Source organism: Rhinatrema bivittatum, unplaced genomic scaffold (assembly GCF_901001135.1).
Source record: "Rhinatrema bivittatum unplaced genomic scaffold, aRhiBiv1.1, whole genome shotgun sequence".
NCBI lineage: Eukaryota > Metazoa > Chordata > Amphibia > Gymnophiona > Rhinatrematidae > Rhinatrema > Rhinatrema bivittatum.
This window is the reverse complement of record NW_021820763.1, coordinates 66,673-206,689: the sequence shown is the minus strand read 5'-3', so window position 1 is coordinate 206,689 and position 140,017 is coordinate 66,673. Positions and strand designations below refer to the sequence as shown.

Sequence of the window (140,017 nt, the reverse complement as noted above, 5' to 3'; positions counted from 1 at the left end):
GAGAGGATGTAGGGAAGTAGGTGTGTGTTAGGTCATTGAGTATGTGTGAGTTGGGGGACTGTGTAGTGGAAGATGCACATGTGGAGGGAATATATGAATGTGTGTATGTATATGCACACGTGTGTGTGTGTGTGTGTGTGTGTATGTATATGTTTTTGTAGTTACCTTCTTCATTCTTGGTGAATTCAATGAGGGAGGGTGCCCAGTGAAGGTCACTGATGGAGTCTACTGAGTGCAGATTAACATCTGCTAGTCCATTCCTCTCGCTGAAGTTGACCTGAGCCTCTTCAGTGGAAGTGGTTTCTTGAAACATGCTGTCTGTGAAGAAAAACAATAATTATTAGAAAGAGTGTGTGTGTATGGTGTAAGAGGTATATATTAGAGACAGTGGGGGTAATTTTCAAAGGAGTTATGCGCATAAATGTAACTACTATTGTAGCAATTTTCAAAAGCCATTTACTCACGTAAAGTGCACTTATGCGAATAAATCCTATGGACGATTCAATGGCATATATTGTAGCAATTTTCAAAAGCCCACTTACTCGAGTAAAGTGCATTTACATGCGTAAAACCCAGATTTACGCATGTAAATGCTTTTTAAAATCTGCCCCAGTGTGTATGTGTGTTTTGTGTAGGAGGTGTATGATGTGTGTGAATATAATAGAGGTGTTTGGTGTAGGAGATATATGCTATTGTGTATTAGAGTGTTGTGTGTATATTTGGTGTAGGAGGTGTGTGCTGTGTGTAAATTAGAGAGAGAGTGGGTATTTGGTGTAGGAAGTATATATTAGAGTGTGTGTGTGTTTGGTGTAAGAGATATATGGTATGTATGTATATTAGAGAGAGAGTGTGTGTGTGTGGGTGGGTGTGTTTGGTGTGGGAGGTGTATGCTGTGTGTATACATTAGAGAGTGTGTTTACTGTAGGAGGTGTACGTAGTGTGTGTATATTAGTGAGAAAGTGAGTTTTGCTGTAGGAAGTGTATGTTGTGTGTTTATTAGCGTGTGTATTTTTTATTTTTTTTATTTACACTTTTATTATTTGAAAATTCAATTTCACATGAATTTACAGAAAAGCATACATAAGAAAATCAAATACAGCAAAAAAACTCTCAGAATTTTACAATATGCAAAAGCCCACATTTAGGGGGATCTTTAAAAATGAATACTATAATTACCGGAAACCTCCCGTACCCTTATTTCCCATGGTTACTTTTATCAAACAAAAATCTCTCAAGATCACTTGGGTCTAGAAATATAAACTTATTACCTTGAAAGAAAATTATACATTTACAGGGACATTTTTAATAAATAAAATAATGCTCCTAGCTCTACAACTCTGGTCTTCATCAAAAGAAATTGCTTTCTTCTTTCCTGAGTTTCTTTAGAAACATCTGGAAAGATCTGAATTTTTTTGTCCATAGAACAAATTATCTTTAAACTTAAAATTTTGCCAAAAAAATAATTATTTATCTGAATCCAATAGAAAGGTAATAACCAAGGTGGCCCTGGTATTAAGGTCATCCGATTACAACAGTGAGGAAAAATTTGGGCTCTTTATAGGGATCAATATATCAAAGGATCCATTTACTTGAATATCTCCCCTCTTTTTTACAGATAAATAACATTAGATAATAAAAATATTTTGTCCTCTGAGAATTGGAGAATTTCCTTAGCATATTTTTTAAACAATTTGGCTCAAGATAGGAGTCAAGTTACTGGAAAATTTAACAAACGTAGATTTTTGAATGTATATGATTCTCTAATATTTCACACTTTTGATGGATCATTAAATTAACTTTTATATTTGAGATTGAAGTAACTTGTAATTTAGACATTATCCCAGAGTGCAATTCTACCTCCATTTCTAATTTAGTAGATCTTTTATCTAAGATCTTTAAAGAAGCTTTTTCTATATAAGACATTAATTGACTAACTGAATTGGTTAGCTTGTTATCTATCCTTGAAATAGCTCCCCATATATCTTTTAGGGACACTTTGGCAGGTTCTTCCGTACCCAAACCCAATGGTTCCTCTCCCAAAAAACTTAGGGGAACTTCTATGGGTACTGGTACTTTACTATTTGCTTTGGAAGTTTCAAGATCACCCCCAATCTGATCTTCATTATTTATAACTCTAAAAGAAGAGCTCATTTGATCTAGGGAATTAATACCACCTATTAACAAATTATCATTTAACATACCAGGCCCAACTAAGGGGTTGGGAGGGGGAGAACGCGCTTCTGGGGATAGAGATATCCCAACTAATTCAGTACTCGAATCTCGCAGTGGCGAATTAGTCTTTATTATATGTTGATCCATAGGTCCTCAGACTAAAGCTGGAGTTGAAGCAGTGATTGAGATTTTCCCTTTTCTCTTTTTCCCCATAACTATTCCTAGTTGGGGGGAAGAAAATTGATAGAAGGGGGCGCAACCCTTTGGCGTGCGGCTTCGGCGCGCCGCAGGACGCAGCGATTTCTAGTCCACGGGGTCCTCTAAAGGGCAAGGTGGCCGGATAGTGCCTGATACAATAGAAGCCTCCAAACCGGCAAGTCAGGGCAGATGGTAAAGTCTCAAGGTCCCCCATTAGCGTGTGTATTTGATGTAGGAGGTATATGCTGTGCGTGTGTATTAGAGAGAGAATGTATGTGGCTTGGTGTAGAAGATGTATGCTTTGGGCCGGATTTTCAAAAGATTATGTGCGCCGGGCCTATTTTAAAAAGGCCTGACAGTGCACATAAAGCCCCAGGATGCGTGTAAGTTCCGGGGCTTTACAAAAGGGGCGGGCGTCCGGGGCGGGGACAGGGCCAGAGGCCTGCAACACAGTGGCCATTGCCGCTGTGTCGAGGGATCGTGTGCCAGCAGCCTGCCACGCGCGCAACTTGCGCCTGCCCAGAGGCAGGTAGGATAAAACTTTTTTGGGGGGGGGTGAGAGTAGGGCTGGGGGGGGGGGGAGGTTAGGGAAAGGGGTGGGAAGATCAGGCTAGGGGGAAGGGAACAGAGGAAGGCAGCATGGCTCGGCACGCGCAAGATGCACAATTGTGCACCCCATTGCGTGCGCCAACCCCAGATTTTATAACATGCGCGCGCTTGCGTGCGCATGTTATAAAATCAGACATACATGTATACGCGCTGGGTAGTGCACGCACTTGTAGGCCACGCGCGCATGTTATAAAATCTACCCTTTGTGTGTATATTAGATTACAGACTATGCAATCTGCCAGAAAGAACCAACTGCTCATCAATTCTACTATCAGAGTGTAAATAAATGCCCTTTCACAGGGCACTCACTCTATTTGGCACCTTCAGAAGCTGCATAAGGATCAGAATCCTTCCACTGGGGGGTAGCATAGCTTCTAGATCCAAAGGGATCACTCATACAGTCTCTCCATTAAAATCTCTACACGATGAATATTGCTCCAAAACAAAATTTACTTTTACTAACACAAAAATAAAGGCAGTGAAATGATACAAACATCAGAAAACCTGTTCTTTAGAGTTCAACAAGCAAAAACTACAAAGCCCAATATTCAGCCACAGGGAGTCCAGTGAAGTTAGCTGATAAATTTATCTGGCTATCTTATAGCAGATACTCAGTGGCATAGCCACGCCACTGATGAATATGCTCAGTTATCTTAAAGTTAGCCTGATAAATGTTATGTAGCTCATGCTTCCCAACCAGTGTGCCACGGACAAGTCACCACTGCCTGATGTATGATGACCAGAGTCACCAGCAGTGGCTCCTAAACATGTGGGAGTTCCTTACTGAGAACGTGTAATCATGCATGTGTAACCCCTGGGCAAAGGTTCTTCATGAGGACTTCACGGGCACGCTTCAATTTCCAGGGCTTAAGATATCTACATGTCCTATACCTTTCATAAGCCCACTACTTTCCAGGATTCCCTGTTGGCAGAGAGACATCTCCAAGGCCCCGAGCATTGTTTTAACAGAGTAATAATCAGGCTGGATGATGAATGCGGTTCCCAACATAACTTTACCGAGAATTGATTGTAAAGGGACATGAATGACAATTTACAACTCCTTGTTCAGTGAAGTCCCTTACATTCTCATTTGCCTATAAATCTGCGAGACTGTGCTGATGGTTTACTCTGATCTTTTGTTTCCACATCCCATTCCAATTTCAGGGGCAGTTTTAGAGCTTCCTCTCAAACTGGTGGACATGACACTTGAATTAGTCTAGATGGCACAATTCAAAATCCCATTTCTCATATTTTGATTCAGATGTCATGAATAGGCTTCTTAATTCTGATCCAACCTCTTCCCAGAATACCACGGTTCTCTCCTTTCTTCCTGCTCTCAGGAATGAATGAAAATCCATTCCTTTACACGACCTGTGGAAGGTCACTGGATCTCTCAGTGAGAGACTCCTCAAAAAATTTCTCTAAATGATGGCATCTAAATTCCCCTGGTCAAAGGAAATTTAGTTGGCTGATCGAAATAAAAACTGGACTTCAACATACAAACAAAAGGGAAGGAAAGGGTGGACAAATCTTCCTTCAACATAATTTCTAACGAAAGGAAGTAAAGTTCCCAAAAAGAGAGAAAGAAGATACTCTTTCTACCTTTCAAGCCCAGGTTTTAATCCATAAAGCCCAGGGGTAGTCTCCTCCCAAAAAGAAAAGGAGCAAAAATAGGAGCAGGAACAGCACCATGCTGCCTCCTAGAAATCCAGCTTAAAAATCCGCACCCTAAGATGGTGGGTCTGGTTTTTATAGAGCCAGGGCATTACTACTACATGGAGGAGCACTTCTCTTCTAACTACACAATATGTTTTTCTTTCTTAGCAGAGACCCAGTAGGGTTCTCTATACCTGATTTTTCCTCATAGCTACGGCATGATTGAGCCTTGGAGTACGGTAATTAACAGGCAGCATGCAGGGCACAGATAGCCTGGCATTGTTTTGTGCAGCGCACACACATATTCATTGCACACAGCACCACCTCCTCTTCCTCCTCCCGAGCCTCCTCCTTTGAATTCTCCCAGCCTCTGTCTTAACCCCAGGCTGAGTGAAACAGGCGGAGTGCATGCGCACTGAGCGCTGAATGTGACTTACTCTACGTGTTGATTATTATTTATCTCCCCCAGTCTCAATACAGGCTAGATATTTGGGGGTGAAGGTGGATGCTGATTTTTCCTTTGGGCTCAGTCGCGGGCAGTTGTAAAATCAGGGGTTTTTTTAAGCTTAGAAAATTGCGTTGCCAGAGATATATTTCAGCTAAGGAAGATTTTGGACTATTATACAAGCATTTGTATTTTCCATGTTAGATTAGTGCAATGCGGCTCCCTAAATGCTATCTTTGCATTTAAGTCCTTAATGCAGCTGCCCGATTGCCTACTGGCACATCCCTTAGAGAGCATGTAAACCTGCTTTTGAAAATTCTGCATTGGCTCAAGGTTTGCCAGAGAATCAAATTTAAATTGTTGACACTTCGTTTTAGAGTTTTACATGGAGTGGGGAGCAATATATTGGAGAGGGCTATTATCTTGGTATATACCTGGGAGGGAATTATGGTCCGAAGGTACATGTTTGCTAGCTGTTCCTGGAGTTAAAACTGCCAATTTAATAGAGACTAGGAACAGGGCTTTTTTCATGGGTTGCTCCATCTCTTCGGAATAGTCTTCCTATGGAAATCTGGGGGTTGGTGGACTACATAGAATTTTTCATAAACAGGTAAAAGCATATTTCTTTTGGGAGGCTTTTAACTGATTATTCTACTATATCTGATTATATTATGTATGTTAAATTGTGAACTGCCCAGAATAGATAACTGGTAATTGGGCAGGATACAAGTCGCTATAAATAAATAAATAAATAAATAATAGATGCTCCTTGTGAGATCTCATTCCTGTGATCAAACAGTCCAGTAACCCATTTTCTAGAGAGCTGACGCGCCCCTCTTGGAGCATTTTCATGCCTGTAAGGCTGATTTAAAATGGGAAAAACGGGACTATATATACCACAATGTACTGTAATGTTGAGAAACTAAAACAGGACAAAAGTCTCCCTCCAGCAACCGAGTCCCTTAGGAGCTCTGCCGATTACATGGAGAATCTCAGCTGGACCACAGGAGCTAAAGTGGATATTTTTACGTTATAATGTTCATTTTACTGTAAAAATAAAAGGCTTGCTGGTACTACGGCCTCCTCCATGCTTGGCTCAGTAGCAGCATTGCCCTGCGAAGAGCCAGGATTTGATTCCCACGCCTGGTGCTTGCTCCTCAGGCTAGCTGGGGTTGGAGATGCTGCAGCGGCAGTGCACAGCCCCTAGAGGAAAGAGAGTCTCTGTCTTTATACAAGATCAATGCCTATTGACCAGACTTAGGGGGCCCACTGTTACAGGGTTCTGGGTGGAAAGCTGGTTTGAGGCCCTTGGCTGAGGGCTGTTGCTGCAATGGCTGGGCCAAAGGAAGTGGAAGAAAGAAGAACTGTGGCTAGTGGTGAATGAAGGCTCTGCTAGAGATCCAAGTAGTGAGAGGAAATTGCAGGACCAAAAAAAAACTGTATGTTATGAAAAGTCACAGCATAGCAATAGGCTGGCCTGCCTGTGCGCTTATGTGACTCCTAGCTTACATCTGCAGTTTTCTATACTTAATTATTGCAAAGCCCAAGCTGTGCTGTCTCATAATTATAGCAGTAGATAATTAAGTATGGGAGCTCTGCCACACTTCCTATTTTTACAATCTGCAGCAGTTTTGCTGATTCAGGGCTGTAATGTTCTGAGGACGCTAATAGCATATGAGAACAGCAGGAGGCCAGACAGATTAGGACTTGGCTCTGCTGCTGGATGCTTCCGACAGTCTGTCAGAGCCACCGCTAATCAGGTGAACGAAAGGGTCATTGTTTGGTCTCACTCACAAGGAGGGGAGCCCAAAACAGGAAGGGCTGCAATAGAATAGACTACAGCACTGCAAGCCACAAGTGGAGCCATTTTCAGCCTGTCATGCGTATTGGTGGTCTTGCTAAACGTATTGAGAAAACACAAGACTACGAGTCCCAGAATGCTTAGGGATGGGAGTTTAAAAATCAGGAGTGGCCTGCTAAACTTCCCTACATAAGAACATACGATTTGCCATACTGGGTTAGACCAAAGGTCCATCAAGCCCAATATCCTATTTCCAACTATGGCCAAGCCAGGAAACAAGGACCTGGCAGGATCCCAACGGTAGATAGATAGATTCCAAGCTGCTTATCCCAAAAATAAGCAGTGGATTTCTGCAACTGTATCTTAATAATGGTTAATGGTCTTTTCCTTCATGAACTTGTCCAACATTTTTTTTAAATTAGCTACACTAAAAGCTTTCACCACATCCTCTGGCAAAGAATTCCAGAGCTTAATTATGCATTGAACAAAAAAATATTTTCTCTTATTAGTTTTAAATGTATTACTTCATTATGTGTCCCCTGGTCTTTGTACTTTTCGAAAGAGTAAACAACTGATTAAATTTTCTCGTTCCATTCCATTCATTATTTTATAGACCTCTATCATATCTCCCGTCAGCCGTCTCTTCTCCAAGCGGAAGAGTCCTAACTTCTTTAGCATTTCTTCACAGAAGAATTGTTCCAGCCCTTTTATCATTTTGGTCACCCTTTTCTGTAGATTTTCTAATTCTGTCATATCTTTTTTGAGATGTGGTGACCAGAACTGCACACAATATTCAAGATGAGGTCGCACCAGGGAGTGATACAGAAGCATTATGATATTCTCTGTTTTATTCTCCATTCCTTTCCTAATAATCCCTAGCATTCTATTTGCTTTCTTGGCTGCTGCTGCACATTGAGCAGAAGATTTCAACATATTTTCAATGATGACGCCTAGATCCTTTTCCTGAGTGGTGGTGACTTCTAATTTGGAACCTTGCATTTTGTAGCTATAGTTTGGGTTACTTTACCCTAAGTGCATCACTTTGCAGTTGTCTACAATAAATTTCATTCGCCATTTGCATGCCCAGTCTTCCAGTTTTTCAATGTCCTCTTGCGATTACTCACAATCCTCTTGCAATTTAACAACTTTGAATAATTTTGTGCCATTTGCAAATTTGATCTCTTCACTTGATGTTCCCATTTCTGGGTCATTTATAAATATATGAAAAAGAGGTGGTCCCAGAACAAATCCCTGAGGCACACCACTATTCACCTTTTTCCATTGGGAAAATTTACCATTTAGCCGTACTCTCTGTTTTCTATCTTTTAACCAGTTGTCAATCCACAATAGGACACTGACACCTATCCCATGACTTTTTAATTTCCTAATAAGTCTCTCGTGAAGGACTTTGTCAAATGATTTCTGGAAATCAACTGGCTCACCTTTATCCACATGTTTAATTTATGCCCTCAAAAAAAAGGTAGCAATTTTGTGAGGCAAGACTTCCTTTGGCTAAATCCATGTTGGCTTTGCCCCATTAAACTGTGCTTATCTATATGTTCAGCAATTTTGTTTTTTATGATAGTTGCTACTATTTTGCTTGGCACAGAAGACAGATTCACTGGTCTATAGTTTCCTGGATCATCCCTTGATCCCTTTTTAAAAACTGGTGTTACATTGGCAACCCTCCAGTCTTCAGGTACCATGGATCACCATGGATCATGCTACTGATAGTTTACAAATTTCCAAAAGCAGGTCTTGAAAGCAGCTAGGTAGAGAGTGCGTCAAGCTAGGTCGAGAGTACATTGTACAAATCTCATCTTTGTGTACCTTTCATCACTACAGATCACATAAAATCTTCACTGATGTCTACTGTGCTGTTCGTACCTCAACTGTGCATGTAAAACTGGCCCCCAAAACCTCACCCTGAGTTACTAGTTGACCCTCTTACAATGGTATAAAAAGTTGACTAACACGTGTGCCTCCCCAGAGGCTCTCTCTCTCTCTCACCCGAAATAGGATTTGCGATATTGTTATAGTGCGCGTTACGCTATCGCACACATTAAACACTCATTTGAATAAATTCCTCCCTTTTGACTAAATTTTTAAAACTTGCATACGCATCTCGCGATGCGTTATTTATTGCATGCGTTATGGTGTTACTGCGGGCGTTAAGGCCCTAACGCGATTTGATAAATGACCCTGTTGAATTAGGTCTGTAGAATTTATTTTGTTTTTATCGCAGGAGGATAAAGGATCTCAAGTACCAGTATAGGAGGAGATCTTGAGGATGAGGAGAGGAGAAGGAGAGGGTAAGAGGACCAGGGATGGCACGTGAAGGAGGAGGACTAAGGTTTGGGGAGAGGAGAATGAGTCGAGAGAAATGGGCATGGGGAAGAGGGGAAATGGGGAAGATAGAAGAGGAAATAACAGGGGGGGTAGGGTAATCTGGATTGAGGCAAGAGGAGGAATAAAGATGAAGGGGGGGATCGGAGGAGGGAGAATCTGAGATTAGGCAGAAGGGGAGATTCCAGGATCTGGGAGAAGGGAGAGGTAGGAAGGAAGGGCAGTTTCAGGATCTGGGAAACAGAATCTGACATCAAGGGAGAGAGGATCCAACTTGCAGTAGGGGAGAGAAGGAGGGGGAGGAAGGAGGTGAGTCTACTGCGCTCAGGTCCTACTCCCTCTTGCGTCCCCCCCAATCTGGCCTAGATACATACACATCTGGTACCAATCTCCTCTCTCTCTCGCACACATACAAACACTGCCCCCTTCCCCTCCCCCCTCCATAATCCCCCACTCAGCCCTTCTTAACTTCTCCAAAATTATTCCCCTTTGCTATGTTTGTTTCAGGCTCAAACCTCCACTCCTGTTCCCGGCAGCTGGATCAGAGGGCTCTTCTCTGCCAAGTGAGCTTCAGCACAGCTGGAAGGCAGCAAATCTTCAGTGTCAGCCGGCTACCCCTAGATGTTTGCTGCCCTAGGAACAGGTCTCATGTTCCCATTGGCATATTCAGGCTTGGCCTTTCCCATGGAAGAGATAAAAGTGTATTAGATTAAAATTTAGGTCTGCAATGGGCACAGAATACATCAGTGATTAGGGAACATAAATAACATGGATGCAAATATAATTTAACACAATTTTAGCATGTATACATTAACATTGGTGAATCAGGCATAATGTTATAGCCACAAATATTCAAACAATTGAAACAGATAAAATTTGAGTGTAAATACTATAAAGCATAGTTATAGTAATGGTACTTTAGGTTACGAATTGGCATACACTACGTGATAATTGGCCACTGAGAACCTCTACAAGTGTAAGGTGCTTTGGCATGTTGTACAATACAAAATCAAGAACAGTTGTAGGTTTGATGACTCAGTACTGAGTGGCAATTTTGCACAGGTTGTGTTGCAGTATTGTGCATCTCTGGAGGGTAAAATGTGATCTAGGGAATTTCAAGATCCAGCTGCAGGCCAAAGGATGTTACAAATAGCTGGGTTTTCAATAGCTTCCTAAAGGTGAGGTGGTCAGAAATAAGCCTAACCTCTAATGGGAGAGAATCCCAGAGGAGGGGAAGTTTTCTCCTAGTATTTGAGAGTGGGATTTCTTTTGGAGTGGGAACCTCTAGACCGGCCTGAGGCAGTGAATGCAGCAGCAGGGAGGGTGTGTAGGGGGGTAAGTTGGTTACTGCAGTAGGGTGGAGCCAAGACCCTGAAGTCCTTGAATTGTAGGACCAGGATTCTGAATGTGGAGCGGTAGTATTTTGGAAGCCAGTGTATGGTTCTCAGGAGTGGGCTGACTTGGTCAAATGTTCTTGCATTTAGAATAGTACATGTTACCGAGTTTTGTATGAGCTGTAGTCGAAGATTTAGCTCCTTAAAGTAGCCCTTTGTACAGGGAATTGCAGTAATCTAGTTGGGAGATGACACAGGCGTAGATCACTGTTACAAAGGAGAGGCCATCAAAGAAAGGGCAGAGGTGATGTAATTAGCGGAAACCTAAGCTACTACTACTACTTATCTTTCTATACCGCTACTTGACATACAGCGCCATACAAACACATCAGCTGTGGACTTGAAAGCTGAAGGGTAGGGTTGTTCCTTCCAAAGCTCCTCCAGAAAGGATGTAGCTGTAGTCATCTTGTTTACCAATCCATAGCACCTATGTTTTGTTTTTATTTATTTTTTTTTGGGTGGGGGTGGGGGGGGGGAGTTGTTTCAGTTTGTTGCAGTGTTAAAGTTGATGGTTGCCAGGTTGGGGTTTGAACCAAGGGGAGCATAGTAATCAAATGTTTACTTAGATGTGGTAGGGAATTTTAGATGTCCAAGTACCTTAAGAAGTGGTGCCATGTAGATGTTAAATAGTGTGGGGGAAAGGATTGATACTTGTGGCATACCACATGAGAGGGGCTAAGGATGGGAAGAAGCCTATCCAAGGAAAACAAGACCAAATGACTGCCAGCGTGGTTTAATGGTGAGGAAAAGGAGGCAGTTAAAGCTGAAAGGGCATCATTCAAAGAATGGAAAGCAGATTCAAATGATAAAAATAGGCAACAGCATAAGCACCTGCATGTTAGATGTAAAACAGTAGTTAGACAAGCCAAGAGAGACTTTGAGACAAGGTTTGCCAGTGAGGTAAAAACTAATACTGTAATAAAAACTTTATTAAGTACATTTGAAACAAAAAGCTGTGAGCAAGTCAGCTGGGCCGCTAGATGACCAAGGGGAAAAAGCAGTGCTCAGAGAGGATAAGGAAATAGCAGAAAAACTGAATGGATTCTTTGCCTTGGTCTTGAAGACTGGAAAATGGCCAGCATTATGCCAATTTTTAGGGCTTCAGGGGTCATCCTGAAAACTATAGACTAGCGAACCTGAGATCGGTGACAAACAAAATGGTAGAAGTCATTCTTAAATATAAAATCACTGGTCATTTAGATAGGCATGGCCTAATGGGGAAGAGTCAACATGGTTTTAGCAAGCGGATATCGTCTAACCAATTTTTTTATAATTTAAGATGTAAGTAAACATGTAGATAAAGGTGAGCTGGTTTTGCACTTTCAAAAAGCATTTGAAAACGTCCCCCATGAGAGAATCTTCAGGAAATTATAAAGTGATGGGAGAGGAGGCAGTGTTCTAATCTATTGTGGATTGGTAACTGGTTAAAATGCCAGAAACAGACGGTAGGACTAAAAACAATCAGTTTTCCAAATGGAGAAACAAGACTAAAAGACTGCTACAGAGATCAGTACTGGGACCTGTGCTGTTTAACATATTCATAAATGATCTGGAAAAGGGAACGATGAGTGAGGTGATCAAATTTGGAGATGAAACAAAATTATTAAAATTTGTTAAAATGGCAGGGGATTGCGAGGAACTGCAGAAGAATCTTGGCTATGAGACTGGGCAACTGAATGACAGATTACATTTAAAGTGTTAAAGTGCAAAGAGATGCACATAGGGAAAAAATAATCCCAACTACAGGAACACAATGCTAGATTCTGTATTGGGAGTCATTATCCAGGAAAAGATCTTGGAGTCCTTATGGACAATATGTTGAAATCATTGGCTTACTATGCGGCAGGATTCAAAAAAGTAAAATGAATATTAGGAATGATCCAAAATGGAATGGAGAATAAAACGGTAAATATCAAATAGCCCCTGTATCGAGCCATAGTATGACTGCACCTTGAGTATTATGTGCAGTTCTGGTCGCCCTATTTCAAGAAAAATATAGCAGAATTTGCTTTTCTGACTGCACACTGAGCAGAAGATTTCAACATATCAACGATGATGCCTAAATCCTTTTCCTGAAAGGTGGCTCCTAATGTGGAACCTTGCATTGGGTATCTATAATTTGGGTTACTCTTCCCTAAGTGCATCACTTTGCACTTATCCACATTAAATTTAATTTGCTGTTTGCATGCCCTGTCTCCCAGTTTTGCAAGGTCCTCTTTCAATTTCTCATAATCCTTTTATGATTTAAAAACTTTGAATAATTTTGTGTCATCTGCAAATTTGATCACCTCATTTGTTCCCATTTCCAGGTTGTTTATAAATATATTAAAAAGCAGTGGTCCCAGAACAGATCCCTGGGGCACTCCACCTTTTTCCACTGGGAAAATTTATAGCCCTAATCTATTTTCTATCTTTTAACCAGTTGGCAATCCACAATAGGACACTGCCCCTATCCCATGACTTTTTAAATTTTCTAAGAGATTTCTCACCAAGGACATTATCAAATGCTTTCTGGAAATCCACATACTCTACATCAACTGGCCCACCTTTATCCACGTTTATTTATGCCCTCACAAAAATGTAGCAATTTTGTGAGGCAAGACTTCCCTTGGCTAAATCCATATTGGCTTTCTAATTAAACTATGTTTATGTTCAGCAATTTTGTTCCTTATGATAGTTTCAACCATTTTGCCTGGCATGGACATCAGACTCATTAGTCTGTAGTTTCCTGGATCACCCCCTGAGCCCTTTTTAAACATTGGCATTATTGGCAACCCTCCAGTCTTTAGGTACCATAGATCAGTAGTCCTCAACCTTTTTTTTAGCTATCATCTTTTCAAAATTAGACTATTGTAACACCATCCTACTTGGTCTTCCCGCTTCTTATACCAAACCACTTCAGATGGTACAAAATGCAGCTGCACGAATACTGACCAATTCCAGGAGAAGGGATCACATAACCCCCATCCTAAAGAGCCTCCATTGGTTACCTATACACTTTAGAATAATATACAAGGCCATCCTTACCACATACAAAAATATCCACCTATTGGCTCCCATCGACCTACAGATCCCTCTCCAACTACATAATTCATCAAGACCAACAAGAGATGCATACAAAGGAACGCTACAGGTACCACCGCCCAAATCTACCAGACACATCACACTAAGAGATCGGGCATTCTCTACAGCCATTCCACCGTTATGGAACTCCATCCCCTCAAACCTCAGACTGGAAACATGCATCTCAACCTTCAAAAAAGACTAAAGACATGGATATTCACACAAGCATTCCCGGACTCAAACTGATCTATTTCATCCATACCAATCCCTACCTTCACCTACACCATGATTAACCATCTCCGCTATCGTTTATATGTTTGAATTAATGACCTGTCCTTTCTCTTCTTCCTCTGCCAAGTTCTAATCACCCTGTTATATGTAACTGCCTTTTTCTGCACCATTGTTTTAGTTTATGTTTACGATACACCCTTGTTTTATGTGAACCAGCATGATGGGACTGCGTTCTCGAATGCCGGTATATAAAAATCAAATGTTCAAAAAAACTGCTATGCCTTTGTGTAACACCTAATCCAAACACTCACATAACACTGGTCTTATATTGGAAGAATCCAACGCAATCAAGGAAAATGAACCATTCAACCAGACCTCATACACTTTAACCAGTGCTTATTTGCACAGGATAAATAACACATATTTTGAAAAACTTATGTGCAGAATGGTTCTAATCATTGGTCATTGGTTGTTAGGTTCAATACCATATTTTTCATTTTTTTTATATTTTTGTGTTTTTTTTATATTCCATACTGTGGAAAGTACTTGTCTTAAAGGACATTGTTTTGTAAGAAGTACTTATCTTAGACGATGTTTACAGCTGAATGTCTTCATTCAGGAACAGCTGTTTTGCAGACTGTGGAAGTCGGGAGACACAAGTCCCTATAACTGATACAACTCATTAAAAGCCCCTGAAGAAGCAAGAAAAGAAACGCGAGCCGCGTCGGGCGTAGTTGTTTCTTTTCCTCCGGCGTTCCGGTCTAAAAGTTTAAAGACATTCAGCTGTAAACATCGTCTAAGATAAGTACTTCTTACAAAACAATGTCCTTTAAGACAAGTACTTTCCACAGTATGGAATATAAAAAAAACACAAAAATATAAAAAAAATGAAAAATATGGTATTGAACCTAACAACCAATGACCAATGATTAGAACCATTCTGCACATAAGTTTTTCAAAATATGTGTTATTTATCCTGTGCAAATAAGCACTGGTTAAAGTGTATGAGGTCTGGTTGAATGGTTCATTTTCCTTGATTGCGTTGGATTCTTCCAATATAAGACCAGTGTTATGTGGGTATATAAAAACCAGCATGATGGGATATGGGTATATAAAAACCAGCAATGCCGGTATATAAGAACCAGCATGATGGGACTGCGTTCTCGAATGCCGGTATATAAAAACCCGAAATAAATAAATAAATAAATCATTAAAATCATCCATTGTACCTGAAGACCGGAGGATAGCAAATGTAACCCCAATATTTAAAAAGGGCTCCAGGGGCGATCCGGGAAACTACAGACCGGTTAGCCCGACTTCAGTGCCAGGAAAAATAGTGGAAAGTGTTCTAAACATCAGAATCACAGAACATATAGAAAGACATGGTTTAATGGAACAAAGTCAGCATGGCTTTACCCAGGGCAAGTCTTGCCTCACAATCTGCTTCACTTTTTTGAACGAGTTAATAAAAATGTGGATAAAGGTGAACCGGTAGATATAGTATGCTTGGATTTTCAGAAGGCGTTTGACAAAGTTCCTCATGAGAGGCTTCTAGGAAAAGTAAAAAGTCATGGGATAGGTGCGATGTCCTTTCATGGATTGCAAACTGGCTAAAAGACAGGAAACAGAGAGTAGGATTAAATGGACAATTTTCTCAGTGGAAGGGAGTGGGCAGTGGAGTGCCTCAGGGATCTGTATCGGGACCCTTACTTTTCAATATATTTATAAATGATCTGGAAAGAAACACAACGAGTGAGATAATCAAATTTGCAGATGACACAAAATTGTTCAGAGTAGTTAAATCACAAGCAGATTGTGATAAATTGCAGGAAGACCTTGTGAGACTGGAAAATTGGGCATCCAAATGGCAGATGAAATTTAATGTGGATAAGTGCAAGGTGATGCATATAGGGAAAAATAACCCATGCTATAATTACACAATGTTGGGTTCCATATTAGGTGCTACAACCCAAGAAAGAGATCTAGGTGTCATAGTGGATAACACATTGAAATCGTCGGTTCAGTGTGCTGCGGCAGTCAAAAAAGCAAAGAGAATGTTGGGAATTATTAGAAAGGGAATGGTGAATAAAACTGAAAATGTCATAATGCCTCTGTATCGCTCCATGGTGAGACCGCACCTTGAATACTGTGTACAATTCTGGTCGCCGCATCTCAAAAAAGATATAATTGCGATGGAGAAGGTACAGAGAAGGGCTACCAAAATGATAAGGGGAATGGAACAACTCCCCTATGAGGAAAGACTAAAGAGGTTAGGACTTTTCAGCTTGGAGAAGAGACGACTGAAGGGGGATATGATAGAGGTGTTTAAAATCATGAGAGGTCTAGAACGGGTAGATGTGAATCGGTTATTTACTCTTTCGGAAGGATTTACGCGCGCAGGCCTTTTAAAATCCGCCCCAGAGTGTATAGCAGCAAATGATGAGATTGACATAATTGGCATCACAGAGACTTGGTGGAAGGAGGATAACACATGGAACAGGAAGCATTTCAGAGAATGCCACCTTGGAGGTTCTGGATTTCAGCTTCCTACCTACAATCCTAAATTTGGCTTCCAGAACCTCTCTCACACATTTTCCTATGTCGTTGGTGCCCACATGTACCACGACAGCTGGTTCCCCCCCAACACTGTGTCTATAATCCTATCTAGGTGACGCATGAGGTCTGCCACCTTCACACCAGGCAGGCAAGTTACCAGGCAATCCTCACGTCCACCAGCCACCCTGCTATCTACATTTCTAATAATCAAATCATCAACTATGATGGCCGGCCTAACCCTTCCCTCCTGGGCAGTAGCCCTGGGAGACTTGTGCTCAGTGCGAGAGGACAATACATAAGGTTGTTGTGGTATAGAGCAAGCTCATTGAAGTAGATGAAGGTGCAGGCTAGCGCTGTATGCTCGTTGATGTAGAGGAAGGTGCAGGCAAGCACCTCAGGCATGCATGAAGGGGTACATAAAGGGGCAAGCTCCTTTGTTGTGCTCCTTCGTGCATGCACCCTCCAGCGCAAGTGCCTTCAGCATTGCCACCAGGATTTTGGGTCTTCAACAGTGGTGGTGGGCAGGCAGAGGACTATTGTTGGGCGAGACAAGGCCACCTGGCACTGTTGTCTTCTTCCTTCATCTGTGGGGGGAGGGAGAGCCTCTCTTTCTGTTCCCGCCAGTACCTGCCGCTCCTTGTTGGCTCGGGGGAGGGGGGCCGCGGCAGCTGCAATCCCCCTCGAGCGTTACCACCAGGAGTTTGGGTCTTTGATGGTGGTGGTGTGCGGGCAGAGGGCTATCACTGGGCAGGACTAGGCCAAGATGCATGTGTTCTATGTTTTTTGTATTAGTGCTTGCTCATGAGAACACTTGAGTTGTTACTTGTTTGCCTTTTTGTGACACTAACATCACTGCATTTGTACTGCAAGGAGGCATTGAAGTCTGCTACAGATACAGCTCTGGCAAATAAGACAAGGGAAGGCTTCCAACACGTTGAGAAGACATTGGAAATTCACATATGATTATGCTGTATTTAGCAAGCTGCTAATTAACAACAGTTGAAGTCTTGAGACACTGAATTGGCAAATCGACATATAAAGTAGAATGAACAATAAGAGATCAAGTTCTCTTCACTAAATACAGTTCATGGTATCAACACAAGAATAGTTATGAACCATAATTTCCCCTGAAGAAGCCTGAATGGTGAAACAGAGACCTTTGTAGGAGCACAGAAATAGTAGTGGAACCTATATGAAGTGAAAAAGATATGCACAGGACTCTACACAACATTCCTGTGAAACAATTATCCTTTCTTGTGGACAGTGGTTCCACTGTATCCCCTTTTTAATGAAGGTGTCTTTCATGTGACTCAATGGCAATTCAAAAAGTATCTTTCTTGAAGTTCAACTCTATTGAAGGGGTTGTATATAATTTAGCAATGTATTATGTTTATATTTATGCATGCCATAAATGCATAACACTAAAGAGTGTTTAGAAGTGGTGTGAATGAGGCAAGATTGACTAGGATAATTGATTAATGTATGTGTGTCTTTGAATAGTTTTGATATTCTTTGTTATAGTGTAATAAAGCTTCAATATTAAGCATCTCTCAAATCATTTAAAACATTAGTGGTGTTACTTACCCTATTTTAGGGTTCTCTGATAAATATATATATATCTACACACATATATCTATATATATAGAGAGAGAGAGAGAGAGATATTCCAACTGGGTCTCTACTAGGAGGGATATACCATCAGAGTAGGTAGAGACTAGGCATGCCTTTTATTTTTCAGTTCCCTTATGGAGACTGCAGTAGTAGTAATGCCCTGCTTCTATAAAAACCAGAAACACTACCAAAGGGTGTGATGTTCTAGTTAAGCATTTGAAGAGACAAGAGTGTTTTTGAGACCTGATCAGTTTTGTTGCCAACTGAATTGCCATTGCCAGAGAAATTTGGCCTCCACCATATGCAGATGTTTTAAGGAGTCTTAAGGAGTCAATATACCTAGGGAGAAGGGAAGAACAGTGGCACCCTTCTGGTTTATAGCCACTTAAACTATCACAGATATTCTGGATAGGAGTAAGCAGCTGCCATCCAGATACCAACAAGGGAATGGAATAGGATGAAGAAGCTGTAACAAGTCTCTTCAAGACATCTTTATTAAGATATGACAAATTGGGAATTGAAGATTTCAAGGTATTGTCTTTTTCCTGGGTGGTGACTCTTAACCCAGAACAAAGCATTGTGTATCAGTAGTTGGGATTATTTCTCCCTACGTGCATTACTTTGCACTTGTCCACATTAAAGAGCAGCTGCCATGTAGAAGCCCTGTCTCCTCGTCACACAGGTCCCAACACAACACAGATCCCTGGGGCACTCCACTAATGACCTTTCTCCATTCAGAAAACTGACCATTTAGTCTTATCCTTTGTTCCATCTTTTATTCAGTTACCAATCCATAATAAGACACTGTCTCTGATCCCAAGACCTCCCAGTTTCCTAAGTCTCCTCTCATGAGGGACTTTGTCAAATGTCTTCTGAAAATACAAAAACACTATATCAACCAGCTCACACCTTTATTCACATGTTTATTTTACACTCTCAAAAAAAAAAGATTTGGTAAACTGGTAAGGCAAGACTTCTCTTTACAAACATCATGTTGACTGTTCTCCATTAAACCATGTCTTTTCATGTGGTCAGTAATTTTGTTTTTAAAAATAGCTTCTACCATTTTGTCTGACACAGATATCAGGTTTACTGGTTTCCCAGATCACCCCGGAGCCCTTTTTTTTTTTTTAAATTGGCATCACATTGGTCACCCTCCTAGTACCACAGCTCTTTTTAATTATAGGTAACAAATCATCAGAAATAGGACTGCAATTTAACTTTTGAGTCCTTCAGAACTCGGGGGGTAAATATCATCCGGTCCCGGTGATTTGTTATTCTTTAGTCTATCCCTCTGAGTTATTACGTCCTTCAGTTTCACAGGGATATTCCTTCTAGTCGCTCAGAAGCAGGATATGACCCCGACATCCTTCTCAGTAAAGACAAGAGGACAAGGAAATAGATTTCCTTGTCCTCCCTGACCACTCCTTTTACCTCTTGGTCACCTTGCAGCCTATTTCCTTCACAGGCTTTTTGCTTCAAATGTACTTTTAAAACGTTTTTATTCCTTGTTTTTACCTCTATGACAAGCTTCTTTTCAAATTCTCTCTTATTCTGTTTAATTACTTTTTTTTACATCTAACTTGCCAATGCTTATGCTCTTCCCTGTTTTCCTCATTTGGGTCTGCTTTCCATTTTTTGAATGATGCCCTTTGGCTTTAATTGACTCTTTCAGCTCACTAATAAAACATGCTGGCAGTCGTTTGGTTTTCCTTTGATTTTTTTTTAATTCACAGAATACATTATATCTGGGCCTCAAGGATGGTATTTTTAAACAGGGCTCAAATCCCACTGATGCACCTTGTCACCTTAGGCAAGTCACTTTACTCTCATAGAAACATAGAAATGATGGCAGAAAAGGACCAAATGGTCCATCCAGTCTGCCCAGTAAGCTTATGGTAGTATCTGCTATGCAGTGTAGGTTACCCCCATGCTTATCTGTTTCCCAGACCATAAAAGTCAGGGCCCTTGGTGGTTGCTGTTTGAATCCAATTCCCCGTTAACCCCGTGCATATCAGTTTCCCACACTAGCCCTCATTGATTGCTGTTGAATCCAATTCCCTGTTATGCCGTGCTGTTGAAGCAGAGAGCAATGTTTGAGTTGCATCAACGTATCAGCCTTATTGGTTAAGGGTAGTAACCACCACCTAGAAGAGAGAAGGCACAGGGGGTGATATGATACAGAACTTCAGCTACCTAAAAGATTTTAATGATGTGCAAACGTCAAACCTTTTCTGTTGGAAAGAAATCAATAGAACTAGGGGTCATAAAATGAAGCTCCAAGGAGGATGCCTCAGAACCATCAAGAAATATTTCTTCACAGAGAGGGTGGTGGATGTCTGGAATGTCCTTTTGGAGGAGGTGGTGAAAACCAAAACAGTGAAAGAATTCAAAAGGGCATGGGATAAATACTGTGGAACCCTAAAGGCTAAGGAATGGAAATGAAGAAAAGAGTGCATGGAGGAACTTGATGGTGTGGTAGTTATTACCCTTAACCGATAAGCCTTGATACAGTTGATGCAACTCCATCATTGCTCTCTGCTTCAATGGCAGGGGGAAAAGGGGAATTGCATTCATTCAGCAACCAAGGGTTGTGATTTTTACGGTCTGGGGAAACAAGTAGGGGGGTAATTTGCTGACTCTCCATTGTCTCAGGAAGAAATTTAGATGTAAGCCATCTGGGAAATAATTTCTGTACCTGACCATAACTCATCTTAAGTGAAAAAGTGTGATCTTAAAAAAAAGAAAAATGTAATTAATATTTAAAAGTATAGGGGGAGGCAATTTTCAAAACTACATTTTGGTACAAAGTTGTGGGTACTACTATCAGTGGGATTTGTATCAGTTCTCAAAGGAAAGTCTGAGTATACTTTCCCTTTGAATTGTGCATATTTTTTGCAGGTTTTAGGGTGGACAATTTTGATTAAACCCTTTTATCCAGATAAATGTGGGAAAAAGGATTTGCATTCACAAATAAGTGTGGGAGTAGCTTGCTTGTTGCGGCGGTTACTACCCCAAACCAAATAAGCCTGATACTTCACTTTCAATGCATATCCAATGTAGCTCTCTGCTTCAATGGCAGGGGGGAATGAAGATAAGAGGATTTACATTCAGACAACTACCAACAAGGACTGAATTGCATAGTCTGGGTAAACAAATAAGCATGAGAGTAGCTTGCTTGTTGAGGCGGTTACTACCCTGAACCAATTAAGCCTGATACTTCACTTTGAATACATATATAGCGCAGCTCACTGCTTCAACAGCAGAGGGGAATGAAGAAAAGATTATTTATATTCAGACAACAACCAACAAGGACTAAATTGCACAGGCTGGGTAAACAAGCGTGGGAGTAACTTGCTTATTGCAGCGGTTACTACCCCTAACCAAGCTCTAGCACTGCTCTCTACATCAATGGCGGGGGTGGAAGGAAATTAGAACCAAAAAGTTACCAATAAGGGTCCTGACCTCAGCGGTCAGAGTAACAGATGAGAAAAATAAGTGTGAAAGTTTGCTGGGCAGACTGGATGGGCCATTTGGTCGTCTTCTGCAGTCATTTCTCTGTTTCTATGTAAATGCCTGCAAATAGCTTTTGAGAATTGTCCTCATGTCCAGTTAAGTGTTTTTGCAGGATTGTTCTGGAAGGGAAGATGGTGGGATCATCATAATTGTTAAGTTTAATTATTAAAATCTCAGAGGAGGGGTGGCCTATGGGTCTGAAAGGTAATGGTGGGCTACAAGGCTAAAGGTTTGCCTAGAGTGCCTAATACCCTTGCACCAGCCCTGGATGAGGGAAGCGTGATCTAGTGATACCACAAGCTATGGGTGTGATAAGTTGCTTGGAACTGCCGCTATGACCCTAACTGCAATAGTATGACAACAATGGGCTTCCAAGAAGGCATGGCGTGATGGTTACAAACCTAAAAGCCTGTGCTTTCGAGCAGGCATTAGAATTACCTGCACAGAATGGTGGTTATGATCCTATGTGTCCTGGAAAGCTTTGGGGTAATCGTCGTGGAAGAGCAGTTATGACCTCAATAGCAGTAGTATGGTTCGTCAGGGTTTAAAGAAGGCATTGGGGTAACCTGAAAATGCTTGCTGGAATGTAGGGTCTCAGACTGGATATGGAAAATATCCTTACAGAAATTCATACCTGGAGCATGTATGCCATGCTATTTAAAAGCATAAAGCATATGATATGTGTATTACAAGCCAGGGTGTCAGTAAAAATAGGCCTTAATTTAACTTAAAAAAAAAAAAAAGAGGCCTGGTCCCTGAAAGGAGGGGCATTTATACTCAGCAGACTTTTTTTTTTCTTTCAGGGTCTTTTTCTATCAGATCTCTTTGCTTTCATGGGTTTACTCATTTCTTCTCTAGTTCAAACTTCCTCCTGCCCCATGCTCTCTCTAAATACGTTAAAACCACAGTCTAACACTGTCCCAGAATAACCCAGAGCCTGTCTTTCCTCACCTGGCCTCTCGACAGAGCGGATGAGCTTACAAAACCCCTTCTTCCCCAGCAGACGGTATCAACTGGCGTCACGTGCGCCGTGGATGCCACCTGCTCTGCACAGCTGCCCACAGCACTCCTACTGTTTCAAATTAGACTTACCTTGTCCTTCTACACCGCCCTGTGCATTACCTCCTCCCAGCTGCTCAGGAAACTGAACTCTGCTCTTGACTGGGAGAACTCTACAGAGGAGGAAGGAAGGAAGCAGGGGGCTGCTAAACACATGCAAAGAACTACAAGTCTCAGCTATGTCTCTGAGACAGAGCCCTGGAAATCCAGCCCAGGAGCACAAGTCATTCCTGCCTAAAATAGGAAGGGGCTGGTTGCAAAAAAAAAAAAAAAAAAAAAAAAGAAACCATGAAGAGGGAAGGTTATAAATAGACCAGGAATCAGCTAAAAGTCAGTGGGAATAAACCAAGGGAGGGGCTGAGCTATATTAAGGGAATGTTTACCCTACACAGAAGACAGAGAAAGTGAGAGTATGTGTGTGTGTGAATGCGAGTGAGACAGCACGTGTGCAAGTGTTAAAGGGAGAGTGAAAGATCATGTGGGAGAATGAGAGAATCTAAAAAAAGCAAAGAGTGACACTGTGTGAGGAAGTGCGAGAAGGATTGAACGAACATGCGTCCGGCATGAGAGAAGAAATGCATGGGCGTGATCATGTGTGTTTGTGTTTTTCTGAATGGGGTATCCTGCAGGGAGCGGCAGTTACTACCAGGTAACTTGCTGTGTGTGCATAAGAGCTTTTCAACTCACATTGTGAGGTCCCTGTATATTAGCACCCGTGGAAATATCTTGCACAAAGGCCACAGTTTGCATTCTTATGGTCGGGACCTAAACAGTGTAGGTATAAACGATGCTGGTCAGCTATAGCCATTTTATGCCTGCATCATTCACAGCATTTAAAAGGACTTTTTTTCTTTTATAAGTGAAGATCTTAGCAAGGCCATATCAATGCTGAGGGGTCTTTGATATTTTTTGCTCAAGAGACTGTTCTTTGTTGTTTTAAAGAAATACCAACGCCTTGACGTAAAGAAAGAAACATGACTGTTCACAGAGCGAACAAAAAGACTGAGGTTGGGCAGCAACGTTAGCGCAGGAGTTCTCATGTATGGCCAGAAGAAATTCAGAAAGAACTTTCTGGGCTAGGATAGAATATGACTGACAGCACCATCAGAAGACATTACTCATGTGTGGCCATCCACAGAGAACGTGTTAACATCTTCTGGAGACCAAAAATACTGGAAAGTGCCTTGTGTACACCTCTCTTTATACCAGTGATGAAATCACTGGTGAGTTTTGGTTTTCGATCTCCATCTTCTGACAGGGTGGCCTAAAACCATACATTTGGACTGGCCTAGCAGAATGATAAGGGATAATAATTCTCACCTGCGCCGAGCAATCAAGAACCAAACAAGGGGCAATCAGATCTGTAACCTGCCCTCCATAATCCATTTGTGTTTCTCCCCAGCCCACCTTCCTTTCCTGAGGTGCTAGAGCTGCAACAATGGTAGCTGGCCTGAGTGCAGTGAGCAGGACAACTGCCTCCTCTCTAGAGCCAAACAGGCTGCTACTGCTTCTTCCTGCAAGAGACCTATCTTCTTTTTCCTCCATTACTCCACCTCCATTTCTCTTTGTGATGACCTAGCCCTCCTGTCTCCTCTTCCACCATCCTCAGAAGCTGCAGGGGTGGGGGGCTCCAGAATTCCCAGTCTCCTTGTAATAGCAGCCATGGTTCCCAACAGTCTCCACCCCAATCAGAAATGGTAGCAACTTGATTTTGTGCTGGGGGTGCAGGTTGTGCATAAGGATGCAGCACATCTCTTCCTGGCTGCACATCCAGTGCAGGGTTAGTGCTCTGGAGGGATAGGCTCACCTCACTAAAGCTTCCTTTTCTTGCCTGCCAGAGGATATGCTGCTTCCCTGTTATTAGCCATCTTCTATCAGAGCTTTCAGGGCTCCTCGCTGCCCATGTTTCCTCTCAGTGCAATCCCCTTCTATAGCTTGAACCTCCTTTCTTGGATCGCTGTTGACCAAGCTGGCTAGTTAAGATTACAGTAACTTTGTAGAGGGAGTCACAATCAGAGATATCCTAATTATCACTGTGACTATGCCAGTTGTTGGGCTAACTGGTGCCCCAGGCAGGCAGAGCTGGGGTGGGCCAGGGAAGAGGGGATAATCCACAATAACAGCTATAGGTCTATCCTGCATAAAGAAAACTGACTGTATTTGCAACATTAGTACAGAGCTATGAGGAAATTCCAGGTACATACGCTTCAGATTCCTTAGCCAGTGAAGGCAGAACTGAGGAAAAGAGCAGTACACAGATACTCTTACTCACAGAATAATATTTACTGCAACTGACAAGTTCTGAGGACCTTGCACACAGAACCAAAAAATTCAAGATTTACAAGCTCCCTGTGATTTAGAGTGTGTGTGTGTGTGTGGTGGTGGGGGTAGGGGGGGCTGCACTGTTAAGTGCCTTGAGTATAGGGCTGGGATATGACTTCACCTTCTGGGATCCATCCTCACCATCCAACAGTCACAGAGGAAGCTGTGACTTCACACAGGCTGCTGCTATGGTCATGCAGTTCTCGAAGGTCAAGCACCTTCTAATTGTATCCTAGGAGGATAAACTAACCCTACTGGCTCCCTCAGCACAGTTGCTGCCAAAAACTACTGCTGCTGATTTGTGCTGAACGTGGTCATTTTTTTTTTTTTAAACTTCTTAAAGCAACATCTCCCGGAAATAATCACCAAGCAGAAGAATGATGAAAGAATCCCATCCCCGAAAGCCTCCCTGATCCTACCTTACTCTCCAGAAGAAGGGAATCCTTGCTATCACCTCTAGAGACTTTCCACTGAAAGATACCTTTCAGGAGATAGCCCTTTGGCTTGCCATGTGCACAGGCTACAATCAGCCAAGGACTGTGCTATGTTCCGGTTCCTTCGGGTTAACCAGGCCTCGGCTCCCAGCACGTAATGTATACCCATCATCTGCTGGAGACAGAAAATACTGGCAGGATGGTGGCAGCACAGATGTATATAAGGAAAGACATCAGTAGGGCTGCTTATCTGTCTCCATCTGCTAGTAGGCACACACAACCCAGGTGTAATGGATTGGCCCAACTAGACATAAGAGGAATGATCTTTTTTTCACATAGCAAAGTCTCCTTTCAGTGACCTCATTAAGGAAGAAACAATATCCCATTACAGAAAATTCAAAGAGCAGGAGATCACAGTAGCTGATACACTGCATTTGTCACTGAGTACTAGGAAAAGGAAAATTGGTTCTTACCTGCTAATGTTTGTTGCTGTAGTACCACGGATCAGTCCAGACTCCTGGGTTTGGCCTCCCCACCGGCAGATGGAGACAGAGAAGTTTTGGCTGACTCTGCCCAATACCCTCAGGTGCCACCTACAGTCCCGTCAGTATTACGTGGTATCAAAGCAGAATATCTTAAAATTAATTAACCAGAACATTGTGAACTTCATACCCGCTATAACCGGTGATAAAAACCAGATCACTAACCCCAAGTAGGAGCAGAATCCTTGAAAACTTCGAAAAACTTTGAAGAACTTGTCTGCAGAGAATATAAAGAAGTATTGAACAAGCAGACTCTCCATTATCTCCATGCTGAAAAACGGCTGGACTCTGGCCTGATCTGTGGTACTACAGGAATGAAAATTAGCAGGTAAGAACCAATTTTCCTTTCCCTGTACGAACCCGGATCAGTCCAGACTCCTGGGATGTACCAGAGCTCCACTACCCGGGGTGGGACCCTGAGAGTCCCGCTCTGATCACTCTTTCACCAACCCCCCCCTCCTCCCCCCACCCAGATCCTGGGGCCTGAACATCCAATCAGTAATGTCTAGCAAATGTATGCAAAGATTTCCAAGTAGCCGCTCTACAAATCTCATGCGGCGAAATTTGCTGATACTCTGCCCACGAGACTGCCTGTGAACGCATAGAATGCACTCTAAGAACGACCGGAAGCAGTCAACCATGAAGCAAGTAGGCTGAATTAATAGCCTCCTTCAACCAGCAGGCGATTGTAGCCCTAGACACCTTGTATCCTCTTTTGGGACCACTCCAGACCACAAAAAGATGATCCGACATACGGAAACCATTGGTAACTTCCAAATAACCTAGCAGAACACGGCATACATCTAGTTTCCTCAGATCCCTAGCTTGGGGATCAGAGAGATCCAAGTCCGGAAAAGACAGGAGTTCTATCGACTGATTCAAGTGAAAAGCCGAAACCACCTTTGGAAGAAAGGAAGGAACAGTTCACAAAGAAACCCCGTATCCGTACTTCTGAGGAAGCGTTCCCTGCAGGATAAAGCCTGGAGTTCAGACACCTGGCGAGCTGAGGAAATAGCCATGAGAAAAACCACCTTTAAGGGAATATCCTTTAGTATCACCTGTTTTAAAGGTTCAAAAGGTGCTGCACATTGAGTTCGGAGGACCATATTTAAACTCCACGATGGACAAGGATTCCTGACTGGGGAACGCAGGTGTTTTGCCCCTCTGAGAAACCGCGCCACATCCAGATGCGCAGCCAAAGGCACACCTCGTATTTTACCACGGAAACAACCCACAAAGAGCTCCACGAAAGACCTTTAACTAGGCTGGCCTGTAGGAAAGATAATATATCAGGCTTGCCAGAAGGCTCTGCTTTATTTATTTTTTTCCCCCCCAAACCTGAGAGAAGAGAAGGCTCGGGTCCTGTCCTCTGGGGGTCAGTGAGCCGGGCTCAACAGGGTCCTCAAACCCTAGTACCCACCGCCTCAAATACCAGGTCGCCATAAGGTCGATGTGAGGTAGACCTCAACGATCTCGAATTAACTGCATGGCTGTCTGAGAGTTCCCACTTGCCTGGATCCAAGTGTGTGCGACTCAAGAAATCCGCCTGAACATTCTCTGTTCCTGCCATGTGGGATGCCGCTAATCTCTCTAGACGTCGTTCCGCCCAGAGCACCAACCTCTGTGCCTCTAGAGCCACTGTCTTGATTTTGGTTCTGCCCTGCCGATTTATATACGCTACTGTTGTTGCGTTGTCCAACAGAATGTGAACTGGACGATTCCGCAGTAACAGCAAAAACTCCTTCAAGCCAAGCGAACCACCCTGGTCTCTAGACGGTTGATAGTGCTTGCAGACTGTCTTGTGGACCAGGATCCCTGCTCCCCATCCAGAGAGACCGGCATCGGTAGTAACCACCAGCCAATCAGGAACTTCGAGGTCCACTACCCGACAGATTGGAAGTCTGAAGCCACCAAGACAGACTGTCTCGGCAAACCCTCGAGAGGTAAGCGGTTATGATATTCTTCAGATACTGGCTTCCAGGGGGACAACAATGCTGTCTTGTAGTGGTCTCACATGGGAAAACACCCAGGGAACCAAGTCCAGCGTGTAGGCCATCGAGCCAAGTACCTGTAAGTAGTCTCAGACCTTGGATACCTGCAACTGCAAAAACCTGTGTATCTGGGCCTGAAGTTTCAAGATTCAATCTTGAGAGAGAAAGACTCTGCCTATAAGAGTATCGAACCGAGCTCCTAAATACTGGCCGCGATCTTCTATTGGACCGAAAACGAGACCGTGATTGAAAAACTCTTACCCTTAGGTTTATCCTCGGGTAACCTGAGGACTTTATTGTCTCCAAGACTGGATCAGCTGCTCTAGATCCTCGCCAAACAAGAACTTACCTTTGAAAGCAAGGATGCCAATTGTGCCTTAGAGGAAACATCCACTGCCCGATTGCAAAGCCAAAGCAACCTTCGGGTGGCCACAGCTGATGCCATTATTATGGAGGAAGTACGCACCAAATCAAAGAGGGCATCCACACCGTAAGCCACAGCTGCTTTCACATGCTCAGCCGTATCCGCGTCCACAACTGATTGAGACAAATTACCTTGAAGCTGCTGTACTCACCGGAGACAAGCATGCTGCAAGAAACTTGAACAAAGTGCTGCACGCAAACCTAGGGACGCCACCTCAAAAATCCTTTTAAGGTGTAACTCCATCTTACGATCTTGTACATCTTTTAAAGCGGCTGAACCAATAACCGGAATCGTAGTGCGCTTAGTCACAGAAGACACCACCGCATCTACTTTCGGGAGAGAAAAAAATTCTAAATCCTGTTCTGGTAGAGGGGAAAGTTTCCCCATGGCTCTGCCAACCTTTAAACCAGAATCAGGAGTCCCCCATTCCTCTTCTACTAACTTCCTAACCGACTTGTGGTAAGGGAAAGAAGTTGGAGGATCTTGGATGGCACCTAGTACCGGGTCCTCGCCGTCCAAATCCTGGTTCGCCTGAGGCATTTTAACCCCAAGAACCTGGTAAGCCAAGGGAAGCAAAATCTCCAGCTCTTCCCTTTTAAAAAGGCAGACCACCTTAGGATCCTCCGACTCATGAATAAAGGAGACCAGGTCATCCCCTTGACCCGCATCCTCGCTAGCAGAAATAACCGGAGCCACCAGGGGAGCTTGGCCAGACCCCAAACTATAGCAGTAATGAATAGGCATCAGACAGCTTTCATCGCAGGCAGGAAGAGGGAGAAGGCAATGAGGCAAAGAGGGTTTGTCCTCCCGAGCCTCTTCCTTTTATTGTACATTCATACAAAGGCAGATGATGTGTCATTACATGATTGGCTACTTTCCCATAGCAACAGAAGAGTCATTACACCATTGGCTTTGGCTCAGGGGGTGTGCACGGATCATATCATTGGCTGCTGAAATCTATACCTCCTGACTTTGTCCTGCCTCTGACTAGGGAAAACCCAGCCCCTCCCCCAGGAATTCAGGGCCAACAGGTATCCTTTCCCAGGCAGAGACTTAAGCACAAGTGATGCTTTTATTCAGGCAAATGTCAGGGAGAAGGGAAGTTAGTGTTTAACCCTGATGAAATGGCTTGCTGGCAAGCGCATATTTCCCACACAAACCAGTACCACCAGGAGCTATGATAGCATCTTCCGGATCAACTGCCCCAGCTGCATCACCCTGCGGGTAAAAAATGAAGCCCTGTGCTGAGGAAACCCTATTACTGGGCATAGGAGACCTCCTGGGACCCCCCGAAGGACCCTCAGTGGTCTGGACTGGTGGCATCTGTCGCTGTGTAGTCCTCCAAGCCGCTTTCTGTCTGGCCATATAGGCATCATGAAGTAACAAAACAAAGTTTGTGGAGAAAAGCCTCCCTGCACCAAAACCAGTATGGTCTGGTTGAAAAAACAGGCAAACCAGAGCTTTCCTCCCCTTATAGCCCTCCCTGCCCATTCCCCAACCCTGAACGGGCCGGAGACAGATGGAGGACCCTCACCCACCCCTGGCGACACGAGAACTGCCGCGGCAAAATCCAAAATGGCCACTGTTCTCGCACCGGCCGGGTGAGGTAAAAAAGAAAGTTGCAGCTGGTCCAAAAGACAATGATACTCGACGCTGTTTAGTGTGAGATGGAGCCACAGACGAACCCTCCCCGCCGTCGGCACAGTTAGCACATAACCCCCGACCTACTAAGCTGGGAAGAATCAGAGCCACATGAACGGCATTGCCCTGCCACGAGCCATAAGGTAGAAAGAAAATTAAAATCCTCTCTCTGAAGGTACTCACCACAACAGAACAAAAGGTCCCCCAAACAGCCAGAGCTTCACAAAAAGCTCCTACCTAAGGGAGTGCTCTACAGGCGAACGGCTTCCTCCCCTTAGGGAGGAAGCCGTTAACTAGCTTTAGTTAAAAATGAACAACTTGCCCTGAAAAATAGCTAAAACATTCTTGTAAAAAAGTATTGTAAAGAGCTCGCAGTTGCCTCAGCTGCCTCGTTAAGGGAGGGATCTGGACAACCAGATTTACACCTCACGGGCACCTGGACCAAGCACACATAAGGGTACCAACCCCTGGCTCGGCCGCCTCAACCGGACAGGGAAGAACCCCAAGGATTCTAAAAAAAAAATAAAAGAAACCCCCGGAAGGCTCAAAAGAAAAAAATTAGTCAACTGCAGAACTGCAGGATTAACAGCCTCTGCCATCTGGTAGAGACAGAGAAATACTGACGGACTGTAGGTGGCACCTGAGGGTATAGGGCAGAGTCAGTCAAAACTTCTCTGTCTTCATCTGCTGGTGGGGAGGTTAAACCCAGGAGTCTGAACTGATCTGGGTATGTACAGGGAATGCCAACTTTTACAGTGAATACGCCTAAAACCAAACAGGCACATAAAACACAAAATCAATTCTCTGCAGACTTCAACACATTATTAAATGTGGAGGAGACGGTAACCCCCTTCCAAAAAACTCAATTACCAACTACAAGATTTTTTGAGATTTCACCACACCGATCAATCCTGCCAACGTGAGATCCTGTTTATGAGTGGTGGAGGCTTCTTTCATCAGCTGAAATGTGTTTAACATTAAAATGATCAATATTTCAAGCACAGAATCACGACAGCACCACAAAACCACAAGACAGGAAGAAGTGCAGATCTACTTCTAATAATTAGGAACAAGTAAAATACAACTCAGACATGAAAAAAGGAATCTGGGCAAAGGTTGTTTTATTTCAAGTTCTTGTGTGTAATGTAGGCTTTTTTTTTTTTTCTTAAACCGCAAAGTAACAATTTTGAGACGCTGGGCACAATAACAAATAATCAAGTTTAGAATTAGAAAGCCTAGTTTTAGTGTAAACCTTTGGTGTGGCACAATCCCTTTCCTTAAAGCAGCAGACCTCAAGTAATTGCTGGTTTAATTGTTCTACCATTTCGTGAGTAGCTGGCACAGAACCTCATATCCCCATCTCACACAGGGGGTGGAAAGACAGTTAATGGACGTATGCATGGTACCACTTAGTGTGTAAGAATGCTAGGCATGTACCACTGGATGAAAACCAAGAGACAAACTTTCTAGCAGTGTTCTTATACAATAAGAGGTAGATGCTTTATTAGTTTTCATTTGTTTGGTTTGTCCATTGTCGATCAGTAGTAGCTTTATGTCCCAATGATGCTTTACAGTAAGAGATCATTTTCAATAGGATCCAGCTGAGTTACCAGCTAGATCCCCTGGGGTAAAAACATCATCCCTGAAAGCGGCTAAAGTAAATTCAGACACTCCCTACACCATGCAGACTCTTTGCCAGGTTAAAAGGAGCTTCTGGTGGGGGGGAAGGGGGGGGGGTAGGAGTTTTCTGTACACATACAATTGCATTTTCAAACGTCCATATGTCGTTTTGCCCCATTCCTCCGCCCATCAAAACAGCAGAGACAAAGTACATGGGCAGAATCCGTACATGCATACATACCTTTAGTAAACTTTTCCCTTGAAAATTCACCAGAAAGTAAACACATACAAAAGTGCCTTGCACCTTGCCACTATGTGGCTTAGGAAGAATTACCCCCTTAAGTGTTTAAAAAAAAAATAAAAATCTAAAATCTATTTAGCCGCTTCCACCATTGTGTGCTAATATCAAACCGAAACATCCCAAGAACAAACGTAGCATAAGCAATTGAAGAGACACTTAATTTGAAAGCAGGGCCATAATAAAAATGGTTCACATTTTATGTCCAAAGATATGAAAAATAAATATATATTTGTTTCTCATTCCCTGCAAGGTGCTTCTATACTTCCCCAGGCAGCCCTCATCAGAGGGCCATTAAGCCTGGCATCCAGTATCATTACTCTCCCTTTTCCATACCCAGACCAGAGGGCTGAAGGAGCAGAATGCTCATCCCTTTTAGATATACTTCCACTGACCTGCCACTGGAGGTCACGTAAGAGAAGCATTTGGCCCCTCCTCTTCATCAGGGTCTAGAAACAGGAATCTCATCCCCAGCCAGAACCAGGAATGGGACCCCAGTCTCTCGAGTGACAGCAAAGCACAGGATCAATAAATACTGTTTCAGGACAGAGAAAGCAAGCTGGGGGAGGGGGACAGGGCTGAGAAGCAGGCCAGTGCATGTCCTCGTAAAAACACACAGAACTGGGGAAGGGTAATCCCATGTCCGGAGGAACATAGACAGTACTGCTGCTTTTCAGTTTAAAAAAAACAGAATAAAAAGCACTGATATTGGGCAGGAGGGCTTCCTAGACAGGTGAATACAAAGGAAGCGCAACTAAACCTCTGTAACTGAATCTTCAAAAGTCTTCAGTCAATGAGATCCACATGGTGCCTCCAGACCTCCATTCTGATTAAAAAAAACAAAACAAAATAAAAAAATTCTTAAATTAAAAAGACCCCTTAATGGCCAGCTGGCCTTTGCCCTCTGCTCTGTCCTGTAAACACCATGATTTGATGATTAACAGTCTGCACAACTGTTTTTGTTCTTTTAAATATACATATTAAAACCCCTTGGAAGTCAGGCGCAGGGAGCCCTCCCCGCCTCTTCCTGTGTCACAGTGATTGGTGTTCAGAGTTCATTGTCCTGCTGAAGGTCAGAGAAGGGTAATGTACAAGCAGCGTCCCGCGGTGCCTACACTTGTGTCTGGTCACATGACATCAGCCCGCTTGTCCCGAACTTTACTCCGTGCTTTCGTTCTGGCTTTGAAGGCAGCAGAGTTGTACAAATGCTGAAAAAGATCAGAAACAATTATTATGACAATGCACCTCAGGAAGGATTTTTACTCCAAATCACATTACCACCACCCAGGCAGACTATTTGCATTTTCTTGATAACTGATGACTTAATTATTAGGTTATGCTTGGTTTGGGTCTGTATTGTTTATTTGTGTATTATATGAATGCATTTTTAGATCATTGTATATTTGGACTGGCAGAATTTTGGTGCCAATTTGTATTTTTAGCTTGTTGGTAACATACTTTAGCATAGGACAGCTCCCAACAAACTGTAATACAACCATCACCGCTAGAAGCAGAAATATATAAAGTGCCTTAAACTCAAAGCAAGTTCTGCACGCATTCCATCAATCCGAGAGAATGTCACAGACCCACTGCCACTCCAGGGTTGAAGGCTTCAGCTGCAATTCTAACTGTGATACAGAAACACTTTCTAAAGGGGAAGGAGGAAAAATATTCATCCTATTAAGCCCATGAACTTGTCTTATCCTGAGAAAGGATAAGTAGATAAAACATGGGTACTTTACTCAGTTGCACTTTTTAGGGACAAGTTTCACACTGTCTGCATTAGAACCAAGACCATGCCTACTTTTTACCTGCAGGCTTTGCCTCAATTTTTAAAGTAAAAGTGTACTTTGAAACTTGATGCGAGTGCAAAGCACATGAGGTCACTTGCACCTGCTTTTTCTGGGCTAAATATCTGCTGGTAAAGCACACAAGCAAAGATTCAAAGGTGAAATTACCTGATAATTTTCTTTCCTTGAGTCTAGTCAGACCAGTCCAGACAAATGGGATTATGCTCACCAACCAGCTGATGGAGACAGATCAGCAAGTTCGCTGATGTCACCCTTATACACATCCATGCTGACTTCAGCCAGCCAGTATTGCCTATAACAAGCTAACTGTAGACAACTTCAAAGCAATTTAAATGACATCATTAATTCTTTTCCACTTTTTTTTTTTTTTTTTACTCCCAGCAGGCTTTCAGAAAGAACAAGGAAGTAGGAGAAAAAGTTTTAACACAAATGTGAAATCATTCACCTGAGTTGAAGCAGACAATCGCAATCCTGTACTATTATTCCAGATTGTGCCTGAAGAATTATGTAAGGTTGGCAGCAGTGTGAGGGTCCTGGACTGGTCTGACTGGACTCAAGGAAAGGAAATTATCAGGTAAGAAGTAATTTCACCTTACTCTTCATCCAGCTAGACCAGTCCAGATGAACCCAAGCTTCTCCTGAATAGGGTGGGATGATACCAAATCTGCTCATCACCTTGCAGGTGAAGGAAGTTTCTTCCTTGACAATGACATCTAAGTGAACATGCTTAGCAAAGAAATGCCAGGCAGACCAAGTCAGTGCCTAAAATTCTCCAAAGGAGATATCAACCTACGTCCACCAGCCCAAGAAGGAACCTGAGCTCGTGGTATGCACCCTCACCTGTTTAGATAAGGGACTATCAGAAACCATAGGCAGATGTAATAACCTCTGTAATCAAACGTGCTAATGTAGCTCTAGTTGCTGTATTACCGATCTGCATACCAACATAGAAAACAAAAAAAATGATTTGATCTCTGAAAGACAACAGAACACCTTGAAATATCGCCAAGATACTTGGGATAAACAAATGAAAGGCCATAACCGCCTTTGGCAGAAAGGAAGAAACTGTTCAAATTTTAAAGTATATCCTTTGTGACCAATAAAGGGCAACCCAAGGATAGGTCTCAAGAAGAAAAAGGACACTTCAGCAAAGGCCTAGTATGTGATACTGTATACTAAAACAGGTCTTACAACAGCCAGCTTCTATAGGAGAGAGAGAGCTGCAACCTACACTTTGTCACAACTAGAAGCCCACAAATAAAAAGTCTAGAACCTTCTTTACCAAATCCAAAGCAGAAGTACTGTGGGTCCAGTGCACCAATTCTCAAAATGCAAAGACTGACAATCAGTCTAGCCCACAAAAGAGCAGTCACTATGGCTTGAGAGAACATACCTTCTCTCACTGTTTTATTTTCCCAACTGTGCCCTTTCAAGAACCAAACCGAAACAAAAAATGCTATTCAGATCCTCATATAGCACCTGGACCCTGTCACAGCCACACCTTATGGAATGGAAGCTTCAGGGCGTTGCGAGCAGATGTCTGCGATCCGCATACCAAGAACACCGTGCCCAAACAGGGACTATTACAAACAGACCCGGAAATTTCTGAATTCTCTCAAGAGCTCTCATCCTCACAGACCAGGGAACATAAGAACATGCCATACTGGGTCAGACCAAGGGTCCATCAAGCCCAGCATCCTGTTTCCAACAGTGGCCAATCCAGGCCATAAGAACCTGGCAAGTACCCAAAAACTAAGTCTATTCCATGTTACCGTGGTCTGGACTGATCCAGGTACGTACAGGGAACCAAAAACTAAGTCTATCCCATGCTACTGATGCTAGTAATAGCAGTGGCTATTTTCTAACTCAACTTAATTAATAGCAGGTAATGGACTTCTCCTCCAAGAGCTTATCCAATCCTTTTTTAAACACAGCTATACTAACTGCACTAACCACATCCCCTGGCAACAAATTCCAGAGTTTAATTGTGCACTGAGTAAAAAAGAACTTTCTCCGATTAGTTTTAAATGTGCCCCATGCTAACTTCATGGAGTGCCCCCTAGTCTTTCTATTATCCGAAAGAGTACATATCCGATTCACATCTACCAGTTCTACACCTCTCATGATTTTAAACACCTCTATCATATCCCCCCTCAGCCGTCTATTCTCCAAGCTGAAAAATCCTAACCTCTTTAGTCTTTCCTCATAGAGGAGCTGTTCCATTCCCCTTATTTTGGTAGCTCTTCTCTGTACCTTCTCCATCGCAATTATATCTTTTTTGAGATGCGGCGACCAGAATTGTACACAGTATTCAAGGTGCGGTCTCACCATGCAGCGATATAGAGGCATTATGACTTTTTCCGTTTTATTCACCATTTCCTTTCTAATAATTCCCAACATTCTGTTTGCTTTTTTGACTGCCACAACACACTGAACCGACGATTTCAATGGGTTATCCACTATGACGTCTAGATCTCTTTTTTGGGTTGTAACATCTAATATGGAACCTAACATTGTGTAACTATAGCATGGGTTATTTTTCCCTAAGTGCATCACCTTGCACTTATCCACATTAAATTTAATCTGCCATTTTGATGTCCAGTTTTCCAGTCTCACAAGGTCTTCCTGCAATTTATCACAATCTGCTTGTGATTTAACTACTCTGAACATGCACTGAACTGCTCTCGTCAGCCAGTACTGGATTAGTTTATCAAATATAGCTGAAAGAGTGCCTCTCTGCTGCTGAGAAAAAAATAAGAAACAGTCTCATGTCCGGATTCTTGTAGGTTGCCATAAGGACTAATATTGGAAAGTATCATCTGGCCACAATTCGAACGAAGCTCCTTAAGACAGAGACCCTTCTCTTGGGTCAACTACACAGACTGAGACGAATCACCAAAACATTACACATGCTGGCAACTTGCAACACTGACAATCCTACAGAAATACTTCTGCCTAAACAAGAAGCACATCTATCTTCCATAACACTTAAGGACTCTTGGTCCTTCCTTGATGGATTATACACACCACCACCGAGGAGTTGTTGGATATTAACCCGACCACTTGACCTAGCAGTCGAGGCATGGATTCTAAAAGAGCTAATCGTATCACTCCAGCTTTCAATCGATTGATAGGCCACTTGACTCCTTGGAACTCCACTTAGCCTGAGACAGCTGTCCCAAACAGTGAGTTCTCCAGGATACTAAACTGGCAGTTATCACCACTTTCATAGAGGTGAGGATCACTAGATTCACTCCCAGTTCTGATTTTCAGCATTTTAATCACCACTACAAGCTAAATTTGTCTGACTCTGGTACTAGAGGCCTTATGGAATAGCTCTGAAATGGAGAAATGACTTACCCGATCATTTCCTTTTCCTTAGTGTAGACAGATGGATTCAGGACCAATGGGTTATGCTCCCATGCAGCAGATGGAGATGGAGTCAGATTTCAAAACTGATGTCACCCTACATATACCCCTGCAGTGACCTCAGCCCTCCAGTATTCTCTTCAAAAGCCACTGTGGACATTTTAGTGAAAACACTTGATTAAAAATATGATTAAAAACGGATAACCGTAACTGTTTTTAACCAAACACGGAACCCCAGTAAGAATATAGGTGCCCTGATCTAAGGACTGGATGAAAGCTTACCCATAATCTCTTAGATTCGATATCCACTCCACGGGCAAATCCTTGGCACAGTTCTTTGGCAGCTGAGGGAAGGATGCTGAGTCCAGCTGTCTACACTAAGGAAAACAGGTAAGTAATTTCTCCATTTCCTAGCATGTAGCCAAATGGACTCAGGTCCAACGGGATGTACAAAAGCTACTCCCGATCGGGGTAGGAGGCTGCCTGCGGTCCGGTTAACACTGTCCTTGCAAAGGCTGCATCCTCTTGGGCCTGTACGTGCAGGCAATAGAACCTGGAGAAGGTGTGCAAGGAGGACCACGTCGCCGCTCGGCAGGTATCAATGGGAGACAGCAGTCTAACTTCCGCCCATGAGACTGCCTGAGCCCTAGTGGAATGAGAAGGTAATGGCTTTGCTGCCTCCACATAGGCTCCCGTGACCATCAGCTTAATCCAGGAGCTATGGTAGCCCATGAAGCTGGTTCGCACTGCTTCCTTCCACCGTGAAGGACAAACAGGCGGTCTGTCTTTCAGACCAGTTCTAAAACTTCCAGATACTGCACCAAAAGTCTACTGAAATTCAAATGACAGAGGCGGCGGTATTCCTCCGCGTCCTTGTGCTTATCTAGGGATGGCAACTAGATGAACTGATTCAAATGAAACTCCGAGAGTACCATGGGCAAGAATGATGGAACGTTACAAAGCTGTAACACTCCTGGAGTCATCAGGAGGAACGGTTCCCGACACGACAATGCCTGCAGTTCAGAGATGGAACGCGCCGAGCATATAGCCACCAGGAACAGTTTTCAAGGTTAATAAACGCAAGGAAAGACTGCGCAACAGCCGAAAGGGAGGCCCTACCAAAATTTCCAATACCAGATTTAGATTCTACAAGGAAACCGGCCATTGTAGGGGTGGCGAAGGTGCTTCACCCCCTTTTAGAAAACGGGCCACGTCCAGATGAGCTGACAGGGAGGTTCTGTTCACCTTACCCCTGAAACAGCAGAGAGCTGCTACCTGCACCTTCAAGGAGTTAAGGGCCAAACCTTTATTCAAACCATTCTGAAACAATTCCAGAATAGTGGGATTTTGACCACCCGAGGGGGGCCACCACGTTCCTCGCACCAGCCCTCAAATACTCTCCAGACCCACACATATGCTAGGGAATTAGAGAACTTCTGAGCACAGAGTAAGGTAGCAATTGCCACTGCAGAATATCCTCGCTTCATCAGGCAAGCCCTCTCAAGGGCCAGACCATAAGACAGAATCAATTCGGATCCTCATGAAGGACCGGTCCCTGCTGTAGCAGGACACTGTGTGGTAGGAGGCACAGGAGTGTCTCCACCAGGAGTCTCCACATGTCCGCATACAATGGACACCTGGGCCATTCTGGAACTACTAGTAGGATTAATCCTCTGTGGTGCTCAATTCTGCGAATGACCCTGCCTAGCAGGGACACGGAGGGAAGGCGTAAAGCAACTCTTTTTCCGGCCAGGTCTGAACAAGAGTGTCGATCCCCAGGGACCACGGATCTCTTCTGCAACTGAAGAATTGGGGAACCTTCGCATTGTGAGATGCGGCCAGCAGGTCGATGGACGGGAGACCCCAGCGATCCACTATCAGTTGAAAGGCTTTGGCCAACAACACTCACTCTTCCTGGATCCAGACTCTCCCTGCTTATAAAGTTTGCTCTGAGGTAGTCTTTTCTTGTGATGCGGGAGGCTGAGATCATCGGTGGATGTATTTCTGCCCATTCCATAAGAAGATCTATCTCCTGTGATACGTGCTGGCTCTTGTTTCCACTCTGGCGGTTGATGCAGGCTACTGCCATTGTGTTGTCTGACAACACGCGGACCACTTGACCCTGGAGTCTGTGGTTGAATTGTAGACATTTTATTTTTATTTTATTTATTTATACAATTTTATATACCGTTACACAGTTATATTCCATCTCTACTGTTCACATGAGATAAAACATAAATTAGAACAAACATATATTAAAATTAACTCACATTGTTAACTATAACTTAATACAACAGTAATAAAATATTGAAATTAATCCTTAAAATACAACTAAAACTAACACCTCAATCTATAATAAAAAGGTTCAACATTTCCTTATTTGATATCACTCATATGCTTGGAAAAACAATCATGTTTTTAATTCTTTCCTGAATCTCATTCTGTCTTGCTGTAGCCTTAATTCTGTTGGTAGCTGATTCCATAATCTAGGTCGAGCAACGGATCAGGAGTGATCCCTCACCTCACTCAAATGCGCCAATCTTATATTGGGTACTATTAACAAAGCTTTGTTTGCTGATCTTAGTTCTGTTTGTGGAACGTGCAATCTGATAGATGTATTCAACCATTCCATCATTTCACCATACAGAACTTTATCAAAAATATATAATGCTTTGTATTTTATTTGTTGTTCTATAGGTAACCAATGCAACTCTTAATACTGGGGCAATATGGTCTTTTTCTAGTGTTTGTTAAAATTTGCGCCACTGTATTTTGTAAAACTTGAAGTGGACGTAGTGTAGAGTTAGGTAGGCCCAAAAATGTGCCAATCTGACTGCCCAGGCTTCCAAGCAGTTGATGTTCCAGAGGGCCTCTTCTTTGGTCCAACGTTCCTGGACTGACAGTTCCTGATAGTGAGCTTCCCAGCCCCAGAGACTCACATCTGTTGTGAGGACCAGCTAGTTTGGGGGGGGACAGGGGCACACCCTGTTCAGATGAGCTTCCTGCGGCCACCACTGGAGCAGAGAGCATACACCCATCAGTAAGTGGAGGTGAATCAAATAGACTTGAGACTGCGGGTTCCAACATTACAGCAGTGAGCGCTGAAGTGGTCACATGTGTGCCCTTGCCCACGGTACTAATTTCAGGGTTGCCACCATTAAACTGAGAACTTGGAGATAGCTCCACACCATCAGGCGTATCGTGCTCATCAACTGACGCCCTTGGGACATCAACTAATTCGCATGGTCGGAAGGAAGACCTTGCCCTGCTTTGTGTTGAACTGGACTACCAGATATTCCAAGGACTGGGAAGGCTTGAGACTGCTCTTGTCCAGGTTTACTACCTAATCGAGTTCCTGAAGCAAGGAGGTCACCCTGTTGGTCACCTGGAGACTCTTTTCCACAGACTTGGCCCGGATCAACCAGTCGTCCAAGTATGGGTGAACCAGGATTCCCCCTCTTTTCTCAATGCTGCGCTAAGAACATCATAATCTTGGAAAATGTTCTGGGGTTGGTGATTAGGCCAAAGGGCAGTGCCTGGAACTGATAATGGCACCCCAGTACCACAAAGCGTAGAAAACTGTGTTCTTGATGGATTGGAATATGTAGGCAGGCTTCCGATAGGTCCAGGGAGGTTAAGAACTCTCCGGATTGTACGGCCATTATCACGGCGCATAAGGTTTCCATGCAGAAATGATTCACTTGTAGATGTCATTTGACACTCTTGAGGTGCAGGATTGGGCGAAAGGAAACTTCCTTCTTGGGTATGATGAAATAGATGGAATAACGCCCCGTATTTTCCTGGGGCGCAGGTACTGGGATTATAGCCCTCATCCTGAGGAGCCTTAAAAGAGTAATCTCCACTACCTGGTTCTTGTGCTGGGAGTGGCAAGGAGACATCATGAATATGTCCCAAGGAATGCTGTGAAATTCCAACACATATACTTCTTGTATGACCTCCAGTAACCATTTGTCTGAAGTGATCTCAACCCATCGCTGATAGAAAAGGGGCAGCTGCCCCTCTATCTCCTTGTTCCGAGGGTGGGTTGGCAAAATTTCATAAGGGGGTTCGGAACGAATCTGAACCCGAACCTGCCCCTCTCTTGGGTTGTCGACTACGAAAGGACTGAGACCCCCCAAAAGGTCGAGATCTCGGAAATGTTGAGTTTCTGTAGGATTGAAAACATTGGAAGCCCCTGGATCAGACCCTCATAGGCAAGGGGCGCTTTAACTGCTTCCTCTTATTTTCCGGTAGCCGGGGGACTGGTGATTCAACCCATTTACTGGCCAGATTTTGCAATTCTTCCAAAAAGAAGTGATCCTTTAAAAGGCATCTTTTATTGGCCTCGGAGGTTGCATTTGCTGACCAATACCACAGCTGTTTTCTGGCCGCTACGACTGAGGTCACTCCTCTGGCCAAAGTACGGACTAGATCCAAGACTGTCTGCTAAAAAGGCGGCGGCGGGTTCCATAACTGCTCTGGAATTCACCCTCAAGTCGGGAGTAGGCCTGAACGAGCTAACAGGGCACAACAAGAAGCAATCTGCAAGGTCATTGCTACTGCATCAAAGGCTTGTTTAAGGATGGACTCCATCTTTCATGTGCATCCTTTAAGGCCATTCCTCCCTCCACTTGGATAGTTTCTCGCTTAGAGACGGCACAGACCAGCACATCCACTTTAGGGAAACACAAAGCCCTCTCACTTCCGGATCCAGTGAGTATAGAGCTTCTAACGCTCGCCTCCCTTTAAAGTTTGCTTCTAGGGCATCCCATTCCAGGTCAATCGACTCCTGGATGGTTTCCAGTATTAAAAGGTAGCAAGAGGCTTCCCACAGGGAGATCAAAATGGGATTCTTCTTTGGTTTCATTATAGAATCAGTCCCAGGGATTCCCAGCATCTTCAGTGTCTGGGAAACCAAGGCTGGCAATTCGTCTCTATGAAAGAACCACAACATGATTCGATACGATTCCAACCTCGGGGGGGATTTCTCCTTCTTCCAAGTGTTCCAGATAGTCCTCTTTGTCCCTATCTGCTGATAGAACTGGGAGAGGGAGGGCTTACCAGCTGAGGTTCCATTCGGACAGAGGCAAGCGAGGTAGTAGACTGCACCTGTGAAGGCTTGTAGCCCCTAGAAAAATTCCACCCAAGAGAAGGCAGCTGGGTCCATGCCTAGCCCAGCAGGTACTGGGGTAGGTGCCACTGAATTCCCCCTCTCCCATGGGATGACCCAGTCAAGGAAATGCTCAGATCTGGGGTACTTCCAGTTAAGGCAGTGGCTAACCCATCCTCTGAATGGGAGGAGTCAGGCTTAGCAAAGTCTGGGGAGGCCAGCTCTCCTTGGGCTTCCTCATAGTGCTGACATAAGTTGAAATCCAGGTCAGACTGTGAAGCTCTAATATGACAAGCAGCGCTGACAGAAAGGCACTTATGTTTCTTGGCTGCTGGCGCCATTGGCGGTGGTACTGTGTGTTCTATCAGCTTGCGCTTAAAATTTTATGCGCACAGATTTCGAGCGCCTAGGCGGGGTGTACGCACAGCCCGTATGCCCAGTTTTTCTTATCTCCTGCGCTTACCAGGTTGTGTGTGTGGGTATGTGCCTAAAGTTATGCACACAGCACCTGCACAGAGCTGACGCACTGCATGCACAGACGTCCTATGGAGAGCAATGGAGAAATTACTTACCTGATAATTTTGTTTTCCTTGGTGTAGACAGATGGACTCAGGACCAATGGGTTATGTGCTCCCCCACTAGCAGGTTTCAAAGCAGACGTCACCTTAGATATACCCCTACAGTAACCTCAGCTATTCAGTATTCTTTTCAAACGCCATTGTGGACACTATTGAAAAACTTGATTAAAACTTGATTAAAACTGGATAACCGTAACTGTACTCAACCAAACATAAGTGCTGAATCCCAGCAATATTATAGATACCCTGATCTAGGGATAGGGCAACGGCTTACCCGTAACCTCTTGGAATTGAGATTCACCTCCTGGGCGATTTCTTGGTGTCGTGGGCGGGATGCTCAGTCCATCTTTCTACACTAAGGAAAACGAAATTATTAGCGGGCAGATACAGAAAAACACACGGGAGAGCCGGCAAGCGCCAGCACTCCCGACGCACGCCCAGGCCACTCTCCTGGATGCGTGATTCAGGAAGCAACAATTTGCAAATTAGGGCCCACAGTAAAAAGGAGGCGCTAGGGACACTAGCGCATCCCTAGCGCCTTTTTGACAGAAGCAGCGGCCGTCAGCGGGTTTGGCAGGCGTTAATTCTAAAAGTAAAATGTGTGGCTTGACAACATTTTACTAGGCTCATCAACATGCATTTGCATGTTGCGGGCACTATTAGTTTCAGGGGGGTTGGCTGTGCTTTTACCCTTTACTGTATAAGGGGTAAAAATAGCACGACGAAAACACACGGCCAAACGGGGGCTAACAGTGCGCTCTGCCTGAGCGAGCTTTACTGTATTGGCCCATAGGTAAGTAATTTCTCCATTTCCTAGCGTGTAGCCAGATGGGATGTACAAAAGCTACTCCCGAACGGGGTGGGAGGCTGCCCGCAGTCCGGTTAGCACTGCCCTCACAAAGGCTACGTCCAGGCGATAGAACCTGGAGGTGGTGTATAAGGAGGACCATATCGCTGCTTGACAGATATCGATGGGAGACAATAGCTTAGCTTCCGCCCAGGATACTGCCTGGGCCCTAGTGGAATGAGCTTTTACTTGAAGAGGTAAAGCTCCCTTGATCACTTCCTTGATCCAGCGAACTATGGTAGCTCGTGAAGCCGTTTCGCCTTGTTTCCTTCTACCGTGAAGAACATCAAGCGGTCCGTCTTGTGCACCGGTTCTGTACGTTCTGGGTACCGTACTAAAAGCCTACTGACGTTTAAGTGGCATAGGAGGTGGTAGTCGTCTGTGTCCTTGCGTCTATCTAGGGACGATAAGGAAATGGACTGGTTCAGGTGAAAACTCAAACTACCTTTGATAAGAAAGAAGCAATGGTGCGAAGCTGTAAACTTCTTGGAGTAAAGTGGAGGAATGGCTCCCGACATGACAGCACCTGTAGTTCAGAGATGCAATGAGCCGAGCATATAGCCACCAAGAACACAATCTTCTGCGTTAACAGGTGTACAGAGAGACTGCGCAGCGGCCGAAAGGAAGGCCCTGCTAAAAAGTCCAATACTAGGTTGAGGTTCCATAGGGGGACCAGCCACTTTAAGGGTGGTCGGAGTGTTTAACCCCTTTTAGGAAATGGGCCAAGTCTGGATGCATTTACAGACGGGCTTCATTCACCTCGCCCCTGAAACAGGAGAGAGCCGCCACCTGGACCTTCAAAGAGTTGAGGGACAACCCTTTGGTTCAGGCCGTCCTGTAAAAATTCCAGAATCATGGGGATCTTGGTTGTCTGCGTACCTCACAACAGGCCTCAAATATTCTCCAGATCCACGCGTTTGCCAAGGATGTCAAGAACTTCCATGCAAGGAGCAAGGTGGTGATTACTGCTGCCGAATATCCACGCTTCATCAGGCAAGCCCTTTCAAGGGCCAGACCCATAAGACAAAATCAAGTTGGGTCCTCATGAAGGATCGGGCCTTGTTGAAGAAGGGGGGAGGCATAGTGGGGCTCTCCACCAGAAGCCTCTGCATGTTTGCATACCAAGAGCATCTGAGCCAACCTGGGAGCTACCAGAAGGACTAATCCTCTGTGGCTTTCGATCTTGTGAATGACCTTGCCCAGCAGAGGCCATGGAGGGAAGGTATACAGTAAGTCCTCCTCTGGCCAAGTCTGGACAAGGACATTGTTCCCTTGGGAGTGCTGATATCTTCTATGACTGAAGAACCGGGTGACCTTCGCATTGTGTGATGTGGCCAGTAGGTCGATGAATAGGAGGCCCCAGCAATCTGCTAGAAGGCTCTGGTCGACAACTCCCATTCCCCTGGATCCAGACTCTCCCTGCTGTGAAAATCTGCTCTGATATTGTCTTTTCCCGCAATGTGGGAGGCCAAGATCCCTTGTAGGTTTAACTCCACCCATTCCATAAGGGGGTCTATTTCCAGAGAGACTTGGTGGCTTTTGGTTCCTCCCTGGCGGCTAATGTAGGCTACCGCTGTTGCATTGTCCAACATCATGCGAACTGCCTGTCTGGAGTCTGTGGCTGAAATGCAGACATACTAATCTGTCAGCTTGGGCTTCCAGGCGGTTTATGTTCCAGTGCGCCTCTTCCTTGTTCCATCACCCCTGGGTTGTCAATTCCTGACAGTGAGCTCCCCACCCTCGGAGACTCATGTCCGTCGTGAGGACTAGCCAGTTCAGAGGTGACAGGCTTACACGCTTCCTTCGATGAACTTCTTATAGCCATCACTGGAGCCGAGAACATACTTCCATTGGTAGGTGGAGGTGAATCGAATACTCTTGACACAGTGGGTTCCAACTGACAGCAGGGAGTGTTGGAGTGGCTGCATGTGTGCCCTCGCCCACAGAACTATCTCCAGAGTTGACACCATCAGGCCAAGGACCTGGAGATAGCTCCACTCACTGGGGCGCAATTGTGTTCGTCAACCGACGCACTTATCACATCAGTTTCCTTATCCTTGAGTGAGGGAGGAAGACTTTGTCCTGCTTGGTGTCGAACCGGACTCCCAGGTACTCTAAGGACTGGGAGGGCTTGAGGCTGCTCTTGTCCATGTTCACGATCCAAATGAGTTCCTGAAGCAAGGACTTGGTCTCTTGGAGGCCTTCTTCCAACGCCTTAGCTCGGATCAGTCAGTTGTCTAAGTAAGGGTGCACCAGGATCCCTTCTTTCCTCAGTGCCGCCGCCGCCATGACCACAATAATTTTGGAGAATGTCCTGGGGTGGTTGCCAGGCCGAAGGGCAACGCTCTGAATTGATAGTGGCGGCCCAGTACCACAAAAGCATAGGAAACGCTGAAGGTCTTGATGGATTAGGATATGAAGGAAGGCCTCTGAGAGGTCTAGGGAGGTTAAAAACTCCCGGTTGTATGGCCATTGTGAAACAGCGAAGAGTTTCCATGCAGAAGTGAATTATCCACAGATGACGATTGACGCTTTTGAGATCCTGGATGGTGTGAAGTGAACCCTCCTTCTTGGGTACAATGAAATAGATGGAATAACGCCCCATATTTTCCTGGGGTGTAGGTACCAGACCTATAGCCCTCAAACTGAGGAGCCTTATCAACTTACATTCCACTGTCAGTTTCTTGTGCTGGGAGTGGCAAGGTGACATCACGAGGGTTGTTGCAAAATTCCAGAGTGAATCCTTCTCGTATGATGTCCAGTACCCATTTGTCCGTCGTGATCTCGACCCACCAATGATAGAAGAGGGGATAGTTGACCCCTTATCTCCTCATCCACAGGGCACGCGCACACACACACACACACACTCAACTGCAGGATGGGTCAGCCAAACTTCATTGGGAAGTTCGGGTCGAACCTGAGCCCGAGCCAGTTCCTCTTTTTGGTTGTCGACTCCGAAAGGACTGAGACCTTCCCGAGGGTCGAGATGCCTGAAAGGATAAGTTTCTGTAGAGCCGAAAGCACTGGGAGCCCTTGCTCCAACCCCTCATGGGCGAGGGGTGCTGCGACCTCTTTCTTATTTTCCGGTAGCCATGGCACTGGGGATTCACCCCACTTAATGGCCAACTTTTCCAATTTGCTTCCGAATAGGAGGGATCCCTTAAAGGTCATCTTTGTGAGGTTTGCCTTAGAGGTTGTGTCTGCTGACCAATTTTGCAGCTATAGCTGTCTTCTGGCTGCTACCACTGAGGCTACGCCTCTGGCGGAGGTTGCATCTGCTAGGACACCAGGATGGGATTCCTCTTTGGTTCCAACATAGGTTCTGTGCCAAGAACTCCCAGAATCTTCAGGGTCTGGGATACCAGGACCGGCGAGTCATCTCTGTGGAAAAACCATAACATGTTCCGGTATGGCTCCAGGCCTAGAGGGATTTCCCCGTCCTCCAATGAGTCTGCATCCCCATCATCGTCCATGGTGTCTGAGTCCCTGTCAGAGATATCCTTGGTGAGGTGAGGCATGACCTGAGGCATGCTGATAGGGCTGGGAGGATGAGGCCTTCCCAGCAGGGGCTCAGACCGGGCAGGGGCAGGAGCTGACCGTGCCTGAACAAAGGTTTAAAGGCCCTGAAAGAATTCCACCCAAGTAAAGGTCGCCAGCTCCATACCTAGCCCAGGAGGAACTGGGATAGGCGCCGCTGAACTGCCCTCTTCTCAAGGAGGATGCAGCTCCAGGATTGCTCAGATCCGGGGTGCCACCAGATAAGGTCGTGGCTGATTGGTCTTCCGACTGGGAGGGACCGGGCTTGGAGAAGTTCTGAGAGTCCAGCCCTTCCTGGGCTCTCTCACAGTGCTGGCATGGGAAGGATTCTAGGTCAGACTGTGCAGCCCTAATATGGCAGGCAGCACAAAGAGTGTCGCTTGTGCTTCTTGTTGCCGGAGTAATTGTTCACTGTAGCTTGTGCGTTCAGACGGCTAGCGCTTGGACTCGAGCGCGCATAAATCCTCCCCGAAGTGCGTAAGTATAAGCATCTGGTTGTGTGCGAATGTTTGCATATACTTATGCGCGCAGGTATGCAAACAAGTATGCGTGCACTTATGTGCGCGTTAGGCACAGTAGGGCTGGCCTGCACTGACGGTCTTTGGGGGTAAAATGGTGCCGCACCAAACTATGTGCAAGATGGCGCCGCCGCAGCCTGCCACGTAGAGTGCCCACCGAGCCTGAAGTGGGACGTAATCCATCGGAGGGCCGCTCAACCTGCTCAGAAACCCCTTTCCCTTACCTCAATAGCATAGGGAATGTCGACAATACGGCACGCCGAGTAAGAGACCTGAGGAAAGACTTACTGGAGCCCTTCCACGTCTCTGAATCAGAGGAGTCTCACTTTTACTTATCTGGGCTCAGCGCTTACAGCTGAGTACAGAGACGGTCTCCAGCTGCGGGGGGAAAGGGCTTAGGTGGTCACCACCGCGCTTGGCTTCCTGCACCCGCTGCCTTTCAGCTGCTTTAGCAGCAAAGTCCACGCTGGGAACTGGCTACCAGACCAAGACACACCTCTGAGGAATATCGGAAATCACCTTGGGAATTCTCAACTGGAGAAGGGACCATTAGGTAGTGCAGGAGAGAGAAGCTCGATCTTTCTCCAATTTAAAGGTAAATTTTCTTCTTCAAACGAATACTGCAATCCCACTAAACACTAATGCTGGTGTGTCGGGGGGGGTAGCACATTCACATCTATTAGGAGATGGAGAGATACTGAGTGGATGAGGTCACTGCAGGGGTATATCTAAGGTGACATCAGCTTCGAAACCTGACTCCGACTCCATCTGCTAGCAGGGGAGCACATAACCCATTGGTCCTGAGTCCATTTGGCTACATGCTAGGAAAAGTATATTTGCAATGCCTTTTCGGAACATTTAATGATTGATTTTGTTTCTTAGAATGAACTTTTGCTAAACTACCAAAACTTGGGCCTTAACTTTTACTGAAAACAAAACCCAATCAAAATGTTTTTCTCATACGATGAAAAGGCTGCATTTTTTTGTGTGTGTTTCCTGTGAATGTGTGTGTGTTTCCTGTGGATGAGTGTGTGTGTTTCCTGTGGATGAGTATGTGTGTGTGTGTCTTTCCTGTGGATGAGTATGTGTGTGTGTGTCTTTCCTGTGGATGAGTATGTGTGTGTGTGTCTTTCCTGTGGATGAGTATGTGTGTGTGTGTCTTTGTCTAAAACATGCTTTGGAACACCATCTGATCTCTGTGTGAGTAAAAGTACATGCACAGTGCGACAGTGCATGTACTGTACCTGCTGCAATAAGTGAAGGTACTTTCTAACCATGGATAACAAAGATGTGTTCCTGGCGGTAGGGGGGAGGTCAGGGGAGCAATTTCGCATATAAACCCCTTCTCATTGTTTTGATAGGCCCTTACACTAGCTCCATATATAAGCTAGATAGCAGGCATCTCAGATAGACATTCTATCCGCAATCATCTGTAAGAAGAATAACTATAGAGCCATCCCCCTGGCACGAGGAAATGAAAAAGCTGCCCAAGAAAGTGGATGTGGGGCTCGGGTCCTGCTGCTACACATACCTTCTCTACCCGAGAGATCTTACTGGCTTTGATAGTATCTGCGTCCAGCACCAGTGGAGGGCCCAGGTCAAAGATTTCACGCAGCAGCTCGTTGTTCTGATTGAAAAGTGAAACCTTTGTTAATTAAATCACAGCAACAGCAGAGTTTTTCCCTGCCTCCCACAATACACATATATACTAACAGAGCCTAACAGCTGTCAGGGGGGCTTACTCCCAAATTCCAGTGTAAGGGAACGCTTTAGTGTGCATTCCTATGTTAACTTCTGGAAGAAGTCAGCAAGACTGCACCACCATATCTCCAGCTGTAATTCAGCCCTAAGAAAAGTATACCTTGCTCAACCAGGGAGACAGAGGAGGAATTCAGTCTCAGACCCTTCATGGGAATATCACCCTCTGCTGGGCAGAGAGAAGGGATTCAGTCTCAGGCTTAAAAAGTCGAGATCTACTATACTCCAACCTTTACCAGCTTTCAGTTGGTACTTTTAACCTTAATCATCATTAATCCCATTAATGGCGTTCTTGGGACATGTAAATACTTTCACCTCTTTCCAGTCATACCTGCAGGTGGTGGCGGACTCCTGAGCCCAGAATTTCTTTGAAGGCATTGTAAGATCTTCTTCTGACCCAGCTGTCCACATACATACACTCCAGACCAAACTTTATCGTTTCTTCATGGCACTCACTGCTCTGTGAGGCATAAAGAAAAGCTCATCAGTGTATCTACCCTACCATGGAGCAGCCCTTCAGCACTGCCATGGTGCAACGCAAGCTCCCTGCACTGCACAGTCAACCCTTACAAATTACCATCAGTAGGTTGTGTCAGAGTCAGTAGATCAACAGGAAAACTAAGTAACTGATACCTCAAAAAAGAAACTGTCTAATGGTCAGATTCTTTTATTACTCACTTGGCAGAAGGCTTGGACATAACTTGCACAGAAAGGAAAATTGGTTCTTACCTAAACTTTTGTTCCTGTAGTACCACAGATCAGTCCAGACTCCTGGGTTTTGCTTCCTGCCAGCAGATGGAGACAGAGAAAGTTTCACCGACACTGTACATAACCCAGAGTGCCACCTGTAGTACCATCTGTATTGACCAGTACACCCAACACAAGATGACAGCAACCATAAATTTCTAAGAAAACTCGGACCGCTCCAACGTGCCAGAAGGTAAAGTTTCCCAAAAAGACAATGGAAAACTTGTTTCCAAATTTAACATAAGATATCAGCACTGAAAACCTCCAACACTATATATAAAGCAACAGTTTGAACGGCAAACTCTCCCCCCAGTAAATAGGCAGGACTCTGGACTGATCTGTGATACTACAGAAATGAAAATTAGCAGGTAAGAACCAATTTTCCTTTCTCTGTACATACTCAGATCAGTCCAGACTCCTGGGATGAACATAAGCTCCCCTTAACTGAGGTGGGTCCTGGAGAGTTCCACTCGTAGAACACCAACTAAAGCACACGGAAGCCGGAACCCCCACATTCAAGCGATAATGCCTAGCAAAAATGTGCAATGACTTCCCAGTAGCTGCCCAGCAAATTTCATGTGGATATGCCTGTTGTGACTCAGCCCAGGAAGTTACCTGAGAATGCGTCAAGTATGCCACTAAACCACCCCGTTAGCGGGTGCCCTTTAGAAATGTAAGTCAACTCGATCGCTTCCTGCAGCCACTGCACAATTTTAGCCTTAGACTACTTATTTCCCTTCTTTGGACCATTTCACACTACAAAGAGGTGATCCAATCTACGGAAATCATAAGTGACCTTTAGATACCTCAATAATGCATGCCTCCTATCTAAGAGTCTAAGCTCCCCCACATGAGGTACAGAGGAATCCAAATCCATAAAAGCTGGAAGTTCTACTGTCTAACTAAGATGGAACACCAAGACTACCTCAGGCAGAAAAGAAGGCACCATGCATAAAGATACCCCTGAATCAGACATCTGTAGGACGGGATCTCGACACAGCACCTGGAGCTCCAAAATTCTCCTGGCTGAACAAATAGTCACCAAGAAAACCACTTTAAGAGTCAAGTCCTTAACCATAGCTCTCTTTAGTGGTTCAAACTGAGCCTCACACAATCCTCTAAGGACTAGATTCAGATTCCAAGATGGACAAATGTTCCACATCTGAGGACAAAAGTTCTTAGCTCCATGAAGGAACCACATAACATCCGGATGTGTGGACAGAGGATACCCTTGCACCTTACCCAAGAGACAACCTAGTCGCTATCTGGACTCTCAGAGAGTTAAAGGCCAGTCCCTTGACCAGAATCTTTCTGTAGAAAAGCCAAAATATGTAACACCATAGCCTGAACAGACTGAGGCTGCACTCTGTCAATAGCAGACCAGGAATCTAAGATCCTCCAAATTCGCACGTAAGTCAAGGACGTAGAAGATCGCCAAGCCTGCAATAAGGTGGAAATAACCGCTTTGGAATATCCCCTCCATCTCAGACATCTCCTCTTAGAAGTGAAGCCACGAGACAGAAATGAGCCGCCTGACCCAAAAATATTGGGCTCTAGTGGAAAACAGTCGATCAATGTCCGAACCTCAGGGGCCCGTCTAGGGCCATGTTGATCAGATCTGGAAGCATAGTCAAATGTGGCCATTCTGGAGCTACCAGGATCACGTTGCCCAGATTTTTCTCTATCTGCCCTTAATCCTTTGTCCATCAGAAGCCACAGGAGGGAAGTCAAAGAAGAATCCCTTGAATCCATGGCAGCACCAGTGTTCCAATTTCTTTGTACCGTGTACAGTTCAGCAGCTGTAAAATCCATGACATCTTGGTGCTCACTTTGGTCAGGTCACCTCCATCTTCTGTGAATTAGACACATCGCTGCCTCTGACAGCTCCCATTCCCAGGTATCCAACTGATAAAATCCACGTGAATGTTGTTCACTCTGGCGATATGAGACACGGCCAGCCGCTCCAAGTGATGCTCTTCCCAGAGTATCAACTCCGAGGCCTCTAGAACCACTGCCTGATTCTTGATTCTGCTTTGTTGGTTGATGTAGTCCACTGTTGCCACATTATTCAATAGGATCCCTACTGGATGGTCACGTAACCTTGGCAGACAGGCAAGCAATGTGAAATGCACCAGTCTCGTCTCAAACCGACTGATAGACCATGAGGCCTCCTGTTTCAACTACTGGCCTTGCGCCGACTGATCTTGCCACGCTGCCCTCCATCCACAGTGGCTTGCATTCGTGGTGACCATTAACCAATTCGGAATCTCCAATTCCACACCATGCTTGGGACTGGTGCGAGCAAGCTACCATGAAAGACTGTCCCTGGCTTCCCTCTCAGTGGAAGAGGAAGATGAAACTCTTCCAATAACAGATTCCAGCAGGAGAGAAGAACCTTCTGCAGAAGCCACATATGTGCAAACACCCAATGCATTAATTCCAATGTTGATGCCATAGAACCCAGGACTTGTAAACAGTCCCAGACCCTGGGTACCAAAAGCTCTAGCAGAAGCCTAATCTGACTCTGCAATTTCAGCAATCTCTCTCGGTGAGAAACACCCTCTCTGCCAGTGTGTCCAACTGAGCTCCCAGATACTCCAGAGAACTAAATGGCTTGTAAGAGAACTAAATGGCTTGTTGCTAGGTTCAGTAACCATCCTAGAGACTTCAAGCTTATTGGTACCGTTTGTACCGATTGTCGACAGAGATCATCTGATTTTGCATGAATGAGCCAGTCATCCAGATATGGATACACCAAGTCACCCTCCTTTTGCAATGTGGCTGCCCTCACCACCATCACCTTGATGAAGGTACATGGAACTATCGCCAGACAAAGGGAAGGGCTCAAAACTGAAAATGTTCCCTTAGGACCATGATCCTCCGGAACCTCTGGTCTGATGGCTATGTGCAGACACACCTTTATCAAGGCAAGAGATGCCAAGAAGTCTTCCTTGCGTACTGCCGCTATGACGGATCTCAGAGTTTACATTCTTTAAATCCAATATCTCTTGAATAGGATACGGAGAGAAAAGAAACAGGACATTTAATTTAAAATTGACCTCCAATCACACTAAGCATGCTCAGGGTCTGCACAAACAGACTCATGCCACACCAAGCGTGTTCAGAGTGCGAGTCAACTAATTCAGCAAGACACCTCTGTGAAAAAAGAAATAAATCTGAGCAGAGTCCGAAGCGGCTCTCAATCATATGCAATTTCTCCCTCTTCTAGAGGTGAGAAAGCCAATTCCCCATCAGAAACCTCCAGTGTCTCATGATCCACAGCCCCTTGAACATTACCAGGGACAGCCTCCCTGTGGCATTTGCCCACTGTAACTGACCAATGGGAGGGCTGAGCACATGATCCCTACATAAGTAGGTTGATTTGCCTTTGCTGATGCCCCTGCAGAAAGATCTGCATGTCCTGGAAACATTCCACCCAGGAGAAGGATGGATCTATACTAGCGCCCATAGGCCCAAACTTGCTCTCTCCAACCTCTTTCTCTTGGGGAAGCTTCTGCCCTCGAGGACAAGGGAGGAGGAGAACTGACGACTGCCTTGCCTCCCACTCCACTCCTCTCCAAAGACACCATAGGCAGAGGGAATGTCCCAAAATGGACAAAAGCTGTAATAATCAAATCGCTTTGAGCTTCTAAACTGCTGATACAGACTGAAAAAGAGTGAGGACTGAATTGCTATCAGATGGCAAGCCTCACAGATAGCAAGAACCCTAGACCTGTTTGTCCCCAGTGCCTAGCTCTCCTGAACTTTGGCTCTAGGCAGCCTCCTGTGCCCATACCAATGCCTCCCGGGCATACATGCACATCCCTCCAGGATACGCACAAATATGCGCTCAAAACTAGGTCGCGGTCGTACCTGCACTAGTACATGCACAAAAATGCACACGTATAGGCCATGGTCGTACACTTACACAAGTGCCTGCGGAAATATTTATTCAAGTCTAGGTCGCATATGTATGTGCTTAAATCTAGGTCGTGGCCTTAAGAACACAGGTCCCCGCGCATGCAACTGCCATGTGGTGAGAATGCAAGCACATGCCTACGCACTCGGGAAAAGAACCACTGCTGTGGTCTACCACATGTTTAAGCAAAGCCTGCCTGAACCTTCAGCACGTCTAGGCTGGATTGGTTTAACATCAGGCATCGAAAATAATTGGCCTGAAGAGCTTCTCAATAGCTTAGGCCTCTTGACTGGCCAAGAATCCATGGAAACTGGGGCCAATAGCCAGCATTTCACTAAACACACTTAGCACATAAACAAATTAAAAGCGGTAGCAGACCTTTACCAGAACCAGACTCCTCCTCAGTGCAAGTGCCTCTCTGCATTTCTGTGGGACAGGGAACTGCCGGCAACAGTCAAGGTGGGGATTCCCCTGCCTCTCCCACCGACACTGCTATGAAATTAAAAATGGCTGTTTCCACACTGACGTGGAAAGCCTCAGCGCTAGACCCAATCACCTGCAAGGCTTATTCTACCGGTGCAGTCATGCTCGATGCAGATACCCCCCACCCCCCCGCCATGCCACTTTTGCTACATGTACATGCTGTTCCACCCTGCACCTGTGGCACCACCAACACCTCAACAGCAAGCAGGGGAACGGTTCCTCAGTGCCAGGGAACCAATACCCGATCTCCTCCGCATGCAGAGAAGCTGCTGAAAATCCTCATCGCTGAGCTCCCTCAGCTGCTAAGGATCTCAAAGTCTCCATGCGAAAACGTGGAACTCGAAGCGCCCTGTTGACTTTCTTCAAGTCCAGAATCGGATGGAAAGAGCCCTCTTTCTTGGGGACTACAAAGTAAATGGAATATCTGCCGGTCCGGCACTCGCCCGGCGGAACTGGGATGATCACTCCCAGATCCTTTAAACGAAACAGGGTCTGGAGCACCACCTGCTGTTTTGCCCGAGACCCACAAGGAGACACCAAGAAAAGATCCTGCAGCAGGCAAGCAAAATCTAAAGCGTAACCGCAATCTATAATATTTAAGACCCACTGATCAGACGTGATTTTGACCCATTCCTCCTGAAAGAGAGGCGACCCCCGATCACCAGAATGGAGGAATGGGCCGGCGCATCTTCATTGGGAAGATTTATTGGCGGAGAATCCTTGGGAGGCTCCGTCCCGGGAAGGCCATCTGCCTCGAAAGGAACGGGCCCAAGCCTGGGACTTCGACGGCGCCTGGTGAGGAGGAAACGATGGAGACCTACTAGACCGAAAATGCCGGTGTCCCCGAAAATGACCCTTAAAAGAACTGAAGGGGCAAGTAGACTTGGGCTTGTCCTCCGGCAGTTTGTAAACCTTGTTATCCCCCAAGTCCTTAATAAGATTTTCCAGATAGTCTCCGAATAAGAGCTTGCCCTTGAACGGGAAAGATCCCAGCAGTGACTTGGAGAAGACGTCAGCCGACCAATTGAGCAGCCAAAGCAATCTCCTTGCTGCACAGCCGATGACATCGTGCACAAGGAGGTTCTCAGGAGATCATACAGGGCATCCGCTGTATAAGCGACCGCTGCTTCCATCCGGTCCGCCTGTTCTGCCTCTGCCGGAGGCAGTTCCTGAGCCGTAAGCAATTGCTGTATCCATCTAAGGGTGGCTCTCTGCATGAGACTACTGCAGATGGCTGCCCTAACGCCAAGTGCCGATACCTCAAATATCCGCTTGAGAAGAACCTCGAGCTTCCTGTCCTGGAGATCCTTGAGGGCAACACCTCCTGTTACTGGAATTGTGGTGCGCTTAGCGATGGCCAAGACAGCTGCATCCACTTTAGGAACCTTAAGGAGTTCCAAGAACTCATCTGGGAGCGGGTAAAGCATCTCCATGGCCCTACTAACTCGTAGAGTGGCTTCCGGGGTGTCCCATTCCCGAGTCATGAGCTGTAAAAGGCTCGGGTGAAAAGGAAAAATCCTAGGAGGAGCGCAAAGACTGGACAACACAGGATCCCCCGGGAAAGGATCTGCCATTGACTGCGGAGCTGGAATATCGAGTTCAGTGAGCACATGCAGTATCAGAGGATCCAGCTCGTCCCTTCTAAACAACCGGAGCACCCGCAGATCATCCTCCTCAACTGGGGTGGCACTATCCACACCATCACCCGGGTCCGCAGCGTGAGGGTCTTGGGGAGGTGGCACCGTCCCTGCATCAGGGGCTGCATGGGGTATCCGGGCCCTGAGCGCCTCCTGACTGTCCGCAGGCCTGGGTATCATTGCTGGAGAAAGTTCTTGCCAAAGCAAATCAGCCTCTGCCTCCATATAAGCCTTATGAAACAGAACAAATTGTGATGAAAAAGGGTGGTCTCTTTAAGGCAGGCACAGGAGGAGGAGAAGGAGGCAGAGGCTCACATGCCGGAATGAGAGGCCTTTCAGGGCTTAAGTTAGGAGACGGAGGAAAATCCCCTCCCCCGAAGGCCTGTGCAGCATCGGGGAGTGAGGCACCTAAAATGTCTGCCGTTCCCGCGCTTCTTGGGGACAGGGCCGGCCGTTGAGAGCGATCCTACCAACTTCTGCCAACATCTTGCGGCCACAGAAGAGATAATCTTTTGCCTTCCAGAGGCAAATTTGAAGGGCCTTCTCCCCCGGGGATACACTGCGAGCACAAGCCATCGCAGAAGAGCCGCGCTGCTGGCTCCCCACAGGCTGAGCACTGGGATCCCTGTGGCATGGTAAGTGCAGCCGCAAATAAAAAATCAGCTGGGTAGAAAATCCACCCCTTCTGGAGACCCAGGAAACAAGCAGGCTCACTCGGTATCTTTGTTTCTTTTTTTTTTTTTTTTAAACAGAGCTTGTGCAGCAGGGGAATGAAACGTCCCATGGCACAGAGGAATTGAAACGTCTCTGGCTGAATGTAGGGGGAGGGACCGGCCTACCGGTAAATCCCCCCTAGTCACCGGGCTGTAGCTAAATACTCCAGGTATTCAAGCTGCAAGACCCAAGGTCCAGCGGTGCCTGCTTCAACTTAAACTGGCCCCTTCTTTATGCCCTTTGTTTTTTTTTTGGGGGTTTTTTTTTTTTTTTATATAGAGCAATCTGTACTCCTTGACTGAAAAAACCTTTGATTTCTCTTTATTTATTTATTTTTTTAACTCACAAACCAGTTGATCTAGTCATTTACCCACCAGTATGTAAAATCCCTATCAAATAAGTAAGAATCAAGAAATATGGAAGATCAGGACTGCAGGTTATGCCATCCTTCATCTGCTGAAGACAGAGAAATACTGAGGAACTGCAGGTGGCACACTAGGTTATATATAGTGCCAGTGAAACTTTCAGTCTCAATCTGCTGGCAGGAAGGCAAAACCGAGGAGTCTGGACTGATGTGGGTACATACAGGGAAACGGCAGTTAACACGACTGGCACCCTTAACAGTAGGCATGGGGTAATCTGCATGGAGCGGAAGATACTGGTACCCTAAAAAATTGCTGGGTACACTTGATAGACCATTTTGCTCTTTATCAGCATTCATTATAAGGTTTTTTTTCTGAACACTCCTCGTACACCCTCCTAAACCTGGATCACATCAGAGCATGCTACCTGAATCTTAGTTAGGGCTCTTTCGTGAGACAGTTGACCCCTCGTTTTTGAAGGTCTGTCTCTGGGAAAAGGTTAGTTACTAAAATGCATCTGTCCTTGCATAGACCAAAATGGATTTCTGTGTCCCAGTGGGGAAAAACTGCAAGAGAAGTGTGTACCTCGATGAAATGTAGCACGTCACGGAAGATGGAGCGCTGCTTGCGCCGATCAGTTTTGGCCCTGTACTTGTTGCTATCAGTCGCCAAGGCCTTGAGCTTTGCACACAAGAGATCTGTCTCTTCGTAAAAGAAGTCCTCCTGGGAAAGGAAAACATGACAGATCAGAGCTGCCAGGAGCGGCAGAGGCAGACTGATCACCCCATACACTCCTGCTGGGCAAAGAGTGTGCCTGATGGAGAGAAATGCTGCTGTAAGATGAAGCTGAATTTATTAGAAACTTAAGAGTCTGCTCCTTAACAAGCCCAGATCGTGTTCAAGGCCAATTACAATTAATAGCAATCATAAAATCATTGACAAAATAAAAAAAATAGATAAATACAACTGAATACAAAACAAAAATGAAAAGGGTTTTGTATTGGCTCCAACACTGTGCCACAGCTTTTAAGGATACAAAAAGCATAATATCCACAGTTGCTATGAAATAAAAGAAGCCTAAAGATGTAACCAGCTTTGTGTTCTTCATAACAATTTGTCTAATTTCACCAGTTCTGCTAATTTATAAGCCTCTTTAAAGAGATGCATTTTCAGCATTCGCTTAAAAGAGTCAGATTCGTTAAGGATTGATAAGGAGCTGGATTACCATGAGGAGAGCTAAACATTTTTTTTTTGTTTTTATATTTTATTAAAGTTTTTACAACCATAGCTGAAAATATTTTTATCATTATCTAGATTGCTAGTAATGTCTATGGTTAGTTACTGTTGCTAACTGCAAATAATGCTAGGGTTACACTGTAAACTAAGTTTCTCTAAGCTTTTAAGATAAAGCTAGGATTAAAATAGTTAAGTTTCACCAGCTAGGGCTAAAACAAAAGTTAGACAATATACCTCCACTGGGTATTGTGTGTGGCTGACTGCTCTATGAGCTGTGCGAAGGCTTCAAACTTCCTTAATCCCATTTAAAGAACAGGCAGTAGGTGAAGCTGAGGCCTAACTGATAGTATAAATTGTAAAACCCTACCAGTAGCACACCCTTGAATTTGGATTTAAATTACATGCTTTTCCAAACCAGAGTTCAAGGTAAGTGACATTTCATGTACAGTAGGTGTTTCTCTGCCCTAGAAGGCTTACAATCTAAGGGCCTGATTTACTACGGTTTTTTTCCCATTCCACGTCTATGGGAAAAATGCTTAGTATATAAGGCCCTAAGTTTGTAACTTAGGATAAAAAGGTTAGGGCTCTTCAGCTTGGAGAAGAGATGTCTTTCTCCATAAGATTTAAGAACATAAGAACATAAGAAAATGCCATACTGGGTCAGACCAAGGGTCCATCAAGCCCAGCATCCTGTTTCCAACTGTGGCCAATCCAGGCCATAAGAACCTGGCAAGTACCCAAAAACTAAGTCTATTCCATGTAACCATTGCTAATGGCAGTGGATATTCTCTAAGTGAACTTAATAGCAGGTAATGGACTTCTCCTCCAAGAACTTATCCAATCCTTTTTTAAACACAGCTATACTAACTGCACTAACCACATTCTCTGGCAACAAATTCCAGAGTTTAATTGTGCGTTGAGTAAAAAAGAACTTTCTCCGATTAGTTTTAAATGTGCCCCATGCTAACTTCTTGGAGTGCCCCCTAGTCTTTCTACTATCCGAAAGAGTAAATAACCGATTCACATCTACCCGTTCTAGACCTCTCATGATTTTAAACACCTCTATCATATCCCCCCTCAGTCTTCTCTTCTCCAAGTGAAAAGTCCTAACCTCTTTAGTCTTTCCTCATAGGGGAGCTGTTCCATTCCCCTTATTTTGGTAGCCCTTCTCTGTACCTTCTCCATCGCAATTATATCTTTTTTGAGATGCGGCGACCAGAATTGTACACAGTATTCAAGGTGCGGTCTCACCATGGAGCAATACAGAGGCATTATGACATTTTCCGTTTTATTCACCATTCCTTTTCTAACAGATGACACAAAATTGTTCAGAGTAGTTAAATCACAAGCAGATTGTGATAAATTTCAGGAAGACCTTGTGAGACTGGAAAATTGGCATCCAAATGGCAGATGAAATTTAATGTGGATAAGTGCAAGGTGATGCATATAGGGGAAAATAACCCATGCTATAATTACACAATGTTGGGTTCCATATTAGGTGCTACAACCCAAGAAAGAGATCTAGGTGTCATAGTAGATAACACATTGAAATCGTCGGTGCAGTGTGCATCGTCGGTGCAGTGTGCTGCACCGACGATTTCAATGTGTTATCCACTATGACACCTAGATCTCTTTCTTGGGTTGTAGCACCTAATATGGAACCCAACATTGTGTAATTATAGCATGGGTTATTTTTCCCTATATGCATCACCTTGCACTTATCCACATTAAATTTCATCTGCCATTTGGATGCCCAATTTTCCAGTCTCACAAGGTCTTCCTGCAATTTATCACAATCTGCTTGTGATTTAACTACTCTGAACAATTTTGTGTCATCTGCAAATTTGATTATCTCACTCGTCGTATTTCTTTCCAGATCATTTATAAATATATTGAACAGTAAGGGTCCCAATACAGACCCCTGAGGCACTCCACTGTCCACTCCCTTATCCTCCTCTGTATCTTTTCTAGTTCTGCTATGCCTTTTTTGAGATGTGGGTGATCAGAACTAAATGCTATGGTCAAGGTGTGGTTACACCAAGGATCCATATAGTATTACTATGTTTTAATCTCCATTTGTTTAACTATGTACATATTGATTTTAGATGAATTTTTGTGGATGCTTCTATTTTACCCTCCCAAAACTTTGGAGGGTACAGGATGGTGAAATTTGTACTTACCAAATAATTTCCTTTCCTTTAGTCCTAGCAGATGAGCCCACACCTGCAGGATTTCCCTGCTTGCCAGTAAGTGGAGGCAGACAACGTTTTCCATGTTTTTTTTCTTCTGCTTACGTCACTCACTATATATATCCTGGGACAGCTGGGTGGTTTCTCAGTAGCCTCTTGCCCTAGCCTACTACATTGATGTTCTGCATTTCTCCACCCCCCCCCCTTTTTTTTTGGGGGGGGGGAGGGTGCTTGGACTGGTCTGCTAGGACTAAAGGAAAGGAAATTATATGGTAATGGAGAAATTACTTACCTGATAATTTTGTTTTTCTTGGTGTAGACAGATGGACAAAGGGCTAGTAGGTTTATGCTCCCCTGCCAGCAGATGGAGACTGAGCAAGCTGATGTCACAGTATATATAACCCTGCAGTGACCCCAGCCTGCCAGTACTCTCTTCAAAAGCAACTATGGACAGACTAGCAAAAAACTTGATTAAAAACAGATAACCAGAACTGTACTCAACCATAAACACTGAACTCGCATAAGATTCTAGATACCCTAAGCTAGGGTATCTGGATAACCATTTACCAGTAATACCTTGAGACCTAGCGCCTCATAGGAAGACTATTGACAGACTCATGCAGCAGCCGAGGGCAGGAAGCTGAGTGTCTACACTAAAGAAACAAAGTTATCAGGTAATTTCTCCATTTCCTAGCATGTAGACAAATGGACTCAGGACCAGTGAGATATACCAAAGCTACTCCCCATCAGGATGGGAGGCTGCCCGCAATTCAGTCAACACCGAACGTGCAAAGGCTGCATCCTCCCGGGCCTAAACATCCAGATTATAAAGCCTGGAAAAAGTGTAAGGAGGACCACATCACACCTCGGCAGATATCGACAGGAGACAACAGACTAACCTCCACCCATGACGCTGCTTGAGCCCTAGAGGAATGAGCCCTAACCTGAGTAGGCAACAACTTTCCAGCATCCACATACGTGGCCGTGACCACCTCCTTAATCCAATGAGCTATGGTAGCCTGCGAAGCCGGAACGCCCTGCTTACTCCCGCCACGGAGAACAAACAGGCGAAATGTCTTTCAAGAAGACTCAGAGACCTCCAGATACCACACAAGATGTTTAACATCCAAGGAGCGCAAAAGGCAAAACTCCTTCACATACCTGACCTTATCCAGGAATGGCAAGGAGATGGATGGATTCAAATGAAAGTCCGAGAATACCTTGGGCAAGAAGAATGGAACAGCACGCAGCTGGAACGTCCCTGGAGTTACACGAAGTAATGGCTCCCAGCAAGAGAAGGCCTGCAGCTCATAAATCTGACGCACAGAACATATAGCCACCAGGAACACAGTCTTCAAAGTCAAAAACCATAAGGAAAGGCTACGCAGTGATTGGAATGTACGGCCTGCCAAAAAGTCCAGCACCAAATTAAGACTCCACAATGGAACCAGTAACCGCAAGGAAGGCCTAAGGTGCTTCACTCCCTTCAAAAAACGGGCCACATCAGGATGAGATGACAAGGAAACACCATTCACCAGGCCTCTGAAACAGATAAGAGCCCCAACCTGCACTTACAAGGAATTAAGGGCCAAGTCTTCATTCAATCCATCCTACAAAAAATCCAGAATGAGAGGGATCTTAACTGAACGAGGAAGAACATCCCATTCCTCACACCAGGCCTAAAAAACTCTCCAAACCTGTACCATAAGCCAAGGAAGTGGAGAACTTGCAAGCGCGGAGTAAAGTGGCAGTCACCGCAGAGAAATAACCACGCTTTAACAGGTGAGCCCTCTCAAATGCCAAAGCGTAAGACAGAATCGAGTCGGATCCTTGTGAAGAACCGGTCCCTGCTGAAGCAGATCCATGTGTGACGGAAGACGAAGGGAGGCCTCCACTAGGAATCATCGCAAATCCACATACCATGGATGTCTGGGCCAATCCGGCGCCACCAGGAGTACTAGCCTCCTGTGGCCTTCGATCTTACGAATTATCCTGCCAAGCAAGGGCCACAGAGGAAAGGCATAAAGCAATCTGTCTTCCGGCCAGACCTGCACCAGAGCCTCTATTCCTAGGGACCATGGATTTCTCCTGTGACTGTAGAAGTGAGGAACCTTTGCATTTCGAGAAGTCACCAGCAGATCTAGGAACGGAAGGTCCCAGCAATCCACAATCAACGGATATGCCTCGGCTGACAATACCCACTCTCCTGGGTCCAGACTCTCCCTGATGAGAAAGTATGCTCTTATGTTGTCTTTTCCTGCAATGCGAGAGGCAGAGATCATCTGCAGATGACCTTCCGCCCATTCTATCAGCTGATCTATTTCCTGCGACACTTGCTGGCTCTTGGTTCCTCCCTGGTGACTGATATAGGCCACCGTCGTTGCGTTGTCCGACATCATGCGAACCGCTTGATCCCGCAGACTGTGGCTGAACTGCAAGCATGCCAGCCATACCGCCTGGGCCTCCATGCGATTGATGTTCCAGCAGGATTCTTCGACATTCCAGTGCCCCTGGGCCATTAACTCCAGACAGTGAGCCCCCCAACTGTGGAAACTCACATTTGTCATGAGTACTAACCAGGCTGGAAAGGACAAGAGAACTCCCTTTCTCAGATGATCCTCCTTCAACCACCACTGGAGATGGGAGCAAACTTCCATCGGCAAGTGGAGCCGAACCGCATAATCCTGAGACTGTGGGTTCCAACGAAACAGCAGACAGCGCTGAAGATGACGCATATGCGCCCTTGCTCACAGCACCACTTTTAGGGTAGATGCCATCAAGCCGTGTAGGTAGGACCACACCATTGGGCGTATGGTGTTCATCAGCTGATGCACCTGAGATATCAATCTCTGGATCCAAACTTCCGGTAGGAAAACTCTGTCCTATCCCATGTTGAACTGGATCCCAGATAAGCCAATGACTGGATAGTTGAAGATTGCTCTTGGTCAGGTTCACCACCCAACCGAGCTCCTGCAATAAGGAGATCACTGTGTGTCACCAGACGGCTCTCTTGCTGAGATCTGGCTCGAATCAACCAGTCGTCCAAATACGGGTGAACCAGGATTCCTTTTTTTTCGCAAGGCTGCCACTACCACCACCATAATCTTGGAAAATCTTCTGGAAGTGGTGGCTAAACCAAAAGGCAGCACTCGAAACTGATAATTGCGCCCCAACACTGCAAAGGAAATATGAAGGTATGCCTCCGACAGATCCAAGAAGGTCAGACATTCCCCTGACTGCACTGCCATTATTACAGAGTGTAAGGTTTCAATTCGAAAACGAGTCACCTTCAAGTGACAGTTGACCCCCTTGAGATCCAAGATGGGATGAAAGGAGCCCTCCTTCTTGGGCACAACAGAGACGGTCTCTGGCTGCAGGGGGATAGGGCTTTGGCTTTCACCACTACACTCAGCTTCTGCACCCGCTGCCTTTCAGATGCTTCAGCAGCTAAGTCCACGCCAGGAACCGGCTACCGGATCAAGGCACACTTCTGAGGGATTTCAGAAATCGCCTCAGGAATTCTCAACTGGGGGAGAGACCCTTAGGTATCACCGCAGGAGCGGGGCTTGTTCTTCCTTTAAATTGAAGGTAATAATTTTCTCTTTGTATTAGCACTGCAAACCTAACACCATGCTAGTGTGGGGATAGCATCCGCATCTGCTAGGAGACAGAGATACTGAAGAACTGAGGTCACTGCAGGGGTATATCTAGGTGATGTCAGCTGTGAAATCTGACTCTGTCTCCCATCTGCTAGCAGAGGAAGACATAACCCACTGGGGTCCTGAGTCCATCTGGCTACATGCTAGGAAATCCCAAATTTGTCTATGGAAAGTGGGGGGATTCAGTCCAAGCAATTTTATCCCCCTCTAGAACAATGTGTGGTAAACACTGGCAAGCCCAGCTCTTCTGGGGCTGCAGAACTCTGCCACCAAATTTGGCAGCTACAGATAATAAAGCAATCAGACTGGACTCTGCGCCTTAGCCCTATACATACAACTGTTAAGAAGAAAACTTACATCTAATTCCCGGGCAAGCTCAAAGAGAAGAGCTATGCTTTCTCCCACCACGATCCGCAGGTTGACGTTCTCGCTGGACAACATACTAGGTAGCCGGGGCAAGTGACTAAAGGAAAAACAAAACAAAAAAAGAGATTCATTTTTTCATTTATTAAAATTTATTAATTGCCTACCACAAGGAGGCCTAGGCGATTTACATCATCAACATACATAATAAAAACATAAAATTGACATGTACAATAACAATTTTCATGTTTCACAGAAACAATAAAGCTCAATATCATATAAATAGAATGAATAATCAGTCACTCAAAATATATATCATTATCCTGACATCTTTGAGAGGATTTATTCTGCTAACACCACTCTAAAATATATTGTATGCACGTCGGAGTAAATACTCTTTCAATAACTGTCTAAATTTTTTCACATCATCCAAAGATCTAAGTTCAAATGGAATAAGATTCCATTGTGCAGGTGCGGCAATGGAAAAGGAGGTCTCCCGAGTACTATATAAGTGTGCTTGTTGAACAGATGGAATTTCTAAAAGATTCAATTGAGATGATCTTAAGCATCTTACAGGTTTATAAATGCGTAAAAGGGCATTTAGCCAGTAAGAGGAATCTGAAGCTAAAAGCTTAGAGACAACCATGACTATTTTATATATAATACGTTCAGTTACTGGTAACCAATTAAGACTGCACAGAACTGGAGAGATATGATCACGATGTTTAGAATGGGATACAAGACGCGCAGCCGAATTGAGTAATAATTGTATCGACTGTAATGTGACTTTAGGAGGACTTCAAGAGCCCAGAAACTGTCTTCAGTGGTTCAGCCTCATTTCCTCTCACGTCTTCCCTTCCACCCCATTCTTTTTCAAAAGCAGCTTCCTTCGTGGTGGTGCAACAGAAAACAAATGGAGTCTCCTCTACAGGCACACAGTGAGGCTTTGGTTTAGCTCCTAAGCTGAAAGAAGTGGTTGGTCACAGAGCAACAGATTAATTCCTTCTCTGCACAGCAGTCTGTGTATTATGCACAGGCTGGCAGAGGGCAGTGCAGCACTTAGCTGCATAAAAGCGGAAATGCCAGCAACAGCCTCTAAGGGCTCTCTTTTCTGCAAATTAAAGGCCTTGAATGGACAAAATGAAAATATTTAACTACTTTTTACCTAATCTTTAAATTCAAGATGTCAGCTACAACTATGCAGTTGATACCTACTACAAGCTTCCCCTCCCCCCCGGATAAAATTTATTTGCTGGGCAGTAACGAACAGAAAGGTAAAATGTACAGGCTGTTTATGCAGATAAATTCCACAGCATCCATCAGTGTCATGAGGTGTCAGGTCTCAGTCTGTCACTTACATTAATAGCATCTTCTCCACCTGAGAGCTGGGGCAGATGGTGAGCAGGAGGGACCAGGATTGCAGGGCACTGCAGTGAAGGACCTGCAGCTGGGGGTTGTGCTGAGCTGGGACTGGGGACCCTTCATCAACATAGGAAGCGCTGAAAATGCTCTCCAGGCAGGTGAGACAAGAAACCAGATCCTGGGAGAGAGAAAGGACGAAAAATAAACCAAAACACACAAGACAGAAAAAGCAGAAAATTGTGAAAGATACGCTCCTGGCTGTGCTATCCCCTTACACAATAGTTGGAAAATTATTGGGGGTTGAAGGCTATTTGTGTCACTTTATCCCTATTCCTCACAACCTGTGGTGCCTATGCCCATGCACCAGAGGACATGACATCCCATGGTACCCACTACACCCTGCAGCTGTCAGCAGAAAAGGAAAATTGGTTCTTACCTGCTGATTTTCATTCCTGAAGTACAACAGATCAGTCCAGACAAGTGGGTTTTGCATCCCTACCAGCAGATGGAGACAGAGAACTAAAAGCTTTGAGGCACTGCTATATAACCAAGAGTGCCACCTGCAGTCCCTCAGTATTGACCTGTACCCAAGCCAACTATAGAGTAACAATTCTTCAACAACCCCCTAAATGAGGGCAAATACCAACCCCAAAGGTTGGAGCCCCCCAAACAGAAAAACCACAAATCAACCCAAGGGGCTAACCACAACCTGGCAAACCTTTTTAGGTTCTGTATATATACATTCTGACAGTTCTTCCCAGTAAGCATGTCAGAACACAGACTTGCCATAACGGTCTTGAGAACATTAAGGGGCTGGGTCTCTGGACTGATCCGTGGTACTTCAGGAATGAAAATTAGCAGGTAAGAACCAATTTTCCTTTCCTGTTCATACCCCAGATCAGTCCAGACAAGTGGGATGTACTAAAGCACCCCTACACTGGGTGGGGCCTGCGAAAGACTCCCTCTCAACACACTTTCACCAAAGATCAGCATTCCTGGAGACTGAACATCTGAATGGTAAAGGCAAGATAAACTGGGAAGAGAAGACCACTTCACTGCTCTACAAATCTCCTGTGGCGACACTGACTGACACTCGGCCCACAATGCTGCCTGCGCTCTAGTGGAATGCACACGCAATCCCTCTGGAATTCTCCCCTTACAAAGGCAGGCCGAAACAATAGCTTCCTTCAGCCAATGCATTACCGTGCCCTTGGAGGCCTTGCATCCATTTCTGGCACCTCCAAACAATACGAAAAAATGATCCGACTGCTGAAAACTGTTTGTGACCTTTGCCGCCAGCGACACAGCAGACCAATTAGGGAAGGCAGGAGCTCCACAGTCTGATTCAGGTGAAACGAAGATATCACCTTAGATAGGAATAAGGGTACCATGTGCAAACACACTCTCATCCGAAATCTTCAGAAATAGTTCCCTACAGGACAAAGCCTGCAACTCCAAGATCCTTTTAAACAAACAAATCACCACCATAAATACCACCTTCAGTGTGAGGTCCTTTAACGAGGCCTTCCTCAACAGCTCAAAATGGAGGCCCACAAATCACCTGCAAGACCAATTTTAAACTCCACGCCGGACCCAAGCTATGCATCAGTGGCCGCAGTTACTCAAACCCCTTCAAAAAACTCAACATCCGGATGTGAAGCAAACAAACTTCCCTGGAGTATAGCTCTGAGACTCACCAAGGCTGCCACCCGAACCCACAAGGAATTGTAAACTAAGCCCTTGAAAATCACAGGCTGTTATCCTTTTTGTTCAAGTGCCTGCTTCAAAAGTCAAGTCGCAAGACAAAAGTGATCTGCCCAATCCAAGAAAATAGGACCTTGCCTTAACAGTCCCTGCAACTGGACCAATCTCAGGGACCCGTCAATTACATGCTGAACCAGATCCGTGAACACGGACGACGCAGCCTCTCCAGCACCACCTGGACCATATGCCTCTCGATGCGCCTAAACACTTGACCTATTAATAGTCATGGAGGGAACATGTACAGTCGACCATGGAAGAACCCGAGCGTCTATGCCCTCGGCTGCGACCTATCGTCTGCGGCCGAAGAAACTTGCTGCCTTGGCACTGCTTTTGATGCCATTAGATCCAGATGGGGTCTGCCCCAATGAGACTGGATAAGGCCAAAAGGCCTCCTTCGACAGTTCCCATTTTCTCGGGCCCAACTGTTGCCTGCTGAGATAATCTGCTTGCATGTTGTCCCATCCCGCAACTTGTGAAGTGGCTATCTCCTGCAAATGTTGCTCCACCCAGGCAAAAAGGCCCTGGGCTCCATGGGAAACTGCGTGACTCTTCGCTTCCCCTTGCCAATCAATATAAACCACTGTTGTTGCATTGTCCAAAAGCACTCTGACCAGTTGACCTTGGACTTGTGGAAAGACTTCCACCAATGCCCTGCACACTGCTCTCATTTCCAAGCTATTGATAGGCCAGGACCAGGCCATCCTTGTGCCATCTGTTCTTAACAGATCTTCCCTCAACCCTTGAGGCTGGCATTCGTGATTCCTATAACCCAGTCCAGAACCTCCAGGCCCAACCCTTTCTCCAAACTGGGCTAACACAGCCACCACGAGAGACTGGACCTGGAAGTACCCTGTAGCGGTAAAGGCCGATGAAACTCCTCCGAGAACGGATTCCAGTACAACAGCAACATCCCCCTGTAGAGGGCGCATGTGGGCAAAAGCCCATGCACCAAATTCAACATAGATGCCATTGAACCTAGACCGGAAGATAATCCCAAGCCCTGAGCACTGGCATCCACAAAGTCTGCATCATCTGGAACTGTAACCTTTGAATCCTCACAGGAGAGAAACACTCTGCCGAGCTGAGTTTCGAACTTCGCCCCAAGTATTCCAGAATCTGGGTAGGGGTCAGGTGACTCTGCCAAATTCTCCACCCAGCTCAAGTACCATAACATATCCATCACTGTGCGCACAGACTGCCGGCATACCTCCTCCAAGTTCACTCTGATAAGCTAGTCATCCAGATAATTATGAACTAGGATCCCCTCCCTGCGGAGAGCCGCTGCCACCACCATCATCACCTTTGTGAACATGCAAGGTGATGTCACCAAATCAAACAGGAGGGCCCGAAATCAGAAAAGTTACCCCAGAACCATATTAAAAAAAACTGACATTCTTCCTGAATACGAATGTGCAGATAGGCTTCTGTTAATTCCAGTGAGGCCCAAAAAACTCCACAATTAACTGCAGCTATCACCGTCCACAATGTTTCCATATGGAAAAACAGGGAACTCACAATATCACATTTCACTTTTTGCCCATTGAGGATGAGACGAAAGGCTCCTTCCTTTTTTTGGCATGAAACAGTAAATTTAATGCCTCCTGCGACCACACTACTTGGCTGCCACCGATACAATCATGCCAGCAACTGAAGGCTATACAACATGTTCCGAATTGCCACTTGCTTGCCTTGGACACTGCGAAACACCATGAAAGCTTCTGTGATGGGGCAAAATAATTCTAAAGCTTAGCTGTCAGTTATTACCTCTAGGACTCATTGGTCCCAAGTAATCACGTAATCCTGGTCCACTCTTCATAAAACTGTGATAGACGGCCTTCCACCGCCATCTCGAGAGAGTGGACCAGTCTGGCTTCATTGTGAAGCCTTGGAGCTGCTGGCCCCCTGGTCGGAGCCCTCTCAGGGAAGTCTATAGGTGCCTCAAAAGGACTGCTGCCTACCAGATCCCTGGTTCTGCCCTGAAGACAGTGCAGAACTCTTATTGGGGTGAAAACCGCCACACCTCCCGAAACCTAGAGCGAGGCGGAAAAGACTTCCTGACTGTCATCTTATCCTCCAGCAGCTTATTCCCTTTAGACTCCGCCAAAATCTTCAATTGTTTCAGGTCCTCCCCGAACAACAGTTTTCCTTCCTTTAAAGGGAAGATTACAGAGCTGAGACCACAAATCAGCTACCAATTTCACAGCCACAGCAGATATCGCACCAAGACCGCCGTGACCATATTCCTGGCCGAAGTCCAGCTCAGGTCATAAAGCGCATCAGCCTCATATGCAATCCTGGCCTCCACCTGAGTTGCCTGGCTATTAACACCATCTGCTGAAGCCTTCTCCTGAGACTTCTGGACCCAGCATAAAAAGGCCCACTGCATCAGACTTCCACAGATTGCTGCTCAGAGGATCAGAGGCAAAGCTTCAAACATCCTCTCCTGATGAATCTCTAGCTTACAGTCCTGCGCGTCCTTTAACGTTGACAAACCCGCAACCAGAATGGTTGACTTGTTAGTGACTGCCGAGACATAGAAACATAGAAATGACGGCAGAAGAAGACCGAATGGCCCATCCAGTCTGCCCAGCAAGCCTCACACATTTTTTCTCTCATTCTTATCTGTTTCTCTTAGCTCTTGGTTCTATTCCCCTTCCACCCCCACCATTAATGTAGAGAGCAGTGATGGAGCTGCATGCAAGTGAAATATCTAGCTTGATTAGTTAGGGGTAGTAGGGGCAGTAACCGCCGCGATAAGCAAGCTACACCCATGCTTATTTGTTTTACCTAGACTATGTTGTACAGCTCTTGTTGGTTTTTTTCTTCTCCCCTGCTGTAGAAGCAGAGAGCCATGCTGGATATGCATTGAAAGTGAAGTATCAGGCGCATTTGGTTGGGGTAGTAACCGCCGTAACAAGCCAGCTACTCCTCGCTTTGTGATTGCGAATCCTTTTTTTTCTTCACCCCTGTCGTTGAAGCTATGCAGGATATGCGTGAAGCATCAGTTTTTTTTTTTTTTTTTTTTCCCCTGCCGTTGAAGCAGAGAGACTGATGCATGCATCTTCAGCAATACAGCAGCTGCAGGATATCCTCCATGAGGGTATACTATTTTACTTTGGCTCTTATCACTTTGGGGCTCGCCTCTGGGAAATCACATTCCTGGTTTACCAGCTTCTTAATTCTTTTAGGGAAAGGAAAGGCTTTCGGTGGACCCTAGAGTCCAACCAACACCGGATCCACCCCTTCAATGTCCAACTCCTCCTGTACCACCTTATAACCCAGTTCCTTCCAAACATGTGAAATAAGGGGTCTCATCTCCTCCTTACGGAACAGATGAACCACCCGTAGGTCATCTCCCTCCGTTACTGGGACCTCTTCCAGATCAGCCATATCCTTATCCCTGTCCTGATCAACATCTGCCATGAGATCTGCTAGATCATCCTGATCCACCCTCAGACCAACCCCCATGACCATCTCCAGATCCGAATCAACTGAGCTGCCAGGCCCCTCAGGATGGTCTGGGCCCAGCTGGCAAAGGATGTCCCGACCCCTTGGCCAAGGAATTCCTTGGCCTCTTTGCAGCAGGACGAGATGGCTGACAGAAATGCCTTTTTATAGCCAGTGCTTTTAATGTTATAAAGGCCTTATGTATAAGCAAGACAAATTCAGAGAAAAACTCCATATTACCTTCTCCCCTGTCCGGCCCAGAGCTTGCATCTCCCCCCCCCCCCTTTTTGACGGGATTGCCGGAGACAACAGGGAAGGGAGTCCCTGGGAGTCAGTCACCTTCTGAGCTGTAGCCCTTCTCCTGCCTGACAGGCTGTTTAGGCTCCCAGTATTGATCCTGACAGGGCCTTGGGAACCTGTGGTTCTCCTAACAGCCTCGTTCCCCCAGGGGGGGCTCCTCCCTTCCAGAGACGAATCGCAGCATAGCGCCGCTGTATTCAACTGTCCCTGAGTCAGGCTGCTGGCCCAATAAGGTTTCCTGCACTGGGAAACTGCTGTTGACGCCATCTTGTCTCCATGCGGTCAAGCCTACTGCAGAGGAACAGAAGCCACATGATCGCAGCACACAGGAGAAGTTAGGAACACTGTCCAACGCAGCCGGAGCTGCGAACAGAGGAGCTACACTGCTCCCTTCCCCCAGCACAGGCCTGCCCCAATGATCAAACCAGAAACAGCCCAAGCTTTTGCTGCTGAAAGAAAAATATAACTTTTTTTTTTTTTTTTAAAGAAACAGCAGATACAGCAAAGGAAGAATTTCAAGCAAAAAAAAACCAAACCCAAAAACTAAGACTTCTCTGCTGCTGACAACAGCTCTGGGAAAGAGCCTTCAGGGGATGAGGGAACCAGGACCCCTGACTGTCAGACCCCTGGATCTGTTGCAGGCTAAAGCTGATCAGGGATTACCAATCCCTAACCCATGAAGGAACCTAACACCTCAGGGAGCATCTTCTAACTTCTCTTCTTCTGTCCCTTCTTTCTTTTTTTCTTCTTAACTGCAGGTCTGCACCTCTACCATCTGCTGGAGACAGAGAAATACTGAGGGACTGCAGGTGGCACTCTGGGTTATGTAGCAGTGCCTCAAAGCTTTTAGTTCTCTGCCTCCATCTGCTGGCAGGAATTCAAAACCCACTTGTCTAAACTGATCTGGGGTACAAACAGGAACCAAATTTTACCCATATACACTGAGAACTGTTTCTCGGGTTTAAAATAAATGCTTGTGATGTCTTTTAAAATCCTGGAGATCATGGATTCTCTGCAGAGAGAACTGCTGACGGAACCCCCACAAGACAGGGAAATACTGGATCTAGTACTTATCAATCGAGGCAGTATTTCTGATGTCGCAGTGGATGATCATTTGAGATCCAGTGATCACTGTAAGATGGTGTTCAGGATTAGAGCACCAGCAGTGAACTTTGTATGGAGGCAGCAGAAGAAAAGAATTTTAAATAAATAAAAGGTGAAAGGAGCTGGGGGGATATATTTCTCTCTGTACTGATAGGCTGAAGAACAGAAGGGTCTAAGATAATATGAACTGACATGATCAGTATTTCATGATATGTTGTCAATTAGAATATCTATTTTTTCATTAATCTTTTTAAATTTTGTTGTGAACCACCACGACTGAATATACAGTGACTGCGCAGAAATAAATAAAGGGGGGGGGGTCAGCTGGAGAGGGTAGAGGTTGAGAGAGAGGATCCAGTTAGTGGGGGGGAGGGGGAGCGTGGAGTGATTGTTGGAGGTGTATCCATGCCCGCTAATTTGGTTTGATTGTCCTCAGAGGTCATGTGACTTCTCAAGTGCTAACATGTGATCGTATTGACTAAATGTTTGGGAAGCCCTGACCTAAACCCTTTGAAAATGGATCTCTTTACAGTCATCTAAAAACGAAATTGGCAAAGAAGCTGATGGCATCTCACGAACAAACCGAGTGAGGCATGAGCTTTGGAGGGCAAGAATCCCCTCTGTCAGATGCATGAAGTGCATAAGTAATTATTCTGTAAAAGGTGCCATCAGCCTCTATCATTTGTATTGCCAGAGACTAACATGCCTACCTCTCTGGAAGCTTTCATCATATAAAGCAAATACATTATCAATTTATACACCTCTTTATTATATTAAAACAAAAAATAAGTCTTTACAGTTCCTTCCTTTTCTTCCATTTATAATATTCATAAAACTCCCTCAAATATGTTCGCATTAATTGATCAAGGGTTTGGGTCCCTCCACTGGCAACCTGCTGGATGCAAAACAATTGTCCCATCTCTTAATGAAAGTATAATGCGACCATCATATAGTGTCACTCTGTGCTGACGGCTTATGTGAAGCCTATGAGGCGCAAGGACTTTCTAATCATAGGTCACTTGTACTGAGTTTGTGTGTATATATATATATATATATATATACACATATACACATATACACACACATAATATATTCGTATATATATATTCGAAAACGTAACGTGCTGTTCCAGAGATAAGTGCACGTTACGTGCACCTCTCTGATGCATCTATAGTTCCAGCCAGGAGAATATACGAACTCAGTATAAGCGACCTATGATTAGAAAGTTCTTGTGCCTCATAGGCTTCACATATAAGCCGTCAGCAGAGAGTGACACTATATGATAGTCGCATTATACTTTCATTAAGAGATGGGACAAGAGCTTTATGTTATAGCAGAATTCATATTAACTTATTGAGTTCATCTCTTTTTTGCTATTTTTTGGGTCTTTTTCTCACTGGATACAAAACAATGACATTTGTTAATAAACTGACTCCCGTACTGGAGACCCGTGACTGACATACATTGGTTTCATTTATAATAAGCAGGTTCTTGCTATTTATCTTATCTTTGTTGTCACACACTTAGGGATTTCATTTTTCTTCTGCCAAATGAAATGTTCTGGTATATTCCTGTATTACTGTTTTGGCTAACTGATTACCCCCTGCAGGGCTGCAGAAGAACCGAGCTGCTGTGTAACCCCCTCTTCTACAGTGCTAAGGCATCGCCAATACGCTGACCTTGATGAAAAGTGCACTAAGGCACTGGACGCATGCTGGCTTGAGCAGGCCCTGCAGGAAGGAAACAACACAGTTCAGATGCTAGTTACCTCAACATCAGCTGCTGCGATGTAGCAGCACATCCCCAGGGCTGTGGCACACTGGAGAGAAGGAAAGAAAAAAGGAACGTAAGAATTTGCCATACTGTGTCAGATCGAGGGTCCATCAAGCCTAGTATCCTGTTTCCAATAGAGGCCAATCCAGGTCACAAATATCTGGCAAGATCCCAAACAGTAAACATATCCCATACTGCTATCGTGCACTGATAACAGGAATTACTCACAAGAAAGGGCTTATGAATGTTTCAATACTTTATTTACACAATATTTATGATTTAAGCAGCATCATTGTGAACAGCAATGAACAAGTGGGTACCAGGGGGATGAAGTACATTATACATAAATACCTCCTGTGTTATATAGTTCAGAGATCGCTCCCCAATACAAGCCAGGTCTTGTCAGTGCTGGCCATGGCAGATGGATCATCTTGTCCAGCTATGCAGAGTGCCAGCAGCAGTGCAGGCAGTGGTGCAGCCATTCCACCACTTGCACTGTGTTCTCTGGGGCAGTGACACTGTAACCCTGTGAACGCTTAGGCAGCACTGTATACACAGATGGTGCTGCATACATCATATATACTACATAAGGTCCATGTTTATCATCACTCAAAAGTTTCTGGAAACTTGAGGGGGAAAGCGTGAGCATGTGTAACGGGCTTATTTCTTATTTCTGAGGGGTGTTTGTGTGTGTGTTGGGGTGAGTAAGTGGCATCTCCTGGTTATGAGGAATCTGTTTTTCTGGATCTTTCCAAGATGCTCACATTCTGTTCAAACACACCATAGCCCATGTCCTTCTATAGCCAGCAGATCAGTGCATTCTGAACTACCCCCTAACTGTTTTTCACCCCCCCCCCCAAAAAAAAAAAAGGAAACTTGGTTCTTATCTACTAATTTTTGTTCATGTAGTACCACAGATCGTCCAGACTCCTGGGTTTTGCTTCCCTGCCAGCAGATGAAGACAGAGAAAATTTCACTAATACTGTACATAATCCAGTGTGCCACCTGCAGTCCCTCTGTATTAACCTGTACCCAAGACAAGATGACAACCACCATAAATTTCTAGCAAGCTTCTAAGAAAACTTGCTCCCCTCGAATGAGCCAGAAGAAGGTGATGTTTCCCAAAAAGACAACAGAAAACTCATTTCCAAATTTAATATAAGCGATCAGCATTAAAAACCTCCAACAAATCTGCACTATATACAAAGCAGCAGTACAAATAGCGAACTCTCCCCCAAGTAAATGGGCGGGTCTCTGGACTGACCTGTGGTACTACAGGAATGAAAATTAGCAGGTAAGAACCAATTTTCCTTTCCTTCTACGTACCTAGATCAGTCCAGACTTCTGGGATGTACCTAAGCTCCCCTTAACTCGGGTGGGTCGTGGAGAGTTCAGCTTGTAGAACACTAACTAAAGCACATGGAAGACAGAGCCTCGACATCCAAACGATAATGTCTAGAAAAAGTGGGCAACAACTTCCCAGTAGCCACCCAACAAATTTCAGGCGGAGACACCTGCTGTGACTCAGCCCAGGAAGTCACCTGAGAACGCGTCAAGTGCGTCCCTAAACCTCCCGGTAGTGGGCGCCCTTTAGAAATGTAAGCTGACTCGATTGCTTCCTTCAGCCACCACACAATTGTAGCCTTAGATGACTTATTTCCCTTCTTTGGACCACTACACAGTTTTCCCTTGATACTATAATAAGTTGTGTTATTACAACTAATCCATATTATATTATCTATATATATCTATTTATATTTTTATAACCTGTTTTTGTTAATGCATTTAACTGTTTTAATGTATTGGTTCCCAGTTATCATACTGTTTTATGTACAACGCAATTACGTATTTTTTCGTTCTCAGTACACCGACGTGATATCTCTGATGAGCAGCGGTATATAAAAACCAATAAATAAATAAATAATCTTAAGATACCTCAATAATACATGCCTCCAATTTAAGAGTCGCATGAGGTGTAGAGGAATCCAAATTCATAAAAGCTGGAAGCTCTACTGTCTAAGATGAAACGCCGAGACTATCTCAGGCAGAAAAGGCGGCACCATGCATAAAGATACCCCTGAATCAGACATCTGTAGGAAGGGATCTTGACACGACAGCGCCTGGAGCTCCGAAATTCAACTGGCCGAATCAATAGCCACCAAGTAAATCACTTTAAGAGTCAAGTCCTTAACCGCAGCTCTCATTAGTAGTTCAAGCCGAGCCTCACACAATCCTCTAAGGACTAGATTCAGATTCCAAGATGGATAAACGTTCCATACCTAAGGACGCCAGTTCTTACCTCCCTGAAGGAACCGTAGAACGTCCATATGTGCGGACAGAAGATACTCTTGCAACTTACCTCAGAGACAACCCAATGTCGCTACCTGGACACTTAGAGAGTTAAAGACCAGTCCCTTGACCAGACCTTTTCTGTAGAAAAGCCAAAATATGCAACACCATAGCCTGAACAGAATGAGGCTGCATGCTATGAACAGCAGACCAGGACTCTAAGATACTCCAAATTCGCACATGTCAAGGATGCAGAAGGTGGAAATAACCGCTTCGGAATATCGCCTCCATCTCAGTTGCCTCCTCTCAGAAGCAAGACAGAAGTGAGTCGCCTGACCCAAAAATATTGGGCCCTTGCGGAAAACAGTCAACTGATGTCCGAACCTCAGGGGCCGGTCTATGGCCATATTGATCAGATCCGGGAAGCATGGTTGATGTGGCCACTCTAGGGCTACCAAGATCACATTGCCTGGATGTTTCTCTATCCACCGTAATCCCTTGGCCACAGGAGGGAACACAAAGAAGAATCCCTCGAGTCTGCGGCAGCACCAGAACTCAGATTCCTTTGTATCGTGTTCTGTTCAGTGGCTGTAAAACCGTGATGCCTTGGTATTCGATTTGGTCAGGATATCCCCATCTTCCGTGAATGAAACACATCGCTGCCTCCAACAGCTCCCATTCCCCGTGGTCTAACCTTCCAGAGACTGACTGATAAAGTCGACCTGAACGTTGTTCACTCCTGCAATGTGAGATACTGCCAGCCACTCCAAGTGCTGATCTGCCCAGAGAATCAACTCCCGGGCCTCTCGAGCCACTGCCTAATTCTTGGTTCCACCTCGACAGTAGATGTAGTCCACAGTCATCACATTGTCAGATAGGATCCATACTGGATGGCTGCGTAACCTTGGCAGAGAGGCAAGCAACATGAAATGCATCGCTCTCGTCGCAAATCGATTGATAGACTATGATGCCTCCTGTTTCAATCATTGGCCCTACGATGACTGATCTTGCCACACCGCCCTCCATCCAGAGAGGCATGCATTAGTGGTGACTATTATCCAATTTGGAATCTTCAATTCCACAACACACTTGAGATTAATGCAGGTAAGTACCACAAAAGACTGTCCCTGGCTTCCCCCTCTAATGGAGAAGATGACGAAACTCTTCCAATAATGGATATCTGCTGGAAGGGAGGCATATCCCAGCAGTCTGGACTGATCCTGGTAAGTACAGGGAATAATGGATTCCAGCAGAGAAGAGCCCCTTGCAGAGGCCGCATATATGCAAACACCCAATGCATTAATTCCAAGGTCAATGCCACAGAACCCAGAATGTAAATAGTCCTAGATCCTGGGCACCGAAAGCTTTAGCAGAAGCCAAAACTGACTCAGCAATTTCTCTCCGTGAGAAACACTCTCTCCGCCAGTGTGTCGAACTGAGCTCCCAGATACTCCAGAGTTTGTAAGAGGACTAAATGGCTGGTTGCTAGGTTCACCACCCACCCTAGAGACTTCAAGCGCATCGGTACCTTCTGTGCTGATTGTCAACAGAGGTAATTTAATTTCGCACAAATAAGCTAGGCATCCAGATATGGATACACTAACACATACTCCTTTTTACAATATGGCTGGCCCCCACCACCACGGTAAAGGTACGTGGAGCCATTGTCAGATGAAGGGAAGGGCTCAAAACCAAAAATGTTCCCTTAGGACCATGAACCTCAGGAATCTCTGGTGCTCCGGCCTAATGGCTATGTGCAGATATGCCTCTATCAAGGCAAGAGATGCCAAGAATTCTCCCTTGCATACCGCCGCTATGACGGACCTCAGAGTTGGATCTCAGAGTTTCCATAAGAAAATGGGGACCTTGAGAGCTGTATTTACCTTCTTTAAATCCAATACCTCTTGAATTGGATAAGGGGGGGGGGGGGGGGGGAAAGAAACAAGATGCTTAACTTAAAATTGACCTCCGGCCACACTAAGCGTGTTCAGGGTCTGAGCCAATAGACTCTAAGCCACGCCAAGCATGTTCAGGGTTTGAGCCAACAAACTCAGTAAGACATCTCTGTGAAAAAAGAAAAAATGTGAACAGAGACCAAAGTGACTTCAATCATATGCAATTTCTCTCTCTTCTAGAAGTGAGAACGCCAATTCCTCATCAGAATCCTCCGATGTCTCATAAGAACATGCCATACTGAATCAGACCAAGGGTCCATCAAGCCCAGCATACTGTCTCCAACAGCGGCCAATCCAGGCCACAAGAACCTGGCAAGTACCCCAAAACTAAGTCTATTCATAGAAACATAGAAATGACGGCAGAAGAAGACCAATAGGCCCATCCAGTCTGCCCAGCAAGCTTTCACACTTATTTTCTCATACTTATCTGTTACTCCGACCGCTGCGTTCAGGGCCCTTATTGGTAACTTTTTGATTCTAATTTCCTTCCACTCCCGCCATTGATGCAAAGAGCAGTGTTGGAGCTGCATCAAAGTGAAGTATAAGGCTTAATGTTTGAGGGTAGTAAACGTCATATCGAGCAAGTTACCCCGATGTTTGTATACTCATACTGCTCAGATCAATGCCTTGTTAGATGTTGTCTGGATGTAAATCCTATTTCTTCATTCTCCCCTGCTGTTGAAGCAGTGACCTGCGCTGGATATGCATTCCATTCCATGTTACTGTTGCTAGTAATAGCAATGCTATTTTCTAAGTCAACTTAATTAATAGCAGGTAAAGGACTTCTCCTCCAAGAACTTATCTAATCCTTTTTTAAACACAGCTACACTAATGGCACTAACCATATCCTCTGGCAACAAATTCCAGAGTTTAATTGTGCGTTAAGTGAAAAAGAACTTTCTCCAATTAGTTTTAAAATGTGCCACATGTTATTTATTTATTTATTTAAGTTTTTTTATATACCAACATTCAAGACGATAGTCCCATCATGCTGGTTCACAAGAAACAGGGGTGCAATTAAAATAAACTTTACAATTTGAACAATAGTGCAGAAAAGCAGTTACATGTAACTGCTACATGTTACATGTTAACTGCTACTGTTACATGTTAACTTCATGGAGCTCCCCCTAGTCTTTCTATTATCCGAAAGAGTAAAAAACCGATTCACATCTACCCGTTCTAGATCTCTCATGATTTTAAACACCTCTATCATATCCCCCCCTCAGCCGTCTCTTCTCCAAGCTGAAAAGTCCTAACCTCTTTAGTCTTTCCTCATAGGGGAGTTGTTCCATTCCCCTTATCATTTTGGTTGCCCTTCTCTGTACCTTCTCCATCGCAATTATATCTTTTTTGAGATGCGGCGACCAGAACTGTACACAGTATTCAAGGTGCGGTCTCACCATGGAGCGATACAGAGGCATTATGACATTTTCCGTTTTATTCACCATTCCCTTTCTAATAATTCCCAACATTGTTTGCTTTTTTGACTGCTGCAGCACACTGAACCGACGATTTTAAAGTATTATCCACTATGACACCTAGATCTCTTTCTTGGGTGGTAGCTCCTAATATGGAACCTAACATTGTGTAACTGTAGCATGGGTTATTTTTCCCTATATGCATCACCTTGCACCTATCCACATTAAATTTCATCTGCCATTTTGATGCCCAATTTTCCAGCCTCACAAGGTCTTCCTGCAATTTATCACAATCTGCTTGTGATTTAACTACTCTGAATAATTTTGCATCACCTGCAAATTTGATTACCTCACTCGTCGTATTTCTTTCATATATTGCTCTGAAATGGGAGAAATTCCTGGAATTTAATAAATGTGGAGTCTGCCAATCCTTATTTACATCAGAAGACATCCCTTGAAGTGCTCATCAATTTCTCTCTGTTTGCAACTACTAGCTAGGGCACCAATCCAAACATGCCAAGTATGGTTGAGCCACTCATACATGCCAAAAACAAGGGGGGGGGCGCGCGTTCAGGTCCCTTTTATTCTCTTCCTTTGGCAATTGGCTTGAAACTTCCACAAACCTTGTTCTACTGTAAGGACTGATTCAGCTAAGTGTATGTTCCTGTGTGTGCTCAGGTTCTAGAGCAGAAAACCCCAGTTTTACCTAATTTATGAAGCTGTACAGAATGACCTAGAGTTTCCATTTACATATCAAAGACACAAGATGATAATCTGAACACAACTTACTGCCAAGCATGACTGAGAACACACATTGTGCAGCATGGATGTACAAATGGCTGTGTGTATGCTTCTACTATCCTGGGACCCTCTTGTAATCAAGCTAACTGGTCTAAAGCTGCCTAAAAAGACTATCTCCAATACGACAATCTATGTCAGCTTTGCTTCTGCCTTTATTATGGATCCCAGTGCTGTGACTAACAACATGATGGTGCTTAATCAGAAAGCAGCCTCTGCCCCAGCCTGAAGGGTGAGAGGGGAACTGGTTTCCTGGGTTCTGCCCCACACTATGATTTTTGGCAAATCACTCTGGGGGAAGATTTCAGAGGCCTTGCAGATGCTTCTCCCCTGCAGACTTTTGTTTCTAATTTTCAAAGAGAAACCACCTGGTCAAGTCTCTGAAAATGAGCATAAAATCCATTCACTACAGATTCTGCACCCACTATTTGCATGAGTGGCCGAAAAGCGGCAAAATAATGTACGCATTCTCAAAATCTCAAGTGCACGTGCACTTTTACTCTTTCAACCTAAGCACCCTCAACCCCCAGGAATGCCTCATTATAATCTAGTCTACACACTGTGGAAGAGGGCAATTTTCAGACAAGCCAATTTACCTGGGCAAATAGCTTTGAAAATTGCTCTTTTCATTGTCTTGTGCCTCACTCTGCCTGGCTGCAGAGATAACTTTGTGCTTTCTCTTTCCAAACACGTGGCAGGAGGAGCCGGGATGTGGTATAGGTATCAGGTGGTAGGTTCTACTTACACTCTGTCGAGCGAGGGGACTGGCTGTGGTATCGCTCAGGATACTGATGAGAATCTGCTTCAAGCTGCGGAAGACCTCTTCTCCCTCGGGTCCAGAGCCCATCTGAAGGCACAGCAGGATCAGAACTGTAGCAGCAAGAGATTGTTCCTCCCCCTTCCCTGCAAGCATTGAGAGAGAAGACACCTATAATACACAGAGCTAAAGCTATGCCTGAACAACAGTACTCAAAAGAGGAGAATGAAACCCTGTCTATCAATCATGAGGCTGCAGAAGAGAAGCAACACCCAGGGCCGATGCAACCCTGCTTCCTGCGAGAGGCAGCACGAGCTGAAGTCTGGCCTGAGAGAGTCGCCACAGGTGAGGTGAGGTGGGGACGGACGGACCAGGTTACCTCACAGCTGGCTGTCAGTGCCTGTGAGGGAGAGAGAGAAGCACTGGCCGGAGCTCAGGAGGGAGAAGGGGTGGGGGAACGCGTACACGGTCACCTCTCACAGTTGTCATTCAGCCGGCGGCAGTGGCAGCTCAGCAGCTGCTGGCGGGATCCTGGAAAAGCTCTGGGGTACAAAGGAGAAACACAGCAAAATCTGCGGGATCATGCATTTCTCTCTCTACCTCCAGCAGATGGTAGAGGTGCTAACCCTGCAGTACTGACTGGATATTTTAAGGAAGATTGCTCCCAGAGGTGAAAGGCTCCTGCAGAAGGGTCGTCCCTCGGATTGAGCCAGGCAAACGGGGGGTTGGATGCCCCTGGCCAGCTTCAGCCCGCGACTCTGGGACCCCCTGACAGCCAGTGGTCTGGTTCCCTCAGTGGGCCCGAAGCCTCTCCGCTGGCCCAGGAGCAGGGAAGTACCCTTACGTTTGTTTTGTGCTTTCCTGTGTATCTCGGCCTTTAATTTTAAAGTTTTGTTGTAAAACAAAAAAAAACCAGTCACCGGCAGCTGTCTGTTTTTGCAACAGCAGAAGCATGTGGCAGGCTGTGCGGCCTAGCAGGCTGAAATCCTCGGCGAGATCGGGTGCAGGCCGGGCAGTAAGTGGGCGGTTCGGGGGATTATTAGGAGGAGAGTGGTCGGGACAGTTTCACTCCGGTGGGAGGCTGTACTCCCGAACGTGCCGCATGGTTTTCAGTCGTGGCAGAGGCCTGTTCACCGCGCCGGCAGGAAATTCTTGGGGGAGTGCGCCCTCTTAAGGGTTTGACAGCTGCTGTGTGGTGCACCTCTCCCCCTCGCGATCCAGGCCGCGGGAAAGCGCAGCAAGCATAGGATTGCCTGTTTGGATTTTTATTTTGCCTTGCTTTATTTCTTGGTGCTTGTTATGACAGACAAGCAGCTCAGAGAGACCTGCAGGGCCTGTGGTAGCCCATTGGTCAGACTGAATGACCTCCTCCTCTGCACGGAGTGTGCTGGAGGGGGGGGTTTGAAATGCAAGCAAAGCCGGGGAGGCATTCGTGGACCGCGGCGGTGGCGCTGGGATCACAGGAGGGAGTGGCTATGTCCGCAGAAGCGGAGCCGGATAGGGGTGTCTTCTCCCCAGGGGTCCCTGCCGCTCCTGTCTCCCATTGTTCAACCTAGGGAAAAGGTCCAGATGTCTCGGGCCCTAGCAGCCCCAAGCGCCCTTCAGGAGCCCCAGGGGAGTTTTCACCCGAATTCGTACTTTTACTGCACGAGGCCTTCCTGGCTAGGCAGGCAGCTAAGTGCGGTGTCACAGACGGCCTGACTGGTTCGGCAAAGCGGGGGAAGGTCCTCCCTAAAGGTTCCAAGGGCCCGCAAACTCTGCCGAGGGACAGCTAGCGCGATTATAATCGGACTCGGAAGATTCCGATGAGTCTAAGCAGGAGGATGAGGTCTCCTCTGAGGCCGATCAGGATGGGGTCCCAATTGGCGGTCCCCTTCTAGACCATGGAGGGTCTGGAGGCTGAAGGCGATGATCTGCGGGTGATCCGGCTTTTCAAGAGAGAGGAGCTTCGCCCACTTATACCTCAGGTGTTGGAGGAGCTGGAGATTAAGCTCACCCTGGAGGATTCAGATGCTGAAGGGGTTAATCCAGTTCTGGATGGCCTACAGAGACCCCCCAGCACTTTCCCAATTCTGAAGAAAATCCAGAAATTTATCAACCGAGAGTGGGATTTCCCCGACTCGGGTCTGCAAGTTGGCAGAGCGATGACCAAGCTTTATCCGATTCTGCAGGACCATCTGAACATTCTCAAGGTCCCGAAGGTGGATGAGACAGTTTCGGCAGTCACTAAGACGACCACTATTCCGGTGGCTGGAGCTTCCGCTCTGAAGGATGTTCAGGATCGGAAGTTGGAAGTGCATCTCAAGCGAGCTTTTGAGGTCCTAGGGCTCAGCCTGCGAGCGGCAGTATGTGCAAGTCTGATGCAGCGGGCCTGTTTGTGTTGGATCCAGAAGCCGCAGGAGCAGTCGACCTCCGGGACTCTTTCCCCAGTCCAGGCATCCCGTCTGGAGGCAGGAGTTGCCTATGGCGTGGATGCCTTGTATGACCTGGTGAGAACCACGGCCCACGCTATGGTGTCGGTGGTGGCGTCCAGATGACACTTGTGGCTACACAACTGGTCAACAGATCTGTCATCAAAATCGCAGCTCTGTAACCTGCCCTTTCAAGGGAAACTGCTGTTTGGTGAGGACCTTGATTGTCTGAAGTCGCTGGGAGAGACAAAGGGCAATAGGCTGCTAGAGGATTGAAAGTCTGGCTGGAAGCCTCTCTCTTCTCGGCTTCGCTTTCGGGAGTCCAGATGTTTTCGGCCTCGGCCCCAAGACAGCCCTTGCACAGGCAACAGTCCTTTCGAGTGGCTGGAAGGTCATTTAGAGGCGGATCCACCCAGGGTGCGGGAGGCAATAAGTCCTCACAATGAGATCCGGCAGGTCCACTCCTAGTCTCTGGTAATCGGGGGTAGGCTGGCCCGTTTCTACAGGGAGTGGACCAAGATCACTTCCGACTGGTGGGTGTTGAGCGTGGTGAGAAACAGCTACGCCTTAGAATTTTCTCGTCCACTGCGGTTGGTCTTTCTGGAGTTGCATTGTCTTTCCTGAAGCAAGCGGGCAGCGGTCCAGGAAACGCTTCAGCAGTTGTTAAGTCTGGAGGTGGTTGTACCGGTGCCAGTGTCCGAACAGGGACAAGGCAGATATTCCATCTATTTCGTGGTGCCCAAGAAGGAAGGCACGTTCCGACCTATCCTAGACCTGAGGAAAGTCAACCAGAGTTTGAAGGTATCACGTTTCTGGATGGCGACGCACACCGTAATTGCGGTGGTACGGAGAGGAGAGTTTTTGGCGTCTCTGGATCTCACCGAGGCTTATCTGCATATCCCCATCCGTCAGGAGCACCAGACGTTTCTCAGATTCATGGCTCTGGGACAGCATTATCATTTTCAAGCGCTACCTTTCGGGCTGGCCACTACCCCACGGACCTTTACAAAGGTGATGGTGGTAGTGGTGGCAGCGCTGTGACAGGAGGGATTGCTGGTGCATCCGTACTTGGACAATTGGCTGATATGGGCGAAGTCACTAGAGGAATGTGTGCGGTCCGTGGACCGAGTGCGGTCGCTCCTGGAATCTCTAGGCTGGGTTATCAATGTGGAGAAGAGCCATCTGGTCTCCTCCCGTTCCCTTGAATACTTGAGAGCCCGTTTCGACACCCAGCGGAGCAGAGTGTTTCTTACAGACGACAGAGTGAACAAAATTCAGGGGCAGATAGCGTGTCTGCTTCGTCTACAGGTACAGAGGGTCTGGGATTACTTACAGGTCATGGGCTCGATGCTGTCCACATTGGAAATGGTGCCCTGGGCGTTTGCCCATTTGAGGCCTCTGCAGAGAGCCTTGTTGTACCCGTTGGAATCCTCTGTCGCAACAATATTTCCTGCCCCTGGCTCTGACGAAGTCGGCCAGGGCCAGTCTGGCCTGGTGGATGACGCAGAACAATTTGGAGAAGGGGATGCCCCTCGAGGTCACGTATTGAGTGGTGGTCACCATGGATGCAAGTCTTCGGGGCTGGGGGACAGTTTGTCTGGGCAGGTCTGCTCAGGGCCTTTGGTCGACATCAGAACAGACATGGTCCATCAATTGCCTGGAGATGAGAGCGGCGTGCTGAGCTCTGGAGCCGTTTCTACCCTTGGTCCGCGATTGGGTGGTGCGAGTTTTCTCGGACAATTCGACCCAATGGTAGCTTAGATCAACTGCCAGGAGGGAACCAAGAGTTCCACAGTAGCACAGGAGGCTCAGCTGCTGTTCGAGTGGGCAGAGCTTCATCTCGATGGAATCGCCACTTCCCATGTGGCAGGAGTCAACAAAATCCAGGCGGATTACCTGAGCCAGCAGCAGTTGGATCCGGGGGAGTGGAACTCTGAGGGCCTGGGAGCTTCTCTGCGAATGGTGAGGAACCCTGCAGTTTGATCTCATGGCAACAAGTCTCAATACCAAGACGCAAAGGTTCTTTAGCTGCCGGAGGGAGTCTGGGGCGGTGGGGCTCGATGCCCTCGTATGTCTGTGGCCGACCGGAGTCCTCCTGTACGTCTTTCCTCCGTGGCCACTGATAGCAAAGGTATTCAGGCGTGTAGAGGCCACGCGGGGTCAGTGATTCTGGTGGCTCCGGAATGGTCTCGCCGTCTGTGGTTCTGGTGCGGCTGGCAGTGGACGGACCACTACGCCTGACCCATTTGCCGGATCTCCTGCATCAGGGTCCTATATTTTCCTATCTGGAGGATCGCTTTTGTCTCGCGGCCTGGCTTTTGAGAGGAGGCGATTGCGCTTGAGGGGGTATTCGGAACCAGTAATTACCACGCTGCTCAAAGCGAGACGCCCTGCTACCTCTTTAGCCTATTCCAGGGTATGGAAGGTATTTAGAGACCTGGTGTGGACAACAGGGATTGGACTCTCTTCAGGAGTCGGTGTCCCATATTTTGTCTTTTTTGCAGATGGGTTTATCCAAAGGATTAGCCCATAGTTCCCTTCGGGTCCAGGTTTCCACTATGGGTTGTCTCAGAGGGAGAGTCCAGGGGAAGGCCTTGGCATCCCATCCGGATGTGGTACGTTTTCTACGAGGAGTCAAACATCTCCGTCCATCTCTGTATTGCATTTGTCCGGAATGGAATCTTAATCTCATGCTATGGGTCCTTTGCGAGGAGCCGTTCGAGCCTCTGAATTGGGTATCTTTGAAGATCCTGGCTCTGAAGACTGTCTTTTTGGTAGCTATCTGTTTGGCTAGAAGGATTTCGGAATTGCAGACGCTTTTGTGCTGTGATCAGTTTCTCCGGATATCGTTCGATACAGTGTCCTTGCGTATGGTACCTTCATTTCTTCCTAAAGTGGTGTCGGTTTTTCATGTAAACCAATCAGTGGAGTTGCCCGGGTTTCCGGATTGGGCTCGGGATCCCTCGATGGGACGAGAGCTTCACCTTTTGGATGGGAGATGGGTGGTGTTACATTACTTGAAAGTCACTAACGCTTTTCGTCGTTCTGATCATTTGTTCGTCCTGTTCGAGGGGGCAAAAAAGGGCAAAAAGGCATCTAAGGCTTCTTTGTCTCGTTGGTTGAAAGAGACTATCTCTGCAGCTTATGAATCAAAAGGAAGAACGGTTCAGTGGGTCTTAGAGCACATTCGACTTGAGTTCAGGCGACGTCCTGGGCTGAGTGTCAGCTGGTGTCTCCCCAAGAGATCTGTAGAGCTGCGGTGTGGTCTTCATTGCACACTTTTTTACCAAGCATTACAGTTTGGATGTGCGGGCCCTGGAGGCAGCCCCTTTTGGGGAGAGCGTTCTTCGAGCGGGTCTTTCGGGTTCCTGCCCAGTGTAAGAGGGCTTTGGTACATCCCGCTTGTCTGGACTGATCTGGGTATGTTCAGGAAAGATAGGAATATATGAAAAAATGGGAACTGCAGGTTCTGCCACCTTCATCTGCTGGAGACAGAGAAATACTGAAGGGATGCAGGCTGAGCACTGTCCTGATACAGGATACCCTTTGAGTTTTTCTTTGTCTCCTCCATCTGTTGGAAAGGAGGATCAACCCACTGTTTGGACTGATCTGGGTACGTACAGGGAACAGGCAATTTCCTTTTTCCAATTTTACAGCTCCCAGTCAGATTCTCAGCAACTTGGGATGGTGGACGTACCTTTCTTTAGGCAGCGTTCCAGCGCATCAGTGAGGGTCAGCCGTCGCTCCAGCAGAAAGTCATACAGGATTCTGGAAGAGAATGCCAGCCGCAGGCTCTCCAATGCCATCTGCCGAGTTTTGGCACTGAAAGAGAAACAGGGTGATGTATCACCACAGCTCTGCAAAACCGGATGGTAGGGTCTCCACATACTGTGCACATCAGCAATTTTCAAAATGTTCAATGCAGATCGCCCATATACATATAGAAATTCTAAGACATCCATAATACAAACTAAACAAAAATTTTAAAAGTGACAAATGTATATTAATAACCATGCAAAATCCATTGATAATCATAAAAACGCCTGACTAAACGCAGGAACTTTGTCAATTTCTTTCCAAAGAATAAAGGATCAGCTTTGACACACAATTCAGGTAGTAAATTATTCCAGGGGTTGGATCAGCTATGAAGAATGCCCATATCTAATCTCATTACGCTTATACTCATAGCATGATGGCACTACAAGTAAATTCAATTAGCTGAGTGTAAAGTATGTTTAGGTATGCAAAAGGATAGTATATTAGCTGAGCTATTTGTGCCAAAGTGTATAATTTTGAGGATCAAAGTTTAAGGCCTTGAACTGGGACCGCTATTCCATAGACAGCCAGGGCACCTCTTAGTTTTGGAGTAATGGAGAAATTACTTACCTGATAATTTTGTTTTCCTTAATGTAGGCAGATGGTCTCAGGACCAATGGGTATTGTGCTCTTCTGCTAGCAGATGGGAGATTGAGTCAGATTTCAAAGCTGACGTCGCTCTAGATATACCCCTGCAGTAACCTCAGCTCTTCAGTATTCTCTTTGAAAAGCCATTGAGGATATATCTTTGCTTAAATAACGTGATTAAACTTGAGTAAAACTTGAACTGGTTCAACTAATTTCCAAACTGGAGACCGCCAGTGCACTCCACCAATCAACGCCGACACCGGACAAACTGTGGGTGTTGAACTAGGGGTAGGCCATGGCTTACCTGTATTTGTTTAGTCTCAAGGTTTGTTATCAGAGGTTCTCCTTTTCGGGGGCAGCCGTGGGCGGGATACTGAGTCCATCTGTCTATACTAAGGAAAACAAAATTATCAGGTAAGTAATTTCTCCATTTCCTAGTGTGTAGCCAGATGGACTCAGGACCAATGGGATGTACAAAAGCTACTCCCGGACAGGGCAGGAGGCTGCCCATGACCCACTTAATACTGTCCTTGCGAAGGCCGCGTCTTCCTGGGCCTGAACATCCAAGTGATAGAACCTGGAGAAGATGTGTATGGAGGACCACGTCGCTGCCCGACAGATCTTGGCAGGCGACAGCAACTTGGTTTCTGCCCAGGAGACTGCCTGGGCCCTCGCAGAATGAGCTTTAACCTGTAGAGGTAAGGGCTTTCCTGCCTCTATGTAGGCAGCCTTGATTATTTATTTTATCCAGTGGGTTATGGTCGCCCGCGAGGCCGCTTCTCCTTGTTTCTTCCCGCTGTGAAGAATGAACAAGCGGTCCATTTTGCGCACCAGTTCCAATCTTTCCAGGTATCGCACCAGGAGTCTGCAGACATTCAGGTGGTGAAGAAAGCATTAGTTTTCTGAGTCCTTATGTTCATCTAGAGCTGGTAGAGAGATGGTTTGGTTCAAGTGAAACTCGGAAACCACTTTCGGAAGGAAGGAGGGGACAGTGCACAGTTGTATGGTTCCAGGTGTGAACTTAAGGAACGGTTCCCGACAGGATAGAGCCTGTAGTTCAGAGATGAAACGAGCTGAACACATTGCCACCAGGAATGCAGTTTTCAATGTTAAGAGGCGTAGTGACAGGCCGTGTGCTTGTCTGAAGGAAGCCCCAGCTAGGAAGTATAATACTAGACTGAGATTCCATAGAGGCACCGGTCACTTTAGGGGTGGTCAAAGTTGTTTGACCCCTTTCAGGAAGCAGGACAAGTCTGGATGGGTTGATAGCCTGATACTGTCCACTTCTGCTCTGAAGCAGGCCAGTGCGGCTACTTGGACCTTGAGGGAGTTGAGTGACAACACCTTCTTCATACAGTCCTGTAGGAACTCCAGAATCATGGGGATCTTGGCTGTCCACGGGAGAATCCTACGGTCCTCACACCAGGCTTCGAATACTCTCCAGATCCATATGTATGACAGGGATGTGGAGAACTTGCGTGCTCGGAGCAGGGCGTCAATCACGGCCTTTGAGTAACCGTGCTTCTTCATGTGAGTCCTCTCAAGGGCCAGACTGTAAGAGAGAATAGAGATGGATCTTCATGGACTCCCATAAGGAGTCTTTGCATGTCTGCTTACCATGGTCGTCTTGGCCAATCTGGGGCAATTAGTAGAACTAGTCCCCTGTGATGTTCTATCTTGCGGATGATCCTGCCCAGTAGTGGCCATGGGGGGGGGAGAAAGCGTACAAGTAAGTCTTCCTCTGGCCAAGTCTAGACGAGAGCCTCAATTCCTTCCTGCTGAGGAATTCTGCTGAGACGTTGTCTCTTCCTGCGATGTGGGAGGCCGAGATTCCTTATAGGTTTATCTCCGCCCATGCCATGAGAGGGTCTATCTTCAGAGACACCTGCGGGCTCTTGGTTCCTCCCTGTCGGTTGATGTAAGCAACTGTTGTCGCGTTGTCCGACATTACTTGAATTGCTTTGCCTCTGAGTCTGTGGCTGAATCGCAGGCTCGCTAGTCTGACTGCTTGAGCTTCCAGGCGGTTTATGTTCCATTCCCCCTCTTCCTTGTTCCATTGTCTCTGGATCGTCAGTTCCTGACAGTGGGCTCCCCCCACCCTCGCAGGCTCGCATCCGTGGTGAGCAAGATCCAGTTCGGTGGGGATAGGCTTACTCCTCTGCTTAGGTGGTCTTCCTGTAGCTACCAATGGAGCTGAGACCATACTTCTGCTGATAGTTGGAGCGAATTGAGTAGTCCCAGGACAGTGGGTTCCATCGTGACAGTAATGCACAATGGCACAGTCGCATATAGGCCCTTGCCCACAGGACGACCTCTAGGGTTGATGCCATGAGGCCTAGGACTTGAAGATAGTCCCATACTTTGGGGCGTGCATTGGACATCAACCGTCGTAATTGTTCCATCAGCTTCCTTCTCCTTGGAGGAGGAAGACTTTGTTCTGTTTGGTGTCGAAACGGGCCCCCAGGTACTCTAGCGATTGAGAGGGATGCAGACTGCTCTTGCCCGTGTTCACGACCAAACAGAGTTCCTGCAGTAGGCTCTTGACTCTGCTGGTCAACTGCCGGCTCTCTTCCGAAGACTTTGCCCTGATTAGCCAATCGTCCAGGTAAGGGTGTACCAGAATCCCTTCCTTTGTCAATGTTGCCGCCACGACCACCATGATTTTGGTGAAAGTTCTGGGGGCGGTTGCTAGGCCGAAGGGTAGCACTCGGAACTGGTAATGGTGACCCAGTATTGCAAAGCACAGGAAGCGCTGGTGATTCTGATGGATTGGGATGTGAAGGTAGGCTTCGGAAAGATCCAGGGAGGTTAGAAACTCTCCTGGTTGTACTGCCATTATTACGGAGTGAAGTGTTTCCATGTGGAAGTGCAGAACCAGCAAGATGACGGTTGATGTTCTTGAGGTCCAAGATGGGCCGGAATGATCCTTCCTTTTTGGGAACGATAAAATAAATGGAATAGCACTCCGTATTTTGTTGGGGCATGGGAACCGGAGTTATTGCCTTCAGACTGAGTAGTCTTGTTACAGTGGTTTCTACTGCCAGTCTCTTCGAGTGGGAGTGGCAGGGTGACATCATAAATTTGTCTCGAGGGATGCTGTGGAACTCCAGAGAGTAACCTTCTTGAACAATGTTTAGAACCCATTTGGCTGACGTTATCTCGACCCATCTTTTGTAGAAGAGGGTAAGTCGACTCCCTATATCCTCTTCCTGTGGCTGGGTCGGCCCATTCTCATTGTGGAGCATGGCTGGAGCCTGCCCCTGGGTCTGCTCCCTTCTTGGTCTGTCTGTTCCGAAAGGGCTGGGACCTTCCGGAGGCACGAGGTGCCTGGAACTGCGAGTTCCTGTAGGGTCTAAAGCACTGCGATCCTCTGCCCTTGTTTCTTCTGGGGGAGGGACGCTGAGATCTTTTATTCCTAATCTTTCGGTAGCTGAGGCACTGGGGATTTGCCCCATTTGCTGGCTAACTTTTCCATTTCGCTTCTGAACAAGAGAGATCCTTTAAAAGGCATTCTTGTGAGATTCGCTTTAGATGTCGCATCCGCAGACCAATTCCGTAGCCATAGTTGTCTTCTGGCTGCCACTACAGAGGCAATGCCCCTGGCTGAGGTGCGCACCAGGTCTGAGCTTGTGTCCATGAGGAAGGCTGCTGCAGGTTCCATCGTCTCACTGGTATACGTTCCGGAGTTATTTGCCTCTCTTGAGAAGAGCAGGCAGAAACGTGCCACCAGTGCGCAGCACGAAGCAATCTGCAGTGTCATTGCTGTTGCGAAGGCCTGCTTAAGGATGGATTCCATTCGTCTGTCCCGAGTGTCCTTCAATGCAGCCCCTCCCTCAACAGGAATCATTGTTCGCTTTGAGACGGCACAGACCATAGCGTCCACTTTCGGGAAATGAAGGCGTTACTGGTCACTGGTTCTAGAGGGTATAGGGCTTCCAAGACCCGACCCCCTTTGAAGCTGGCCTCCAGGGCATCCCATTCCAGGTCAATCAGTTCCTGGACGGCTTCCATCATTGCCCCTCCTTGGTTCTAATCACTGAGATATAACATCTATTCTTTTCTCAACAATTCTGCCAAAACCCTCCCTGTACTGAATTTATAAAACAGACCGTACATTTGCTTTTTGTGTTAACAATAAAGGTTCATCCTAGGAACCTGCAGTAGTTTGTTTTTGTCAAGACTCTTGAATAGAACGCATATGCAGTCACCTTAATTTCTGAATACCCTGGCAAAAGTGTTGAATACAAGCATCTTTTTTTCTCTTTCCAGCCAAATATGCAATGATTTACTCTCCAAGCACCATTTATTTATTTTATTTATTTATTGAGTTTTATATACCGTCATTCGGATTCATCATAAAGCCATCATAACGGTTTACAAAAATACGAAGGTTACAATGTTAAGGGGATTAACAGGGTTTCAAAAAAGGTTCAAACAATTGTTAAATATAGGATAATCATATGCTAGTTAGTTACTGTTCTGTTTTACGTTTCATTTCTTGGTTATAATCTATAATTGAGATATGTTCATTTATTCATTTAATCTTCAGGATGGAGTGGAGGGTGAAGATGTTGTGTTGTTCATTGGGTGAGCTGGTATGCTTTGTTGAACAACCATGTTTTTAGATCTTTTTTGAATGTTTTTAGATTTTCTTGGGTTCTGAGTTCAGTTGGTAGGGAGTTCCAGAGTTTTGGGCTACCTAGAGATGCTGCTCTCTTTTGGGTTGAGGTGAGTGATTGGAACGCGTAGGTGGTGTTTTTAGAAGTCCCTTATTTGCAGATCTTAGGTTTCTGTTTGGGGTATGTAGTTTTATAGAGGAGCTTAGCCAATTTTCTTGTTTTTCATACATAATTTTATGAAGGATGAATAGTACTTTGTATTCAATCCTGAATCTTATTGGTAGCCAATGTAGTGAAATAAGTGTTGGCGTGATGTGGTCATGCTTCTTGGACCAGTGAGGATTCTTGCAGCTGCGTTCTGTAGGATCTGGAGTGGGCGAATAGTGTTTAGAGGTAAGTTGAAAAGGAGTGAGTTACAGTAATCTACGTTGGAGAAAATTAGTGATTGAAGGACTGGTCTGAAGTCATTATTGGAAAGAAAAGGTTTTAAGTGACGGAGTCTTTGATTTTTGTTGTGATATGGTTTTTGAAGGAAAGTTCTCTGTCAATTATTACTCCGAGGTTGCGAGCATGATTGCTTGGAGGTATAGCCGTATTTTGGTTCATTAGGTTGAGAGGTGGTATTTGAGGAGAGTTGTTCCTTCTGTCTAATAAGATCATTTCAGTCTTGTCGAAGTTGAGGATGAGTTTTAAGTTGGTTAGTATTTCCTTTATATTGTTTAGGTGAGTTGCTGTTGATTTGTAAGTTTCTTCTAGTGATTTTTTTATTGGGATTAATATTTGAATATCAGCAGCATAGATGAAATGGGTCAGATTGAGATTTGATAGGAAGTGGCATAATGGGAGTAGATAGATGTTAAAGAGTGTCGCTGACAGAGCGGATCCCTGGGGAACTCCAGTGTTTAGATTGATTTTCATTGAGAGGGAATCATTGAGTAGCACTTGGTAGGATCTTTGTGACAGGTAAGAAGAGAACCATTGTAGGGTTGTTTCTTTAACTCCAATTTCGGATAACGGTCAATCATGATGGCGTGGTTTACTGTATCGAAGGCTGCAGATAGGTCGAGTAGGATTAGAAGGTAGCTGTTGCCTTTTTCAAAACCTTTGGGTACGAAGTCGTTCATTGCTAGTAGTAGCGTCTCAGTGTTCAGTTGTTTTCTGAAGCCAAACTGAGCGGGTGGCAGGATGTTGTTTTCTTCTAGGTGGTCAGTGAGTCGTGTGTGGACAACTTTCTCATTGATTTTGGCAATGAATGGGAGGTTTGATATGGGTCGGTAGTTCAGTGGGTTTTCAGGATCGAGATTATTCTTTTTCAGAATGGGTTTGATGATTGCCGATTTTAAGCATTCTGGGTAGTTTCCTTCCGTGAGTGAGAGAGGTTTACGATTTCAGTTATCGTCTTAGTTATTGGTGGTTCAAGATTTTTTATCGTTGTAATGGGTATGGCGTCAATAGGCTGTTTGGCTGGGTTCATTTTTCTAATGATCATTTGGACTTCCAAAGAAGATGCTGTTTCAAAGTTGGGTCAGCTTTTTGTTTGAATGTTTGGTATTTTCTGGTCTTGTGAATCATTTTTTAGGTTGTTCTTTATGAGGATTTTGATTTTTTCATTTAAGAAGTCTGTGAAGTCATTACTAGTGATCTTTGATGTTGATTGTGGTTGATCATCGTAAGATGATTTGGTTAGACTTTTTACTATGTTGAAGAGCATCTTAGGGTTTTGTTGGTATTTGTTTATTGTGTTAGTGTAGAAGTCTTTTTTTGTTTTATGGATGAATTTTTTGTATTCTGCTAGTTGTGTTCTGTATGTGTTTAGTAGTGTGGATGTTTTGTTGTTTCTCCATGATTTCTCTTTTTTTCTGAGTTTCCGTTTGGCTGCTCTGATATTTTCATTATATCAGGGGTTCTGATTTTTTAACCATTTCCAAGAAAATGAAGCACCAACTCCCACACTGACAAACTAAAGAGTAGCAAATCACCTGGACCGGATGGCATGCATCCCAGGGTTCTGAAGGAACTAAAAAATGAAATTTCAGCTCTATTAGTTAAAATTTGTAACCTATCATTAAAATCATCCATTACATCTGAAGACTGGAGGGTGGCCAATGTAACCCCAATATTTAAAAAGGGCTCCAGGGGCGATCCAGGAAACTCTAGACCAGTGAGCCTGACTTCAGTGCCGAGAAAAATAGTGGAAACTATTCTAAAGATCAAAATCGCAGAGCATATCGAAAGATATGGTTTAATGAAACAGTCAGGATGGATTTACGCAAAGGAAATCTTGGCTCACAAATTGCTTCATTTTTTTTGAAGGGGTTGAAAAACATGTGGATAAAGGTGAACTGGTAGATGTAGTGTATTTAGATTTTCAGAAGGCGTTGTCAAAGTCCCTCATGAGAGGCTTCTAAGAAAACTAAAAAGTAATGGGATAGGAGGTGACGCCTTTTGTGGATTACAAACTGGTTAAAAGACAGGAAACAGAGCCTAGGATTAAATGATCAATTTTCTCAGTGGAAAGGGCTAAACAGTGGAGTGCCTCAGGGATCTATACTTGGACCAGTGCTTTTCAATACATTTATAAATGATCTGAAAGGAATAAGACAAGTGAGGTAATTAAATTTGCAGATGAATCAAAATTATTCAGAGTAGTTAAATCACAAGCAGATTGTGATAAATTGCTGGACCACCCTGCGAGACTGGAAGATTGGGCATCCAAATGGCAGATGAAATTTAATGTGGACAAGGGCAAGGAGATGCATATAGGGAAAAATAACCCATACTGTAGTTACATGATGTTAGGCTCCATATTAGCAACTACCACCCAGGAAAAAGATCTAGGCATCATAGTGGATAATACATTGAAATAGTTGACTCTGTGTGCTATGGCAGTCAAAAAAGCAAACAGAATGTTGGGAATTATTAGGAAGGGAATGGTGAATAAAACGGAGGATGTAAGAATGCCTCTGTATCTCTCCATGGTGAGACTGCACCTTGAGTACTGTGTACAATTCTGGCCACCGCATCTCAAAAAATGATATAGTTGCACTGGAGAAAATACAGAGAAGGGCGATCAAAATGATAAAGGGGAATGGAACAGCTTCCCTATGAGGAAAGGCTAAAGAAGTTAAGGCTATTCAGCTTGGAGAAGAGACGGCTGAGGGGGGATATGATAGAGGTCTTTAAAATCATGAAAGGTCTAGAAGTTATGCACATTAGGTGCACAAGGGCCGGCCCCGCACAGTGCGTACCGGCGGACAATGGGGGAAAATGGCACCAACAAAACCGCGCGCAAGATGGCGGTGCTGCCGCAGGCCACCATATGGAGTGCCCACCAAGCCTGAAGCAGGGCCTAGCCCATTTGGGGCCGCTAAACCTGCTCGGAAACCCCTTTCCTTCGCACTATTGGGTTCGAGAACGACGTTGGTATGGTTTGCCAAGCAAGGAAACCTGAGGAAAGAAAGACTTACCAAAGCCCTTCCATGATTCTGGATAAGAAGAGTTCTTCTCTACTTAACCAGGATCAGCACTTACTGACTGAACAGAGAAGGTCTCCGGCTGCTGGAGGGCTTTGGCCGTCACCGCCACATTTTGCTTCCTGCACCTTTTGCCTTTCAGCTGCTTCAGCAGCAAAGTCCACGCTGGGAACCGGCTACCGGACCAAGGCAAACCTCTGAGGGATCTCGGAAATCGCCTCAGGAATTCTCAACTTGGGGAGGGACCCTTCGGTATCACCGTAGGAGAGCGGGACTATCTTTTCCAATTTAAAAGTAGAAATTTGAAGGTAAAATTTCCTCATCTAAAGAGTACCTTGTTCCCGATAGGAGAGACAATCCACATCTGCTAGGAGATGGAGAAATAACTGAATGGCTGAGGTCATTGCAGGGGTATATCTAGGGTGACGTCAGCTATCAGGGGAGCACATAACCCATTGGTCCTGAGTCCATCTGGCTACACACTAGCAAATCAGCTATTTACTCTTTCAGATGATAGAAGGACTAGGGGGCCCTCCATGAAGTTAGCAAGTAACTCATTTAAAACTAATCGAGAAAATTATTTTTTACTCGGCGTACAATTAAGCTGTGGAATTTGCTGCCAGAGGATATGGCTAGGGCAGTTAGTGTAGCTGGGTTTAAAAAAGGTTTGGATAAGTTCTTGAAGGAGAAGTCCACTATCTGCTATTAATCAAATTGAGTACTGGAATAGCCACTGCTATTACTGGCATCAGTAGCATGGGATCTACTTAGTGTTTTGGTTTTTGCCAGGTACTTGTAGCCTGGATTAGCCATTGTTGGAAACAAGATGCTGGGCTTGATGGATCCTTGGTCTGACCTATTATGGCAATTTCATATGTTCTTATATTCTTATCTCCGTACAATAACTGTTCCAGGCCACAGACAAAAAATTCTGAAAACTCTTGATCATAAAATAAATTAGGATCCATTCTCCAAGAGTGCACACCACAACACTTAACTTCAGAGAAATAACAGAATGATCAGAAAGCACATTTTCAATCATGTTAGACAACAGTATTTGCAAAGATGGCATTAGAAATGAGAAAATAATCTAAACGAGAATAAACTCCATGAGGAGCAGAATAAAAGGTATAATCATATTCTTCTGGGTGTAAGACAAGCCAAATATCCATTAACTGCAGCTCAGATGCAAGAAAGTTAATATCCCTACTATTCTACTCTAACGCCTCTGCGGGATTACAATCAATTCTACGACCAGCTATAATGTTAAAGTCTCCCCCAATTATGATATGGCAATCAGAACAGAGAGACAATCTGGACAAAACCTTTTATAATCGTTATTTTCAATATTTCATCCAGCATATTTTTGTATTCACCACTGAACAGACCAAAACCACGCATTCACTGCCCTTGTGAGTCTCAGTGGGCCTTTCCTCAATAAAGGAAAAGCTCTTTCCAATCGAGACAGCAACTCCACAGTGCCTATTAGAAATGTAGGAAAAGGCGCACTATCCTACCCAACCTCTGCACAATTTTACAGACTCCTTTTTTTTCCAGAAGTGTCTCCTGCACAAACACAATATCTGCTTTCAATTTCCTAAGCACTAATCAAAAAGGCACCAGCACACAGTGCAGTCCCTGGCCTACAGAACCCTCCAGCTAGGTCTTCCAAGGCACTTAATCTCCATGGCATATGGTACCATCCATCACTTTAATCCCAAAACCCCAACCACACATACAAACACTCCAACCAATACCATCCCAACCCGTCATCACAAATATACCTCTTCCTGCCTCTAGCTGCACTACCCCAAAATACACATAGCAAGAATGCAAGCCCCTGAATTATTCCCCCCCCCACATTAACATCCAAGCATTAACAGAGAGATTACATGCTCTTTGATGTGTTACAGCCCAATTCAACAATCTCCATCATGAGGAATACACAAAAAGGTAAACACCAAACACAAAAATTAAAAAACAAAAGGAAAAAAATGCAGACCAGCGTGGACCCAGTGGACAAGTCTACCCACCAAACGTATTAAAAAAAAAAAAAAAAAAAAAAGACAGTGAACAACCTAAATGTTGTTCCACAGATCAATGGTTCCAAATAAAAATGTTCAACAACTAATCCCTAGAAAAGTGAATACAAACTCTGGCCACTGCAGCATCAAGCAATTCTCAAAGAGTACAAGTTCAACCCACTCAAATGTAAAACCTGCTTTAAGCCCAGGAAGATCCCAAAAGAGGGAGGAGAAGAGAAGAACACAAGGAAACATTTCCAGAACAGTTACTTTCTTCCACAGCAATGTCGCCTATTTGGAGCAGCATTGAGGTCGCTCGCACCCTCTACGCAGCGCATTTCAGAGCACTGAAAAAGGAAAATTGGTTCTTACCTGCTAATTTTCGTTCCTGTAGTACCACGGATCAGTCCAGATGCCTGGGCTCATACTTCCCTGCCAGCAGGAGACAGAGAAAAAAGACTTGCCTGAACCTGCTATATAAAGCCTAGTGCCACCTGCAGTTCCCCAGTATCTATCTGTACCCAAGCAAAAAAACTACAATGTCCAAAACAATGAAACCCTAGAAAATAATCAAACTTCAAACTTTTTGTCAACATGAAACCTAAACAGGCTGCTATGAATCTGTACACATAAGACAAAAACTACAGCTGAGCGAGCGACACTTCACCTCCAGGAAAAAAACGGGCGGGTTCTGGACTGATCCGTGGTACTACAGGAAGGAAAATTAGCGGGTAAGAACCAATTTTCCTTTCCATGTATGTACCTGGATCAGTCCAGACGCCTGGGATGTACCAAAGCTTCCCTAAATGGGATGGGACCTGGAGAGTCCCGCTTGCAGAACACTCTTGCCAAAAGAAGGAGAATTAGAAGCCCCCAAATCCAGATGATAGTGTCACGCAAAAGTATGTAAGGATTTCCAAGTTACAGCTCTGCAAATCTCCTGAGGAGATAAGAGTTGCGCCTCCACCCAGGACGTCGCCTGACACTGTAGAATGAGCGCGTAAGCCGTCCGGCAACTGCCAGCCAGCAGTAATGTAAGTGGAACCTATAGCTTCCTTCAACCAGCGTGCTATAGTAGCCTTGGAAGCTTTAGACCCTCGGCTTGCGCCACTCCACAAAAACAAACAGATGATCGGATCTCCTGAAATCATTAGTAACTTCTAGATAGCGCAAAAGAGCTTGACGAACATCTAATCTCTTGAGTTCTCTCGCAATGGGAGCAGACTCCTCCCTCTCCAGAAAAGTGGGAAGCTCCACCGTCTGGTTCACATGAAACGCGGATACGACCTTAGGTAAAAAGGAAGGCACAGTCCTCAATGAGACACCAGAGACTGAAATCTGGAGGAATGGATCCAGACAGGACAAAGCTTGTAATTCCGAAATCTGCCTAGCCAAATAGACTGCTACCAGAAAAACCACCTTGAGAGTCAAGTCCTTCAGCATTGTCCATCGTAAAGGCTCGAACAGCACTGAACAAAGACCCCGTAGAACAAGATTCTGGTTCCAGGGTGGACACACCCTCTGAACTGGAGGCCTCAAAATTCCTGGTTCCTCTGAGGAACCTTATCACATCCGGATGAGCTGAAATAGCGGAATCCCCAACTTTACCTCGCAGATAGCCCAAGGCTGCCACTTGAACTCTAAGGGAACTTGGAGATAAACCCTTAGCGAAACCTTCCTGCAGAAAAGACAAAATCTCGGGGATGGAGCACCGAAGGGTGATAACCCCATGAGGACTCGAGCACCCACGAGACTGACGTAAGCTAGATTAGTAGATTGCCTTCTGGCCCGAAATAAAATGGTTACGACTGACTCCGGATATCCTTTACTCCTTAACCTCCGCCTCTCAAAAGCCAAGTCGCTACACAATAATGATCGACCTGGTCGGAAAATACGGGACCCTGCCGGAGCAGACCTTTGAGATGTCCCAAACGAAGCGGACCGTCTACTGTCATGTTGATGAGATCCGCAAACCACAGATGCAGAGGCCACTCTGACACAACCAGAATCTCTTCCCTGTGATGTCTCTCGATGTGACAACACCCTTCCGACCAAAGACCAAGGAGGGAACACAAAGTAGAACCCCCTGTGGCCAAGGCAGAACCAGCATGTCGACGCCTTTGGCCCCGGGCTGCCTCCTTCGACTGAAGAAGCGTACCGCTTTGGCATTCTGATGAGTTGCCATCAAATCTACGTGAGGAAACCCCCAACATCTCTGAATGAGCTGCATCGTGGTATCCGCCAACTCCCACTCTCCTGGATCTAGGCAAGTGCGACTGAGAAAATCCACCTGGACATTTTCGATGCCAGCTATGTGAGACAGCTATACGCTCTAGATAGGCTTCCGCCCAATGCATTAAGAGCTGAGCCTCGTGATCTACCGCCTGACTCCTGGTACCGCCCTGCTGGTTGATATATGCCACTGCCGCACTGTCAGACAGGATCCGAACAGAGCGCCCTTTCTCTAGTGGTAAGAGCTCCCGCAACGCAAGCCGCACTGCTTTGGTTTCCAGACAGTTGATAGACCATGCAGATTCTTTCGTAGACCAAATGCCCTGGACGGAATGGCTCTGGCATTGGTCGTCGTCACCACCACCCAATCCGTGGCCTCGAGGTCCATTCCGCGGAGAAGACTGGCCAACTGAAGCCACCAAGCTAGACTCTCCCTGGCCTCCCCATCCAGGGGTAGAGGCAGGTAAAATTCCTCTGAGTTCGGCTTCCAACATGCCAAAAGCGCCCTCTGCAATGGCCTCATATGGAGAAAAGCCCAGGGAACCAACTCCAGGGCTGAAATCATGGACCCTAAGACCTGCAAGTAATCCCATACTCTGGGAATTTGTAATTGCAGCTACCAAACTCGCTTCTGAAGAGATAGCACCCTTTCTTCCGACAAACACTTTGCTTAATCAGGTGTCAAACCTCGCCCCCAGATAGATTAGGGACTGTGTCAGGGTCAAATGACTCTTGGCCGTGTTCACCACCCAGCCGAGAGTGGAGAACATTGCAAACCTTGCGAATTGACTGCTGACATAGATCTGCCGATTTCGCTCTGATCAGCCAGTCATCTAGATATGGATGTACCAGGAGACCTTCCTTCCGAAGCGCTGCTGCTACCACCACCATCACACTTTGGTGAAAGTGCATGGGGCTGGGGCCAGAATGAAAGGAAGTGCCCTGAACTGAAAATGCTGTCCCAGGATCATGAAGCGAAGAAAATGTTGGGACTCCGATTGAAATGGAATGTGCAGATAGGCTTCCATAAGGTCCAGAGAAGCCAGGAATTCCCCCTTGCGAACCGCAGCTATCACCGAACGCAAGGTCTCCATCCATAAGCGGGGAACTTTGAGGGCAGTATTCACTCTCTTCAAATTTAGAATGGGCCAAAACGTGCCCTCCTTCTTTGGGACCACAAAATAAATGGAGTAGCGTCCTTTTCGGAGCTCCACCGAAGGCACTGGTATGACCACCCCCAATTCCTGAAGGCGGCCTAAGGTCTCATGCACCATCTCCCGCTTGCGCTCCTGGTCCGCATGGAGAAACTAGAAATAGATCCCAAACGGACCGAGCAAATTCTAACACGTAGCTGTGTCTTATTATACTGAGAACCCACTGATACTGCGTGATGTTGGCCCACTGGTCATAAAACTGTGTCAAGGGACCTCCTATAATAGGAATGACGGAGTGGACCGGCCTCGCCTCACTGTGAGGACTTGCCACCAACTGCAGATCCTTCTGCAGCACCCCTAAATGGCCCTCGGGCCCCTCAAAAGGACTGCCTCCAAGAATGCCCACTAGGAGAAAAAGACCTCTGAGGAGCAGAGGAAGCCTGCATCGGCCGAAATCTCCTGTCGATTCGGAGACGCGAACGAGTCTGAAAAAGCTTGTTTGCTTTAGGCTGGTCCTCCGGTAACCGTAGTTGCTTATTCTCCCCAAGCAACTGAACCAGTTGCACAAAGTCGTCCCCAAACAACAGACGCCCCTTGAATGGCAAAGAGCCTAACTGCATCTTAGAGGAGATGTCCGCCGATCAATTACGCAACCACAACAACCGTCTGGCCATGACTGCTGAAGCCATAGCTCTGGAGGATGTACGCACCAAATCATAGAGGGCATCTGCCCCAAACGCAACCGCCGCCTCTATACGCTTAACACTATCCAATTGCTCTCCAGACTTCGGGAGCAGATCCTGAAACTGCTGCACCCTATGGAGACAAGCCCGCTGCATAAAGCTTGAGCAAATCGCCACACGCAAACTCAGTGCCGAGACCTCAAAGATCTGCTTGAGGTGAACCTTGAATACTGTGTACAATTCTGGTCGCCACATCTCAAAAAAGATATAGTTGCGATGGAGAAGGTGCAGAGAAGGGCAACCAAAATGATAAAGGGGATGGAACAGCTCCCCTATGAGGAAAGGCTGAAGAGGTTAGGGCTGTTCAGCTTGGAGAAGAGACAGCTGATGGGGGATATTATAGAGGTCTTTAAGATCATGAGATGTCTTGAACGAGTAGATGTGAATCGGTTATTTACACTTTTGAATAATAGAAGGACTAGGGGGCATTCCATGAAGTTAGTAAGTAGCACATTTAAGACTAATCAGAGAAAATTCGAGTTCACTTAGGGAATAGCCACTGCTATTAATTGCATCAGTAGCATAGGATCTTCTTAATGTTTAGGTAATTGCCAGGTTCTTGTGGCCTGGTTTGGCCACTGTTGAAAACAGGATGCTGGGCTTGATGGACCCTTGGTCTGACCTAGCATGGCAATTTTTTATGTTCTTAACCTCCAATTTCCAGTCTTGCATATCTTTCAATGCCACGGATCCCACCAAGGAAATGGTGGTCAGCTTAGTCACTGCGGACACTGCCGTATCGTCCTTAGGAAGGACAAAACACTCCAAGACCTCTTCTGGGAGGGGATAGAGCTTCCCCAAGGTTCTCCCCACCTTCAGTGTGTTGCGTCCGGTCGCAGACGGCTGCGACCTCTCTGCCTCACCTCTCTTCTGCCTTTCTCCTCCTCCCTAGGGAAGATGGCTGCCTCCGCTGCTGTTTGCCAAACCCCTCGGTGTCTCCAAGCCAGCATGGGCGTCCCCATCCGCCATGCTTCTTCTTGAGGCCCCTAGGGCGTGCGCGCGCACTCTGACTGCATTCTTAACCACGTCAAGGCGGGAACCTCGGGGACGGCCCCACCGCATGACGCCAGTACCTCCAGGTATTTAAGCCTCCACTCCGCTCTATTTCAATGACTTAGCAAGGACTTCGGTTTTGCTACTCTGACCGCTTCTAAGCTGTTCACTTGGATTCTACTCTACCCTCCGGGGTATCTCGCTCCTACTGAAGCTCTGAGTACCCGCGCCTCCGGGGCTCCTCGCTTCTACTCGCCCTGCGGGGTGATCTACCTACCTACCAGGACACTCGCCCCTTGGGGGTCCTGTCTGCTTTCTTCCAGGTAACCCTTGGTGATCCTAGGTACTCGCTCCTCGAGGGCCTATTCAGCTCAGGGTATCCTGCATCTTGGACCACAGGTCCTCCTCTTCATTCTAATACCGAAAGAAGATATCAGCGTTGCTCCGCTGTAAGTACCACTACACTCCAGCTCTCCTCATTCCACCCTTCAGGTTCTCAGCCTAAATGCTCTCTGGAATGCTACGGGACCTCCGCTACATCTGGGTGAGGCTATCAACTATAGAGACTATCTGAAGCTTCACTGAGTTATCGCTGGACTACAGCACTGTCCGTTCCTTGGGCAAGAATCATCTATTCAACAGCAGTATAATAAAGCTTTCTTTCCTCAATGTCTGCTTACTCCGAGTCTAGCCTATCGTTGTGGTCCCCCATGGGGCCCCTCCCCGTGGGAGGAGTCATCGCCACAACGACCAAGGGTCCACAATATGCCACAAACCCAACAGAGTGAAGCATCAGGCATCCCCAACTCAGCTTCCACCAACTTCTTAACCGCCTTATAGTACGGGAAGGAACTGGGGGACCTCTTACCCCATCCAGGACGGGATCCTCTTCCTCAAAATCTGGGACACTTTGGGGCATTTTAACTCCCAACACCTGAAAGGCTAAGGGCAGCAACACCTCAAATTCCTCCCTTCGGAACAGGCGGACCTCCTTAGTATTCTCGGATCCAAGACTAGGGATCTCTGGATCATCTCCCAGCAAAGTATCCCCAAACGCCAGTGCCCCTTGACCTGCCGGTACCCCCGGGTCCTCAGGAGCATCACCGGAGTCACCAAGGCCCCCTCTGACACAGCGTCCTGCTGCAGGAGGTATCTGAAACCTCTCAGCGGAGGGCAATGAAGGCCTGACCTCCAAAGCGAGTCCTGGACCCAGCAGCAAACTTCCCAGAGTCCGGCCAGCATTAAGGCCGACTCCACACCCAGGCTGTTTGCTGGCCAAAAAAGCCTCATGGAAAAGAAGATCTCTGGGGAAAAACTCCTAACAGCCCCAGCACACTCAGAATTAGCAGCAGCACCAGGCCCAGTCACTGTATCCACCCCCTCCAGGCCCCCCTGACCAACCCCAAAGTCGGAACGGGCCGGAGATAATGGAGGAAGACGTTCCCCCACCCTCCCCGATGGCACGGGAACTGCTGCCGAAAAATCCAAGATGGCCACCATTTCTGCGCCCTCGGAGGAGGAATCAGTACCCTGGTCAGCGCTGCGGCCGAAAATAGCCCCCGAATCGCCGGATGCACGACGCTGTTTCGCCGGTGGAAGAGCTCCAGATGAGCCCTCCCCACCCTCCGAGCAAGCCGCGCAGAGACCGGCCCGATTTAAGCGTGACTGCACCGAGCCACAGGCTCAGCACGCTGTACCATGGGCCATTCTGAGGGAGGGAAGAAAAAATACTGCCGTGAGTAAAAAAGCAAGGGGAAAGGACCCCCACAGAAAAAAAAAAAACCAACCTGTCCCACCCCGGAACTGACCTTACTAGGGGGAAGTCGCCCTCGGGGCTGTGCTGCCGTCTGCCAGAAAACAAAACAGCCTGTGAATCTTTTTTTTGAAACTTTATAGAAAATACACAGAGATAAACCCTGTCTAAAAGGAACAGACAGTCTCAGGTAAAAGGGAATGAAAAAATTCCTGGGGAGCCTGCAACTGCCTGGGCGACCTCATGAGGGAGGGATCTGGACAACCAGATGTACACCCCACAGGCGCACAGACGGGCTCACAAAAGGGAACAATCCCCAGCCCCTTTGCCTCTACCGGACGGGGTAGGACTCACAAGGAATCCGTAGAAAAAAAATCAAAAACCCCCGGGATAAAGGCTCAAAAGAAAAACGTTAAAAGCCAAAAAATGAGCAGAACTGCAGGTAGAGCACCCTGTGCCATCTGCCAGAGACAGAGACAATACTGGGGAACTGCAGGTGGCACTAGGCTTTATGTAGCAGGTTCAGGCAAGTTTTTTTTTCTCTGTCTCCTCCTGCTGGCAGGGATGTATGAGCCCAGGCATCTGGACTGATCCGGGTACATACAGGGAACAGAATAGAACGCCTCTGCTGGGCTCATTGGTTAGCAGGCGAAAAGTCCATGAAGACCCAGTGTAGGACTGCAAACGAGGAACTCCATTCATCCTATCAAAACTTCATGAGACAGAGCTGCCCATGGGATGCGACTGCTGCCATTTTAAAACCAAGAGTATACAGTAAAAGAGAAACAGCACTGTACCCATACAGCACACAAATTAAAACAAAACCAAAAAAACCCGCAGTCTTTGTCCCCATGTTAGAGCAGGGCCAAATTTGAGTAAATCCAGGCCCCCCATTCACCACACTGCCAACAGTTTCCCACCTTGTTCACAAAGGCTGCGATCTCAGACTTGACGCTAAAAGTCTTAGCAGAACTTAGATACATAACTTATTTTAGCAGGGATCTGCAGCTGGGAACGGATTCCTTCATTAAACAATGTAATGCAGTATGGGGTAGTTTCCCGTCGTTCAGAAATTATCTCCACGAACGACAGTATATAAAAACATCTTTTTACCTTGGCTGAGAAGTTAGAGAACAAAAGGCGAGAGTCCTCATAGTCATTGTCCCATTTCCTATGGAAAGCGGACATGATCTCCACTCTGTCTACATAACTGATGATCCTCATGCTCACTGGTCTCCGTTTATTAGCATCTTCCTACACCCACTCGAATGGGATGAGTGCACGTCCACAACTAGACCCAGCTGTTCCAGCAAGCGTTTTTTTCAGAAAGGTCTATTAGATCTGAAAATCCTCAATCAATCTAATGTGGCACCTCCTGGAACTATTCTCAAGATCTTCCACTTTGTCTTCCAAAAGCATATTAGTTTCCAGTAACTGAGATACATGCGTTGGTAGCTCTGTCATCCTGTTTTAATTGTGGAAATGCCTTTGATTACTGCCCTCCAAAAGCCGACAGAGCGCCAGAGTCTGCGTTTGCATTGTACACACAGACTTCACTGAGGATTATTAAAGCCAACTTTCAGGCACATAAAGTCACACCTGCTCCAAGCAGGGCATAAACTGTGTGGGGAAAACGTACGTGCAGACTTTTTACAATAAAAAACTGTGCATGTAAACTGCACCTCCACCCCCAACCTCTGCCCCTCAGAATGCTTCTCCTCGGTGTGCATAAACCAGGATGCATGGATACATTTTTGTGCACTTGGCCATGGTCAGTTGTAGAGCAGCCTTTTACATGCATAAAAAACAGGTTTTGGATGCATAACTGGTTTTGAAAATTCAGCTCTGAAAGCAGAGACACCAGATGGCCTTCCTCTGCGTTACTGCACTTTGGTGCTGTGTAGTTGGTGGAGGGAGCGAAGGTCACCATACTGTAGAGTGCTGTGTAAAATGGTGAGCGAACGTGGGGTAGGGAGAGCTGGGACACGTTGGTACCTACGACACATGGCTGATGGTCATCCATACTGCTGCATCTGCATCACACACACTGACATTGTGGAGCCTCTGACCTCAGCACCAAGGCATAACCCTCACTCAAGAAGTAATGCAAAAGGGACAAATCCATTCCCTGCTCATGGAGAAATCCCACAATACAGACTTACACAGCCAGAAGATACAGGCGAGCTGTGCACCAGTTCTTCTAAACACCCTCTACTCTACCTGCACCAGTACTTTAACTTGTTTCCTGGGATTTTGAGTCATCTCACCTCCTATCCATGATGCTGTCAATGCTTTCCTTTAGCTTATCTTCTCTTTGCTCCTGCAGCGTCTGCTCATCCACACTCTCACTCACTGCAAGCAAAGAAGGAATGAGAGGTCATGCTGTTATATTAGTGTTTCTTTGCCCCGCCCCCACTTAGTCAGCTCTAGGTTTGCTCTCCTGCATGCATGGAGGCAGAGTCTGGTTTCCCTTCTAGATGCAAGACTATCTTTATGCATGAAATAAAGTAAAAGCAGGCTTGGTTCAACATGTGGGGAAACGATGGCACCAGATAGCACTGCTTCACATTAACAAAAGAGTTACCTGCAGTCTACCTACAAAACTTGGAACCTACAACTGAATGAACCTAGTCAACTTTCGACTTATTACACACTTCCTATCCCTTATTACTGGTCCATCACACATCTAGAACCAAAGAAACTGCTTCCAGTGGCTCCAGATTTATCTCAGCACTCTGATATCCTCTCTGCAAAGGTGGTAAAGGATGTTACTCACCGGGTCCTTCTTCCACGACACTGGTGGTCTCACTCGCGCTGCTGTAGTGACTCAGCACTTCACTTGCCGCTTCGTCATCACTGGCCTGGGAGTCGGCCTTAGCACCATTACGGGGTCCTGCAAATGAGATTTGGAGCAATTGATTACAATCAGAAGCCTCGACTGGCAATACAAAGGTCACAGTGAACTCAAATAAGGAGAACATTTCTACCTGATAATTTCCTCTCTTTTAGTCCAGCTAGACCAGTCCAGACACATGGGTTATGCTTCCCAACTAGCAGATGGAGACAGAGAATAACAGGTTTAACTGATATCACCTCTTACAGACTCCATGCTGACAAGCTAAGATTTTTAAATATATCAAACTTTCCCACACTCCCCAAGCAAAAATCAGAGGGCTTCCAAGTTAGAAAAACAAAACAAGAAACATGATAAACATAAATCTTATCAAGAAATACAGGATACACTTTAACATCCAGTGCACAGACTACCATACACAAGCAGTTATTTTGAAAATGAATCAGACTACAACTTCACTGGGCAGAATAGGGAGGATCCTGGACTGGTCTGGCTAGACTAAAGGAAAGGAAATTTTCAGGTAAGAACTACATTTCTTCTTCCTATACATCCAGAGCCAGACCAGTCCAAAAGCATGAGATATACCCAAGCTATCCCTCTACTGAGTGGAACACTACCAAGTCTAGTTCTCAAGATTCCCGAAACTAAGGAAGTTTCTTCCCTGGCTTAAAGGTCAAGATGATAGTGCTTTGAATAAGTATGTAAGGAAGACCAAGTCACTACTCTGCAAATCTCCAATGTTGACAGCAGGGGAAGTTCTGCCCACGAAGCTACCTGCACTCTGATACAGTACGCCCCCAATTTCCTGGGAAGCAGCAATCCCTCGGATATGTAAGCCTCTCCTTTCACTTCCTTACTCCAATGAGCTATTGACACCTTCAAAGCTGTTTTGACTCTTCTAGAAATGATAATCCAAGGTTATGACACTATTTAGTGACTTTTAATTGCAGCAAAAAACCTAAAGTTCTAAACAATAAAATTGAGCATACTCTTCTCCACCAGAGTCATTTTGAAAGGAAGAGACATAGCATCTGGTTAAGATGATAAAATGCAAAACCATCTTAGGAAGGAATGAAAACCATGAGAATCTTCACTGCCTCATCCTTAGAAACCAAAAAAGGGATCTCTACACAACAGAGCCTGTGGCTCCGAAATTCATTTGGCGGAACAGATTGATACCAGAAAACATTGCCTTTAAGGGTAAGTGATAAGCCTCTCAGAGGCTCAAAAGGATAACCACCCAGGTATGACAGCAGCAAATTCTGATTCTCTTACTGAAGGCTGAATATGCTTCACTTCCCAAAGGTAACAAGACATTTGGATGAGATGATAAAGGTCTGCCCATCAACCAGCCTCTGTAACAGGTAATAACCACTACCTGCACCTTAGGGAGTTAAGGGCCAACCCTAGCAAAGGTTTTCCTAATTGAGCACCAATCCTCAAGCAACTTCCAGACTCTCACATATGCCAAGGATGTGAAAACTTTCTTGGACCACAAAAGGGTATTTACAACCTTCTGAGAATTTCCCTTCTCAAGCGGCAAGCTGAAACACAAAACCAAGACGGATCCTCGCAAACAACTGACCCCTGAACAGTAGGCCCTTGACCTGAGGCAACAACTGTGGATCCCGTCCAGCATCCTCACTAGATCTGCATACCAAGGATGCTTTGGCCATTTGATGCTATCAATATAACTAGCTCCTGATGCCTGGAAATCTTCTGCAAGAGTCTGCTCACCAGAGGTCATGGGGAAACCCTGAAGCAGGCAATCTTGAATGAGGGCATCTAAACTGGATCTCTAATCCTTCTTCACACCTATGAGTTTCTGCTAACAAGTCCATCACTGGTTCTCCCCATTTGGACACAATCTGGAAGAATGTCTCCTTGACAGACTCTATCCTCCAAGGTTCAGCCTACTGTAACTAAGTCAGCTTGTACATTCTTTACTCCTGCTATAAAAAAAGAGTGGTAGGGAGTCCTTTTACATACTTCTCACAGACTCACTGCACACCTACCTCTTTTTGCCACATGCTGACACTTTATCCCACCTTGGGGAATTACATTTGCAACCACCATAGCATTGGCTGCCAAGATCCTGAACCCCTGTCCCTGAAGAATAGAAGAAAACTAAAAAGAGTGCCTTCCCTATCGCTCTGGTTTCCAGTCAATTGATAGACCATTTGACTTCTTTCAGATTCCAAGCAACTTGAACCACAATACAGTGAGCACCCCAGAGACTGGCATCAGAGTTCACCATTATCCAAACAGGAGATTCAAGATCCACTCCTACTGTATGTAAGAACCTAAGCAAAACTCTCTTTGGATTACGTCAGAGGAAGTCTCTCATGAAATACACCTGGGACTGAGCAGACCACTTCGAGAGCAAGTCCCTCTGCAAGGATTTTATGTGCACTCTTGCCCAAGGAACTAAATCCAAGGCAGCCGCCATGAAACCCAATTCCGGAAGATAAATCCACACCATGGATCTCAGAATCCTCAATAAACCATGCATTTGGTTTTGCAACTTCCAGATCTTTATGACTGTCAGCCTTCCCTGATGTCGAACCGAACCCCCAAGTACTCCAGGGATAGAGGGAAGCAAGATGCTCTTATCAAAACTGGAAATCCAGCCCAGATCTTGCAAAAACTACATTATTCTGGCCGTTGCTGATTTACATTCCTATGTCATCTTCTGTTAGATTCACCAACTGTTCAAACACGGATGCACCAAAATACCTTCTCTGCACAAAACCACCACCACCACCACAACCATCACCTTGGAAAAAGATCTTGGAGCCTTGGCCAACCCAAAAGGGAGAGCCTGACACAGAAGGTGTCCTACCTCCCATCACTGCAAGGCAAAGATATTTCTGATGACTTTCTTTTATCAGAAAACGCAGATATGCCAGTCAGATCTAACGACATTAAGAATCCTCCTTGTCATGCTGTTATTATTACCAACTTCTGAGTCTCCATACTGAAGTGAAATATCTTAAAGAGCCTTACTGGGCTGCTTCAGTTCCAAAATAGGGCAAAAGGTACTGTCCTTCTTTGGTACCACAAAGTAAAGTGAGTGCTGACCCTGACCCCACTGACAGTATGAGAATGAAACTACCACCCCTATCTGCAGTAGCCACAAAAACTTTGCCTGTACAGCTTCTCCTTATAAATGAAATAGAGGAGGGGAATCCATAAAGCGTCTGAAAAAAGGATGGGACAACTCCAGAGTCCTTGGCGACTCTTAAGACCCACTGATTCAAAGTAATGTGGGCCTACTAACAGTAAAAAGCTGACAACCACCCACCTAGCCTTTGTTCCAGAAATTGGACAGCCACACCTTCATTAGAAAGTCCAAGAAGTTCTGGACCACCCCAAGATTCCGTCCTTACCTCCCTTCTTGGAATTCCAAAAGGACTTAGAATCTACCAAAGGGTCTAGAATGCTGGCCACTTGCCAACCTCTCTGCCTTCACATGTTTGTATTCCTGAAGTGGCTCTAAGCTGGAACTGGTTGTAACTTCCTCTTAGGATGTTTTCAGGCAATCTGGGGACTTTTGTTCCCCCCCCCCCCTCCCCAAGCTTTCACCAGCTTTTATAAATCATCTTCAAAAAGAAGGGATTTCCTTAGAAGAAATGTTTAGTATACCCTACCTTGGAAATTGAAATTGCTGACCAGTTACGTAACCACAGCAAACAATGGGCAGTTAAAATGGAAGCCATTTTTTAAACACCGAAGAATTGGTCAAGACCACAGGTTTTGCACCACCTCCATCTGCTGGAGAAAGAGAAATACTGACACACCAGGTTAGGAGGGGGTGCTCTTCAAGTTTTGTTCTGTCTCCATCTGCTGGAAGGGAGGCAAAACCCAACAGTCTGGACTGATCCGGGTACGTACAGGGAATTGAAATTAGTGACCAGTTACGTAACCACAGCAAATGATGGGCAGCTAAAATGGAAGCCATACTTGTAGCTGAAGCCCAGACCAAATCATATGAGGTGTCCGCCAAAACAGTCATACCCGGTACCATCTGAGCTGCATCCGCCAGGATTGTTCCCTCACATTCTAAGGAACTTTCCAATATATTGAGAGAAATGCAATCCTGTCCTAGCAACAATACTGCTGCACACAGCAGCCCACAGCACCAAACCAGCAGCCTCAAAAGCTCACTTAAAAACTGTATCTTTCTATCCTGAGCATCCTTGAGGACAAGAGTCTCCCTTCCACAGGAATAGTGGTCCATAGGTGTCTCCATGTGAGGAAATTTCAACTTTTCCCTTTCGTGAGCCAGAAAGGAATATGGCCACCAGCCTTACCCCCTTTAAAATTTAACTCTGGAGCATACCATTATACAGAGATCAAATCCTTATCTATGCCACAGAAATGCTTTGAAAGGTTTCCTTAAACTTGGCATTATAGGGTTGCCTTCTGAGTTATCAGATTCCTATCCACCAGCCTTACCCCCTTTTTTTTTTTTTTTTGCTATGTCCAGCATTCTTAGGGACTGTAAAACCAAGGGGTGCAAGCTCCTCTTTTTTGAACAACCAAACCATAACTGAATTATCCTCTTCCCTAGGGAAAAATTCCTCCTTTCCAGACCTTTCCTCACTGCCACGCTCTCTTAAAACCTTAAAGACCACAAGTGATAGATCCAAGAACACAGGGTTCTCTCCCCTCCCAATCCACCTCTACTTATTATTTAGCTCTGGATTTCCAGGAGTTCCTGGGGAGACAGCTCCACAGGAGAGAAAACGCAGAGCTGCACTCTTCTCTATAGAAAAGGGCCTGATGCAAACACTTCACAAACTTGTAGGAACAGAGGGCCAGATAAAGGAAGGAATCACATCTTCATCTGAAGAAATGAGAGATGCTCCTCTTGTAACCCCACCCGGAGAAGCTACACAACAGGCTACTGCAATATCCTAGGCTGCCTTGAACCAGCATAGGAGGCCCCTGCTTTGGCAAGAATGGCCTGCAAAACGAATGCTGTTGTGGCCTTCCTAGGTCAGACGCCTCCATGTGCTGCCCACTCTCCCTCTCCTCCCCACAAGATTTATACAGGCTTCCCCTTTCCAGTGCCTAACAGCACAATCCACACACACTGCAAACTACTGGGTGCTTTCCACACTCCTACCTGAGCCCGCAATCCCTCAGGAGGCAAACTATTCTTCTGCCTTCCACTTTCTTTTTGGGTTTTTGTTTTTTTTTTATAGCTTTAGTAAGAAGGACCCAGATACAGCCACAGGGCTCAGTAGAAGGGAGTCTTGTTTAGTTTAGGTTTTTTTTTGTTTTTTTTAAAGGGTTTGGAGAGACTATGAAAGAGGAGAGAAAAAGCATAAGGAGGGAGGGGTGTAAAGAGGGGTAATTACAGCAAACGTATCCAGGAAAAACCTTGTTCCAACAACTGGAAGTCCCTGGTCCACTGGCTGTGCTCAATCGAGGGAGGGAGTACAATACTTTCACCTCAGGGACTGTCATTCAAATTTCTTTTTCACCAGGCCTAACAAAGCCCTCAGCTCACAGCACGGGATACGTGCCTGCCATCTGCTGGAGACAGAGAAAGCCAACAGGCTGAGATTAGCATGGAGCCTATAAGGGGTGATATCAGCAAACCTGTTACTTTGTCTCCATCTGCTGGTTGCGAGGCATAACCCATGCACGTAGACTGGTCTGGCTGGACGAGAAGGAAGCAGTCATTACAGAGAATTATTAGGGGAATGGTACACCCACTACTCACCACACATCCAGTTACAGTACACAGTATTACTATCACTACCCATCAGCTGAACATGGGAGTCAGCAAGGTTTTTAGAACATGCCAAAGAACCTGTAACACACCCCTTTGATAAGTTGGCATGCTGGGGAAATGGAGAAATTACTTACCTGATAATTTTTTTTCCTTAGTGTAGATAGATGGACTCAGGACCAATGGGTTTATGCTCCCCTGCCAGCAGATGGCGACAGAGTCAGGTTTCAAAGTTGACGTCACCCTAGATACCCCCCCCCAGTGACCTCAGCCTTTCAGTATTCTCTTCAAAAGCCATTGTGGACATACTAACGAAAAAATGTGATTAAAAACTTGATTAAAAACAGATAACTGTACTCAACCAAACACTGAATCCCAGTAAGATTATAGATGCCCTGATCTAGGGACTGGATGACTGCTTACCCATAAACTCTTGGAATCGATATCCACTTCATGGGCAAATCCTTGGCACTGTTCTTGGGCAGCCAAGGGGGGGATGCTGAGTCCATCTGTCTACACTAAGGAAAACGAAATTATCAGGTAAGTAATTTCTCCATTTCCTAGTGTGTAGCCAGATGGAGTCATGACAAATAGGATGTACAAAAGCTACTCCCGATTGGGGCGGGAGGCTGCCCACGATCTAGTTAACACCACCCTTGCAATGGCTGCATCCTTGGGGGCCTGAACGCCCAGGTGATAGAACCTGGAGAAGGTGTGCAAGAAGGACCATGTCGCTCCTCGACAGATGTTGATGGGAGACCGGCAGTCTAGATTCTGCCCATGAGACTGCTTGAGCTCTAGTGGAATGAAATTTAACCTGAAGGGGTAATGCCTTTCCTGCCTCCACATAGGCTCCTGTGACCACCTCCTTAATCCAGCGAGCTATGGTAGTCCGCGAAGCTAGTTCACCCTACTTCCACCCACCGTGAAGGACCAGTTTATGAAACTTCCAGATACCGCAACAAAAGCCTAATGGCATTCAATGGCGGAGGAGGCAGTATTCTTTCACGTCCTTATGCTTATCTAGAAACGGCAATGAAAGGAACTGATTCAAATGAAATTCCGAGCTACCATGGGCAAGAAGGATGGAACGGTACAAAGCTGTAATGCTCTTGGAGTCATCTGGAGGAATGGTTCCCGACACGACAATGCCTGTAGTTCAGAGATGCGATGTGCCGAGCATATAGCCACCAGGAACACCGTTTACAGGAAAGACTGTGCAGTGGCCGAAAGGAAGGCCCTGCCAAAAAACTCCAATACTAGATTAAGATTTCACAAGGGAACCGGCCACCATAAGGGTGGCCAGAGGTGCTTCACCCCTTTCAGAAACCGGGCCATGTCCAGATGAGCCAACAGGCAGGTTCCGTTCACATCGCCTCTGAAACAGGAGAGAGCCGCAACCTGCACCATCAAGGCGTTAAGGGTCAAACCTTTATCCAAGCCGCCCTGCAAAAGTTCCAGAATTAGTGGGATTTTGACCTTACGAGAGAAACACAGCGTTCCTCACACCAGGCCTCAAATACTCTCCAGACCCACACATATGCTAAGGGCATAGAAAACTTCCACACGCGAAATAAGGAGACAAATACTGCCAGCTAATATCCTCGCTTCATCAGGCGAGCCCTCTCAAGGGCCAGACTGTAAGACAGAATAGAGTCAGATTCTCGTGAAGGACCGGTCCCTGCTATAGCAGATCCCTATGCGATAGGAGGGACGGGGGGGGGGGGGGGGGGGGGGGGGAGGAGGAGGTGGTGTCTCCCCCAGGATTCTCCATATGTCCGCATGCCACAGATGCCTGAGCCAATCTGGAGCTACTAGTAGGTAGCTCTAATCCCCTGTGGTGCTCGATTCTGCGAATGATCCTACCCAGCAGGGGCCATGAAGGGAAGGTATATAGCAACTCTTCTTCCAGCCAGGTCTGAACAAGAGCGTCGATCCCCAGGGGCTACTGATCTCTTCCGCTACTGAAGAATCGGGGAACCTTCGCAGTCTAAGACGTGATTTGTGATGGTGAAACCGAACGACGGTATATAAAACTCAATAAATAAATAAATAAATGTGGCCAGCAGGTCGATGGACAGGAGACCCCAGAAATCTAGAGCTCAAGCAGTCTCATGGGCAGGATTTGGCTGACAACGCCCACTCTCCTGAATCCAGACTCTCCCTGCTTAGAAAGTTTGCTCTGATGTTGTCTTTTCCTGCGATGTGGGAGGCAGAGATCTGTAAATGTATTTCCGCCCATTCCATAAGGAGATCTATCTCCTGTGACACTTGCTGGCTCTTGTTTCCACCCTGGTGTTTGATGTAGGCTACCATCATTGCGTTGTCTGACATTACCTGGACTGTGTGAACCTGGAGTCTGAGGCTGGATTGTAGACATGCCAATCTGACTGCCTGGGCTTCCAGGCAGTTGATGTTCCAGAGGGCCTCTTCCTCGGTCCAATGTCCCTGGGCCATCAGTTCCTGAAAGTGAGCTCCCCAGCCCCAGAGACTCGCGTCTGTTGTGAGAACCAGCCAGTTCTGAGGACAGGGGAAAACCCCTGCTCAGATGAGCTTCCTGTAGCCACCACTGGAGCTGAGAGCGTATTCCTATTCGTAAGTGGAGGCGAATTGGATAGTCTTGAGACTGCGAGTTCCAACGTTATAGTAGTTAACGTTGAAGTGGTCGCATGTGTGCCCTCACCCAGGGCATTACCTCTAAGGTTGCCGCCATCAGCCCAAGAACTTGGAGATAGCTCCACACTGTCGGGCGTATCGTACTCATCAACTGACACACTTGGGACATCAACTTCCTTATTCACGTGGTTGGAAGGAATATCCTGCCTGTCTGGTGTCGAAACGAACTCCCAGATATTCCAAAGACCAGAAGGGCTTGAGACTGCTTTGTCCCGGTTTATGACCCAACCGAGTTCCAGAAGCAAGGAGGTCACACTGTTGGTCACCTGAAGACTCTCTTCCACGGACTTTGCCCGGATCAACCAGTCGTCCAAGTATGGGTGTACCAGGATTCCCTCTTTTCTCAGTATTGCCGCTATGACCACCATAATCTTGGAAAATGTTCTGGGGGCAGAGGCTAGGCCAAAGGGCAGAACCTGAAACTGGTAATGGCGACCCAGTACTGCATTGCATAGGAAACCGTGTTCTTGACAGATTGGAATATGTGGGTAAGCATCATATAAATCTAGGGAGGTTAAGAACTTTACCGATTGTATGGTCATTATCACGGAGCGTAGGGTTTCCATGCAGAAATGATTCATTTGTAGATGTCAGTTAACACTCTTAAGGTCCAGGTTGGGGTGAAAGGAACCTTCCTTCTTGGGTACGATGAAATTGATGGAATAGTGCCCCATATTTTCCTGAGACGCAGGTACTGGGATTATAGCCCTCATCCTGAGGAGCCTCAAAAGAGTGGTCTGCCCATCTCTTGGGTTGTAGACTACGAAATGACAGATCTCCCAAAGGGCTGAGACCTCTGAAATGTCAAGTTTCTGTGGGGCGAAAGCGTTGTGAGTCCCTGGATTTACCCTTCATAGGCGAGGGGCACTGTAACTGCTTTCTCTTATCTTCTGGTAAACGGGGAACTAGATATTCGCCCCATTTACTGGTCAGCTTTTCCAATTTGCTTCCGAAAAGGAGTGATCCTTTAAAGGGCATCTTTGTAAGATTTGCCTTGGAGGTTGCATCTGCTGACCAATTCCGAAGCCATAGCCACCTTCTAGCCGCCAACACTGAGGCCACTCCTCTGGCTGAAGTATGGATTAGATCCGAAACCCTGGCGACTAAAAAGATGGCTGTGAGTTCCATAACCGCTCTGGAATTCACCCCCAAGTCATCCACCTCCTGAGAGAGGAGTAGGTAAGAACGAGCTACCAGGGCACAACAAGCAATCTGTAAGGTCATCGTTACAGTGTGACAGGCCTGTTTAAGGATGGACTCCATCCGTCTATCGTGTGCATCCTTTAAGGCAACTCCTCCTTCCAGTGGGATAGTTGGTCGATTAGAGACAGCACAGACCAGCGAATCCACTTTAGGAAAACGCAAACGCTCTCTCACTGCTGGATATAGTGGGTAGAGCTTCTAATGCTCATCCTCCTTTAAAACTTGCTTCTTGGGCACCCCATTCCAGGTCAATCAACTACTGGATGGCTTCCAGTACTGGAAAGAAGGGAAGAATGGGGTTCTTCTTTGGTTCAGTCATAGAGTCCGCCCCAGGAACTCCCAGCATCTTCAGGGTCTGGGAAACCAGGGCCGGCAATTTGTCTCTATGGAAAAATCGTAACATGGACCAATACGGTTCTAAATCCATCTTCAAAGGAATCTGTAGCCTCCTCCATGTCATCTGGGTCCCTGCCAGTGATATCCTTGGTGAGGCGAGGCATGCCTTGAGGTCTTCTCATAGGACTGGGGAGAGGGAGTGCTTACCGCCTGAGGTTCCGCCTGGACAGGGGCAAGTGAAGTAGTAGACTGCGCCAGTATGAAGGCTTGAAGGCCCTGGAAAAATTCCATCCAAGAGAAGGGTCCATGCCTAGCCCAGGAGGTAAAGGGGTAGGTGCCACTGAATTTCCCTCTCCCACTGACGACCCAGTCCTGGGGATACTCCCAGTTAAAGCAGTAACTAACCCATCATCTGAATGGAAGGCGCCAGGCTTAGTAAAGTGTGAGGAAGCCAAGCCTCCTTGGGCTTGCTCACAGTGCTGACAGAGGTTGGAATTCAGGTCAGGCTGTGAAGCTCTAATACGACAAGCAGTGCAGAAAACAAGGCACTTAGGTTTTTTGGTTGCCGATTCCATTGGCAGTGGTAAGTGTGCGTTCCAATCAGCTTGCACTTAAAAAATTATATGCGCACAAATTTAGAGTGCTAGAAGGGGTGCGGCGAGGTGCACGCTTGGTCTATGCACTCAGCTTTTCCTGTATGCGTTTAAAACTTGTGCATGAGGTATGTGCTGATGTTACATGCACAGCGCGTGCACAGAAGTTCTGACGTTATGCGCACAGCGCATGTGCGGAGCCAATGCATTGCGCATACCGATTTCCTACGTAGGGCCATACCTCACTCACAAACGCGCGCAAGATGGCGCCGATGAGGCCAATCATGCAGTGTGCCCTAAAGCGGGGCCTAGCCCAACGGAGGGTGCTCAACCCACTTGGAGGCCCAATTCCCCTTACCCTCATGGGAGAAGGAACAACGTCAGAATGGCATGCCAAGCTAGGAGACCGGAGGAAACTACCGGAAATTCCTCCAATCGTCTCTGGATCAGTCAATCTTCTCTCTCTCTTTTTTTTTTCAACTTACCTGGGCTCAGCGCTTACCGGCTGAGTACAGAGACTGTCTCCGGCTGCAGAGAGAGAGGGCTTTAGCCATCACCGCTGTGCTTGGCTTCCTGCACCTGCTGTCTTTCAGCTACTTGAGCAGCAAAGTCCACACCGGGAACCGGATCCCTTTGAGGGATCTCGGAAATCACTTCAGGAATTCTCAACTGGGGGAAGGACCTTTAGGTATCACCGCAGGAGAGCGGGGTTCAATCTTTTCTGCATGGGTGTATCTAGGGTGGCGTCAGCTTTGAAACCTGACTCCGTCTCCAACTGCTGGCAGGGGAGCATAACCCATTAGTCCATCTGGCTACCCACTAGGAAAGAGGATTTCGCCCCAATGAATTCCAGCCAGCAAAATCATGGCTCAGGCCTCCCAGCTGCTCCACTGCTTCACTCCAGTGCTGTCTCCACCAGTCAGTCCACTAGTTTAATGCCAGTACAGTGAGAATTTTCAAAACATGCGGGCCAACTATGCAGATCTTGCGTACTGAAAGATCAGCACAGCCAGCCTACAAACCTTGAAAACATCTGCAGTGATGGAGCTGTATAGCAAGCGGTGTGCCAGTATGTGCTGGGGGCTGCCAACCTCTGCCCTAATATTTTGCTGTATTATAACCCCTATAAAAATAATTTGGTGGAAAACCAAACCATCAAATTTTTTAAGGATGTCTTTTTTGGCTAAAAGGTGAGGTGAAAAAGGCTATCTTAGCCAAAAAAAAATCCTTCAAAAATCTGAAGGATCCATCTGAAGAAAACAGAAAAATGCATAAGCATTTTCAAGTTAAGTGTAAAACATTAATAAGGCTGGCTAAGAGAGAATTTGAAATGAAGTTGGCCGTAAAGGCAAAAACTCATAATAAAAACTTTTAAAAATATACCCGAGGCAAGAAACCTGTAACGGTTTCGGTTGGGCCATTAGATGACTTAGGGGTTAAAGGGGCTCTTAGGGAAGATAAGACCATTGAGAGAGACTAAATGAATTCTTTGCTTCTGTGCTTACTAATGAGGATGTTGGGGAGATACTGGTTCTGGAGATGGTTTTCAAAGGTGATGAGTCAGATGAAATGAACTAAATCACCGTGAACCTAGAAGATGTAGTAGGCCAGATTGACAAACTAAAGAGTAGCAAATCACCTTGGCCGGATGGTATGCATCCCAGGCTTCTGAAGGAACTCAAAAATGAAATTTCAGTTCTATTAGTTAAATTTGTAACCTATCATTAAAATCATCCATTACATCTGAAGAATGGAGGGTGACCAATGTAACCCCAATATTTAAAAAGGGCTCCAGGGGTGATCTGGGGAAGTATAGACCAGTGAGCCTGACTTCAGTGCCGGGAAAAATAGTGGAAACTATTCTAAAGATCAAAATAATACTCCTTCAAGCTGAGATCCGGTGTGTCCCATCCTCTGAACAGCAAGTCTGTGGCTGAAAAATGAAAAGGGAACGAAGTAGTTGGACCCCGTAGGCCCAACAATACCGGATCCAGAGCTCCCAACCTGGATTCCGCTGGTGGTACCTCAATACCCAACTCCTCCAAAATTGCAGGAATAAGGGGACCCAGTTCCTCCTTCCTAAAAAGGCGAACCAACTTCGGATCATCCCACTGAACTGCATGGGGACTTCGGAGTAAATCCTGCCGCGGATCTGTATCTGCATCCACCCTCAACAGAGGCTTGGATGGTATAGCTTGATCATCTTGGTCCGACATATCAGAGGAGGAGTCTGTGCCTGGCCGAGGAGCCACAGTCCTTAAGGTGCACTTTACTTTTAATGAGCCAGCTGCACCCACAGGTTTGGATCACTTCTGTGCCTTGGGAATGGGAGGATCAGTAGAAATCTTATCACCCGCTTGCCTTTTTTCTGATTTCCTGGCCTTGTGAAGCTGCAATATAAATTCAGAAGAAGATGAGGAAGAATCCTCCGCCCCCTCGGGGCTAGCCACTAATGCATCCGCGTTTTGTTCTTGAACTCTGGCCCCCCCCCCCCCTGGCAACCATTTGCTGCGGGGAAAGCGGCGGTGGAAGAATCCCCTCCCGCCCCCCACGGCCCGCATGGCAGAATGGAAAGAACCTAAAATGGCATCCGTTCCCGCGCTGAGCGGGAACAGATCAGATGAAACTGCCCGCAGTCCCAGAAAAACTGCTGAAGCCGTGTGAATACTCCCCCTGACCTCCCCAACTGAAACGGAGGGACCTCCCCCCCCCCCCCCCGGGGAGGCAGGAGGAACACAAGCTGTTGTGCATGCCAAGCCACCGGCTCGGCAACTTGTTCTCCGCGGCATTAGAGCAGGAGCCCCGGAGCGCTGACAAAAAATGAGAACAAAAAAGACAGCCGGCGCTAACTGAGCCACGAAGGAAACGAATCGCAAGGGAAGGGAGAGCCCGATCGCCCGAGCAGTGAATATTCAAATTATCTAATTTTTTTTTTTTTTTTTTTTTATTTGCGGGCCTGTCCGAAGTCCTGATCCTCCCGGGGTGAGTGAGCCGGGCTCCCCATTATCATCCCATTATCGGCACACACTAGGCAATAGGGCCCTCGACCCCTGGCTCGACAGCCTCTAACACCAGGGGGGATGGTCCCCTCAGGATCTGACAAACCCCTGGGAGGTGAAAAGCAAAAATTTATTTTTTCCCTTTTTAAAGAAACAGGCTAAACAGCATTCCAGAGTAAAACCTAGCTAAACTCTGGTTTTTTGTTTTTTTTAAAAGAACCTCTTACTGACTAATACCAGACCATAGGTTTTGCACCTCCACCATCTGCTGGAGACAGAGAAATACTGACAGACTGTAGATGGCACCTCGGGGATTTGGGCAGAGTCTGTTAAAACGTCTCTGTCTCCATCTGCTGGAGGGGAGGCAAAACCCAGGAGTCTGGACTGATCCGGGTACGTACAGGGAACATAGAGACCTCCCCTCCTGCAAGCAGCTGCGGTCCCTCGCGGTGGAATGAGGCAGAGCCACCGGCTGGGGAAGAGTGGGCACAGTCTTGAAACGAAGCGTGTAGCCATCCTTGACTATCGAAAGAACCCAACGGTCGGAGGTGATGGCTTCCCAGGAGGTGTAGAAATAGGAAATCCTCCCTCCCATATTTAGTGGTGGAAGTGGCCGTCACGCCCCTAAAAACCCTACTGGGACTTCGGGTTGTTATTAGTCAGGCAGACATTGTTGTGTCTGACTCCGCTGGCGACCCCGGGGCTGTGGTTGTGAGGACTGCGGAAGCCGCGGGGGGCGGGGGGGTTATGACGGTGGGCGGTAAGCAGAATAGGGCCAAAAAGGGCACCGCTGGAAAAAGGCTTTTCTAAACGCCGGGTAGTATTTGTTCAACACCTGAGACATCACTGCAATGTCTTGCTTTCAGTTGCGCCACCGTCTCCCGCAATGTGTCCCCAAAGAGAATATCAGGGTGACAAGGGAGGTCTGCCAACTTCTCGTGGACATCCTTACAAATGGCACTGGCTCTCAGCCATGCTATCCTGTGGGCAGTGCGGAAGAAAAGGACTGAAAGATGACGCCACACGGAAAGTATGCGCAGCCTAACACAGAGCAAAGCTCTGTCAGCTAGGGAAGTTCCACCTCGGCCGTCTGGAGGACATCCCAGACAGCATGGCTAATTTAGCCTGCTTATCTGTGGGAAAAGTTGTCCATAACCCAAATTTCTCAAAAATCAACTAGCTATAGATACCCACCAACTTGGAGATTACATGGCAAATGGTAAGAGATCCAAGGTTTAATAAATTGAGAATCAGCAGCTGTCTGAGGAAGCAGATGTGTCAGAAAATTCAGAGTAAGAGCCGAGTAGGGAGAGGTCTACTTTGACTCAGGTGCTGTTTAAATCCTAGAGTCAGAGAGTACCTTGCATGACTACAGCTTTATCCAATGGGAATCATAAGCCTGTAGCTTCCCAAGCAGCAGAGCTGGAGAACATTACCATCAGAGTTTCACTCAATTAGTAAAAACAACAGTCCTCTAACACTCACTACAGCTGCCCATGGAGTGGAGCCAAAGGAAACAATCTGTGATCCTATTTCCATGCAGCAGACAAATCGCAATTGTGCAGCTTTCCTGAGACCTTTAAGGTATCCCAAATGCTTTGCAGATTGTCATATCACATATTTAGCTTCACTCTGCCTTCACTCCCTCTCGAATTTCTTCTCTGATAAAAGAGAGCCAGTGAACAGCTCTGTACCTCTCTCTGCCTCCCTCCTTCTGCAAAGAACCACAGTATGCCTTTCTCAGATCTTCAGAAAGAGAAAACGCTCTTAATGAAAGTGTCAAGAGGGTATGCTCGTATCACTTTAGAATATTCACTCAAAAGATGGAGATCCTGAAAGAAACAGACAAAAATATCCCACAGCACATAGCCTGAAAGATAACTGCTGAGCAATATTGTTTAAAAAAAAAAAAAAACTCCACCCCTTAATGCAGCTTTAAATTCTTAGAGCTCACAGTCAGCACTGAAAAAAGCAGGAGGAAGCATGGGAGAGAGTAAGATATCTAGGATCGGGGGCTAGAAGCTCAGCCTTTCCAGATTTTCTGTAAAAAGTGGGGATATGGTTTAGGCAGTACCATGGATATGTGGAATGTGGATAGGGGTTAGGTGGGGTCTGCTGCCCTGTCCATTTTGGGAATGGGTTAATGTGGACAGAGATATACCTGTCTTGGGGAATGGGATTCCCTGCCCTTAAGATCCACTGATGAGGGCACAACACTTACTCAGTACAGCAGCACAGGAAAATATTCCGCTTTCTAACAATCGCACAAACAACTCAGCTAGGACATGAGATCTAAAGAACTACGGACCAGGGGATGATCAGATCTGGTGCAATATTAATTAGCTGCTCATTTAAGGGGAAATATTTGAAATTACCTGCTGAGATTCCGAGTCCACGGCTGCTTTTACCCACAGACTTTGCACCAGCTCTCAAAGGGAACTGTGCTAGATTTAGGTTAAACAATCATCCTGAGCAGGAGATTTGAGTTAAGGGGAAAAGGATTTTTAAATGTTTATTTTAAACTTTTTTTAAAATGTTTAATTGCTTTACTTATTTTTATCTATTTTGCTGTACACTGCCATGAGCAGATCTCATCTGATTTAGTGGTAATAAATCAAATAGAATACTCTCTCTTTGAAAACTTCTGAGGGGAAAGAATATCCGTGGAGATAACGTCTCTCTGATTTCTGTAGCTGCTTTTTCCCTTCACAATAATGGTCCCAATATTCATAAAATATCCAGCTATCCAGATATTATTTATCCAGATAACTTGGAAGGGATATTCAATGGCACTGCTAGGCTGCTGAATATAAACGGTTAAGTTATATCTGGATAAATTTAGACCTGCTATTGAGCAGGCATGACTTATCTGGTTAAGTGGCATCCACTGAACCCAGCCGGATATTCAACAGCCACCACGTAGCCAAATAAGTCCTACTTATCCAGCTAACTAGCACTAAGTGGGCTCTCAATATCAGGTTCAATATGTGCAATTTTGAAAATGCAATACTACGTGAGTTGCCCCTTACTTAACACCACTTTCACGGAGTAGAAGTACATGCACTGCTGATCCCCACCATGCACTTTTACCCAAAGAAAGGGGGAAAGTTTTCAGAACCAGATAAAGTGCTCTTGTTGAAATTTACTCCAATCACTTTCTTTGCATCAGGAAGGAAGGGATTTAACAGGTGAACGTGCTAACTGAAAAGCTGCAGGTTCGCCTCCTGAATCACAGCAAAACAAATCGAACCTAAAAGCAGATTAAATTCTCAACTCTTATTTCAGCCAAACCAATCTGATTTTTCCAGTAGAAAATCTCTGATAGCAGCATACTCAGAGATCACCCCCCATTCCTTTCTGCCACTGCAGATATATATAGATTCAAGTTTAGAGTAGGTTAGCATTACCCTGTCATGTCTGGATGCCCACCCAGAAATGAGGGGCTGTTGAAATCAGTGCCAGTTCTAGTGGGAGATGGGCTCAGGGAGATGTACAGACACTCCCTGGGGTTAAGCAGACATCTGTGCCAGGTTGTCTTCACATCTGAGCAGGAGAGCTCATCCCATCAGCAGAACCAGCAGGGAAGGCAAAAAGGAGTCTATTGCTGGCAGCATGGCAAGATGGCTGCCAGGCTACTTAAAGCAAGGACAAGTACGTGGCACTAACTGCTGCAGTTCCTACCCACTGTGGAAAAGGACACCAATGTGCCACTTCTATTCTTGGCAGGGGGCCTCAGAGCTGCCCTTCAGCACCACCTGCTATTCTAGTACTGAGATCCACACTTAAAGAGCTATGCCACTGCAATTCATCAGATTTGCAACATCAGATCAGCAAATCTCTCTCATGCATATTCATCATGGATAGCCTGAAAACCTGACTGGCTGGGGGTTCCCCCAGGATAGGTTTGGGAACTGTCAGATTATTTTTAAGTCCAGCTACAATTATCTTTCATCTTCATCTGAGGAGCAAATAAACTAAAGCGCCAACCCTACCACTATTTTTGTACAGAATTCTGTACTTTATTAAAACATTTCTGGAATTATAGCAAGGTAATGAAAACCATGCAAATACATGGATTGTGTCATACTTTTTTCAACATTACCCTCTTGAGAATGACTTTAGTCTCATTGGATTCAGGGCCTTTGTAATGGGATAAATTCCAGAAGCATGGTTAACATTCCTCCTAAATTTGTAACTGAAGGGTAGAGTTTTTGCCAAAGATATCGTGCCTCCAGGCAAAGACTGAATCACTGCATTAGCACTGCTCCAGCCCGTGTTATAAAGTGCTAAAAACAAAAATCCACACGGCACAGATTTCAAGAGAAAGACAGCCAAGAGGGGAAATGTGGAGGAGGGGGCAACAGCACTTGGTATAGGGGACACACATACTTCTAAGGCTGGTGCATTTCTAGCCAAACCATCAACGGAAACCACTGCAGATGTGGGGGGAAAAAGCATGGAAGAGGAATGAGGAAGCCCAAGGATATGCTTACAGAACCTAATAGGACACATCTAAAAGTCAGAAACCCTTTCAAATTACATGGACAGGGAGAGAGACATCTTACCTGCAAACAGGTGTTCTTGGAGGATGGCCGTCCTCACACATAGGGCATCATCATCAGATGGAGCCTGGCACAGACGTTTGACTTCAAAATTGAGCATGCCTTACTGGGCCTGTGCAGCATGCTGTACATCCACACATCCATGAGGGGCCCCTTCAGTTCATAATTTAGCTTAGACTCCTGAAGGACAGGAAACCAAATTGGTCTCGGCCAAAAGAGAGCTATGAGAATCATAGTCCCCGATCTCTTCAGAGTTTCAAGAAAGTCTTTGCCACTACAACAACTTAAGGATATGCATACCCTGACCCCAATTCAAGGGCAAAAGCATCTGAGATTAGTTTGCCTCGAGTTCCTCTTATGGCGCAGAACAACCAGACTGCTCTGTTCAAAGGGGATGCAAACATATCTATCATGGATGAGCCCCAAGTGGAAAATCCAGTTTGCTATCTCCTCTTGTGGAGGAGAGGTGTTGTCAGGGAGACCTGTTAGCCCCTCCTGATCAGAGAAGTTCTCAGATCCATAGCCCCAAGAGTATTCGAAGCTCAACTGGGTACGCTGTGGACATGGGCTCGGACCTCACCTGGCCAGCAGACAAGGCATCAAAGAAATCAGCAGTTGTTTGTTGGGGTCTAGACCCCAACAAACTCTTACATCTTGGAGAAGCTTCCTCCCCTAATGGGTTGCAGATTAACATTGGAGCGCTGGTAGCAGATATTGATTTTCCTCCAGGAACCAGCATCAGGGTCATTCCATCGGGTGCCAACAAAGACTCCAACAAGGGCTGGTCATCAGTCTATAGTGACATCAATGCAGTATATGCTGGTGCAAGGATGCTCTGCATCTTCCAATCTAGGGCCTCCTGGAATTTCCTATCCAGCTCATCCTCAAAAACTGCTAATGCCAATATAGACTGGAAGGCAGGAGGAGAGAACAAGTCTTCCTGGGATACCAAAGGTGTTTCGGTAGCTGGCACCTGGACCTCTGAGACCAACGCAATTCCCAGGAAAGCATGGGATGTTCTGGAGAATTCAAGGTTTCGCCAGAATATCTCCACTCCCAGCATTGTGCATTAACAGAGACCTTCTTGGCCTTGACCCACTGCATGTCATTGGAGCTCCACAATGCTGATAGTGAAAAGGCTGAATTTGTTGCTTTCTTCAGGTGGGAGGAGGCATAAGACAGTTTGTCTCCTCAGTTCTCTCTGGTGCTCAATGACTAAGGGTGTCAATGCCTTGTCGATGTTGATGCATTGCTAGCGATCAGTGCAGCTCCTGGGTTCCTCGATATTGATGTCAATACTGATGGGCCGGATTTAGGATTCTGGAGGTATTTCACCAAGAGGTCAAAGCAAGAACAAAAACTTCCTGCACTCTTGGGAAACAAAAAAATAACTTTCTAAAAGCAGGCGAGAGAGAAGGATTGCAACTGGTGGGCTCCCCTGAAAAGATGAGACTAAAGGTGCCCCGTGTCAACATGTGGAGGTACGGCACTCTCAAAGTTATTAGAGCCTCTGAAATCAAACTCCTGCGCCAGGCCCCATCTGATGTCACCCCTATGTGCAAGGACTGACATCCTGCTTGTCCTCTGAGAACTCCCCCTCCATATTCCAGGAACTAGAATAGGTTCTGTCCTTTTTCCCCAGAGGGAACAAGCTGAAACATTTTTAGCCATTTTATTCATCCATTCCATTTCATGTCCCCCCCTCCCACCTTGCAAATATTTAAGGCTCAATTCCACATGTGAACATGTAAGAAGCTCCAAACTACACCTTTGCAGTGAGAATATTCGCATGTAACACAAAGGGACAGGACAAAATTCCCCCATGAGTTAAAAGAAATCTTTGAATTGTAATACACCTTTGAATCAGGAACAGTGCCTACAGACTGGAAATCCATTCCAGCCCTGAGGTCCGCCCCCACTTACAAATACAAGGACTTCTTCCAGCATCAGAGACAGGAAAGCATGCCATGCAGCCTGGGAATAAATGGAAACATGAGAACAAGAGACAGTGGCATGAAGTCACACCAAGCCATGCTGAGACAGGCAGCAGGAAGACCGTACCTTTCAGCTGGTTGGCTTTGGTCGAAACCTGTAGCTGCAGCAGCTCCTGCCTCAAGGACCCTGTTACCATAGCAACAAGTGGGGTCACAACAGAGAAAAAAGGTTGAAAACCAAAATACAGACATAAGGCATTGCAATACAACAATTACAAAATAAGACAAGTCCATGCTGTTTCACCACTGGACTTCGGCCTTAGCAAGATAGGAATATAGTTATCAGCTACAAACTAGTTACACATAACTCAAAGAGCAACTTTCCAACACCTGCGCCCTTCTCCAGAACCTCACAAGATTCACTGAAGCCAAATGCCAATAACCTGGGTAGTAGCATGGGACAGAAAAACTCTGGCACCCTACCTACCCCTTTTGAAGCTGCTTAAAGAGCCTCAGACTATAAGATACAGCCCAATGCCAGGGCAAAGACAGCTGGAGAGCACCAATACTTCTACCCAGCTGACAGGTTACAGCACATTGGAAGGACAGAAAAGTGCAGGCAGCAGTTCCTGCTTCACATGTACCATAGTCAGCAAGTCTCTGAGGACAGGGAAATAAATACCTACTATACCTGAATGTAATCCGCTTTGAAGCGCCTGAAAAGCAGAATATAAATCAAACAATGACACTCTAATCTCTAAAAAGAGCGTTACATCCTTGCATTTCCTCAAGATACCAGAATGTGGTTGGTTTCATGATATACTGAAATTTTAATTGTCTCAGTTTGAGCTAGATTTAATGTTGTGAAATAAATACATTCAATATCTCCTGCACCAAAAAGTACTATCTATATTTAGCACAGGGAGAAGTAGTGAATTGTTAAAGGTCACACAGTAAGCGGTTTTACCTAGAGCTTCCGGGTATGTGGCTTTCTGCTCTTATCTCTTACATTGCAAAATCCCATGATAGTTTAGTGCGCTAAGGAATCCCTTAAGGAAAGGTCAGGAAGCAGTAAAGTATTCTTTCCCCAGCTTGACTGTAGAAATATTACTTCTGATTTCGGAATTATAGTCTGGTGAATAGAGCAGAGGACCATGGAAACGTTTTCATTTCCTCTAATTTCCATTTACTCTGTGACCTTAGTACGAAACTTAAAACCCCTTGTAAACTTTCTGGGATAGGAACAGCTGTGTACTGATCATCTTGTACTAAGCTAGGCATATCGACATATCAAATCTACATATTATTCTTGAATGATTGGGTGTCAACTGATCGATCAATGGCCAACAGGAAGATTATCCAGGATCACACATTTATTTCGAGGCGCTCTCTTCCCACCATTTTAACCAGAGCAGGCGATCCAGGCCTTCACCTCTCGACTACAAACCCCAGAATAGAGTGGGGTGAAAAGTTTAAGCTTTAGAAGGAGAGATTTTCCCAGCCTGGGTCCTTCCTCGCTCCCGGCCTACACCAGGCTCTCCGAATCGGGCTCCCTACCCGCGGTCGCCGCAGAGACTCACCGCGGCTGCCCTTCTTCTGAGAGTTCCCCTTGCGTGCCCGGGGCATGACGACGGTTTCGCTATCAGGAATCCGGCCCACCGCCTGTACTCGGAGGAAAGGCCCGGGACCCGGGAGTGCCGCACACGCCGCTTCTGACGCCGACTCTCTGCAGAAGGAAGGACCACGCTGCCAGCTCCACCATCTTCACCCGACAGTGAGCAGAGCTCGCTCAGCTCCCGGCATCAGCCGCCCGCCACCGCTGCGCCTCTTGGGACATGTAGTCTTCAGCCTACAGTTACAACACGACGCTCAACTATGACACAGCAGGGCCCCCACTACAAGTCCCAGAATACAACGTACGGCGCCGACGCGCCAAAGGAATTAAGACAGTGTTATGGGAAACGTAGTGCCTTGTAGACGTGTCAGTTGGGGACCGGATTTGAGATTTTTAGACTACAATTCCCATGAGGAATTGGAATAAGTAATAAGGACACCCTTTGAAAAGCGACCTTACCTCTAAATTCTTACCTAGTTTACTACCTGTATGTGTGAATGCCTCCCACTGTATTTCATCGTTTATGAGTATCAAACCTGTACACCTTTATGAGCTACTGATTCTCACATAGAATGACGATATATAAAACACTTAAAGAAAGAAAGAAAGAAAGAAAGACTTGTCTAGTTATCAGTTTAGCAGTTGTCACCAAGCAACTGAGTATGTTTGGCGTGTTCTGCATGGACAACCGGACGCTACAGCCACACGCAGAGCCATAGCCAGATCATGTAGCACCTATGGCCAAGCGAAAAAGTGAGCCCTCATCCTGAACACAAAACACAACAGCACGAGCTGGGAGACTGTCAAATGGAAGGGCCTTTGAGTCTTATTTTCACCCAGCAGTTTCCTCCGGCTCCTTTGGGCTTCCAATTCAGTCAAAACCAGTAGAGAGATCCTGGTGCCAGGAGCCTTCATTCATGATTCCCGGGGATCTTTTTTTCACCTCAACTTTCATTAATCCAATCATCGCAGTGTCAGTTCTGGGCTGGGGGCCATGCACCAGGGCTCCCTTCAGAACCCTGCAGTCTTGGGCCCCCAATCTAACCACTAGGTGTCATCCCCCCTCTAGTCACACTCTCCCCACACAATTAAAGATTATTCAGATTTTACAAGAAAAAGGCCATTCTGAGCTAAAAATATAGGGGTAAATATTCAGCCGCTGGGCAGCTAGTTAAGTTAGCCGGATACACATATCCAGCTAACTTAACCGGGATATTCAGTGGTGTAGCCGCGTTGCTGAATATACCCGGATAATTTAGAGTTAGCTGGATATGTGGTATCTGGCTAAATATAGACCTGCCCTATGGCACGTTAACTTAACCAGCTATTTCTGCTTCTCCCCGGAATGCCTACCTCCTGCCCCAGGAACACCCCCGACTTATCTGGCTACAATTTAGCTGGATAAGCCTTTTAAATATGCGGTTAAGCCATTTAGACAAATAACTTTCCTGTTATCCGTCTAAATGGCTTTTGAATATGTGCTCTTCATTCTCTAGCATCGGACTCCACCATCGTTATAAAGCCAGCAGATAAAGGGGGAGGTATAGTCATCCTTGACCGACATTCCTATTTAGCTGAAGCGATACGAAAACTAGAGGACACTGAATTTTACACCTTGCTTTCCTCCGACCCTACATCCCTGTTACAGCAGGACATTAAGGATATTGTACAGAAGGGGGAGATTTCTGGATATATCACCCCCCATGGGGCTCAGTTTGTGTTGAGTTCCCCATTATTCCTACCTTCTATATCCTACCAAAGATCCATAAATCCCTTCATAATCCTCCTGGGCACCTGATTGTTTCCAAAATTGGCTCCCTTTTAGAGCCACTCTTAAAATTTGTTGATCATTTTTTATAACCTTTCATTCCCCTGATTCGCTCATATGTCCGGGATTCTGGACACTCAATATCTATCCTTCGGGATTTAGAGATCTCTAATGAACCATTTTTCTTGGTTACATTAGACATTGTGTCTTTGTATTCTAACATCCCCCAGGAGGATGCTCTTTCTGTTTTACAGGATGTTTTGGATCGTCGGTCTGGTGACATTTGTGTTCCCACGAGTTTTTTGTTGGATCTAACACGCTTGGCTCTAACAAACTTTTTTTTTCAGTTTGACCAAAGATTCCATCAACAGATAAAGGGGACAGCCATGGGTGCTACAATGACCCCAAGCCTGACATGCCTTTACGTTGAATTCTTTGAAGAAGAATTAGTCTATCCCTCTGTTACGCTTGGGCTCCGGTCAGGAGGCGTGAACACCACCCAGCAGGGTGGCTCCAGGTGGAGAGAGACAGGAAGCTAGAAACAGTGTCTGGTTCCAGGCTGGGTCAAGGCAGGCAGCAATAAGCAGTGTCTAGTTCAGGCTGGGTCAGAGCAGGCGGCAAGGAGCAGAGTCTAAGTTCAGGCTGGGTCAGGGCAGGCGGCAATGAGCAGAGTCTAAGTTCAGGCTGGGTCGGGGCAGGCGGCAATGAGCAGAGTCTAAGTTCAGGCTGGGTCAGGGCAGGCGGCAATGAGCAGAGTCTAAGTTCAGGCTGGGTCAGGGCACAGTAAGCAGGGCAAGGCAGGTCAGAAGGCCCGTAGGCCACACACACACAGAAGGCCCGTAGGCCACACACCATAAGCGGGGCAAGGCAGGTCAGAAGGCCCGTAGGCTCCACACACACAGACAGAAGGCCCGTAGGCCACACACCATAAGCAGAGCAGGGCAGGTCAGAAGGCCCGTAGGCCACACACACACAGAAGGCCCGTAGGCCACACACCATAAGCAGAGCAGGGCAGGTTAGAAGGCCCGTAGGCCACACACACACAGAAGGCCCGTAGGCCACACACCATAAGCAGAGCAGGCAGGTCAGAAGGCCCGTAGGCCACACATACACAGAAGGCCCGTAGGCCACACACCGTAGTCAGGGCAAGCAGGTCAGAAGGCCCATGGGCCACACATACACAGAAGGCCCGTAGGCCACACACCGTAAGCAGAGCAGGCAGGTCAGAAGGCCCGTAGGCCACACATACACAGAAGGCCCGTAGGCCACACACTGTAGTCAGGGCAAGCAGGTCGGAAGGCCCATAGGCCACACATACACAGAAGGCCCGTAGGCCACACACCGTAAGCAGAGCAGGCAGGTCAGAAGGCCCGTAGGCCAGGTGAGAACAGCGAGGAAGGAGGCCCGAAGGCCGCGCAAGGCAAGGCAAGGCAAGGCCCGAAGGCCGCGCAGGGCAAGGCAAGGCAAGGCCCGAAGGCCGCGCAGGGCAAGGCAAGGCCCGAAGGCCGCGCAAGGCTAGAGCAGGGAGCCCAGGTGAGCTCGATGCCGAAGCACCGAGGCAACTGTCAGGCAGGGTTATAAGGACACACCCAGAGCACAGAGTGGACAGATAAGATGGACTGGGCCTGTCCGGAAAGCCAGCACTAGAGGGACCCCTGGTGGTGAGGCGGTTGCACTGCAGCCAAAACTGTAACACCCTCACCCTTCTTTCATTAGATAACAACTTGGCTGAGATATATTGATGATATTTTCCTTATTTGGCTGGGGACGGATATTCAATTCTTCCTTTTTCTGGATTGGTTCAATAACTGCAACAAGAACTTACAATTTAACTTTTGTTTACACCGTGTTGAAATCTCTTTTCTTGACATTTTGATTTCATACAGCTCTGAAGGGTTTACAACCTCCCTGTTCTGTAAGGATACTGATTGAAATACCCTGTTATCTATCAGTAGCCATCATCCGTACTCATTAAAGTCCAACATTCCTGTTGGACAATTCCTCTGGTTACGGTGGCTCTTCTCCTCCAAGGAACAGTTTATTGTTCAAGCTAAGCAGATGATGGCATGGTTTTCTGAAAGAGGCAAATACTAAAAAAAAAGCATTGAAGAGGGCTTTGTACATTTATCGGGATTGTTTCTCCCCCAATCGTGTTCCTCCTCGGACTGTCTTAACTGCATTTTACTGTTCTCAGCGCAGGTTAAAGATATCAGCACTGTTATCTGCCGCCATTGGTCGTTGCTTTCAGTACACAAAGTTTTTAATGTCCCACTGAGATTCACCTATCATCGGGGAAAAAACTTAAGGGTCATTTTGGTGCACTCGGAATTACGTGCCCCGCACCCATTAGAGTCCATGACACCGGGAAACTTTCCATGTGGTAATTGTTCTGTTTGCATGCATTCTCTCTCAATTTCATCTTTCCGACATCCTGACACAAACAGGGTTTTTTCTCTAAAGTTTTCAACTACATGTTGAACAACTGGCGTGATTTATATTATTATTTGCCCATGTCACAAGATAGATGTTGGCAAAACAGTAGGAGCAATGAGAGGAGGGTATCACCTTGCTGGTGGCTGAAAGGAATCAGTAAATTTTGCTTGAGAAATATTTTTTAAAGTATTGGGGAGAATAAATTATTGGGGTATATTATTTAGTGTGTTTGTGTGTTTGTGCTTTTAATAGTCAGTAAGGCAGCTAATAAGCAGAAGTTAGTGTGTTTGTATCATTAAAATCATCCATTGTGGCTCTTCCGGTTGTGGCGGAAGCCTGATCAGATGTTAAAGGTAGAAGCTGTGCGGACACCCCCCCCCCCCTCTCTTTTTCGCGCTGGAAGCGGGCTTTCCCCTTTACTAAAAGCAGGATTGTGGACAGAAGGCTGTGGAGCAGCGGATGGACTCTTTTGTCATTAAAAAGCAACGTTATGACCAGCAAAACGGCATGCACAACATGGGAGAAGAGTCATCTCTTGGAGCACAAAATGGCAGCACCCTCCCCAAAGGCAGACAATGACAGAATGGTGGAAATAGTCTCTGAGGATGTTGCTCATACCATATCTAAAAGCATATCGGCTGCCTTAGAAAAAAGGCTTTAAAAAATACAATCGACAATAGAAGAAATCAAGGACGGTTTGGAAAGCCAAACACAGCGTTTGCATAAAGTTGAGCAGCGTGTGTTGGCATAAGACCACCCAACCCTAGTAGACAACCAGCTTTTGACTATACAAAAAGAGAATGCCGAACTTTTTAATTGCACAGAAGATCAAAAAAACAGAAATCGCAGGAACAATCTTCGGTTAGGTATCAAAGAAACTGTTTCAGAGAAAGACCTACCGGAACTGATTGAAAAATGGCTGCCAGCCACGTTGGGGTTGGATATCTCGGAGGCCCCCATTATTTGTGAATGAGTTCATCGGGTAGGTGTATTTAAAGATAATTTTACCAAGCCAAGCCCGGTAATAGCCAGAATACTAAACTGGGCTGATAAGACCAAAAAGTACTACAAGTGTATCGGGCCAAAGGAGAACTCGAACATGAGGGCTCTAAGCAGGATTTAGTGAGAGAGGTAACAGTGGTGGGGCCACTTGGCAACAGTGATCATAACATGATCGATTTTAAATTAATAACTGGAAGGGGGACAATAAGTAAATCTGCAGCTCAAACACTAAACTTTCAAAAGGGAAACTTTGATAAAATGAGGAAAATAGAAAAAAACTGAAAGGTGCAGCTGCAAAGGTTAAAAGTGTTCAACAGGCATGGACATTGTTTAAAAATACAATCCTAGAGGTGCAGTCCATATGTATTCCACACATTAAGAAAGGTGGAAGGAAGGCAAAACGACTACCGTCATGATTAAAAGGTGAGGTGAAAGAGGCTATTTTAGCCAAAAAAACATCCTTCAAAAATTGGAAGAAGGATCCATCTGAAGAAAATAGGATAAAACATAAGCATTGTCAGGTTAAGTGTAAAACATTGATAAGATTTTATGTGGGGGGTGTTTTAGTGTGCCCTTGGGCCTCAGCCCGACCCCAGACGGATCCAGGACCGAACCGAGGGTTGGCGACATGTCCCAGGATGGCCGAGACACGGTCTTACCCTCTGCCGGGCCTGCAAGCTCCCAGTGCCAACAACAAGATGATGTTGGTAGGTGAACGGTTCTCCGACCGTTCCCAGCCCTTTCAGACCTGCCGCTTGGATCGGCATGGAGCAGCAGGCCGGCCTGAGGATGAGGGCAGATGGAGACCTTGACACGAAGACATGACACCAAGGCTGTTGAAGACATGACACCAAGGCTGATGCAACGGCATCAGAGCCGAGACGAGAAGCTGGGAAGGAAGACATTGGCACTGTCTCTCAGGACGCCCTACTCAGCCCACCTTCACGGGCGGACCCAATGGGCTGGTCGTGGACCACCCTGTCCCACTACACGCCCTACACAGCCCAAGGGGGCTGGTCACGGACCACGAGGAGAGCGGGACGAGCGCAGGAGAGGATCCAGTCGAGGCGGGACTTCGACGACGAAGCCGATGTCATCTAGAAGGACAAGACGGCTCAGGGGCACAGGACATCAGTCCACTGCCGGCATCTCCCAAGATGGAGAAGCGTCACCTGGAGATCCACGACCGGCAGAACAGAAGGCTCCAGAGCAAGAACAAACACCAAGGAGGGCTGGAACACCAGGAAGCAATACATCAGGAGAAGGGACACCAGGACACCTGGACGGGGACCTCAGGCAATGAAGACATGGCATGACACAGACGTGACGAGACGAGGAGCTCCACAGAGAAGACAAAGGACCTGTCAGAGCACTGGACAGCAGGGGCTTCCAGAAACAAAGTAATCCGATGCAAGGCAGCGAGGAAATGCAGGAATAGCCCTTTTATAGGGCTGAAGCAGTAAACAGTCTCAAGGTGGGGCCCAGGGCATATCCGGCCATGGGCCCTTTAAATGTAGAAGAGAGGCGCGGCTGCGCGCCTAGAGGGAGCAAGGAAGCTCTGCAGGCCCGTGGACAGCGGTCTTGCACCGATGTTGATGATGCAGACGCAGGACTGGTCCTGGAGACAGGCCCCGATGATGGCAGCGGCTCCAGCCGCTGCAGGAGGCCCCAAGGGCAGCTCCAGCTGCCAATCCAGGCCGGGGCTTGCGGCCTCCAGCCGCGAGATGAAGAGACGGCGGCGGTGGCTCCAGCCGCGAAGGTGGCAGACATTGATGGGCCTGTAGAAAAATTTGGTTGTCCCTCGGTTTACAGTCTTTACTTCAATCTTGCGAACACGTCCGTCGTTTCTGGGGTAAGTCTTGATGACGAGTCCCAGGGGCCAGCTGTTGCGTTGGGTTTGGCTGTTTTTGAGAAGGATGAGGTCACCTTCTCGGATGTTGGGTTTGTTGGATTGCCATTTGCTTCGATACTGGTTTGGACTGTATCTACATTCTGTCTTTCTTAGTACTTATTATCATCGTTTATTTAATCGCATTGTTTTAGTACCTAGAAATGAACATTCTAGCTGTTCTTCTTTTAGGCTTTTCTTCCTTGGCTTAGTTATTTCATATGTCTCTCGGGATTAGATATTGCTTAAGAGACATCCCAATCATCATGTAGCTTACACTTTTTTCCGCTGTTATTAGTTACCTTATGTTTTTTGTATTTTTATCCTTTGCTCCCAGTTCCATGATACCCTGTTCTATGTAATGTTCCTTGCAACTGTTGTGCTTTCTCTGTAAACCGATATGATATGTAATTTTCACATGAATGTCGGTATATAAAAGTCCAAAATAAATAAATAAATAAACAAATACTCTTTTTTCCAATGACTCCAAAAGTAGTTGGCAAGAGGTTGGACTTGTTTCCACTAACGCTTGTGGAGCTCCTTGCCGTCAAAGTTTCCGTGTGGCACAGGAATCTAAGTAGTCTTTTGTGTTAATAGTCTTTTGTGTTAAAAGCATGGCTGGGGTTAGGATCAGAGGCGACTCAGGGTCGGATGACACTGGAACTAGTGGTCTTGCATTTAGGATGGCTACCACTTCTGCCAGAAGTGTGGTTAAGACTTCATGGGTGAGCCGAGTTGGCCTGGTTTCTATTAGCATGGCGTCAAGAATTCGGCGAGCCATCCCGATCATGCGCTCCCATGATCCTTCCATGTGTGAGGAATGGGGTGGATTGAACACCCACTGAATCGGCGTCGGGTTCTACAAGATCAAACGAGTGATCAGGGAACCTGTGTTCTGGTTTCCGGAGGAATTCTGGTCCTGTTAGCTACATCGTTTTCATTAAGTGAGCTGCTGGCACACTTCTTGTAGCGTGATCAGCTGGATTTTGGTCGGTGGGCACATAGTGCCATTGTTCTGGGCATGTTGACTTACGTATATGCTAAACTCTGTTGCTGACGTATACATGGAACCTTCTTGTCTGGTTGTAGATGTAGCCCAGTACCATTTTGCTGTCCATGTAGAAGCGGATAGCATCAATTTGTATGTCCATTTCGGCTGTTATTAGTTCCACTATTTCTACTGCTAGGACAGCTCCACATAATTCCAGATGCGGTATGGTGTGATTAGGCTGTGGGGCTAACTTGGCTTTGCCGAAGATGAAACCCACATACACTATTCCTTCTGCGTTTGTCGCTCTTAAAAAGGCTACTGCAGCTATGGCCTTCAGAGATGCGTCAGAGAAAACGCAGGTCTCCTTGCAGCTAGCTGCATTGAGTGGTGTGGGGATATAAGTGCATGGTATGTGGAATTGTTCAAGAGCCTTTAGGGAGTTCTTCCATTTTTCCCATTCTGGTTTCATTGCTTGAGGCAATGGGGTGTCCCACTCGGTAGCCTTTGATGAGAGTTCTCTTAACAAGGCTCTTCCTTGTATTGTGACTGGAGCCACAAACCCCAGCAGATCATACAGACTGTTGACTATGGACAAAACGACTTGAGTGTACGGTTTGTCTTGGGTTGAAACTTGGAACGTGAAGACGTCTCTCTTTAGGTCCCAGTTTAACCCAAGGCTTCGTTGGAGAGGAGGTGTGTCCACGCTCAGGTCCAAATTCTTCAAGTCTTTAGCGTGATCATCTGGAGAAAATGCTCTCATTACTTCAGGACTATTGGAGGCTATTTTGTGGAGCCTTAGATTCGCGCTTGCCAGCATTGTCTGTGTCATCCTTATTAAATTGACTGTTTCCTCCACAGTAGGTAAGGACTTTAATCCGTCATCTATGTAGAAGTCCCTTTCCACAAATTGTCTGGCATCTGCGCCGTACTCTTTTTCTGATGTAGATGTCATCGGCGGCACTTCCGTTTTGTGTATAGAAATGGGCTTCTTGCTGCCTCCCTGCTCCTTGGTTGGCCTTTCGCTCACTTGGTGGCTGATTCTGTGTATCTCATGTGTGCTGTATGAGAAGCTAGGGTCGTTCCTGCGCCTTGCTAAGTCCCGAATGAACTTTGTGAAGACATGGAAAGGTGGGTACTCTTCATTGTCTTCTTTGTACTGTGCACCATGGGATGCCCATTTATCTCGTATATCACTTGGCAATTTTTTTATGATGGTGTTCGTGTCTCGTGATGTGTCCAAAAGGTTGAGACCCGGATAAATTAGTTTAGCCTTCGCTGTCTCCACCTCTTGGAGGAGATCTCCCAATTCTTGTAACTTTCGGTTATCCTTTCTGGATATTTCTGGAAATTTTTCCATTTCCCGGAACCATGCATTCTCTATGGCGACTGGGTCCCCATAGTATTGCTCAAGTCTCTCCCACGCCGCTTTTAGCGCTGTTGGAGGATCATCTAGGTGGATGTCTTTTAATCTCATCACGTGTTCGGCCGATTCATGTCCCAACCATTTCGTCATCAATTTCATCTCTTCCTTCGGGGTGAGTCTCAGATCCTTTACAGCATCTTGGAAGTCAGATTTCCATGCCCTGTAACTCTTAGGGCAGTTGTTGAACACGTAGAGCCCTGCAGTTATGAATTCTCGGTGGGTCATGTACCTTGCTAAGTCTTCTCTTTCTGAAGACTCATCCTGAAAGGTAGCAGGCCTTGCTGGGCGGATGTCCTGTGGTTGACTAGGCACATCACTCCTGTTGTGCATTGGCTCAGGTTGTGGTTGGTCAACTGTCTCCAGTTTAGGCTCGGGGTGTTCAGCTGGGGCCCTTCCTGAGTGTGACTGCCCAGTTTTTTCTCGTTCCTGATGCCCACAGGACATTGGGTTCAATGGTT

The 140,017-nt window shown here is 46.0% G+C and overlaps 1 protein-coding gene and 1 long non-coding RNA gene across 3 annotated transcripts; both read right to left on the bottom strand.

The window, feature by feature from the left end:
- Positions 1-171: 171 nt before the first annotated feature.
- LOC115082094 lies at positions 172-22,840 on the bottom strand. Its single transcript, XR_003854071.1, has 3 exons — positions 22,691-22,840; positions 9,743-9,904; positions 172-318 (listed from the first exon to the last, which is right to left on the bottom strand). It is a non-coding gene; the product is annotated as an uncharacterized LOC115082094 (long non-coding RNA).
- An 8,275-nt stretch (positions 22,841-31,115) lies between these two features.
- Positions 31,116-130,299, bottom strand: LOC115082093 (interferon-related developmental regulator 2-like). 2 transcript variants are annotated; one of them, XM_029586358.1, is made up of 13 exons: positions 130,020-130,299; positions 128,567-128,626; positions 108,316-108,432; positions 107,807-107,891; positions 87,842-87,966; positions 81,722-81,879; positions 74,512-74,562; positions 66,125-66,306; positions 64,761-64,866; positions 57,905-58,042; positions 49,789-49,917; positions 49,231-49,326; positions 31,116-33,137 (listed from the first exon to the last, which is right to left on the bottom strand). In XM_029586358.1, exons 1-13 carry the CDS (start codon positions 130,063-130,065, stop codon positions 33,057-33,059), a joined length of 1,374 nt encoding a protein of 457 aa, XP_029442218.1. In that variant the 5' UTR covers positions 130,066-130,299; the 3' UTR covers positions 31,116-33,056. The 2 variants fall into 2 exon arrangements, with proteins under 2 accessions (XP_029442218.1, XP_029442219.1); XM_029586359.1 differs by lacking the exon at positions 128,567-128,626 and having other exon boundaries at positions 130,020-130,298.
- Between the last annotated feature and the right edge of the window lie 9,718 nt (positions 130,300-140,017).

What these genes read in the sequence shown, in the direction of transcription:
- LOC115082093 (XM_029586358.1), bottom strand. Translation starts at nt 130,065, where the DNA reads ATGCCCCGGGCACGCAAGGGGAACTCTCAGAAGAAGGGCAGCCGCG. An exon ending in TCGCAGCAGCTGATGTTGAG is followed by an intron (nt 66,307 to 74,511) that starts GTAACTAGCATC and finishes TCTCTCTCCCAG; the next exon opens with GATCTGGTTTCTTGTCTCAC. An exon ending in AGCTTGCCCGGGAATTAGAT is followed by an intron (nt 58,043 to 64,760) that starts GTAAGTTTTCTT and finishes TTCCTTTCCCAG; the next exon opens with GAGGACTTCTTTTACGAAGA.